Here is a 144,179-nt window from a genome sequence, read left to right as displayed (position 1 = left end):
TTTTGGCTCACCCGCATACTTCTCAGGAATGGGGAGGCGTGGCTCGGACTGGGGAGAACCCCCAGTGGTGATCGGCGGTGTGGGTGGCGTGGGGGGCGCAGCGGGCGGCGATGGATGATGTTGTTGAGCCTGGAGGGCGAGCTCGGAAACCTTCGTCACCATCGCTTGGAAAGCTCGACCCATCTCATCTATCGCTTTCTCTTGACGATCCATACGACCCACTGTGCGTTGAAGAAATTCCTCCAGATGAGATGGGGAGCGATCGCCTGCTGCTTCCATGATGGTCAGATCCTTCTGTAACGATACAATAAAGTGGAGGAAGCAAGCGCAGGCGATCAACACAGATTTATTATGAATGATGGTAATACAGTGAAACAACATAGAAAGTGACTGAGTCCAGGATGTAGGCAATGGTGATCGAAGGTCTACGGTGGCGTGAGAAGTGTTGGTTGGTGAAGTCGGTGGTGAGTGTGGAGATGGCCAATGGATGAAACCAGGAACGGACCGGAACACTCACACGAAGACGACAACACGAAACACTAATCCAAATACACGAACACGGGAGACGATAATCCAAACTGTGGCTGGAACATGAATGAGGATCTGACAACAGGAAGAGAACTGAGTGAGTATATGTAGCTGATGGGTAATGAGGACCAGCTGGAGCGAGGCAATCATACACAGGTGACAACACTTAATCAAACGAGCACATGGCAGAGGTGAGTGAACAAACAAACACACACACACACACACACATGACACGGAGGAAACAGAGGATTTCCTACCGTGACAGTATTACGATCATTTTATGCATCTGTGCAAAGTTTTGCGGAAGGATAAAAATGTTAATTTAAAACAAATATGCCAATAAAATGTTTCAAATTCATATTCATGTCCGTTTTTTTCCTATGTGACAAGTAGCCGTGTAATAAGCGGGAAAATGTAGAGGCAGCCGGTAGTTATCGGGAAAATAAGCCCCTTCAATGTGATACAAGACCCTCCGCTTCGCATCGGATCCTGATCACACTGTCGGGGCTTATTTCCCGATAACTACCGGCTGCCTCTACATTATCCCTTACATGTAAAATAGCCAACACACACTACACATTTGAAAGTGCAAACTTTTCTTCAGTAAATAGAAAACTAAAATAATATATAAATATAAAATGTCATAATGAATGATATAAAGCAAACATTACTGTTCAATTATGTGTATTATTGCACCTCACTTTATTATGCTTTTATATAAGATTGGATTAGATTTTTTTTAGATGTTTTGGCTGTTCTACATAGCCTACTGTGTTTACAAAGTAAGTAAATTTTTGACTTTTATTCATCTAAATCTTTGTTTTATTTAAGAAGATTGGCTATTCTTGTTTGTAATTACTGATGATTATTAATTTATTCAAAGTGATATTTAATTGGGGAAAAATATGTCTGGATTATTTTTATAATAGCCTATATTTAACAGGAATTGTTAGTGTACCGTGTGCACTGCACTGACTGCTAACATTAAACTGAGAAAGTATTAACCACCGTCACATCAAAATAAACCATGAACTACTGCTCAATATCTAAAGAAAAATACCTAAGAAAGTAACAGCTAGCTGATGTCAACTATTTGTTAAATTTTACAGTAAAATCTCAATTTAGCTTGCACCGAAGTTATAAATATGACCAGTCATGGAAAGTAGGGACACAAGTCGGATCTGAGGCATTTTGAGTTATTCTGAAAGTGCAGTTTTTAAGCTTTCAAACAATGTGTAACGCATGGAAATCTGATAATATTTGGAGAAGCTGTGGCCATTTGAATGTAACACAGATAGCTGAGAAACAGATAGCTGAGAAAATAGAGAAGGAAAGTTACACTTTTCCCTGCCGGGAGAGACAATAGGGCTCATTTACATCTCATTTAGCTAAGCCATACCCTCTGTAAAGCGTTTTGAGATACAGATGTTCTAGCATCATATGTAGTATTTTGTGACAGAAGTCCCCTTTAACCCCTTTAACCATGGAAAATTAACCATGGTATTATTGTGGTAAAAGTGTAGTAACCATAGTTTTTCGGTGTATTGATTACTATCAGCAAAACTATGGTTTTACTACACTAACCATGGTGTAACGTGGGCTGCTTTACACGAGGCGAGAGAGATGAGAATCCATATGCAAAGAGGTTTTATTGATGAAAATCCACGTAGGCAGGCAAACAAATCCAATCAGGGTAATCCAAAACAGTAGTCAAATAAACAGGCAAGAGGTCAAGGCAGGCAGCAAACAATCAAAATCCAATATATATCAGGCACGGGTCAAAAACAGGAACAGATAAACAGAACAGGAACCGGATACAAGAATACAAGAATATAAACGCTTGGTAATGCAGCTGTGAGACATACAATACTTCGCAGGGACATGATCTGATTTTTCCGGTTTTATAGTGAACAGACAGGAAGTGAAATGTGAAGCATGACAGGAGAAGATATCAAAATAAAAGCCAGAACAGAACAGGATATCAAAATAAAAGTACAAAACAAAACAGAACACGAAACAAAACCATTACACATGGTTTACCTATGGTTTTTGAAAACCATGGTTGTCAAAACCATGGTTATTTTGTGGTTACCATGGTTTTACTACAGTAACCATGGTTTTTTGATTGTAACTGTAGTAAAACCATGCTTAATTTTCGAAGACAACATGCAAAAAATAAACAGGATCCAGTCTGTTTCCAATGACCACAAATGCGTATAATCCGTGAAATATAGATATATAGTTTTGTTTACATCAGATTTCACATGAACGTCTGGTAATAGAATATAATATACAATCTGAGGACTATTTACATTGTAACATGTAAGGGTATAGGAGATTACACTTTACGTTCCAGGAAACACATGAACCCGCCTTCAAAGTTTGTATTTAAAATAGGGAGGCAGTATAATAGAAAATCCAAAAATAGCACCGTCGAAAACGTGGCGTCCTTTAGGGATGTAACCAATCGCTCGCTCGTTCCTCCATCAGTCAATGACTTCATGGAAAATATTGATAGACAAAACATGTAGCCAATTATATAACGAATTCAATGATCTCTTTGTGACTTTTTGTCTGTGTTTGACTTCGTGCTGCGCTGCAAGAACTGACAGACAGATGATGTCAAAGTACCGCAAGAGCGAGTCAAAATTAAACTACTCCGTACTTTGCGGTGCCGCATGAAGTCAAACAAGCCAGTGACGCGGCTGACGTACGACACAGCTGACTGTTATCTGTTGCGCCCCAGTTTTTTTCCTTTTTTGGTGCGCCCGAGCTTTGTTTACAGTCTGGGGAGACGCACGGTGTAAGGTTAAAAAAACTTAGCAAACATGTCTGAGGAACAGGTCAGCCACGTCACTACATTCACGTGACTTCACAACCATTTTCAATGCTTCAACACATTCTAACTGACCCACTGATGTCACATGGACTACTTTGATGATGTTTTTATTACCTTTCTGGACATGGAAACCGTACATAGATTTTCAATGGAGGGACAGAAAGCTCTCGGACTAAATCTAACGTTAAAACACCTTAAACTGTGTCGAAGATGAACGGAGTAGAACAACAAACATGGAGAGGCTTCTTCGTGATCTCAACTAAAAGATTCTGCAAAAGACAATGTTTTACAACAACGTCTTGAAAGATCTGCATGATTGTCGCCAAGAACCATTGTACATCACAGAATGGGACGCCATAACACCCAAAGGGCAGTACAGAGTGGTCGGCGATCATTCTAAAAAGAGGCAGAGAGACTGCATCTACTTTTTCTTCTGCAAAGACATCCATGCGGTATTTTGACCAAAACATTACACAGTTCTCTTATAAAGACCTCTGGGAATCATGTTAGTTTTTTTTTTTTTGGCCCGCCACCACCCCCCTCTTCGGAGGACAACTTTTTTTATTTTCTTATAAAGTAAATTATGTTACAATACAGAAAATATAAATACTTATATACAGTGCACATAAGGGGAGGGGGATTTAAGCACCACGTAAAAGTGTAACACATAACATACATAAAACAAAATAACAGGCAGATTACAGAGGGACAATACAGCTGCAGTGAGAACTTATAGAGTGCCGAAGTAATGGCGTCACTTTGTAGGCTAAAACGCGGAAGTGAGGTAGCATTTTAGCACTACGGGTTCCCTCGCCCTGAAGTCTATGGGTTTTTTTGAATGGGTTTTTGCTAAATCGCCTGAAATAAGGTCTGTGGTTAACAAAACCTCTAAATATTTTCACGTTTTGTTCTATGACATAAAATACACCAGTTATAATCTGCTTGTGATTTTTTTAAACTTTATTGTGCCTTAAAAACGGTGGTTGCTAACAAGTTGCTAATAGGGACTACATCCTTGGCAGGGAGTTTAGACGTCATCATGACAGGAAATCTGTCACTAGCCTTTCAGCCTCACGTTCTCAGAAGTTTACCTTTCAGTTATTAAACATAACGTTATATATTTAGTCTTTTCAAATTGTAGTTTTTCCAAATATTGTTGTACTGTGGAGAGACTGTAGTTTGACATGTTTTGTTTTGTCCGGAGATGCAACCACAAGTCGTCGATGAAAGATGCTCGTTTACCGTCCGATGTTTACCGTCCAATGTTCCCCAGCGGAGACTGTTCGTGCCGTAAGGTAAGCTAACACAACGATGATTTCCATGTGAACACCGTATTTACTGCCTTAATGTGGCCATGCACGACCAAACTTTAATGGTGCATATTGCTCAACACGCGAATGATATGATACTTTGACAGTCAGATGTAATTAATTAAAAAGGCTAAGTTAGCAAGAATAAACGTTTTTCATAACAAAATCAACATCTAAAATAACTTACCTGTGTCTTTCTCTTAAAATATCTTAAAGCTTGTTTACTTTGCTGTTTAATAGATAGATTAGATCCGCTGCAGTTTTATTAAAGGCTAACGTTACTTCGAGAAATGTGTTTAATTAAAATATTCAAAATAATACCTGGTTTATTGACTTTTATTTAACTTTGCTTTACCCACTAATAATAATGATTGTAGTTATTTGTAAACAGCACTAGTTAGGCATTAGGTAACAATGATAATAATCTTTGTTATTTTAGTAGTAAAGTGTGATTTTTGTAATTTTAATTTGTAAAGGTGTAACTTCCATAAAACTAACACTGCTTATTTTGAATTTATCCTTAGACGAGCTGACCGGATGCCCAGTGTCCATTCTCGCATCTGCAGCTGTCATTTTCCTGCAGGGGATAAAATGTCCCCGTTTTGTTTATATCCACAAATGATGTTCCCACTGGACAAATTTTGGAAGATCATTCATACTCCCTGAGACAGGATAGGGCTGATGTGCCTAAAAATGTTCCACCACCCATTTATGATGTTGATAAATGATGATGAACCATCTCCGGCGGATCAAACCCTCACTATCAATTCTGAGGAACAACCAAATAAAAGCGCAACTAAAGAAGAGCTGCAGTCTGGACGAAGAAGAAGAATCCAGCTTGAGATTGAGTTAGAGCATTCCATAACAGAGATTCAGCTTCTCAAAGACTAACTCCAAAGGCAAACGAGTAACTGTCATGACAGGTATTCAGCCTTTCAGATGAGTGAAAGTGTGATTCGAATGGAGACAGGATTGCCAGATAGAGAATACTTTCAGTGCTGTGTGTGAATATGTTGCTCATTTTGAGGATTCCATTACGTACTTTGCTGGATGGAGGAGACCCAAAGAAATCATCCTTGAGGACCTTGATTAAAATTCGCCACAACTATACACACTTGCACTTGCATTTTCCATGTGGGCATTCACATTGTGTTGCAAAAATACTTTCTTTCCCTGTAGAGACTTGTCATGTGAATTATATAGTATATAGTTTGTTTTCAGTTTACTTATTTTATGAAAATAAAGATGTTTACTACAAAACTTGCTGCAATGTTTCTGTGGATCAGGGATTGGAGCATTTTGTTAACTTTTGTTTAATTCCCAGAGAACACGCTGATATCTATAGCTTGAATGCACTGTAAGTCACTTGTCTAACAAATAGCAAAAATTAAATGTTAAACTATTGTATACTATTGTAACTATACACCAGTCAGCTCACAGTAATGTGAGATAAAATTTACTACACAGGCTCTCACATTGGGGCTTGTGGATTACCAGTTAAAAATATATAGAAAATGTGAACAAAATTAGTATATATGGTTTATTTAGGGAACATGTATGGTTTAATTATAATATATTGTATTTAAGCATTGATGCTATTGGACAATTCTCTTTAAATTCAACATATATAATTATATATAACTATTATATTAAATGTTTGGAATTTAACTGTGTTCTGCTTGTTCAGAGATTGTATAGTTATCTTATAAATACATAGAACACTTTATTTAACTCCTCTATCTCTCCATAGTTTTACTTAATGAGACTTGATAAACCTTGTCCCGCATGCTGGCCCTTACAATACCGGTAAGTAAACCAGCATCTAAGCTGCACTGTTATGTCCAGATTTATAGTGGTTCTCTTTCCTCGATCTATGGTTTTCTATCGTCTAAGTAAGAAAAAGTACATAAGATTGGAAATTGATACGGCAATAGCTAGGGCTTCTGAGATGTTTTTTTTTTCTGGCGAATTAGCAAATGGTATATAAACATACAATCAAACATAATACAGTGAAAGATAATCTTTAAAGTTTATTTGGGGCACAATGATCATGCACAATAACCTTAATCACAAAGAAAATAATATTAAGGTTTATTTAAACTAACGAAATAATAAACTAATAAATAAATAAAACATTAACAAAAAATCTCAAAGAGGTAAACAAAATTTCTAACATTTTTGGAAATAACGAATGGGCAATATTTCTCATGAAAAAGTGGATAAGTGTCCATAAACAGCGCAGATCATAATGAGCGAGCGTGTTTTTTAAATAAAGTTTGAGGAAGCTTGATGATGACGTTGATCCGCGACCGGTGCGCTGTAGTCCGTTTATAGCATACCGTTAGCATTTTATATCTGATGGCTTTATTTAGGCTTCAAATTTTATACATTTTCGATTAACTTATAAAGATTATCTTGATAGACAAAACGTGTAAGGTTCATAACTCTTTGTTGAACACAGATCTTATTTTTTGCGATTTTCCAAAAGTCTATGGGAAAAATGAATGGCTTTTCGATCGAGGGAACCCATGGGCCGCTAACTTCCGGGTTGGCCTACAAAGTGACGTCATGACTTCGGCACTCTATTATTGCTGGTTGAATAAAATGATCTTGAGGTTCACGTTCGTTAGTCACAGTTAGAGTATAAAGGGGAAATGGGTTTAAAAAGTGTTTGAAAAACATGTTATTCATGAGTATAGACCAATAATTTAGTCTTCAATGTTTAAAAATATCAGTCAAGAATACATAATAATATCTTTTAAAGAATTTAAAGTTATTTTCTACGTAAATAGCCTATATATATTAAAACAATTAAAATAAGACTTACATAGATCTTCATCGCTGATAAATGCATCATCACAGAAACCTACGAAACAGTCCTGCTATCATTGACATATTAGAACATTAATTATATAATTCATTGGGAAGATTCCAAATATAGATATTGTAACAGCAGCGCAACGGCTTTCGGTTTCACATCCGGGGGTCTGACGAACACCTGCTAATCAAAGTTCTGATTTAATAACTTTGCGTGTGGAAAAACACTCATCGGATGCATTGCTTAAAGTCTACAACTATTATTGATAAAAATACAAAAGTGTCAACAAGTTTACATAGTGTTTATCTAAAAATGCAGCGGTAGTTATGCGTCCAATGATTTCAGCGTCCCGCTACGTCATTGCGTGCATCACGTGCAGGTCTTGATGAAATCGATTTTATAACCACATAAGCAGTAAAACATAAACCGCATGCATTGCAAAAGTTTACAACTATTTTCAATAGCAAGACAAAAATACCAACAAGTTTACAACCGTTTTTTTCTAAAAACCCGTCGCTATACATCCGTCGAATGAATTCAGCGTCACGCAGTGTCATTAGGCTTGTTTGAGATGAGCAAATTCTGCGCAGAATCGATCACCGGTGATCAGCGCAAGATGCATGCCGGTTTGAAAAGTGTCCGACTTACGTCCGACTTGCTCTGATGTCATGCTGACGTGTGCAAAATAACTTTCGTGATGGAGAGGCGGGCTCGTCGGATCCACAGCCGAGCGCAGTTGCTCTCCACCGACTGCGTTGACGAAAAGCAAAAGACTTGCTGACGACACAGCTTAATGCTTATTGGCTTATACATTTCATCTTACATTTAAGAAAGCAGTTACATTTATTTATTTAGATTTACAGGCTAAAACCACACCGATGTGAAATCAGACATGTGAATATTTCACATATTAAAAATATAACAAATCATATTTCTAAAACTAAAGTAAACCTAATTAGGACACGTCCTGTATTTAGTTTTTGTTCTTCTGATTTAAATTCCTGTTTGTTACCATTTACACTTTTTGTATTGTATTGTTTATGATTTTTGAAGATTTTAATTTTAGTACAACATTATTCTATGAAATAAATAAGTCCATCCATCAGAACATTCATGCCCAAATACACACATATTTATCAAAAATATAATAAAACCTTCTTCACACCTCTTCTTTGTATGGGTTCATCTCAGAAATGACAGGGGGTCTAGCTTATGCCAAAAGTGCAGTAAACAAACATACACATGCATTCTCATTTTTCCTAATTTGTGTTATTTTGAAATAAATATTTTCTGTACACACTGATAAAGATAAAAGTTTTGTCATCATTTACTCAGAACCAAACCTGCATTATTTCCTTAGTTCTGCTGAAGATAGCCTATTTGTCATGGGCTTGCCAGATCTTTTGTACTAGACTCAGGTCTGAGTGTATCTGGCAAGACCATGACAGTACTATGTTCTGTGTGGGAGCATGTGGAGGCATATAGTTGTGTGGCTTCCACATGTTCCCAGTGTTTTGTGGCTGTCATGGTCTTGCCTGACCTTGGTTATTATCCAGGTCGGATGTTAGAGGGCAAGACTATGGCAGCATTGTGTTTATGTGGGAACACGTGTGTTTTCACATCATGTATGTGTGACACGTGTTCCCAGTGTCTTGTCACTTTTACCCTACTCCCTTATGTACTCGTGTCTTAAGTGATTAATTATGTTCACCTGTTCCCCATTGATGTGCTGTCTATATAATGCCCTTGTGTTCTCTGTGTGGTGTGCGTGCGTTGTTGAAGTTTAGTGTTTCATGTATCTCAAGTGCTTTGTACCAGTTCCTGTTTTGTGTTCCATCACAGTCTTTGGTTTGTGTTTTATCACAGTCTTTAGTTATCCTTTGTTTTACCCCCACGTGGGTGTTTCTGTTCTTATTTGTAAATAAATTCATAGTTATATTTTTGTACATCTTTGCGTTTGGGTTCGTCCTTTGTTTTCCACTTCCCGGTGTTTAACCGGTCGTGACATAACGCACGCACCCAACAGAACCCAGCGAAGATGTTTGCCGGTAGCCGCCTGGCGATACGGGGAAGGGGTTCACGTCCCGCATACGAGTCGGGTTACGAATTCTATGACCCACTCATATGCGGACCCGAAGTTTACGCCAGGCGGCGACCAACCGGACCTGCTGGATCCCGCCAGACTCAGGCCAGCTTGAGGGGCATTAGGACCGGGGCTACCCGGCTGGAGAGGTCGACTCGCGTTTCCCCGGTGCTGGAGACTACTCCCGGGGCCGGTCTCAGCCCTGCACTCCCTGCGTCCAGACGGAGGAGGAAGAGGACGAAGAGGGCCTCGGAACCGGCGCAGCCGGAGACTCGTCACCCGCCGGCGCAGCCGGGGACACGTCACCCGCCGGCGCAGCCGGGGACACGTCACCCGCCGGCGCAGCCGGGGACACGTCACCCGCCGGCGCAGCCGGGGACACGTCACCCGCCGGCGCAGCCGGGGACACGTCACCCGCCGGCGCAGCTTTGCGTTTGGGTTCTCCTTCTGTTTTCCACTTCCCGGTGTTTAACCGGTCGTGACACTATTTAAACTAATGTTTGCCACATTGTTCATTTTTGGGCTTCTTTGTCTAGGGAAAATTCTTTGGAAGTGAATGATGCCAATAACCTGCTTGGTTACCGAATTCCTTAAACATAGCTGCCTTTGTGCTAAACAGAACAAAAAAATTGATGCAGGTTTGGAAAGCTTGAAGGTATAAGTAAATGACGACAGAACTCTTATCTTTAAGTGACATATATCCCTTAAATAAGCTAAACATCATTAAGTTTTAGTTTTAATTGAGTTCATAATTAGGGATAATAATGTACATCTAGTGAGGCATCTGTGTGCTAATTTCTTATTATGGCTTTCATTATAAAATCTCCACAAATCTATCCACAAAGCTAACAATTGCAACAAGATGGAAAATGTGTTAATAACCCTAACAGACTCCCAAGGAGCAATAACCTTAACAGTCAGCAAAGAAATATCTGAGAATATGAAGCATGGTAAGAAAAAAATTGTAATTGTTAATAATTTGTTTTTATTTTTATTGATTGGAATTTATTTTTTACAGATAAAAAATACACATACATTGCATACATGATGCAACAAGTGAGATCTGCAGCACAGAAAACTGGTAAGATATTTGTTATCCACATTTCAAATGATCATAGGGATTTTAGAATTATGTTTTCCTTTTCAGATAAACCCCTCAACCAGCATCATGACCAACTGTCCCCCTCCAATTACAGTTCATCATCCAGCATCTCTTGTCATCTGTTCTGTTGAAACCAGGAAAATAAATGTCACTCCACAAGCCCCACAAACCCAAAATCCCCAATCCTCATCCAAAGAGTTTGAATGTCAAGAAACCCAACAAGGTATGGCATTTTAAAATGCGCTATGCAAATATCTTTTCAAATGAATACTCAATTATAAACTGCTGTATGTGTTGATAGGCAATGAATCAACTATGATCCCAAATGTGACCAGTAGAGGGAACTACCGAGTTATATGACTATGGTGTATGTTAAACAATAAGCTAGTTGAATAAGAGTTAGTTCAGAGAATGTAATGCTGGTGAATATTGGTTTGTACATTAAAGTTTGAGCACAAGCTCATTGTGGATTAAAAAGAACAAGTTTCATTTTTAAAACAAATGTATTCATAGAATTCACATCCAGGACCACACTGCTGCTGCTTGACTTCACCCAAAAGTACCTGCATCTTTATTATAAAAACAAAATAGCATTTTACAAAAAGCTTGAGAAAGCATTAAAAGAAAAAGGTTACAACATTAACAATGAAAAATTAAGGAAAAAATTTGGTAACATCATTACGACCTACAAAAGGGCTAAAGACCGGTGTTGGACAACAGGAGAAGGAAAGGTTACTTGGGAGTATTACAAGGTTGGCATGTTTTATTTATTGCAACTACTGCAGAATCACTGGGTTTACATTTAAAATATTTTGTAAAGCATCTCTATTTACATTGTTTTACATGTTTTCATACACAAATGGATGACCTATTTGGAAAATGTGGAGTTGGGAGTGCACCTTCAGGCACAATATGTTCAACTCCTCTCTTCAACACAACCTCATCCCAGACTACAGCTTTGCAGGCCTCACCAACACCAGCATCAAGTGCCCAAAAAACAGCCTTACCCAGAAGAGCAACCAGGTCCCTTCACTGCACACCCAGGCACAAAAAAAAACTGAAGACAATCAATACAATCAACATTCTATGAAGTTTTTGAGGCACATTCAGAGAGGAGAACAGTTGCTTTGCAGTGCGGCTTGACTTGGAATGCCGTAGAAGTCTTAAAGAAAAACGTAGGAGGATGTTTGAAAAAAAACTCTTTCTTGCCTTCGAGAAATAACTGAGCAGCTGAAAAAAAACAATAAATCCCAAGAAATGTTCATCGATCTGTTCACGCTTAGCCTACACACAATTTGAGGGGGTAAGGTGTATTTGGCGTGCTGTCTGGAGGGAGGGCTCCGAGCTTGGATTTCAGCCCAAACCCTGAGTACACTCCCCACCGTGTAAGTGGTTTTATGACTAGAAGTGTGGAGAAGGGGTGGTGGGGGGAGGCTGCAACTGTTATTACTGGCGTAATAGTTCATTTTTGTTCATCTTGAACAAACCCATTCACATGCTAACAAAACATTGAAATAATTAAGTTGTATTTAAGTCAAGGGTTAAAGGTAACATGGTGTCAATGTAATGTTTACAGGTGGCCACAGATTGTATCTCTATAGTGTAAGGCATCATTGTGAATGTGGCCTTGTGGTGGGTAAGGTTCCTCCATTTCATCTGTCTGCTCATTCTCCTCTACATGGTCACTGGATTTTAGGCACATGTTATGAAGAATGCAACAGGATGTGACTGCGGATGAAATGTTCTTTAAATCTTTCATGTGTAAACATCTGAGTCTCCTGAATTTGAGTTTTTAATATACCAAATGCATGCTTCATTACTACACGGACAGTGTTCAGACTATTGTACCTGTATGGTTTCATTAGCTGAGCTAAAAGAGGGTATGCAGAGTCACCAATTATATGCATGCCCTCTGGAACCAGGGAATATGGATCTTCCTCAAGAAGGCGACCTATATTTGACAAACGAAATGACCTTGAATCATGCCAGCTACCAAGGTGACCTACACAGACATGACAAAAACGCTAGCTGACTATCACAGAATCCTGCGAGTATAATGGAATAGAACTGTTCCTATTAATGTAGGCCACAGAATTTTCACAGTGTTTTTACAATTGGAATATGGCATCAATCAACTGCACAGACAGTGTTAGGAAACCCAGCTTTTTCAAATCCTAACTGGGAAATGTGCATGTCACGTTACAATTAATGAAGAGAGAACCCACACGCCGACACGACTTAAATAATAAATAAACTGAAAGTTTATTTAATGAATAAACACAAAAACCCACGAGGGGGTAAAACAGGTAATAAACACGATGATGAACACGGACTCAGAAACAAACACTGGAACAAATAAACACTAATCCAAGAACAGATCTTCAGCAACACGGAGAACATGAAACACTGAAGCAAGATGACTTTAGACAACGAACGCGCACACGACAGAGAACGAGAGGGCAATATAAAGACACGACATCAATGGGGAACAGGTGCACAAAATTAATTACGTAAGACACGAGTACATAAGGGAGTAGGGTGAAAGTGACAAGACACTGGGAACACGTGACACAAATACATAATGTGAAACACGTGTCCCCACACAGAACACAATGCTGCCATAATCTTTCCCTCTGAAATAAGACCTGAATCTACCCAAAGGTCTGGCAAGACCATGACAGCGACAAGACACTGGGAACACGTGGAAGCCACACACACAATATGACTCCACATGTCCCCACACAGAACATAGTAATGTCATGGTCTTGCCAGATACACTCAGACCTGAGTCTAGTACCAAAAGGTCTGGCAAGCCCATGACAGTGCAGGGCTTGTCCTCTGGGCCAGGATATGTAATCTGACAAATGAGTTTTAACAAGAGAACAGAACTCATGCAGATGTTTTAAAAACTGTGGATTTAGTGAAGTTAAATCTGTCAGCCACGCTTCTATAGGACTCTTGGTTGGAAAGAGTCCATAGAGAGGCAAGTATGTTGTTTGTCAGAGGCACGTTGGTCTGCTGTTTGTTCATGTAGAAAGGGCCAAGTGTTATTATAAGATCCTGCAATTGAATAAAAATACATATGAATTATATAATATTATAATATTGGAAAACATGGAAACATGATTACATCTCATATACAATGCAAGGCATCTGACAATTTCCTTGTGCATTTGGAGCGATGTTAAATTCTATAGTATAGTGTTACCTATATTCTATATAGCATATATTTTGTATAGTATACTAAATTCTATATTACTGTAACAGCAGTGTTAATTAATAACACTGCATCCCTATCCTCTGTTATGGACTTGCAGCTTCTAACATCATGTACTGTAGGCCACATACCTCCACATGCTCTCTAGAAAGTCTGAAATGACTTTGAAACTCTGAGGGACTGTATAAATGGACCACTTATGCAACAAAATGAGAAATCTTAGGGACAATCCTAGACAAAATAATTTATTATGACCTCTGTCCCTAAGATTTATCTACTATATTTACTTTTTATTTTTACATGTGTGTTTATATTTTTTAGGATTTATTGCATTTATCTACCTAATGTATTTATGTTTTTTTATCTACCATTTATCTACCTCGTGTACGATTTTGCCATTCATCTGCTTTTTGTAATATCTGAAAATTAATGTACAATGGATTATGAAAATTGTTCAGAAGCTGCGCATAGCTGTCATTCTCTTTCAGACCAGGCCAATCCCACTAGCCACTTTGGCAGGTTGAATATATTTTTTATTGTAGTTTTCTGAAAAGTTGTCAAAATTATAAACAATGCGCAGTGTGACACTGGGAAACTACAACTCCCAGGAGCACTCCCTGCACCCAGAGCAACACACTGAGACCGTTTGTTGAGACGCATGCTATCAACGGCTCGCGTTGCGGACCAAAGCACCACCTTTTTACCAGAGAGAGTGCAAGAGCTGATGGATTTGCGAATGCACGGGACACAGTCTGAGTGCACACACACGTACACTGCGGGAAATATAAAACAATTGCATGGAAGTGACTGAAGAGATTTAAAGTGCGTGCACACTCTCAAGAGCGGAGAGAAATTCATAAAGAATGCACACGTCCCAATTTTGTCCAAAATCAGAGGAAACCCACCAGTGGAGAGGTTTGCACATGTTAATGAAGGCTACGTTGTGCAAACCATCTGATGGACTGGTAGAAATGTTCACAAATCAGAGCGAACCACACCCGAAAACATTACACCTCTATTTACACAATGAACACTTTTACATGATTCTCAATCTGAAGGCGACCTATGCGAGTTCTGTTATAAAGGCTACAACGACATTAAACTTGACCACTGTAGCCGCATCTGCAACGTGTTTCGACCCTGATTGTCACAAACACCCTTCAAGAACGGTGCATTGTGGGGGCTGTTTGCGATTTCGCAAATCCGATTACTGTCACAAAGCAAATTGTTAGGAATTTTGCAGAAGATGAACCCAAGCGCAGACGTGGATAACAACGCTCAAACTGATTTTGCCAAGTGGTTGATGTCCTCAGGGCAACATATTGTGTTGACCCAAGGACATCATTTTCGGAATAAAACCTAAACCTAGCCCAAACCCCAACCCTGACCATAACCAAACCCTAAAATTTAATGGACATGATAGTAAGTGAAAAACAATGGTCTAGAAACAGCTAATCCTGGTTGTAAGTTAAAACAAACTGTAAACTTATTTCTGAAATCTGATTGGTTAATTGAAATGTTGTCCCAGGGTCAACATAATGTTGCCCTAAGGACATCAACCACTTGGCAAAATCAGGAGAGCCGGATAACAACACAGGACTTTAATGACGAAACAGGGTAAAAAACAGGAAAACAAAATCCAAGATGGGGAAAAACAAAACAGGATATACACTGAGCTATAACTAAAGACAAGAATCAACACTAAATAAACACAAGACTAGACTACACTAAACAGTTGAACAAAAGACACTAAACTTGGCTTAATATCACACACGACTAATACTCTCACAGGTAACAGTACAAAACGAACCCATACAAGACACCAAACACAAGGACTTTAAATAGGGAAAACTTAATGACACACAGCTGAAAAGAATCACAAGTAAGGGATCGGGGAAAAAGTGACGAGACCCGGGAAATGCATGGTCAAAATAAAACAATACTAAAACCACGCATCTCTCACATAAAACATTGTACTGTCAGAACCCTGCCATGCTGAACTAGATCTAAATACAAACAAGGATCTGGCAGGATCCTGACACGAATAAGATACCCTCGGGCAGAGACCTTGAGCCGGGCCTTGTCTAAGATGTCCGCTGCGCTAAACTTGACCACGACGGAAAAAGGGTACTTTCCCCATCATTTCAACAGGGTGAAAAACAAACACTATCCCCTACCCTGATAAAAAGTTCTAGGATCAAGGTTTTGAACCGGTTCACGGAAACTTTTGATGTTTTGCAAGGAACAAAAAACGAAACCAGAAAGTTTAAAAAAATATATGTTCCAAGACAGAAATGTTTATTTAAAATAATGGTAACCGGTTAATAACGTTATTTTTTTTCATTCTTTGACAAGATTTTCATACTTAATGAAGTTCAATTCCGGCCGTCATTGACTCATCTGACAAATGAAAAGCTTGCCACCAGCAAGTAGCCTACTCAAGCCCAAGTCTCTAATGCTCAATCATAAGAGGTAAATATTGTAGGCTACCAAGTATCTTAAGATGTTTGTTTTTTACTAATTAGTGGTGTAACGGATCGCAGTTGATCCGTGATCCATATATATCACGACCCATGGTTCGGCTCGCATGCAATTCCCGGTTTATAAAGCAAATTTAAATAGGGTGAAAGTTGATCATTTGCACGTCTTTGAAAGGCTTGCAAATGTTAACACCTAAGTGATTTTTTAACAATTTAACTGCTAAAAGACACTAAAGTGAGCAATTTTTTATACGCACATGTGGTTGAATGTGTCCGGTCAAACTCCACCCTTCAAAGATCAGAACTCTTGATGTATAAGCTTGAGAGAGAGTTGCGTTACTATGTCTCATACTGTAGGCCATTAAAATACATTTGGTGAATAAAGCACTGAAAAACAACAACGTAATTTTCACTTTATGTGGAGCGACTGTTTATGCTGCATCTTCTTCCCGAAGCACTGTTTGGAATTCGTCCTTCGTCTATGTGTGTGCACGTGTTTAAGTGCACTCAACAAATGTCAGAATTACAGTTATGCCGCTTACATTATCTAGCCTTTTTTAATGTTCGATGACTAGATAGAGACTTAAGGAAAATTATGTAGACTAATAATTTAAGTTTAATGTCCTAATGATCAGCCTACTTATTTGTATGTCCCTCAGCTGACATGAAATGTTATTAACCGGTTCGGGAACTTTATTTTTTTGTTCTAACCAAATCAGAAATGTCAATTTTAGGGTTGAACCGAAAACCGGAAATGTTAAAATACTGTTTCCGTTTGGAACAAACCAATTGGGAAAAAATTCTGGTTCAAAGCCCTGGCTAGGATTGACAAAGTTTTGCATTTTCCCCAATGGTCTGATACGTTGTTTCGTGATTACGTGAAAAAGTTTTTGCAGTTGAAACAACAAGCGTCCACTTACCTATCGAACGTAGTCACAGATGCAGACAAAGCAAAGTAGATTCGAGATTATTACAAAAAAGAGAGGATTCATCTCGACCCTGAAAAGATCAATCACAAGCCTGCTCAGAGATCCATTAATAAACTACTGTTGAATTCTCTTTGGGGGTGCTTTTCTATGCGGGAGAATCTCCCCAAAACCCTACTCGTGAAAAAACCTGAAGATTTCACAAGAATTGTTTTCAACAAAATCAAAGCGCTGAAATATTTCACTGAGACGATGTGGCTCTTGTTCAGTTTTAAAAACCCGGAGGCGAATTGTGCAAAATAAACAACATTAACATGTTTGTAGGGGCATTTTCAACGTGTGACTGAAGTTGTACGAACCCATGGATAAACTCTGCGATTCTTTGTTATACTTTATCACAGACAGCATTAAGTTAGTTTTTAGGGATGGTAACTGGGATCCCCCTCTGGGAGATTATCTGGGGGAGCTGACGAACTAATTGGACGAAGGTGATTTCATAACAGAGTTCTGTTTTAGCGGACCAAAGTCTTACGGCTATCGTACTGCTAAAGGAAAGGTAGCTATGAAGACAAAAGGAATAACTCTAAACGCCAAAAATTCTCAAGCACTGATTGTTCTGGTTGACAACTATGTGACATCGCGTGATAACTCGTGCTGCAACCTGGCACATATTGAAAACATTGTGAGAGATACAAAGCATCTCACTGCACAACAAATCAGTCAACATTTTCCTGATCTCACCACACTGCCTTATGGCTACTGGACACCGAGGTATGCGGGAGGCTTCTAATTTTGATTTTAGACTTCAAAACCCATCCTCATGTGTCATAAGTGGCCCCTCCAAATCAGGGAAGTCTTATTTTGTTAAACTGTTGTTGGAAAATAAAATGAATGTGATTTCTAAAAAGGTTGAACGCATTGTGTTTTTGTATGATTGTTGGCATCCTCTGTACGATGAACTGCTTAAATTGTACATTAAATTTGTTGAAAGAATACCGCAGAGTCTGAATGACAATAATTTATTCCCAAACTATCAGAATTTTTTACTCGTGCTAGATGGCTATATGGATGAGGCAAGCGCAAACAAGGAGGTCCAAAAAGTTTTTACGCCGCATGTTCACCATCGTAATCTCAGCGCTATTTATATCGTCCAGAGTTTATTTACTCAAGGGAAATCCAGTAGAACCATTAGGTTGAAAACCAATTATTTGATTCTGTTTAAAACCCCCTGAGACGCCAATCAGGTCGCAGAGCTGGGTCGTCAAATGTATCCCGGAATGCAAAATACTTTATGGAGTGTTATCACGACAAGACCAGCCAGCCCTTTAGGTATTTATAGATAGACTATAAAGCGAATACTCCTGAACAAAATTGTCTCAGAACCGGGTTGCTTTCCGACAGCCTAGTGGTTTATCTCCTGAAAAAAAGACCGTAATTGATCGTCATGTCTGCGAGACTTTGCAAGCATTTGCCGCTGTTAAAGCTGTTACATAAGGCTATGCCTAAACAGAGGCTACTTATTTTACAGTCGGCATCTGACGAGCTCATTTTAACGTTGTTTGAAGTAGCTCTTAACATCTTATACGGCACGATTCCGACCAGACCCAAAGACTATCGCAAGCTGAAAAAGAGAAAAGCGGAAATTAAATTGGTAGCCGATAAAAAAAACTGCCTGTATGCCAAGATACGCATTTTCAACCAGACGGGAGGATTTCTTTTGCCTCTTCTCTCCAACATTCTGACAAGGTATTTAGCGGTCATTAAACAAGGGGACCAAGAGAGTACAGCTTTAACGCAAACCACCAGCACCATCGATGGTCATAAAGATAAAAAAGACGAGTCTGAGATGGAGTCTGTTGCTGACCAAATGTTGAAGAAAGTGCCCTCTATAAGTGTGAAAAACAATCAGTACATATTAGAAAAATTACCAAAGCTAAAGATCTGTCAGCATGGAACACATCGGGGAGTTTGTGTTTAAGGAACACACTATTCCTGGGTCACACATGCTCGATTTGAAAAAAACATTACTAATCCGCAAAAGGTCAGAGACGAGCAAGGCCGTTGGGATGGAACGAGTTTCTACAAGCCTTTGCTTAATTAAACATACCATTTTCTACAGTTCCTAGTAATCATGTTAGACGAGCTATTCATCCCTTAAGAGGAAAGCCTTCACAGCCCACCGCCCCGATGACAAGCTATGAAGCATTTACACACGTCTACGCCGCGACCCGATGTTTTAGAAACAATGTTTAAATCCCCTTCTATTGGTCGAAGAACATGGATAGAATTCTGATGTACAATTGCAGATTTTATAATAAAAACAGTAAACATAGAATGTATTTGAGTCTTTATTTAAATACACCATAAACTGATTAATTTAATAAGCATTCAAAAGAATTACAAGACACAGGTAATCATTTTGTCCTCATTATATTTTTTTTCATTCCTACGTAATCGTTTCACAAAAAGCGATACCATTCTATCATTTAATCATCGCATTACAGCTTCATCACATCGTTATACATGACCTCTGATTAAATGATAGAGAAAAAACACACTGTGCTGTCAGCAAATATCCATTGTGAGATTTTGAACTTGTCTGCCCGAATATAATATATTGGCACTGTTTAGTGCTGAAAAAGTTTTTGATGGTGTATGGAAAACGGCCATCATCGTGCGGATTGCCGAAGCTGACATGATGACCCCTCTTGATCGAAATAAACAGCCAACCAGTGTTCGCCCAGCAGCTCCGAAGGGTGAGTGTTGATTATAGCCATCGAGGGTAGAGGCTCGGGCCGGGCTCGGGCTTGCGCTCCGGCTTTGTGAGGTAAATGAGCGGTCAAGTTCAATCAGTAGCGCAGGACCGCGCTGAATTCATTTACAGTGGATTTAATGATTTTCCTCATCAAAAACATGTAGCCTAATCTTGGTGAGTAGGTTTTTCAATGTATAACTAAATATGAATCGAGTCTTAAAGGCGGAGTCCACGATGTTTGAAAAACGCGTTGGAAAAGGAGACGGGCCGACTACCAAAACACACTTATAGCCAATCAAATCAAATCAAATGCCGGGTTGCGTATATGTGGGGCGGGTCTATCAACAGAAGGTCCAGATTCTATTGGGGTAGGGGCGTGTTTGTTTAGGTGATTTCAAATATCAACATTGGCTTTCAAACATCTTGGACTCCGCCTTTAAATACATAATTTAGACAGAGGATATAGACTAATGTTGGCAGTAATGGAGAGAAGTGCCGACGCAAATCCCGCGGAGCCTTTCTCTTAATTTCGTTATTGCCAAATTCCCTTCTTAATTCATAATGTATTATCTTAACTTAATTCGTTAAAAAATAATAATTTTATTGGCATATTTATAGTGTATTGCATAAGCCTATTTAGAATGAGATGTTACAATGTTACAGATGACTTATTTTATTTCTTTGTTTCAACTTCCAAGTGGCATGTAGATTATTAGTCATGAATAAATAATGTTAAAACCTGTGTAAATTTCTCATTCTTGACAAAAGCGTGTGTGTGCGCACATTTAAATAATGTCGGGCTGTAAACGGGTTCGGGCTTTTAAAAAGCTGTCAATCTAAATGTACGTTCGGGTTCGGGCTGCATTCTGTCAGGCTCCGGACATTTCGGGTTTAACTTTTAAGGCCCGATTACAGCTCTAATCGAGGGTAAGACCCTTAACGGCCTTTTGGGAAGTTGATCCCACTGGAGCACGCAGAGGAAATGAGTGTTACATGAAATTTTGTTCGTGATAGACGTGAGTTGTGAAGTATTGATTTTACTCAATACTAATCGACCAGGACCTGTCTGCAGTTTAAAATTTGTATGATAGAATCAAACACAGCATAAATAATCATTGTGATTGTGCACAGATTTTAAAACCGCGCTTCCAGCCTGATGTTTCTGGATTTGACCAGCAATAAATGTCCGATAGATGTCCGCACTCCAAAATCGTCGATCGTGAGAGCATGGTTTTTCAGATGTCTCCCCATGGACATTACCAGTTGGTAATATTTACGCATACCAGAACCCGATTCGAAATCCAGCTGTAACGGTTTTGATGGTATTTGTTTACCATCGGTGTAGATGGACAGGAACTCCAAGTCGTAATGATTGAAAATGTATGGGTTTTTATCATAAGCTCTGGTAAATGTGTTGTTATCAACCATCCCCAGAATGATTGATTTTGGCAGCGTTCCTAAAAACAGATTTTCTTGATTCGAAACGCATGATCCTATCGGTAGAGAGACGGTTTTGAGACAAACTCTGTCGACAGGGTACTTGGCGGTCATGCTGAGCAGCACCTGGACATGACCCAGCCTGACGGACGGCGACACGCTCACTTTCTTGACAAATAGGGAGGCTGACAAGATTTTTACTTTGTAGGCCACGTCATTGCTCCTCATCAGACAAAAATCGTCCTTGCCCCTGATAAGGCATATTTTAACGTCAACACCGTTTAACAGTAATTTTTCTTGAAAGAAAATTTTGTTGTGAATAGGCACCAGCACCTCTACCGGTTTGCTGCCGTGTGTGTAGGACGATCTCTTCAGCAGGCCCCTGTTTCATCCTAAAGAAGAAAAAGAAGAAAAGAGATTCCAGACTGATTTACTGTAGTTCCTGAGACACTCTATGATGCATCAGTAAGGGTACGTGCTTGAGCTCTGAGAGATCAATCGGTCTCCGAGGCTCATGTCCAGTTGAGAAAATAAGGTCACGGTAGCATAATTAATTATTATGGTCTTTAGGTATCTCTTCACCGATGCGTTCCGTTTAACAGGCTTCTTGCGCTTTCTTTGCGCTACTAAACATTTCTTCTGACCGCTGTTTGTTTTCTTTATCGAATGACCACGCCTCCTTGCTCCCAGATGTTTATACAGTCGTTTGCGTGCCATAACCATCAGGTCCGACCCGTCCTTTTTTTAGCAACGGCACAGCCATTATGAACAATCCTCTGAAAAGACCTCCTAGACCTGCACCGTACATGACAGTACCTCCCGTGTATCCGGGTAGTCCAGACCCGGCCTGGTTTGGGTAATAGGCTACATAATCGTCTGCATTCATTGCACGATGATTGTAATAGCTCATTTCCAAGATAGATTGTTTTGACGGTTTAAAGTGTAATTTTATGACAACTTTTCTGTGAGAAAATGGTATTTCACGATTTTAGTTGTCCTTTAATTTGACTGTGATGTCCGTGATGAGCGACTTGTTGATCAACACGTAATGAGGTTTGTGGTACCTGACACTGACCGATTCTTTGTCTTTACCCATAATATGTACGCATCTCAAAAGGGGGACGTACGAGTCACCCAGGGTTTGGTACTTGATAATGTCGGTGTAAACATAAATTTTATAAAAACCTGTGTGGATATCGGCCTGATAAGGGGCATATATGTTACAACATCTCTTCCAAAATCAGCTTTTTCATGGAAGTTTTCTCGTCCAAAAGCATAATTCGGTTTTAATCCTAAAATATTGGCTAGCTTACCGTAGAATGATAATGAAATGTTAGGCTTGGCTCTCAGAAAAACTTTGTTTGTTATGCGATCGAACGCCAGGACCCCCGATAAAGATATTACTTCGTTGATCGCTTGAATTACAGCCTGAACATTAGGTTAGTACCCAGGGTTTATACTTAAAGTATTTGAAATAAACAATGTCCGCTGTCGATCATTATAGTAGCTAGCTTGAATGACTTAGCGTTTCGTGGCCGACGAGTTTTTAAGATGGCTGCCAGTCCACCACGGCTTTTTGTCTACGTAGCTATTAAATTTAGCAGGCCATCCTAACCATTTGACTAAAATGAGCGTATTTCGGCCTTGTTTTTTCTGCCCTAAAATCTTTTCTACCTTAAATTACTTGTCTTTGCTCACAATTAATTTTTGTTGCTCTTCTTCGTAAAAAACACTGTCAATGATTTCTCCATCATAATCAGAAAGTCTGTAGACCGGAGGTTGTCTCAGCACACATGCTGCCACGGTGAAAAATCTGCTCGTAACCTTTGCCGAAAGTGCCTCTGACTTTAGAAATTCTCACAACATCGCCAACTTTAAAAAAAAGTTTCTTGTTCTTCATACCGGCATTCAGGTTTTGAAACACCAGGGGTTTGTTTTTCTTGTTGACATCGACGGATCGCATTTGAATACTCCTGTGATAATCTGTGTTGTATCCTTGCACAATGTCTAAACATCTATGTATCGGTGCGAATTAGCAGCCATTAAAAGTCGCCACATCCAGCTTTTCAATGTCCTGTTAAATCTCTCTACAACGCTCGCTTTCAATTCGGTGGCAGTAGCGAAATGGTAAATGTTGTGCTTTTTCATCAAATCTTGAAAATGTTTGTTAAAAAATTGCCTCTCTGGTCCGTCTGCAATTTCTGTGGAACTTGTCCCTCTTTGTGTATAGATTCAAAGGCTTTAGTAACCTCCACCCGCTCTAATTCTTTAGCACCCGTGTTCATGCGTATTTGCTAAACACGTCTATATAAGTCAGTAAAAATTTTATATTATCATTCTCCTCGGAATAAGCGGACATGTCAACGAGATTCGCTTGGAACTGTGTATCCACGCAGTATGCTACGACTCTATTCCATTTGTATTTTATAGGAGCGGTTCTATGTAATGTGTAGGCATCCTTCCCTGGTAAGCCGAACGTTCTTTTAAAACGGCGTCTTTTAAATGCTTTTTACCTCCTAACGAACCGGGGTTGGACGGTTTGTAATATGCTTTCTTCAAGAGCTCTGCAATGTTAGCTTTTTCCGTATCCACAAAAAAATGAGTGGCAAAAGTTTTATGCTTCAGACTTTATTTAAATGAAGGATAAAATGCTTACATAATATGATGAAATAAATGATTACACAGACGTTTAAAATTGTTACATATGATAGTCACTAAAATAAATGATTACATAAGTTTTTAAAAGGGTTTCATGATGATTACTAATCAAATTATTACATGTAGGATAGACAGTAACATTGATATGACTTTATATTTTATCCAACCAGTCAAGAAAATGTACGCAAGACATCATGTTTTGGTCGAGTATGTAGTCGACCAGAGTTTCAACAATTTTGCTAATCTCATGTTTCTCATCTTTTGAAATTAACGTCAGACAGACCTCTGATACATATGTACACATACACATGATTTCTGTAATCCCCATCTCATCGCTACATTTACACACAACGTCCAAAACTTTTCTGAGGCTAGCACAGACAGGCATTTGGTCATTAATGCAGAAGTTACTCATATTGTCCCATAAATTTGACAGTCATCTCACAACAGCCATTTTTCCTTGAAATTTGAAAGACGAACGCTTTATGTGGAGGAATCATTTTTTTTACTTGATTGCCTTATGCATCAAGGCCATCATCTGCCTTCTGTAATACCCCTTAAACATAGAGGGTATGATGATTCGTGGTCTGCAGGAGTTCCCCATCTTTTGATGGTTATTCTTTAACTGCATTCGTTTTCCAGAAATCAATGATGTCAAAAATTAGGGTGTCGGTGTCATCGCCCTGTAGGTTTTCTGAGATTTCTTCTAGTTTCGAGATGATGTTCGGTTAATCTTTTAACTCGTGGAGAATAGCTCCTGCGGCTCCTTGTATAGCCCGGGGATCAGCCTTTAACCCGCTGCGCTGTAGAGCATAGTTGACGATGGGATGTAGGATGGGTTGAAATAGCTCGGTTCATACAGACAGGAATGTTGACGCTGACTAGGTTGGTTTATCTCGCACCCCAGACACTCTTGCTTGATCTTGTTATTGACAAGGTGGTTTAGCAGCACTCCTTTAATGATTTTTAATCCGACATCTGTAAAGCATCCATCTGTGCTATCGATTACATTATTGGCAGCATTAGCGCTGAGTTTCAGATGAGAGTTTGAATTCCTCAGTAGATTAATCGTCATCTTCAGGTAAGAGTTGATTAGCGTTGTCGTCGCAAGAGTCAGCATCGATTTAGAGAGAAGGTCCGGCGATGTTATCTGAATCGCTGTCTTGAGACATTGTTGCTGGAGGCGGCCCCACCTACTGCTTTATATTGGTTGTGATGAAAGGGCATAGTTAATGGGCGGAGACGGCCCAACAGAGTATTGGCAGCGTGAGCATTTCTCGCAGTGGAACAGCTGTACTTTAACTCTGCAATTCCCATCATGCATGTCCCACCACTTGAACATTTTGTTTATAGTTGAAAAATGGTTCTCCATGCCATGCAGATCATGCCACTTGAACAAAAATTGCATCTCATACAGATTGTGGTGCTCGTCACGTAGAACCCCCACAAGTTGCTTGTGGAGCTTTGTGTTGTCTTTGCAGAAGAAAGAGTAGATCCAGTCTCTTGGCCTCTTTTTAGAATGATCACTGACCACTCTGTACCGCCCTTTGGGTGTTATGGCGTCCCATTCTGGGATGTACAATGGTTCTTCGTGACAATCATGCAGATCTTTCCAGACGTTGTTGTAAAACAATGTTCAGTCCTTGTCACCGAAAACTATGCAGGGGTCCATTCCTAGTGTATATTCACCTTTTTTCTCCGTGCTGTAGAGTATTACAGTACGAGTCTCTTTGTTAAACTTGTAAGCGAATATTCTGCTACTTTCCAACAAAATCACTCTGAGTATCATGGAGTATCATGCGAGCTGCATGGGCTATCCATGTTTGTGATTTTCGTAACTCTGATATCCCTGGCTTTTATTACGCATATTGGGGCCCCACCTTATAAAAAATTATGACGGAAGCATGGAATGTGGTTTTAACAATGGCCACTTGTGTAAACACTGTTTTTATTGTTTTACCATAGGAGGAGATGATTTAAGGCTCCCTGGAGATAACCACGTCGTGAACATTTCAGCGCGTTATGGGCGGTCGGATTAAAAGTTTAACGAGATGTGGGCAGTCTGGTCAAAAGTTCAACGCGATGTGGGCAGTCTGGTCAAAAGTTCAACTAGAGATGTCCCGATCCGATCACGTGATCGGAAATCGGCGCCGATCACTAAATAATATTGAAAATCTTATTTTCACCCGATCACTATTGACGCATGTAATGGACATCAGAAATGTTTTGTACAAAGCAGGGAAAGGGAAGCAAAAATGAGTGATGATGAGTTTAAGTGAGGTAAGACAAATTACATCTTCACCCTGTCAGGTCTCAAACATTAGAGAAAAAATCTCAGAAAAACCTCTGTCAATAGTCTATAGAATTGCATTGTTCACATACAAAAACTGTGTTATACCTACCCATTCTCACCAAGATGCGTACAAATATACTGTTCTGTATTTTCAGATATGGAATTAATATTTAGTTCACTAGCTCTAGGACATTACATAAAAAATTAGCAGTAACTTAGATAGATTTTTAGTAGCAGTCATAAAATGAAAAATATTCTTAAAAATAAAAAAATAAGTTATTAATCATTGTTATGTAAAATGCAAAAGTGCATAAAAATATTTTCTCTGCTGTCATTATTTCCAAACATTTTATGCCTCCAAACATGTTAATAATGTTCAGTATTGTATATGAAGATGATGATACTTAATATTTTTAAATACATGTTTGTCTTTCCCAGTACTTCTTGCAATGTTGGAATAGTGGGTTAAGCAAAGGAAATTGTATCTTGCACACCGCAGGCTTTAAAAAAAGGTTAAAAAAATGGGGGGCCGGTGCCCTAGTAGAGCTTTATGTCTAGCAACGCCCCTGCAGAGTACCCATTTGGTTTGGGGCTGCCTGGCATCCTTTGTGGTCAAAATTGATAACAAATAGTGTTTAGACCTACTAAACCTACTAAATCGGAAATATTTTGTTGATTCTCACCATTGTTGAGGTTTGTAAGATGAGTGTTAGTGTCTGAGTACATCAGTAAAAAAGCTGCTTACTTTGTCCCAGTACATATGAACCAACCCCAAATTTGTTTAACAGAACAACATCTATATCAATCTCTGAAGCTCCTTCTTCTTGTCTGTCACTTCTAGTCTTCCTTAAAGTCAGGCAAATGAGTTTACTGATTATTTAAACAAACTCTTCCCTGCTTCCCAAGTGTTTTGAATGAAACATTACTGCAGTTGGTTAAGGGCAACTATTTTAACAAAAGTAAAAAGCCCATTTCAGATAGCATGTCTTTAAGGATTATGTTGGACACTACTGCTGTAGTCCATCTATGATATAAGTTCAGATTGATGAAGTTACAATTTTGATATATAGTTACTCATTTTCCACTTTTTTGTGTCCAAGATCCCTTTTGTTTTCTTTATATGAGCATATTTGCCTTGTAAAACTTTATGGTAACTATTAATATTTGCTTACACAAAAACTAAACCTGGTCTTCTGATTGGTCAAAGATTTTCAGCTTTTATTTGTTTCCTATATAACAAAACATTGTAGGGTTGTGATAACATCATTGTTTCTGCTCTACAAGGCTGTCTGGTGTAGATCACGCATATAAACATGAAGGCATCTGTTTCTCTTTACCTGTTTTTGAGTCTCTGTGGACTGAGCTCTGCTCTCCTTAGAAATCACCTTTTTGTGAATAAAAGACTTTACTGGCAAGATGCACAGAAATACTGCAGAGAGCATCATGATGATCTGTCCACCGTTAGCAGTCAAGAGGCACAGCAGCTCGTAAAAAATTCACAGGGTGGTAATATAGAATTCTGGGTTGGACTCAACACTCTAAACTCAACAGCATGGGTTTGGTCCGGAGGTGAAAAAGAAGCATTTGATTATTGGGACGATAACGAACCATCCCCGGGTACTGAGCATTGCACTGCTTTAAAGAAATTAAATTCTAAACTGTTCAATGTTGTGTGCCCTCGAAATTATACATTTTATTGCATGGAGAGATTTGAGCTGATTCTGGTGCAGGACAATAAGACTTGGGAAGAGGCTCTGGACTACTGCAGACAAAACTACATTGATCTCGTTAGTATCAACTCGTCGAGGGTAATGGCAGAGGCGATAAATAACACCATGACAGCACAGACAACTAATGTATGGATTGGACTACGGTTTTTAGCTGGATATTGGTTCTGGGTAAATGGGGGAGCTGTTGAATATAAAGCCTGGTCTGGGGGAGAGCTCCAGTGCCCCCCCGAAAATCTCCAGTGTGCAGCTTTGGATACAGAAAACAACGTTTGGAAACCTGAAGACTGCAACAAGCAACTCAACTTTTTCTGTCTTAGGAAGTACAAACAGCCTAAATAGTTTCACCCAATTTCAAGCTCAACCTTCTCTCATTTTGAAACACCAGTATACATGAAATAAGATAATAAGTCGTACATCAATACAAATGTATTGTGTATAATGTTGTAGATAATTTATAGTTAAAGAATGTGGCATAAAATATTGATCTACTAATATTATTGTTGGTGTTTCTGAAACATACACTGTTCATTTTATGTTTATATATTACAATACCTTTTCTTTGTGGGTTTAATGCTTCATTTATTTGTAGAAAAGACAGGTATGTGTTGTTGATGATGGTATAATCATTTAGGAATAATCATTTAGGCACTTCTTTCAGCTCTTCTTGTCTAAATGGTCAGATTTGGCCATACTGTACTTTAACAATAGCAGACTTTCGGCTTCAGTAATAAGTCTGCCTTATACTGTCACAATACTGTCATGTTGAAACTCATAAAAATTACAGTCTATTTTTATCTTTTTTACAACATTTAATCTACACTGTAAAAAGAGAAAGCTATTTAAAAGCTTACTTCAAATTGGTAACAACTAAAAATTAAGCTGTATAAACGTACATTTTCTCACTTTAAGTAAAACATTTAAGGTAAGAAAACTTTTAAAAATTACTTTTATTGGACACCTAAAATATTTAAACATTTAAAGTAAGAAATTATAAGTTGAACGTTTGTAGTAAAATAATTGAAGTAATTTTTTAAGTTGATCTAACTTTTACTTGTTACACTGTAATCAAACACGAATATTTCACTATTTAAAATGGGTATTGGTCAATCTCAGTTAACTATTTAATTTGCTTAATATATTATATGATTTTTAATGAAAGATGGATTTATTAAATGTATGATCAACAATTTAACAGAACAGGCCAGCTAATCCACTTTTTTCAGGCAGGATCCAAAATCTAAAATCTTAGTACAATTTACTTTCATTTTGGTTTCTCAAGACCAGTTACTGAGCTAAATTAATTTTGGTTTGTAATGTAATGTACACTTTCTTTTTCTCACATTAATGTTAACTCATTTTTTGAGATGTTGGCCATGTGAATTTCACAGTTTAAAAATGCCTTTCAAGAAAATTTTCTTCTAAAAATATATAAACATTCAAAAATATTTCATGAAAGAACAGACCTTCTGCTTTCAAACAAATAAAACTGGAGAAAACTTTCATCCTATCTATATTTTTCTTTATTATTGGTTCTTATACCACAGGGCTGTTGAATGCTTTATTCTGATTGGCTGAGAAATGTTCCATGGGTGTTGATTATTTTTCTGTAAATCGCACACCTACAGGTAACTTGTCAAATATCTTAAAAATAGGCACCAGGGGGGCGTATTACAGAAAAATCCTAACTTTAAAATCTTATCTTAAAGTCGCCATGAAACAGAAGTAGCGATTGTCTTATTTTCCCCGTGGTGACATATATCCGAGTGAAACGGCTTTTGCGATGAAATAAGGCAGGGCTGGATTTGAATTTGTCCATCGAGATCTGACTGGATCGTTTGAAGTTGGGTCGTGTTGCTAATCGCTAATCGCTGCGATCTTCTCCCGGACCACGCCCACCTGCTATACTTATGACCGGAAGTGAAGAGAGATCGTTTTGAGGAGGGGAGGAGATTTGCAGTTTTGATTAAAGACTATAAGCACACACAAATTTTTTAAAAATAAAAAAGTCCTCCGATGATGTAATATGACGATTTTTGCATCATCGGAGGACTTTTTTGCAGAACCAAAATGCAGATATCTCTCCTCTCAGGGGGAAATGATGGAGGGAAACATGGTCATTCAGTAATACTGCCGGGTTCCTACAGATACAAAGCTGAATGCTAAATCGGTGAAGTATCCCTTTAAGAGTGCTGGAACGGTCTCTTAACCTAGTTAAGAGTAACAAGAGGGCAGAGAAGTAACAACATAGGAAGAGAAAGCACTTTTGCCGAATTCAGACAATACCCTTGGGGCTTATAAGCGAATATAAGAACCAGATCTAGTACCATGATTATTTGTATAATAAATAAGAAGGTTTGATATATAGGAGGGTAATTTGCCTAAAAGAGCTTTTGCGATGAATAGATACATATGTAATTTTCTCCTTTGATGCAACTATAACCACGCTAAAGAAATATATAAAATACAGTGATGCGTCCATGGTTCTGCGCCGGAGACAAAGTGTAAGGCTGCATGATACACAGGGTCTTGTTTTTAAGTAGCGATGTAGTTGGGTGCATATATAGAAGATCACTATATTCAATTATTGATTAAAAAAGCACTTTTTAATAGCTCTACTATTTTTAGGGGCGCACCGAAATTTTAGTTGCCGAAAATTTCGGTCGAAAATGGCATTATCGGTTTCGGGCCAAAATAAAAAATCCAGCCAAAAATGTAAACCGAAAATGAATATCAACCGCGCCCTTCGCATCCGTGCACTAGCGTTTGGGTTGCACTCACGGTCAAGCTGTCATCATTCGTCACCCACGCCTCCCCTCCGTGTGCAAGCAGGTTTCACTCACGGTCGAGCTGTTTGCACGGGTCTGCAGCAACATGTCTGCGATGTGGATGTATTTAACTGCAAAAAGGCCCTAAAATGAGCAGCTTTCTTTACGCACAGAGGCACATGCGGTTGAATGTCTCCGGTCCAGACGTGATCATCACAGTATGCCCTTCAAAGATAAGAACTCTTGATGTGTAAACTTTAGAGAAAGTCGCGCTAATGTGTCTCATACTGTAGTCCATTAAAGCTCACGTAACACACACTGTTTCTGCATTTTTAATGGTAATCTGGAGTACCTATAGAGTAGTATGACATCCTTTATATCTCCGAAGAGTCTTTAGTTTATTCAAATTTATAAAAGAAAGATTAGCTTTACAGAATCTTTCCGATAACGTACGAAAAAATGAAGGAGGAGGAGTTACTACCGCGGGTGGAGCAAGTACGAGTCATGCAACACTATACAACCCTTATAACTTATGATTCACTAGTACATGTTCGTGTCATTTATATAATATGCACGCGCATATTTACAACATAAGACAGGAGTCTTACTTACCGCATGCAACTCGTGACTCGGTTGGGAAAATCCAGTGCATCAAACACATACGCAAAACTCCGCTGCTAACCCAGATAATAAACTATATCCATTGTTTTCATAAGGCTGGATTTCTTCTCCTTACATACAAAAACACACTTCTTCTTTTGGGCCATTGTTGAGTTTTGAAATTAAACAAAGCTGTCGCGTGATGTGAATGTTTGTAAGTTCTAGCGTCTCCCGCTGATTGACGGGCGGGCGGGGTTTTCCGGGGGAAGTGCCCATATAAAGAAGTGATACGTATAAAAAACCCCTGAAACATCAGTTGGACCTGTAATCGAAAAAAAACTTTCCGAAACTTGTACGAACCCTGGCGAAGTGAATTCGGCACAGAAATACTCTGTAACACGTCCAACTGCTTTTTTGACACTTTGCCTACGTTTAGCATGAGGAAACAACTCTTTAAGGGCTCAGTCACACCAAAAGCGTTTATGGCAGTTGCAGGCGCCTTTTTTGAATGATATTCTATGGGCAGGGCGCGTTTGCGCGCTGTTTATGCGCGCCGAGCGCCTTGCGGTTTTCTGCCGCCTGCCGCGCACGCGTTTTTGAAGGAACGCTGAGAGCGGAGGAGCGCCTGACGTCATTCGCGTCTTCCATTGTCCAATCAAATGAGGGGAGAGGCGGGCCTTACGTTGTGGCGAGGGAAGTTTACAGTTGCTTTGAAGAACCGGACTCCACTCGCTCACTCTCTCCTGTGTGTTTGTGCTCCTCTTATCCTCAAACAAGGTCAGAGCAAGCGTCCTCTTTTTAAAGTTTCTGCTAATATGACAGTTAACAGCAAAAGAGCGCTCACGCTTCAATATTTGATTGACAAGACAGCTGACTCGATGGTTGCTTAGCAATATCAAAAGTCGCGCTGCACTGCTCTTTTTTAAAAAAGGCAGTGCGTCGCGCCTTGCGTTTGCAAGCGTTTAAAGCGCTTTTGGTGTGACTGAGCCCTAACTCTGTTAATAAGTCAGAATGCTTGAAATACCATTGAACCATTGAACGATTTGTGAACCGTCACACACCCTAGTACACAGTGATAGCCAGTGTTGGTCAAGTTACTTGGAAATAGTAATTACTTACTGATTACTGATTAATTCCCTAAGAAAGTAATCCCGTTACTTTACTGATTACTTATTTTCAAAAGTAATTAGTTACTTTACTAGTTACTTTTCAAAAACATGATGCACGGCCTGAATGCTACAGTATAAAGCAACAGGGCCCGGTTGCATAAAGCACCTTAAGTGTAATTTTCCCTTCAGTTCACCCTTGTGTTTCCCTTAAACTTTAGGGTGTTGCAAAAAAAACTTACGTTTTTTTCTGTTGCATCTCCATGGCAACAATAGTATTTTATTCGCTGTCGTGAAACATTTAACGATTACCCTTACATAAGAGAACCATTTAAGGGATTATACTGTATGCAACACCCTTAAATTATTCTCTTACAGTAGGTAAGTGGAATTTACCCCTTAAGTGTCATACTTAAAGGAACACGCCCACATTTTGGGAATTTAGCTTATTCACCGTATCCCCCAGAGTTAGATAAGTCCATACATACCTCTCTCATCTCCGTGCGTGCTGTAACTCTGTCTGACGCAGCCCCCGCTAGCTTAGCTTAGCACAAAGACTGGAAGTGGGTGGCTTTAGCTAGCATACTGCTCCCAATAAGTGACAAAATAACGCGATCATTTTCCTATTTATGTGTTGTGATTTGTATAGTCAAACCATGTACAAATAACAAGGTGATATTAGACACAGCGATCTTTTAACAGTATACATACTGAGAACTATATTCTCTGAAGATGAAGCACTGCCGCATGGGCGGAGTGATTTGCACAACTCTGACCGAACTCTCTGCTCCTCACCAGGGGCTTCTCGTGTGCTGCGAGCAGATCACTCCGCCCATGCGGCAGTGCTTCGTCTTCAGAGAATATAGTTCTCAGTATGTATACTGTTAAAAGATCGCTGTGTCTCATATCACCTTGTTATTTGTACACGGTTTGACTATACAAATCACAACACATAAATAGGAAAATGATCGCGTTATTTTGTCACTTATTGGGAGCAGTATGCTAGCTAAAGCCACCCACTTCCAGTCTTTGTGCTAAGCTAAGCTAGCGGGGGCTGCGTCAGACAGAGTTACAGCACGCACGGAGATGAGAGAGGTATGTATGGACTTATCTAACTCTGGGGGATACGGTGAATAAGCTAAATTCCCCAAATGTGGGCGTGTTCCTTTAAGGGAAAAACTTAAGGTGCTTTATGCAACCGGGCCAAGACCTTTCAGCCTAATTCTATTCTTTCTGCATATTCCATCATCTAAAATTGAATCAAATTAAACATTCTCTGTTTTTACCTCTCGACACGCACTAATTCGTGGGCGTGATGGCGTCATTTTTTTTTTTACGCTGCTAACAATATCTATATAGTCTACTGTCTACAAACATTAATTTAACAATATTAAATTAACATTACTATACATCGTTTAAAAGGTCTACGGGTTTAGCATCAGTGTATGGTCTCTGTTTTGAGATACAGATGCTTTAGCATCATAAATGTAGTATTTTGTTACAGAAGTCTAGATGAAAACATGCTGAATATAAACAGGACTTCTTACCTTGGTGTATAACGATCGGGAGTCAAATCCAGTCTGTTTCAGATGTGTAAATAACCCATGAAATCAGTTTAATAGACCTTTTTTTTAAAGGACCATTTTTGTCCACAAATGCGTATAATCCATGAAATATAGATATATAGTCTGTTGTTTACATCAGATTTCGCGTGAACGTGTATGAGATGGAGCCGCAGCGGTCATGTCAGCTTGTCCACAAATACGTATAATCCATGAAATTTAGATATATTGTCTGTTATTTTACATCAGATTTCACATGAACGTGTATGAGATGGAGCCGCACCGATCATGTCAGCTGGGGGTTCAGGGATTTTTTCAGTAAGTTTCACATTCCTGTGCCGGCTTGCTAGGTGTTTGCTCAGATTTTAGGTGGAATTTTTCGCTGTGTATAAAAGTTTTATTCCCACGCAGAGTGTATAGCGGACCCTGATGTTTTTGTCACCTTTAACTGGGTTAAACTCAAAGTAATGTCAGTACTTCCAAGCATTAAACGCTGCATAGACTTGCTCTCTTCCGCGCTCCATGTTGTCTTTTCATGTTCAACACTACACTGACTGACGGCACGGCGCTCATACGTCATTGTCACTCGACTCGCGTCACGACACGAGAGAGTCTCACGAAACAAAATAACGCAGTAATGCACCCTGCTTACGGGATCTAATTACTGTTTTTGCAATTGTAATCCCTTACTTTACTCGTTACTTGAAAAAAGTAATCGGATTACAGTAACTTGAGCGCTAAGAGTTCCAATCCGTTCGGTTTGCCGATTGACTGTATGCAAGAACAGTTTAGATTGGATTTCACGTATATTGCAACTCCCCCTCCTTTTTTTACACGATCCAATCTGAAAACATTATATGAATCGATATTAATCATATCATTTGTAGTTCATGATTTTAGCCATGTTTCAGTTATGACTATTATATCTGCACCAGTTGTATCAGCCCACACTCTTAATGAATCCATTTTGTTAATAAGGCTGCGCACATTCAAATGGAAAAAGCGTAATCCATTTGAGGCTTGGAATTCATCGGGCATTTTTAGTTGGACTAGTGTTGGACCCAGGTTGGGATGAACGTTTCCCAACAATAGAAGCATGATAAGAACCAACCTCGGTCTCTGTCCTGTGCATTCTATCGTCAGATTTTTCCCACAGGTAGGTGTTGCATTAGCTGTGAGTCTCACTAGGTAGTCCACTAGGTACATCTCCAGTAGAGAATAATGATTTGCAAGAAATGTCTCTCCAGGAGAGCCTGAACATCGGGCCATGATCGTTAAACAGTCCTGATGCGGTCCTGGCATACAGATCATGCCGTTGAGGCCTCTGATTGAGCGCAAATACATCATAAGCACTGTCGCTGCTTTCGGTATCCTCAAGACAATGAGGTATACCAATCTCAAGGATCCATGGGGTCAGGCAACAACACAAATAAAAAATAAAAAACGCATTTTGTATTTTTTTGTTTTTAAGGAAGTTGTTTGGCCGCACACATCAGTGAAAAGTAACTGGGTATTGCTCGATATTGCACTTTGATAAACAATTAGGGACAGACCAATAGAACACGTTTACAGGAAGCCAGGGCGGAGCCGGCAGAGCAGGAAGCCAGGGCGGAGCCGGCAGAGCAGGAAGCCAGGGCGGAGCCGGCAGAGCAGGAAGCCAGGGCGGAGCCGGCAGAGCAGGAAGCCAGGGGCGGAGCCGGCAGAGCAGGAAGCCAGGGCGGAGCCGGCAGAGCAGGAAGCCAGGGCGGAGCCGGCAGAGCAGGAAGCCAGGGCGGAGCCGGCAGAGCAGGAAGCCAGGGCGGAGCCGACAGATCAGGTAGCCAGGGCGGAGCCGGCAGAGCAGGAAACTTGGGGACAGCCATCTTGGAACAGGCAGATAGTTTGAAACTGGCCATAGTTTTGGTGACAATAAGTCTCTGGAGCTTCGGGGTGACCACACTAGGTGACCAGTGTGGCTCATATGACTCACTCGGCTCAGGTGACTCAGATGACTCACTCAGCTCAGGTGACTCAGATGACTCACTCGGCTCAGATGACTCAGATGAATCAGAAGACTCACTCAGCTCAGGGGAATCAGAAGATTCAAGGGACTCGGGGGACTTAGAGGACTCAGAAAATTCACTCGGCTCCGAGGACTCGGGAGATTCACTCGGCTCCGAGGACTCGGGAGATTCACTCGGCTCCGAGGACTCGGGAGATTCACTCGGCTCCGAGGACTCGGGAGATTCACTCGGCTCCGAGGACTCGGGAGATTCACTCGGCTCCGAGGACTCGGGAGATTCACTCGGCTCCGAGGACTCGGGAGATTCACTCGGCTCAGAGGACTCGGGAGATTCACTCGGCTCAGAGGACTCGGGAGATTCAGATGATTCAGTGGGTTCAGATGACTTGATGGGTTCAGATGACTCGATGGGTTCCTGGGAAGCATCTTAAGAGACAGAAGAGCAGTACGTGGACCACACACTCCACAGAGCCATGCCAAATATGGAAATTACTGAGTGCAGAGAACATACCTCAGACTTAGTAGGCACCACGGAGCTGGAAACTACAGAACGGGGCACCCCAGCCATCCGTACAGATACCAATGGTACATCCATCAGATTGGTGATTAAATGTCGGAATTTAGCCAGTGCTGGAGGGTTCATCGATGCAGGTGAAGTGGAGTGGGTGTGGCAGTCATTTTGTGAATGGGTTCTGGTATGGGAGCCATCTTGAGAATGGGTGCGGGTGTTACTACTGCACCTTTAACTACTGGAACGGTGATGGTGGCTTTCTGACAAATCGGGGCTGGTATGGTTGTGGCAAACTCGAATACTGGGGCAGGATTAACATCAGCGAACTGAGGCATGGAGTGGGATGACGTGGTGGCCATCTTAAGTACAGGCGCTGACACAGGGGAAACAGGAATCGGGAGAATAGCGTCCGTGCTAACAGTAGCTCGCTCGAGCATGGGTTTCCTCCTCCGTCGCCAGTGTCGTGAGCAACGTGAGGGGTTAACGTCCACTGGCACGAAAGTCTGTAGCGCGGAGGCTGCAGATTTCGCCTCGGGCAACTCCGGCATGAATCGCACATGCCCTCTGCTACGCAAGTCCGCATGACGGGCAAAAGTGAAAAAGTCCAACACCTTAAGCTCAAAAATCTCCTGCATAGAGACAGGCTTACCCAAGCAGTGATTGAACCATATCTTCAACTCTGTCTCGTTGAGACGCAGACCCTGTGACTCTGCCCAAAACCTCTGAGCGAAATCCTCCACTGGTTGGCCCCGCGAACGAAGGGAAGCAAGTTTGTTACGCCTCTGCCAAAATCCTTGTCAGAGGTGGGGGAGGGAACACAAAAGTCTGTATGGGTGTAAATGGGCATACTAACACTAGGGACACACCAGGGAACTCGGAAAAACACAGGAACAAGGAATTGCTGATGGATCCTGAGTTGTCGATCGTTCTGTTACAGTGAAAATCCAGGTAAGACAGGATGCGGATCCAAATGCAGTGAGGTTTTATTAAAAATGACAATAGACAAGCAAAACATAGCAGGTAATCCAACAAGAAATCTGGGACACGAAAAAACACCAAAAACGACATCAGACACTGGAAACATTAGGCTTAAATACACAGAGTAATCAGGGAAAACAAGACACACCTGGGGAACAATCATCACACGGACCAATGAACAAAAGAACTACAAAGAACTACAGACATGGATGACACAGACATGACTTCAAAATAAGAGTACAAGACAGGGTACACAGACAGAGTTCATTACACCACCATAATGAATGTAAACTTTTTAGGTTGTTTAAATGAAAGTAATTTTTACACTTTTTTTTACTTTGACACATTTTTTAAAACATAAAGATGCTTACAGGTTCTTTGAAGCAATGCCATTGAAAAACCTTTTTGGTTCCTTAAAGAAACATTTAGTCAAAGCAGCTCTTTTAAGAAATATTTATTTTATTATTTTTTATAACAGAAAGGTGCTTCAAATGTTAAAGGTGCTTTAAAGAACCATAAAGTTGCCATGAAACGGTAGTAGCAGTTGTTTTATTGTCCCAATGGTTACGTATATCCGAGTGAAACAGGTTCTGAAATGAAAATAAGGTAGGGCTGGAATTAGCCTTTCGCCAAGCCCCGCCCCCCTTAGTTACTGTTGCTACTTCCGACAAACAAATGACCAGCGCAACAGATTGCCATGAAGGAAAAAGGTATACCCGGGCGTGTCAGTGACCTTTTTTGGAACAATACCTCCGCGATATCCTCCAGATCGAGGCAAAAGGGGTTACAGTATGCAGTAGAGGGATATATTCAAAATATAAAAATACGCAATGAAGGAGATATGACTACTACCGAGGCTAATGCTTACCTCAAGCGAAAAATGAAAAACCACATGACCTGTACCTCAAATGCAACCAGCACAGCCTTGTGGACCAGTCATGCTCTTGTCTATTAATGTCTATTGCGAGTATCTAACTTATTTTGTTAAAATACACGGGTATGTTAGCTAAACCTACATGTGCGTCAAAGCCATTCAAAGCTAACTAACATTTCTCTGTTGTTTGAGAATAGCCGTTTTGAGAATCATGTTTTATTTCCTTTTGTGATGAACAGAATTCACAAATAGGAAATTGCTTTGGCTTAAAAGTTGCAGAACAGATAATATAATAAATAAAATGTATAATATAATAAAGTTGCACAGCATTTACGGGATTGTGAAACTCGGGTAGGTTTTCCGTTCATAAAATGCTACATGAAAGATAAAAACAAAATTATTTAAATTTGCATGTTAGGGCGCTATATTCGACTTTATGTTCAAATTTGTCGTACACTGACGAAAAATAAAGTTGGGGAGCTGAAAGTCCTAACACAACAGCAGCTAATGTAGCTAGCGTTAGCTAACATGTTAACTAATGTTAGCTAAAGAACTCATAAAACTTAGCTTAGAGAGTAGGTTAACATTCTGGCAATTATATTCATGGTAATCATAACTTTGGTCCAATTTGTGTTTTTGCCTCTAGTTAATTAAGTCATTTGTAAAAAAAAAACACAATATTCCAAAACAAATTACAGTTTTTTTATTTTAATTTCATTTCGACTATAAAAAATTTCATGCTGTCATATATGAAAGTGATTTTTTCCCATTGAACTCTTAAATCTACAAAGATCAGTGCTACTTCACCTAATGTAAACTGGGTTGAATGTGGCATTTAAGGGGTGGTTTTCCAGACAGGGTTTAGATTTATCCAGGACTAGGCCTTAGTTATATTAGGACATTTAAGTAGTTTTTGCAAACAAATCTTACAAAATAAAAACTATACAGGTGTGAGAACCGCCCCTTAATGATCTGTTAAGTGATAATGGTCAGGATTTTTCGGCATGAACGATTTTCCCTCCAGAGAATCCAAAAGAAAATGGGTCCTCAATCGGTTCCGATGTTTGGCACAGATTATCACAAGCAAATCGGTGCTACCCTGACCACATATTTAGGATTAAATCAAGATTATATGGCCAGTATTTTCACAATAGCCAATGAAAGATATGAAAAATTTAAATTTTGTCACTTTCTTGAACATGTCTCTCTCTCAAATTATAGGAGTGCTCTCTTTAGAGTGCTTAAATCATGCCGGCATGAATGAAACCAATTATTCTTGGTTGACCATTTTGGGGCGTCACCCAATTTACATTTTGTCATAAAATGCAGTACTTTACATACTGTAGGTACAGTAATTGCATATCACTATCTTTTATCTCCAAATAGTGTTTAGACCTACTGGATAAATTACGCACTGTAAAATCCAATAAGTTAATATACTCAAAAAAGCATGTAAACCAATTCCTTTGATAAAACCAAATAAAGTGAAACAGGAATATTATGTTGATCTAACAAATGCTTTTATTGTAGTACACAATACAATAGTTCAAGTCATTGATGTCTCCCAGTATACAATGTCATCAATCTTGTTATCTGAATTATTTTGTTGATTCTCACCATTGTTGAGGTTTGTAAGATGAGTGTTAGTGTGAGTACATCAGTAAAAAAACTGCTAAACCGACCCCAAATTTGTTTAACAAAACAACCTCTATATCTATCTCTGAACCTTCTTCTTCTTGTCTGTCACTTCTAGTCTTCCTTAAAGTCAGGCAAATGAGTTTGCGGATGAATTTAAACAAACTCTTTCCTGCTTCCCAAAGCAAGTCACAAGTGTTTTGAATGAAACATTACTGCAGTTGCTTAACGGCAACTATAAAGGGTCATGTTCATGGTTGTAAGGATTATGTAGGACACCACTGCTGCAGGTTATCTCTTTAGTTTTCTTCATATGAACATATTTGCCTTGTAAAACTTTATGGTAACTATTAACATTTGCTTATACAAAAACTGAACCTGATCTTCTGGTTGGTCAAAGATTTTCAGCTTTTAATTATTTCCTATATAATAAAACATTGTAGGGTTTTGATAACATCATTGTTGACTTCTGCTCTACAAGGATGCACACCCGTCGCTATGGGCGGGCCTTAGGGGGCCGGGCCCGCCCTCAAGGACGCTTGTGCCCCCCCCAGTATTTAAAAAAAATACTGTCATTTTAAATTATTAATGTTGCTAATTTTGTGTTGCATTAATGTTGTATTCTTTATAATTAAAACATTAAAAATATAAAAAACAATGGTGTGATTTTGTTTGATTGATGGGATCTAGCTACACTGCAACAGCCTATTACGAGGCTACGTACGACACGTACGTGACGTAGTCTATCTCAGTGTAGCCGCTCAACAGTTACCGCACTTTTTTAAACTGGATGAGTTTTCGCTTAGCTATACTGCTTTAAGATGGATATTATCCGCAAATGGTTAAAAGCCCAACAACAGTCTCCAAAAGACGCGCAGCAGTCAGACAGAAAGAAACTCTGGTGGCCTTGCAACCAATTTGGCGTACTGCTCCATTGGTTTTACTTTGTTATCTGACGACGACACCAACGTAACCGCTAAAATGTACATTTATTATTGACTGACATGTTTGTCTCAACGAAAATGAACCTTCCGACAACCACACAATGTCGCAAGCGCTCTTGGCAAACAGATGAGAGGTTTGAAAAGGACATTGACGCACACAGGCAAGAGAGTTCGGGCTATAGGCTATCTAGTCATATTGCTGATGGTTGTTTAACGTGATGATTACGTGCTGCGCGAATAGAGTATATATTATTATAAGTATACGTACTTTAGGCTAATAATAAGTGTGCCCTCCCATGCATTTCATATGCCCCCCTTAAGACTGAGGTCTGGCGACGGGTCTGCAAGGATGTCTGGTGTAGATCATGCATATAAAAATGAAGGCATCTGTTTCTCTTTACCTGTTTTTGAGCCTCTGTGTACTAAGCTCTGCTCTCCTTAGAAAACACTTTTATGTGAATAAAGAACTTTACTGGCAAGATGCACAGAAGTACTGCAGGAAGCATCATGATGATCTGTCCACCGTTAACAGTCAAGAGGCAAAGCAGCTCACTGTGAGGTTAGTAATCCAGAATTCTGGGTTGGACTCAACACTCTAAACTCAACAGAATGGGTTTGGTTCGGAGGTGAAAAAGAAGCATTTGATTATTGGGACAGTGGAGAACAAAACACGAATTATGAGCATTGCACTGCTACACTGAAATTAACCCCCTGGGTTCCAAAAACACGGCGCCACGTTTTGACGCATTTTTTCCTCTTCAACGTGAAATCCACTCAAAATACTCCATCATTCATAATCATACACATATATGTAATACATCATTCGAAACTGTGAATTGTCTACATTAATGTGAGTGCCTTCATAACAACAACAAATCCTTGTGCTTTTGGCAAATAAAGAAAATAAACATGGAGTGCATTCAGACATCTCTGTCTCCTCGACCATTTTCCTCAAAGACTATAAACATGAACTGATAACTTTGCCAATACTTGTCAGACGAACATGATACATATGTCTAAAGAAAGCCTGAAATGTCTACTTTTACATGATGTAATTAAAATCTAAAGAAATTATTGTCCTTTTGTGTAATTGACATGTAAGTAAAGAGTGGTACAGTTTTTCTGGCTCAACCTCATTAGCACTAATGTGATCCCACCTACCACGTGCGCACCATTCATATGGAAATTACCTGATGGGGCTATGCAAACAAGATCAACGCCCCCAAACAATGCTTTAAAAAGCACCAAGTTTTAACAGTTTCATTCACTTATCAATGCGCTGGGAAGATGACACGCTTTACAGGTGAGGAAGCTCTACAGATGCTCCTGGCAGCGAGGAAGAGTTCACCGTTTCCTCAGACGAAGAGCAGGACTTCGACGATGAACGTTTGTAACTTAATCCAGCTGAGGATATAATTTCTGAAGAGTAAGTTTTACTTACATTTATTGAAATGTTTATATACTGTATGCACTGAAAAAAATTATTCATTCAATTTACTCACATTTTTTAAGATAAGTGGTTGCAATCAATTCACTCGCAGCAACGCGACGGACATTCATACAGGGTAAGTCACATTTACCATTTTTTTCTGTTCTCAATATTAGTAATACTGGTGTGTTGATTTCTACTTTGAAAATACATGATATTAATTAAGATATGTCTTCAGGAATGTGTCTGCAACACCAACTTCATCTGGTACTCGCACGTGGGCACACAGCTACGCAACTGGGAACAATAAAGTGTACGTCAACATGTACCCATTTTTCTGTTATGCCTGCACTGTATTAGTATTACTGATTTGTTGCTTAGTACTTTGGAAAATACACGATGATAATTATGATTTTTTTTAAAGAAATGAATGCTCACGGGATGCAACAAATGCACTCTCAAAGCAATCTGCCAGGGTCTCAATCAGATGGATTTGGAATGGACCTCTACTCTTTGTTAAGTGGATGGACACACAAGAGGTGTCTGTCTGTTCAACTATACAACCTGCTTATACAGAAGAGACAATGCAGAGGAGGGTAAAGTCACAAGACGCATGGAGAACAAAGACATTTCCATGTCCTGCACCTGTGACTGCCTACAATCAACACATGGGGGGGTGTTGATCTTTCTGATCAGATGATACAGTACTACAATGCACAGCATAAGACAATGAAGTGGTACAGAAAGATATTTTTTACTCTTCTTGGACATTGCTGCCACCAATGCCTTCATTGTGCACAAGGAGCTATGTGGTAACATGACCCACAAACAGTTCATGGAACAGCTCGTTGTAGAGCTCTGTGGCATAACACATAGAGCAGACAAGGAGTACCCATGTGCCAGTTCCAGTAGCTCAGCTGACTTCAGATGTAAGCAATACTGCCACTGTTGGTCGCCGGAACTGTGTGCGCTGCAAGACAGTGCATGGTAAAAGACAGGACACACCTTGGAAATGCAAAACATGTAATGTTCCATTGTGTGTTCAGTTAAATAGGACTGTTTTGAACAATGGCACGACAACATTTAACTCGGTAACACACAGTAACAAAGATTTACGGTGTATGATGGTTTACAAATGTATATCTTATTTTTTATATTGTTAAGTATTTTTAGATGCACACCAAACTGTACATTCACAGCTGACATTTAGAATAATTTTCTTTTAATTAGAGCCATATTGTACTGGTCATATAGAATACCGTTACATGTATACACCCTACTGAAAAATCCAGCTAAGACCAGCATAAGCTGGTGAGCTGGTTTTAGCTGGTCCCCAGCTTGGTTTTAGCTGGTTTTGCTGGTGTAGCAAGCTGGTTTTGCTGGTGTAGCAAGCTGGTCTAGGTGTGTTTTGGTCACATTTTAAGCTGGTCTAGCTGGACTTAGCTGGTCATGCTGGAATACCAGCTGTCCCACCAGCATGACCAGCTTTGTCGGACTGAGAGGACCAGCGTAAACCACCTTAAACCAGGTAAAACCAGCTACCAGCTTATGCTGGTTTTAGCTGGATTTTTCAGTAGGGCATATTGTTACTTTATTATTTATAATTACAATGAAGATTCTTTATTTATAATTACAATAAAGCTTCTTAACTCTATTGTATTGGTCATGTTTTTAGCATTTTTTTGCAACCATATAAGACTTTTATTTTACAAATATTTTCACAACATTTCTCACTGAGCCATTAGGGGGTTGGGTCTCCTCAGGTGTGAAACACATCAATATTCATGACCACTGACCCTCCCTTGCATATTGCCTTTACACAGCAAAAAGTGTCTTACAAAAGTTAGATCAATGTAATGTTTCATTGGAATGAGTGTGTAAAATGGGTTTTACATCTTTTGTAGCAAATTCTCTTCTCTACAAGAGTAGATTTATTGCTTGTTAACAAATGTTTAGGATGTGTTCCTTGGCCTTATTTCAGCAACTTTTTTTAAAACTAACCACGCATAAACATCATTTAATTAAAAATACAAACATGTACATACATTTAACTTACATATTATTATAGCACAGTTTGTGCTGAATACAGTGTTATGTGATATTTTGGAAAACCACCTTTTAAATGGCACTTTCAACCCAGTTGTTTTTTTAACCTTAGGGGAAGTAGCACTGATTTTGTAGATTTAACAGTTCGAAGGCGCTAAAAATGACTGCATTTATAACAAGGTTACCAAAAACATTGCTCTGGTGTTTATTTTTAAGACATTTGACAAGTTACCTGTAGGTGTGCGGTTTACAGAAAAATAATCAACACCCATGGAACATTTCTCAGTCAATCAGAATAAAGCATTCAACAGCCCTGTGGTATAAGAACCAATAATAATGAAAAATATAGATAGGATGAAAGTTTATATTTTTAGAAGAAAATTTTCTTGGAAGGCATTTTTGAAACATTTGTGAAAATCACACGGCCAACATTTCAAAAAATGGCTGGCGGGGAATTAGTTAACATTAATGTGAGAAATAGAAAGTGTACATTACATTACATTACAATAATAATATTAATTTGGATGTATAGCTCAGTAACTGGTCTTGAGAAACCAAAATGAAAGTTAATTGTATAATAAATTTTATAAATCCATCTTTCATTAAAAATCATATTAAATATTAAGCAAATTAAATAGTTAACTGAGATTGACCGATACCCATTTTAAATAGTGAAATATTCATGTTTGATTACACTGTAACAAGTAAAAGTTAGATCAACTTGAAAAATTACTTCAATCATTTTACTACAAATGTTCAACTTACAATTTCTTACTTTAAATGTTTAAATATTTAAGGTGTTCCATATAAGTAATTTTTAAATGTTTTCTCACCTTAAATGTTTTACTTAAAGTGAGAAATGGCTTAATTTTTTTAGGTGTTACCAATTTGAAGTAAGTTTTTAAATAGCTTTCTCTTTTTACAGTGTTGATTAAATTTTGTAAAAAAAAAAAAGATAAAAACAGACTGTATTTTTTATGAGTTTCAACATGACAGTATTGTGACAGTATAAGGCAGACTTATTACTGCAGCCAAAGGTCTGCTATTGTTAAAGTACAGTATGGCCAAATCTGACCATTTAGACAAGAAGAGCTGAAAGAAGTGTCTAAATGATTATTCCTAAATGATTATACCATCATCAACAACACATACCTGTGTTTTCTACAAATAAATGAAGCATAAAAGAAAAGCTATTGTTATACATAAACATAAAATAAACAGTGTATGTGTCAGAAACACCAACAATAATATTAGTAGATCAATATTTTATGCCACATTCTTTACAAAATAATCAGTTAAAGTGAAATCTATTATAAATTATCTACAACAGTATACACGATACATTTGCATTGATCTACAACTTATCATCTTCTTTCAAATCATGTATACTGGTGTTTTAAAATGAGAGAAGGTTGAGCTTGAAATCGGGTCAAACTATTTAGCTATTTGTGCTTCTTAAGACACAAAAAGTTGAGTCGCTCTTCGCAGTCTTCAGGTTTCCAAACGTTGTGTTCTTTATCCAAAGCTCCACACTGGAGATTTTTGGACGGGCACTGGAGCTCTCCCTCAGACCAGGCTTTATATTCAACATCTCCCCCATTGATCCAGAACCAATGTCCAGCTAAAAACCGTAGTCCAATCCATACATTAGTTGTCTGTGCTGTCATGGTGTTATTTATCGCCTCTGCCATTGTCCTCACAGAGTCGATACTGACGAGATCATTGTAGTTTTGTCTGCAGTAGTCCAGAGCCTCTTCCCAAGTCTTATTGTCCTGCACCAGAATCGGCTCAAATCTCTCCATGCAATAAAATGGATAATTTCGCTCACACACAACATTGATAAGTTTAGAATTTGATTTCAGTATAGCAGTGCAAGGCTCAGTAGCCGAGTTTGGTTCTCCATCGGCCCAATAATCAAATGCTTCTTCTTCACCTCCGGACCAAACCCATTCTGTTGAGTTTAGACTGTTTAGATTGTTGAGTCCAACCCAGAATCTTGGATCACCAACCTGTGGATCACTAAACTCTGGATTACGGGTGAGCTGCTGTGCCTCTTGACTGCTAGCGGTGGACAGATCATCATGATGCTCTCTGCAGTATTTCTGTGCATCTTGCCAGTAAAGTCCTTTATTCACATAAAAGTGTTTTCTAAAGAGAGCAGAGCTCAGTCCACAGAGACTCAAAAACAGGTAAAGAGAAACAGATGCCTTCATGTTTATATGCGTGATCTACACCAGACAGCCTTGTAGAGCAGAAGTCAACAATGATGTTATCACAACCCTACAATGTTTAATTATATAGGGAAAAAATAAAAGCTGAAAATCTTTGACCAATCAGAAGATCAGGTTCAGTTTTTGTATAAGCAAATGTTAATAGTTACCATAAAGTTTTACAAGGCAAATATGTTAATATAAAGAAAACTAAAGACATAACCTCATCAAGAGGTAACCTCATCAATCTAAACTAATATCATAGAAGGACTACAGCAGTGTTGTCTTCATAATCCTTACAGCCATGAAGATGACCCTTTATAGTTGCCCTTAAGCAATTGCAGTAATGTTTCATTCAAAACACTTGTGACTTGCATTGGGAAGCAGAAAAGGGTTTGTTTAAATTAATCCGCAAACTCATTTGCCTGACTTTAAGGAAGACTAGAAGTGATAGACAAGAAGGAGGAGTTTTAGAGACTGATATAGAGGTTGTTTTGTTAAACAAATCTGAGATCGGTTTATATGTACTAGGACAAAGTAAGCAGCTTTTCACTGATGTACTCAGAATAGAGCCCGGCCCGCGTCCGGCAGGGCAATAACCGAACCCAAACCGTAACCCGACACGCATTAAGATATTTATGTCCGAGCCCGACACAGTGAAAATCGCATTGACATAGCCACATAAACACATTTCCGTACACATGAAGATGGATGATGATAGTTTATCTTAAAATGAAACTTTTATGTTTATCAGCTTACCCCCAGGCCTTCCAAGATGTAGGTGACTTTGTTTCTTCAGTAGAACACAAAAGTAGATTTTTAACTCCAACTGTTTCAGTCTGTCAGTTGTATAATGGAAGTGGATGGTAACAAAATCTGATAGAGAAAAAAACATGCACAGACAAATCCAAATTAAACCCTGCGGCTCGTGACGACACGTCGATGTCCTAAGACACAAAACAATTTTTTTTAACCATTTTTACCTCTTATACAACACAATCACCACAGAAACGGGAGCCCCGTATAGTGTATACCAGTGTTCTTCAACCCTGGTCCTGGAGGACCCCCTTCCAGAAAGTTTTAGATGTAGCCTTATTTAAAACACCTAAACCAACTCATTAGCCTCCTTCCAGAATGTCTCCCTAACAAGCTGATAAGTTAAAACAGGTGTGTTGATTAAGGAGACATCTAAAACATTCTGGAAGGGGGTCCTCCAGGACCAGGGTTGAAGAACACTGGTGTATACTGTATACGCCCTCATTCTGTGCACCCGATACAGTAGGTGGCAGTATGCACCTATGAAGTTGTTTCGCAACCCGCTATTAAACATTCGATGAATAAGAAGGTGATGTGAACGCGCATGTTTCATTTTAAGATTAACTATAGCTTTAAACAGGCTCATTGGCTACCTATATATTATAATAAGCTGTTTTAAATTTCAAATGTTCAATGCCTTATTGCGCCGAGCCCGACCCGATCCATAATTTCTAAATATCTAACCGAACCCTGTTCGGGTATCCATCTTCTAACTCAGACATTAACACTAATCTTACAAACCTCAACAATGTTGAGAATCGACAAAATAATTCAGATAACAAGATTGACGACAATGTATACTGGGAGACATGAATGACTTGAACTATTGTATTGTGTGCTACAATACAAAGCATTTGTTAGTTCAACATACTATTCCTTTTTCACTTTATTTGGTTTTATCAAAGGAATTGGTTTACATGCTTTTTTGAGTATATTAACTTAATAATTGGATTTTACGGTGTGTAATTTAGCCAGTAGGTCTAAACACTATTTGCTATAAGTTATGGGCACGCACAACGGGTGCCAGGCAGCCCCAAACCACAGGTGTACCCAGAGCATGGTGCAGATAAAAGATAGTGATATGCAATTACTGTACCTACAGTATGTGAAGTACTGTATTTTATGACAAAGTGTACAATGGGCGCCGCCCCAAAATGGTCAAACAAGAATATTTGGTTTCATTCATGCCGGCATGATTTAAGCACTCTAAAGAGCGCACTCTTAAAATTTTTGAGAGAGACGTGTTCAAAAGAAAGTCCTCTCTCACTGGCTTTTGTGAAAATACTGGCTGTATAATCTTGATTTAATCCTAAATATGTGGTCAGGGTAGCACCTATTTGCTTGTGATCTGTTAACGTCACATTATATGATAATCTGTGCTGAAAATTAGAAGCGATCAGGAACCAATTTTCTCTTGGATTCTCTGGAGGGGAAAATCGGGTAAATTCAAAAAGCCGAAAATCCTGACCATTATCACTTTACAGATCATTAAGGGGCGGTTCGCACACCTGTATTTTTTTTTAACTACTTAAATGTCCTTATATAACTAAGGTTGCCCCCACAGAGTCTGTAAGTTGCCAAGGCACATTCTATTAATAGCCTCAATTTTAATATTTATTTATTATATATTTTTAAGATTAGCTTGGCTTTTTTATGTATGTTAACATTTTAAACAATGATTAAACATAACAAAAAGTAAAACAAAAAAGGTTTGAGTAGACTATTTTCGAAAAGTAGCCCTCCAGATTGTTTCATTCATTGTAGCCATTGATCACAAAAAGGTTGGAGAGCCCTGTTCTATATGTTATATTATGTCCTTTATCAATTTATATATTCAAATATCTTAATTTCCTTATTGCTCAAACATGATAGCTCAGGAAAGTAGCTGCAAAAGGCCCATTTTTAAAGGAAAAAATGTGATTTAAAGAAAGACCAACTATAGATCAAATGTAGAGAGGAGGCTAAGGGTCAGAAGTGCATGTTAAAGAAATAAAAATGATACTATATGTAATTTATAATTTTATTTCATTATGTACATGATTCTCACTGATACTAGGAAATCTCTGACCACCATGCCATGTCTGTGATTCAGTGGGTGTCACCTAATGAAGTCTGTGCTTCATCTGTGTCATTCTGTTGGTCAGTGTTAAATGCACATGCACACTGCAGGCAGGAGTAACTTCTGTCCCTCAGTAATTATTATTATGATGTGCATCATGTGTTTTTATTTGATATACCCATTTACTGTAACATTGCCACATTAGTAACACACGTTAAGATTTTTGGCTCAATAATGAAAATGTATTTGCAGACACTTTATTATAATTTGAGATTCATCAAAACTTGGGGTCTTGGCTTTAAATGTGTATACTTTTTATTTTTAGAATGTATTGTAACAGAAAGTAATTAACCATCAAAGACACTCTGTCACAATGTGACAACCAACCTCATCATGGGGTTGGTTGTCCCTATAGTGGTTTAATAGGATTTCAGTGATGAATTGGGATATGAAAAGATAATGTGTAACGTTTTCGTTTTTTAAGCTAGAAACTGCAAATAAGTTTTAATATGAATACCACCTCTATGATAGTTGTCATCATTCCCCCTTATGTTTAAACAATGGGATTAAAGTGGGTGATCAGTTACTTGAATTGTCCACTGTGTTGAGAAATAAAATTAAATAATTTTTAGTGCTAAAACCTCTTTATTATCGTTTCATTATGTAAGTTGCCTAACAGCAAACAAAAACAAACAGACCAACAGTCTTAAAAGGTCTACATGTCCAATACTCACATGTGACAACCAACCCCGCAAGCTTTGAGACAACCATCCCAAACTGACTTCTTAACAAACATGCTAAACTAGCTGCCACATGGCTTTAACTTGATAGCTAAAAGATGACTTAAAGTAAAGTTACTACTTTTGGCTTTTTAATGAGTGTTTTGTTTTTGAATGACTAATATCCAACAAGCTCTCAACACAAAAAAATTACCACCAACATGAAAATTGTACCACAGTGCCATGTAGTGTTTCTGGAATTCACAATGTGACAACCAACCCTTGAGACAACCAGCCCCGGTCTCCCCTATAGTAATTAGTCCAATCACAAATATCAATCCATGTTATTAACCGAACTCTCTGCTCCTCACCAGGCTGCTTCTCGGGTGATGCAAGCAAATCACTGCGCCCAAGTAGCAATGCTTCGCCTTCTGAGAATATAGTTCCCAGTATCTATAATGTTAAAAGATGGCTGTGTCTCATATGAACTTGTTATTTGTACATGGTGTGACTGTACAAATTACAACACATACATAGGAAAATGTTGGCGTTATTTTGTCACATATTGGGAGCAGTATGCTAGCTGGAGCCATTCACTTCCAGTCTTTGTGCTAAGCTAAGCTAGCGGGGGCAGCGTCAGACCGAGTTACAGCACGCACTAAGATAAGAAAGGTATGTATGGACTTATCTAACTCTGGGGGATAAACTAAATTCCCAAAATGTGGGCGTGTTCCTTTAAAGGTTTTGCCATAGCACTGGCCGAACTGCAGGGTGCTCTCACTTAGCACCAGCGGTGATTTCCAGGGTCTCCTCCTCCAGCTTTCACACAATCCATGCCCTCCTCCATGACTCTTGTAGCAGGCCACGGTCGTCCAATAGCAGGTTTGCCCTTGTGGGCAGCAGCAAGGGCAGCGCCTCTGGCGACGGTTTGAGCGTGAGCTCACCGGAACTCTCTCTACGGAACTGGGCATTAAAATCCATGTTCTGAAAGATTGTAGTTCAAAATAACACTTGAGGCATACAGAGACAACCTACCCTGCTGAAAAAAATAGCATGGACCAGCATAATTATTGGTTTGATGCTGGTGGTCATGCTGGTTTTTTCAGCAGGGTTCATTGAGCATTCATGGTTTTACCATGGTAAACATGGCTCAACTGCAGTCTTTGTACCAAAACCAGAGTAACTGCCCATTGTTTTATTACAGTAACCATATTTTAACCATGATTTTCCAAAACAAGACCGTAAATAAACGCTGACTATAATAACACCACGTTAACTTGTCGTAAAGGACAACAGTAGTCGTCGAACTACTGTATTTACCCCAAAATAATGTAAAATATGTGACTTAATATGACAATAGATCTATAAAAGAGCAAACGGACACGTTACAGCCAATCAAGCAATGCAATTTACAGTTTGTATGGCGGATACATCGTTTACAGTATTTACGGTAAGCACACAGAAGCGGTGCAAATTTTATATCGTTCTTACCTATTAAGTTAAGACGTTATAGATGAATGTCAAAATACAACAATAAAACCCGAAGTATAAGTTTGTGTAAGCAGCGCCGCCGCTCCCATAATGCGCATCACGCGCTGTGCGTAGGGCACCAAGTGGTAAGGGTGCACCAAAATAATAGCCTAATGAAAAAAAATGATAATGCCGATGTTATTTCATTAACCTACAGAAATATTATTAGGCACTTTGTAGCCATGTAAATATAACAAAAAAGGGGGAACAAGATAATTTAATTGCTCTAGTGTAGAAAGTATGCCCCCCTCGCCTTGGATGGTCTGCGCCAGTTGATCGCCGGGCGCTTGACGAAGTTTGACAGACAGTAGGCAACTTTTATAGCCTGACGTTGTCATACTCAATTCTAGTCCATTGGGCTATGATTATGGGGCGTGTCTCAACTAAAAAATGACTCTGCACTCAATTGGATAGACCTACGACCAATCAGAGCAACTGAGTGTGTGACGTATGTTGAAATGGCATCTTTAGCAGCCTGACCAAACTGCTAGTTATTTCGCTACAATGACACTAACACTGTGATTATACTAAGTCTGAGTTAGCGAACGTACATCAACACCTACTATGTTTACAACATTTCATTTATATCACAACATTAAATATTTACTAAGTCATACAGTCAGACTATCTCTTACCATTTGTACGTTAGGTGAACTTCATCCGACGATACCCATTACGTTGGCTTAAAAAAATATCGGAACCTAGCATGTCCCTCCACTTATTCAGCAGCCACGATTCCGGGGTTCCGAAAAGACGCTGGCAGCTAATTATATCCATCTCGTCATGCACGGCAAGTTGCATCGCCGTGATACCCATTTCAGTTGCTTCTTTAACTTGGTCCTCCATAAGTGCGACCAAAGGAGAAACAACAATGACAATAGGGTTTTCATGTCCCATCTTTATAGCGACCATTGGAGCTAGCTGATAAATGAAACGTTTGCCGTAGGAAGGATGGCAAAAACATCTTTCCGATCAACAAATGCCTTGCTCGCGTTTCTCTGTTCCTCTTTTAAAATCAATGCTCTGTCGATATCTTTTACAACAGACTTAATGTCAGTATCCACACATTTGAATTCTACAGCGGCAGCCATTTCGTTGTAAACAGATTCAACACACGTGCTCTTTGGTGACGTGGTTGATTACGTTACTGTTGATCATCTGTCCATCATTGTATAAAGCCCGCACTGAAAATTTGATTGGTCGATGAGCTTTGGGTTTCGCATAGAAGCTCCTCAACGGAAAAAACGCAGACCGATCTTACCGTTTCTCAAAATGTTGTGGGTGGGGCTAAGATCGGCTGGCACCCAGGCTTTAACTTTTATGGAAATGGCTCCGAAAAGACAGCAGGAGTCAGGATTTGAGAAAAGAAAAAACTAGAAACTGCGAGATGATGCCCGTGCATTACTTGCAGGTAAGTCCATGTTTAATCATGGGAATTGTGCATGTGATGCTGCTAACCGTAATGTGCAATAATGCGCCTCAAACTTGCTGACGTTAATGTTAACAAACTATGTTGTTATAACTTCGGTGCAAGCTAAATTGAGATTTTACTGTTAAACATTACCTATGCATATGCATTTTGTAAATAACTGACGCTAGCTAGCTGTTACTTTCTTTACCATCTTTCTTTAGATATTGAGCAGTAGTTTATGGTTTATTTTGATGTGACGGTACTTTCTCAGTAACAGTTAACGTTAGCAGTCAGTGCAGTGCACATGGTAAGCTAACAATTCCTGTTCAATATATTATGTTTTTCCCAAATTAAATGACACTTTGAATGAATTAATAATCATCAATAATTACAAACAAGAATAGCTAATCTTCTTAAATAAAACAAAGATTTAGAGGATTAAAAGTCACAAATTGACTTAGTTTGTAAACACAGTAGGCTATGTAGAACAGCTAAAACATCTAAAAAAAAAATCTAATCTAATATAATATAAAAGCATAATAAAATGAAGTGCAATAATGCACAGAATTCAACAGTAATGCTTGCTTTATATAATTCATAATAACATTTTATATTGATATATTATTTTATTTTTCTATTTACTGAAGAAAAGTTTGCACTTTCAAATGTGTAGTGTGTGTTGGCTATTTTACATGTTTACAAACAAAGTCAGCAAAGCAGTGAAGATTTTACTTTCGCTTTTTACTTCTCTTAAGTTTTATAGGCTACTGTGATGCTGCTATTGTGTTATTGGTATTGAGTTATATGTTTAGCAAAAAGTTAATCTGGCAAAAACAAAGTTTTTTTCCTCGGGGTCCGGATGGGGGCATCATAAAAGAATTATGCTTAAGGCACCAACATGGCTAGCAGACGCACTGTGTGTTTGTGAAGAGATGCCGACACGTCAAAACACTGTACTGTACTGTTGCGTCACACCCCCGCTTCACAAAACGGGCAGTCTGTGTGCCCGCCCACCGGCCAATCAGCGCGACCGGAATTCGGACACTAACCAATGGCGCGTCTCATGCACAAACGCGTCACTACCAATCGTGATGCAGAAAAGTTAAAACGACCCTGCGGACCAATCACGGCCCCTTACGTCGAAAGAATCAGGATGCCGGGAATTCGGAACACGAAGATCTGCTCGGCGGAGGCGCAAAACTCTTTATCTCTACAAGAAAGAAGATATTTGAGACATTTGAAGCCATCACATCTGATACTTATTCACAGGTAACATGATGGAAATATATGAGACATTTATCTAACGTTAAACAAGTTACTAACAGTTTAGTGTTCTGGTTCAGTAGGGTTTATGTCTAACGTTAACTAAAACACAAGACAATTTCTGGATGATAAATGAGTTAAACTAGTTTAATATACACTGAAATGTTAATGTTTTAATCAATGTAGACTGTCATTTGTTTCGTTGTTACTTAAAGTTTAGTGTTGCCATTGAGTCACATGGCTTTAGTACAGTATGTGGACTGTAGACCGAATGAAAAACAGCAGATGAAAATCACGTTAAATAAGATACATGATACATGATTAGCAAATCACATGTGTTTAAACATCAAACATACGGTATGTAAACTCATACTCATTCTGAGAAAAATGTATTCCCAGCTAACAATTTTTGGTTCCCAAAACGTTCAACTAACGTTAGTTTTTGGTTCCCATAACGTTATTTTCCAAGGTTTGTTTTTGGTTAGCCAGGAAAGTTTTCTTTACAGAAATAGAACGTTGTTTTAGGTTTAGGAAAACGTTATTCTAACGTTAGGAAAACGTTAAAATAACCTAAAAATAACGTTCTATTTCTGTAAAGAAAACTTTCCTGGCTAACCAAAAACAAACCTTGGAAAAGGCACAGTTGACATGGAGTGAAAATGATCTACAGGACAGGGCGCATTGCCGCAGCTCCGTGCACGCACTGAAAGAGCGCGCAGAGCTCCATACTCCTTAGTGAAGAAGTGAAGGCTTACAAAAGTATCACACGTCTATTAGTACATCCCATGCTGTGTTTTTATCTATTATATCTATCTAAAATAAGTAAAACACATTTCCATATAAGGAGGAATAAAACAATTTATTTAATACAAAATCTATAATAATTAAATTATGCTATTACTGGAAAAAATGTCTATTAAAATATTATATCAATGAATGTATTATAACACGGGTTATTTTATATAAAAATACCTCAACACAATCACATATTATATTTTTAGATAACATTCTATTTTATCAAATATATAAATAACCAGTGACTTCAACACAATAAAGAAGACTTAAAACAGATATTTATTGAAAATATATAAACATTTAATTCACTTTAGTTTAACAGACCTAACCACAGCAGGTAGCCGCCTCTCCATTATTAAGTTACAACAATCAGCATTTCTCTCTCAGTTTTTACAATAATCAAAAGCTTCTAACTTCATATTCTCTTCATGGAAAAATTAAAATATATTTTTGTTTTCACATATTGAAGTTACTAATGAAGAAAGAAAAAATAAATCGCTAGAATGTGTCTGAAGTAAAAACGCAATGAAAAATAAATCAGTCACTTTAGGTTAAAAGATCTTACCACAGTTAGTCGGCTATCCGTTTTTACAACAATAAAAAGTTTCTAACATTATATTCTCCTCAAATTCTCCTCAAATCGATTGGAAATCACTTGTATATTTCTTCTCACATATTTAAGTTACTAAATCAAGAAAGAGAAAAAAGAACCGCTTAATAATGTTAGTCTCTGAGGTAAAAACGAAAGGACCGTTATTTTTTTAATTAACGATTTTTCCTGAGGACAAGAGAAAGCGGGTACTCCTGAAGAAGGCGGGGTAAGCTCGTGCAGACGAGCACGCCCATATTAGACATGCACATGAAATTTTCTTTAATTGATACATGGAGAAAATCTCACCCAACACAACAATGTTTTACTTGGAGTAATAATTCTTTGTCTAGTCAGTCCAGAATTGATTATTGGATTACATCTAAGGATTTAGTTAATATTGTTACTGATATAATACCATCTCCATTTTCAGATCACAAGGCTATCTCAATAAGTATTCCCTTTAGTTCTTCTGTAAATTTAGTTCAAAAGTCTGGATATTGGAAATTAAATAATTCAGTACTTCAACATAAAGAAGTAATCTCTGGCATAGAAAAAATAATATTGACTTTCTGGAATAAAGCAAAGATTGAAGAAAATTATTGTAGCAATTGGGAACTGCTCAAATTTGAAGTAGGTTCTTTTTTTAGGAAATACTGTAGTGAGTTTGCTAAAAAGAGGAAAGCTTATGAAGATGACATTTTACTTAAAATTTCTACTCTAGTATCCAAAAGGGTAGAAGAATTATCAGAAGTCGATAAAGTAGAACTTACTGCACAGAAACTTAAGTTAGAAGAGATTTATAAACAAAAGGTTGAAGGAGCGTTTGTTAGGTCTCGAAGGAAGTGGCTTGAGGAGGGCGAAAAGAGTTCGGCTTATTTTTTTAGACTTGAAAGGCAGCAAGCTAAAAATAATCACATTGAAAAATTGAGGATTAAAGGCAATATTGTAGAGGACCCTAAAATTATTGCACATTTTTGTTCTGAATTTTATAGTAACTTGTATGCTTCTAACTTTTGTCAACAATCAGCTACTGAGTTTTTGGAGTCCTTGCATAATATTAAGCAAATTAATAATGAAGAATTCAATATATGTGAAGCCCCTCTTAGTTTACAAGAAATTACTGATGCAATTAACTCGTTGAAAAATAATAAGTCTCCAGGAACAGACGGGCTAACTGCTGAGTTTTATAAAGCTTTTAGCAAACTTTTATCCCCTTTTTTGCTTGAAGTCTTCAAAGAGAGTATAGAGAGAGCCTTGCTTCCTCCAACTTTGTGTCAAGGACTTATAACGTTAATTTCAAAACCTAATAAAGACCCCTTGTTAATTGATAATTGGCGACCAATTACTTTGCTAAATAACGATTATAAAATTATTGCTTTGGTTTTGTCAAAACGATTAAAATGTACTCTAAATAATTTAATTGATGAATGTCAGTCTGGGTTTTTACAAAAAAGGCACATCTTTAATAATATACGGCTAGTCTTAGACTTTCTAGATTATTCCGAATTGTTTTGTAATGATAATTTTATTCTCTTCTTAGATTATTACAAAGCCTTTGATTCCCTAGAACATAAATTTTTGTTACAGACCCTACACAAGGTGGGATTTGGTGACTTCTTTTGCAGATCTATTAAAATGCTCTATACTAACTGCAATAGCTCTATCAAACTTAGTAGTGGTACCTCCCCTAGATTTACTTTGAATCGGGGAGTTAGGCAGGGATGCCCAATCTCCCCATACCTATTTCTGATAGCTACTGAACTTCTAAATTTGCATATCAAAGAAAGCCCGGTAAAAGGAATAACTGTTGATGACACTGAAGTGGTAATAAGTCAGTTAGCGGATGACACCGTTTTGTTTTTAAAGGATGCATCTCAGGTTGCGATAGCATTAGAGACTCTTGAGCCCTTTTCTAAAGCCTCAGGCCTTCGCCTTAACATAAACAAATGTGAGTTACTCCCAGTTGGTAATTGTTTGGAATCCTCAATCTGCAATATTCCTGTGAGAGATAGTGTTAATTATTTGGGAATTAAAATAATCAAAGATGATAAAACTAGATGCCCTTCAAATTTTACACCAATTATCGAAAAGACACGTAAGGTATTAAACCATTGGTTGTTAAGAGATCTATCACTCAAAGGCAGAGTTCTGCTTACCAAAGCGGAGGGCTTATCTCGATTATCATATGTCGCTCAGTCAATATCTATTGACAAACACACTTGTAAACTAATTGACGCTATGTTAACAAAATTCCTGTGGAAAAATAAAATTCATTATATAAAAAAATCAATAATACTGAATCCATATGATAAAGGGGGATTGAATTTTATTGATTTTAGCTCTCTAAATAGTAACTTTAAAATAAATTGGATAAGACAATACCTTAAAAACTCTTCATCTATTTGGAATATAATTCCTCGGTTTATCTTTTCTCGTGTAGGTGGCTTAGAATTTCTATTGATGTGTAATTATAAAATTGAAAAACTTCCAATCAAACTTTCTAAATTTCATCAACAAGTACTTACTTCTTGGAGTCTTATTTATAAACACAACTTCTCCCCTCATAGCTTTCTTATTTGGAATAATGCCAATATTTTGAATAGAAATAAGTCTTTATTTTTTTATAATTGGTTTAGTAATGGGTTGTTATTAGTGAATCAGTTATTTAATAATGAAGGGAATTTATTTACATTTGCAGACTTTATCTCAAGATACAAAATACCTATTACATTGAAAGAATTCAAGATGCTTACTAAGGCAATACCTGCAGGTGTACAGATGCTGTTCAAAAGTAGTGTATATACACCATCACTTTCTGTCTCTCCTCCTAGCCCTGAACATACCTCTATTGGCACCATATGTTTCTCTGGATTAAAGCCTAACAACTATAAAATTAGATCCCTGTTTTTAAGAGAGATTATTTCTTCGCCTTATATTATTTCTTACTGGAACAGCTTTTTTAATGATGTAAATTGGAACCAAGTCTGGAAATTACCTCAAAAATTTTTCCTTACAAATAAGGTTAAAGAAATCTCATATAAATTAATTCATAGAGTTTATCCCACTAAGGAATTTCTACAAAAATTTAAAATTGATATTGATTTGAAATGTTCTTTCTGTGAATGCCACACTGAAACAATCTCTCATTTATTCTGGTCTTGTCAATATACCCAAAATTTTTGGAACAATGTGAAGATTTTTATTGCTGATAATATTTTAAAAACTATCCTTTTAAAAACTATCCTACAAACATGTGATTTTGGGCTATTTTATTAAGAATCACTCCTTAAAAGATGTTGAGTTCATTATAAATTTTATTTTATTTCTTTGTAAATTTCACATCCATAAATGCAAGTTTACAAAAGGCAAACCTCTTTTTATGGTGCTTAAAAAGGAGATTAAATTGTTTGTAGATGTGATGTCAACATCTAAAAATAATAAAGCAATCAAATTGTTTAATATATGCTCCTCATTTAACGTTTTCACATAATATTAAAGATAAAATATAATAAATGGTGCTGACCTATAAGGTATATTTTCTGTATTCAATTACATTGTAATATCCTTTGGATTGTTATAATATAATGAATATCTTTTTCTAAAATGTATATCTAACTATGTACCCTCCTGTTGTTTTGTTTTTTTTATTTTTTTATTTTTTTTTTCCTTTCATCTTCTTATTCCTTCTTGTTGAGGCATGTGGATTTTTTTTATTATATGATATATGGCACTGTACATGCTATCTGTTGTTGTTAATAAAGCAAAAAAAAAAAAAAAAAAAAAAAAAAAGACATGCACACTAGGAATAATGGGTTTAATTATGCTTTCACTTCATTTCCTAAAAAAAACCATTACCAAAAAATAACAATTAGAGAACGTTCTGTATAAGTTATTTTTAGGTTATTTAAAAATAACCACCCTGCAACGTTATGAGAACATTATTTTATGGTTCCAAAAAATAACCAAAAAATAACGTTCTGTATAAGTTATTTTTAGATTATTTAAAAATAACCACCCTGCAACGTTATTTTATGGTTGCAAAAATAAAACCTAAAAAGAATGTTCCCAGAACGTTATTTTTTGGTTCCCAAAAAATAACCAAAATATAACCAAAAACTAACGTTAGGGGAACGTTCTGTGTTTGCTGGGTTGTTAGCACTTTACAGTAAGGTTGTATTTGTTAACATTAGTAGCTAACACTTATGGAATAATTGACGATGGGCCGTTGAATTATAAGAAAATAATGCACACCCAAGGTGATAATAAACCGCAGGTGTGCATTATTTTCTAATAATTCAAAGGATTTACAGAAAAATAATCAACACACATGGAACATTTCTTAGCCAATCAGAATAAAACATCAACAGCCCTGTGGTATAAGAACCAAGAATGAATACTTCTACAGCATTTATTAGTCTTTATTCATGTTTATTTATTACATATTAATGCACAGTGAAATAACATGAACAGACATTATAGAAAAGACATTAACTAACATTATTAAAGATTAATAAATTATTTAAAACTTCATTACTTACTAGGCATGGGCTGGTATGAGATATTGGCGGTGTGATACCACGGTTTCACAGTATTGCGGTTTTGCCATTGCAACACTAATTTTTGTTAATTTTCAGATGTATACAAACAACAACTTGTTAACTGGACATATACATTTTATTTTAAGCAATATACAACATGTATGCTGTGTGAAATAAAGCATTTAAATGATAATTTTATTTTTTGAAATGTGTAAAATTACATTAAATGTAAATTCCATGACTTAATGCTTTAATACATTTTGTGTAAACCCAGCTCATACCTTGCAAACGGTATTACAGAAAATGTTAGTGGTTTTGAAACCTTGACTGTTTAAAACCTCGTTATACGTTGAAACCGGTAACCGGCCCATGCCCATTGCTTACTGTGAGTTCACGATAGCTAATGTATATTTACTTATGTTAACAAATAAAGTGTTAACATTTTTTACTTTTTAAATAGTTTTTTTGTTGCTTCGAAATTTGCGCACAGTTTATACTAATTGTGTTTTTATATCACACCATCAGTCCTTGGATGAGATAAAAAATAATATAAAATCAGTTAAATATTTTGATAATATGGACATAAGTTCCAGATAAATATAATAATTTGACATTTTTTGATACACTGATGAAATGCACATCATTATTGCGTGGAGAGAAATCAAATGTGTTGACGTGTCACTTGAAAGATTTTTTCTTTATAACAACATAAACAATAATAAGAGATTTACCCTCTATAATCTCATATTAACAGCTCATCCCATGTTTAAATCTCCCTATATATAGATGGTTTCACCGGCAACAACATAAACAAATGGCTTTTGTGAAACAAACTTAACTTCCGAGAGACTTCCACACTGATAGCAAGCAAGATAATTACCTTAGTTCAACAATTAAACTGAGCTAACGTTACTATGTAAATTAAATGTATAATGTTACAGTAAAGTGGCTGTCACACCTTGTCTTTTAGAAACCAAAACATTTTTATTTTCCACAAGGTATTTTTTTACAGAGGCATTGTTGCCAACTTGGCGACTTTGTTGCTAGATTTAGATACTTTTCAGACCCCTTTAGCGACTTATTTTCCAAAAAGCGACTAGCGACAAATCATGTGACTTTTACTTGAGTTGTTGGAGACTTTTGGAGACTTTGACTTGAAAGCACGTATCATTCACTTTTCTCAACGAGCAGCTACCGCTGCTTCCGTGGGCTCCACCCCCCTCCCAAAGCACTCATAGGCGGTCTAGTCCTCGCGCAGCAGAGCAGAGTCTCTCCCAGCTGCAGTCAGGGCAGGAGATGTTGTTCATCTCTTCGCGTCCAGACGGCATAATCATGCATATGGGAAGCCGGAGCTGCCTGATCCCTCGATGGCTTACATTTATGGCGAGATGTTAATGTAAAATGGTCTTTGAATAAAATACATTGTAAAAAAATAAATGTATTTGAGTGAGCTGAGCAGCAGCACATCCAGAACAGACAAACTGTACGGAGCTGAGGCGTTAATAAGCTATGTACCTTCAAAACAACGTTTCCCATTATTTATCAGTTTATCCTCATATGTTTTAAAACTGGACTATTTGGACATATAAACATAAACATATTTCGTTTTATGAGAACAGAAGCAGATAAACGAACGAGAAAACATTTTTATGCATTCATCAAAATTTGTGACCGTTCATAGGGAAGAAGAAACGTGAAAAGCCAATGTAGTAAGAATGCAAATACGACGTGAGGTTGTCCCTGTTATGCTTATGACGCAATGACGTAATATAGCGACATTTAGCGACTTTCCAAGCAAGCTTTAGCTACTTTCAATTGAAAGTAGTTGGCAACACTGTACAGAGGTCAGTTTAGTCACCTTAGATCTTAACAGTGGCAACGTACGTGCGTCCGATTAAAATGCCTATTTTTTTCTTGTCGGTTTCTTAATGCCTATTTTTTTCTTGTCGGTTTCTTAATCTAGTTAAGTGTGTAAATGTTTGATTTATGTTTGCATTTTAGTCTTCCTTTTAAGCTTATTGTTGGATTCGTTTTCCTCTTTGAGTCTTCTGCCTGCTTCTACCTCACGCACATCGTGATAGAAAAACGACCACAATGAAGATAAGCTAAAAAGAATGCCGTCAACCACCTACTCTTCATCTTCAAGCAAGACGATCAGGGAGGGGAGCGTATCTGTCTCTCCGTGTCTCCTTTCCTGCCTGTTTACTCCGTTTCGATTTTTATTCAAAATGTATGGTTTCCATCACTTGTGAAAAGAGACAGAACCTAGATGCAGGCTAATATGGACGAGGACTTTATTTAACAGAAAACAAAAACCGACGAGGGGGTAACTCAAAATAACGATAAACAAGATAAACTTAACCAAGACACTGAATAGGGGTGTGCCATATCATACCGTTCACGATAATTCCGGTATAAATTTTTACATGATAAAAAAGGTCATATCAATTATATTGTGACGCAATGACGTATGGCACATTACGTTCCCTAATGCGCACAGCGACAACACCTGAGAGCAAGAGTAGAATAAAAAGTTAATACGGTTTTAAAGTGGGTGTCAGATGTGATTAGTTGTGTTGTGATTATTTCCACAAAAGCTTTAAAGAGAAGACAAACAATGGCCGAATCTTCACCAACATCACCAAGACAGACCAGGAGAAAGAGTATTGAGAGTGTTTCATGTAAGTCAACAACTCAAAATAAATGAAATGATTATGTCAGTGATAAATGTTGATAATTTCTCTCTGTGTTTTTCATCTCTGTCATCCTCCAGTGTTTCTCTGTCTGAAGAGCTTCAGTGTTGTGTGTGTCTGGATGTGTTCAGTGATCCAGTCAGCACTCCATGTGGACACAACTTCTGCAGGATCTGTCTGAAACAGTGCTGGGACAACAGTCAGATCTACAGCTGTCCATACTGTAAAGAAACATTCAGTAAAAGACCAGAACTCAACATCAACACAACACTTAGAGATATCACACTGATCTTTAAAGAAAAGTTCAGTCTGAGAAGATCTGAAGTCCTCTGTGACATCTGTGATGAAAGAAAACTGAAAGCCCTGAAGTCCTGCTTAACATGTCAGACATCTTACTGTCAAACTCATCTGGACCTTCATGAGAAAATGAGTTTAAAGAAACACAAACTGCTGGATCCTGTGGAGAATATAAAGGACTATATATGTGAGAAACATGAGAGACCTCTGGAGATCTTCTGTAGAGATGATCAGACATGTGTTTGTCTGTTTTGTGCTTTTGGAGATCACAAGAATCACAACACTGTTCCTCTAGAGGAGGAGAGTGAAGAGAAAAAGGTATGAGTTTTTTTTTATTATTATTGGGAATCTTAACAGGTATACAAAAGTATACAATCATATTAACAACAAAAATAAAATACAGGGCCAGGGTTTATAAAAATTACATCATAAAACAACCAGGCATAAGGTCACAGAGTACACCGTTATCTGTACACTATAGGAAGGAACAAATATTATAAGATGCACACAGTGTGTCAGGAAATAACAACAGACAAGGATCCAATTGCACTGTGTTTAATAAGTCACCAAAATAGAGAGAGAGAGAGAGAGAGGAGATCCGCTGCTGGAAGAGCAGGGTGAAAAATATGTAAAGAGTCTAGCTGGAGAGCTCAGATGTGAATGTATCCGCTGCTTGAAGACAGGGTGAAAAATATCTCTGCAAAATCATGTACGTATCCACTGCTTGGTGACAGGGTGAAAAAATCTCTGCTGAATCAGGAACGTATCCGCTGCTTGATGACAGGGTGAAAAATATCTCTGCAAAAATCATGTACGTATCCACTGCTTGGTGACAGGGTGAAAAAATCTCTGCTGTAGCTGACAGGCGAATGGACAGCGCGGTGATGCTTGATTTCTGACACTCGCTAGCTTCCAACTGTGACGAGCTCCGCTGCGCGTAGACAGGGTGATGAGATCGCTGATCGTAACCAACGTGAAGACAACTCTGTATTAAAACAGGGAGAAGTAGTGGTAGATACAATGGTAAGATAATCCACAATACCAACACTACGAGAAAAACTCGCTGTAAACCGCAGGGAGAGCAGATAGTAGCAAACAGTCAATAGTGTCTCTGAACAAGCAGCGAGTATGGTCAGCAAGCACCACTGGACAGCGCCAGTCCTGAAGATCTGTCAATCACAGTCCAACACAGCAGAGGAACACAGAGCGTAATCCTGAAGCAGAGAAAGATACAAAAGCACACCAGGCAGCACGGGCAAAAACACGACAGAATGCACAAGCAAAAAACTAGACTAGAAAACAAATAAACAGGGCAAGACTAGAATGGCGATAAACAAATGACAACGGACTCGCAGAGAACTGCAGGAAGAGGGGAATTAAATACCAAACCGAGAGGGAGAAATAATTACCATCAGGTGCGGGCGCAGGTGAGAATGATGAGTGAAGGGAGGAGCACCCGAGTGAAACGGCGCGCACATGAAAGCTGTCAAAATAAGAACACACACAGACACAACACAAAAACCCAAAGCAAAGCAATCGACCAAACCGAATTCGTGACAGTACCCCCCTCCCAACGACCGCCTCAAGGCGGTCCAGGAAGGGGCCTACCTTGTCGCCGACGGAGGTCTTCGATCAGGCCAGGGTCCAGAATATCCCGGGCCGGTACCCAACACCTCTCGTCCGGACCATACCCCTCCCAGTCAACTAAATATTGAAAACCTCTGCCCCGACGACGCATATCTAGTAATCTCCTGACAGTGTAAGCAGGAGACCCGTCCACTAGTCGGGGTGCAGGAGGAGCGGGGGCAGAGGGAACAGGGTTAATGTGGGAAAAAATCACAGGTTTAATCTTAGACACATGAAAAACCGGGTGAACCCGACCGAGAGCAGGAGGCAATCTGAGCCTAACCGCCACCGGACTAACGACCTTAGTGATAGTGTATGGCCCAAGGAACCGAGAAGCAAGTTTGCGAGAAGGCTCCCGGAGAGGCAGATCCTTGGAAGAAAGCCATACTTTCTGCCCGCAAATATAACGAGGGGCAGGTCGCCGGTGACGATCGGCCGCGGCCTTGGTTCGTCTCGCTGCCAATAACAAGGCTGACCTAGCTATGTTCCAAGTGCGCTTGCAACGTCGAACAAAAGCTAGAGCAGACGGAACCACCGCATCGGGTTCCTGAGAGGGAAAAAGAGGGGGCTGATAACCAATCGAGGCTTTAAACGGGGACATATTGGAAGATGAAACAGGCAGGGAATTATGAGCGTATTCTACCCAGGGAAGTTGTTGGCACCAAGAATTCGGATATCGCGATGTCAGACAGCGGAGGGCTCGACCGAGATCCTGATTAGCACGTTCACATTGGCCGTTGGTCTGCGGATGATAACCTGAAGACAAGCTGGCAGTGGCACCGATCTGTCTACAGAACTCTTGCCAAAAACGGGAAACAAATTGAGGACCCCTATCAGATACCACGTCAGTAGGCAAACCGTGTAACCGAAAAACGTGTTCAATTAATACCTGGGCCGTCTCTTTGGCAGAGGGAAGCTTGGGCAGGGGAATGAAATGAACCGCTTTGGAGAAGCGATCCACCACCGTAAGAACCACGGTGTTGCCTTTAGATAAAGGTAAGCCGGTAACAAAATCTACGGCTATGTGTGACCAAGGGCGGGAGGGAACAGAAAGGGGATTAAGCAGACCAACAGGTGACTGATGAGAGGTTTTACAGCGTGCGCAAACCTGACAGGCCAATACAAACTGTCTGACATCCTGACTCATAGAGGGCCACCAAAAACGTTGACGGACGGTAAGCAACGTTCTCCGAATTCCTGGATGGCAGACAAACTTGGACTCATGACACCACCGGATGACCTCGGAACGGAGTGCAGCCGGAACCCACAACAGACCCGCCGGGCACCCTTCTGGCACTTCTACCCCTCGTCCGGCCTCCCTCACCCGCTGTTCGACTCCCCAGCGGAGAGCTCCAACCACCCTTCCTTCAGGAAGGATGGTTTCGGCTCTCACAGCATCGGGACCCTCGAACAAACGAGAGAGAGCATCGGGCTTAACGTTCTTACTACCGGGCCGGTACGAGAGGGTAAAGTTAAACCGGTCAAAGAAGAGAGCCCAACGAGCCTGTCGCGAGTTCAACCTCCTGGCTGAACGGATGTATTCCAGATTCTTATGATCCGTCCAGACCAGGAAGGGTTCCGAGGTACCTTCCAACCAATGACGCCACTCACCCAAAGCCAGTCTGACCGCTAACAACTCCCGATTACCTATGTCATAGTTTCGTTCAGTGGGATTTAACCTATGGGAGAAAAAGGCGCAAGGGTGCACCTTCCCGTCCTTAGAGGACCGCTGAGAAAGGACGGCGCCTACCCCGACATCAGATGCATCCACCTCAACAATAAACTGAGCCTTAGGATCTGGAAAAGAAAGCACAGGAGCAGAGATAAACCGGACCTTTAACTTATCAAAGGCCTCCTGAGCATCGTGATTCCAGAAAAAACTCTCCTTAGTGGAGGTGAGGGCAGTAAGCGGTTTAGCAATCTGACCGAAATTTCTGATGAACCGCCGATAAAAATTGGCGAAACCCAGAAAACGTTGCAACGCTTTACGTGAGTCGGGAATCGGCCACTCGGCTACCGCCTTAATCTTAACTGGGTCCGGACGTATCTCTCCGGCGGCGATAACAAAACCCAAAAACGAAACTGACTCCTTATGAAAATCGCACTTCTCCGCCTTAACAAATAACTGATTCTCAAGCAGACGCCGTAAAACTCTGCGAACGTGTTGAGTGTGTATCTGTAAAGAGGGAGAAAAGATGAGAATATCATCGAGATACACAAAGACAAATTTATTAATCATGTCTCTCAATACGTCGTTGACCAGAGCCTGGAAGACAGAAGGGGCGTTACAAAGCCCGAACGGCAGAACGGAATATTCAAAATGTCCGGACGGGGTATTAAATGCTGTCTTCCACTCATCTCCCTCTCTAATACGCACAAGATGGTAAGCGTTGCGTAGATCCAATTTGGTGAAAACACGAGCTCCCTGCAGCAATTCAAAGGCTGTAGACATTAAAGGTAGGGGATACCTATTCTTAACAGTAATGTCATTTAACCCTCTGTAATCTATGCACGGACGCAGAGAGCCGTCTTTCTTTTTAACAAAAAAGAACCCTGCTCCAGCTGGAGAGGTAGAGGGACGAATGAGACCGGCGCGAAGAGCATCATTAATGTAACTATCCATAGCCTCTCTCTCAGGAGCAGACAGAGAATAAAGTCTACCTTTAGGCGGAAAAGTGCCTGGGAGGAGATCGATAGCACAATCGTATGACCGGTGAGGAGGCAGAGAAGTGGCCCGGGCTTTACTGAACACCTGAGAGAGATCAGCGTACTCCGCCGGGACTCCAGTAAGATCGACCGCTGGAACCTGAAAAACAGAAGAAGAGCCCGAAACAGCTGCACCAAGACAGGACACGTGACATGAAGAGGACCAACTCAAAATAACATTACGCTGCCAATCAATGTGAGGATTGTGCTGTGCCAACCATGCATGACCCAAAATAATGGGAGATAATGAATCATGCAGAAGGTAAAGCACAATCTCTTCACGGTGATTACCAGAAACAAAAAGACTTACGGGTGGAGTGCAATGAGTGACCTGTGCAGTCTGTTGTCCTTTAAGTGTCCATACTGCCAGAGGTACCCTGAGTTCACAAAACGGAAGTCCCCACTCTCGAGCCGTTCTCTCATCCAGAAAGTTACCTTCAGCTCCCGAATCCACAAGAGCCCTCGACAAAAAATCCGTACCCTCAAAAGAAACTGTGACAGGTAGATGCGTGGAGGAAGAAGAGGAGATTTCGTTCACAGCAGTGCCCACCAGAACTCCCGGAACTACCGGTGGGCGTTGGCTTTTAACGGACAGCTCCTCGCCAGATGTCCAGACCTCCCGCAATACAGACACAGTCCATTGCTGAGTCTCCTCTCTCTCTCTTTAGGTGTGAGCCGCATTCTGCCAAGTTGCATGGGTTCGCTGGGGACAGCAGGATTAACAGGGTTAGAATGAGAAACAGAAGTAACGGTCTCATCAGAAAAAACCCGGTGACGAAGTGACTGGCGCTGGCTGCGATACAACATACGACTCTCAATGCGAAGAGCCAGCTCAACCAGTGAATCCAAGGTGCGAGGAATCTCGTGAACGGTAATCTCATCCTGGATATCGTCTCGTAATCCTTCCAAAAATTGTGCCCGTAGAGCCGCATCGTTCCAACCACACGCAGTAGATAATGTCTGAAACTCCACAGAGAAATCCGTGACTGTTCGGTCACCTTGCTTCAACCGAATCAACCGGGCTGCAGCCGCCTCCCCCTGTGCTGACCGATCGAAAAGTCTCATCATCTCCGTCTTAAAGTCCTCGAATGAGTGACAGCACGGAGACTGAGTGTCCCATACTGCCGTTGCCCATTCTCTAGCTCTTCCGGTAAGAAGAGTGATGACAAAAGCCACACGAGTATTTTCGGCAGTGAATCTTCGTGGCTGCAGAGAAAACACAAGAGAGCATTGAGAGAGGAAGGAACGACACGAACCTGGGTCACCATCGTAAGTGGGAGGATTAGTGATGTGAGGTTCTGATTCATTAGAACGGCGAGACTCCAGCCGCAGTCGATCCATCTGGGTGGTTAATTCTGTAAGCCTGGCAGTGAGACCCTCAACCTCTCGAGTGGTGGCAGAAAGCTGGGAATCCTGCTGTCCCAGCCAAGCTCCTTGTTGTGCGAGTGCATTCCGTACCGTATCCACATCTGCTGGATCCATGTTTGGCGAGTCCGTCTGTCAGGAAATAACAACAGACAAGGATCCAATTGCAATGTGTTTAATAAGTCACCAAAATAGAGAGAGAGAGAGAGAGAGGAGATCCGCTGCTGGAAGAGCAGGGTGAAAAATATGTAAAGAGTCTAGCTGGAGAGCTCAGATGTGAATGTATCCGCTGCTTGAAGACAGGGTGAAAAATATCTCTGCAAAATCATGTACGTATCCACTGCTAGGTGACAGGGTGAAAAAATCTCTGCTGAATCAGGAACGTATCCGCTGCTTGATGACAGGGTGAAAAATATCTCTGCAAAAATCATGTACGTATCCACTGCTTGGTGACAGGGTGAAAAAATCTCTGCTGTAGCTGACAGGCGAATGGACAGCGCGGTGATGCTTGATTTCTGACACTCGCTAGCTTCCAACTGTGACGAGCTCCGCTGCGCGTAGACAGGGTGATGAGATCGCTGATCGTAACCAACGTGAAGACAACTCTGTATTAAAACAGGGAGAAGTAGTGGTAGATACAATGGTAAGATAATCCACAATACCAACACTACGAGAAAAACTCGCTGTAAACCGCAGGGAGAGCAGATAGTAGCAAACAGTCAATAGTGTCTCTGAACAAGCAGCGAGTATGGTCAGCAAGCACCACTGGACAGCGCCAGTCCTGAAGATCTGTCAATCACAGTCCAACACAGCAGAGGAACACAGAGCGTAATCCTGAAGCAGAGAAAGATACAAAAGCACACCAGGCAGCACGGGCAAAAACACGACAGAATGCACAAGCAAAAAACTAGACTAGAAAACAAATAAACAGGGCAAGACTAGAATGGCGATAAACAAATGACAACGGACTCGCAGAGAACTGCAGGAAGAGGGGAATTAAATACCAAACCGAGAGGGAGAAATAATTACCATCAGGTGCGGGCGCAGGTGAGAATGATGAGTGAAGGGAGGAGCACCCGAGTGAAACGGCGCGCACATGAAAGCTGTCAAAATAAGAACACACACAGACACAACACAAAAACCCAAAGCAAAGCAATCGACCAAACCGAATTCGTGACACAGTGTTGACGAGGCTTTAACATTGCTGGAGGAAGATATTGTATCCAAATAACACTTCAAATCTTTACAAAATATAGGAAATAGGGGCTTTACAGACAAAAATTTACACTAGCTAGTAAAATAAATAGATTTGTTAAGAAAAATTTGTCCTTTAAGTTCTTTTCAACCTGATAAAACCCAAACAAAACATCCTTTAATAACAAAGAAAAATTATCCAACAGCACGTATCCAGAAGCACATATAAATAAACAGAAATTTTCTCAAAAAGTAGCTACATTAGGACTTTCCCAAATACCATTCCACAGAAAGAAACAAAGAGGATCTTTCTTCGGAAACATTTCTTTTTAATATAAATATTCACAGGGTAAACTTGATTTAGCAATTTAAAGGATACCTCTTTAACCTTGTTTGTGATTAAATATTTATTAGGTAAAGACCACACTCTCTTCCAATGAATATCATAAAAAATGAATCCAGTGAAACACAACAGAGGGAATAGTAGTTAACTCATTCTGAGTTCTCATTTTTAACTCATTTTCCTGTTCCTTGAAAGGAGGATTAAGCGCAAAACAAAATTTCCATATCGCTCTTTCACAGGGATTAGTCAGGGAAATAAGGGAGGTTAAAGAATCAACAGAGTGACAGGAATGCAGTATTTTGTTAGGAACTCAGAATAAGAAAATAAATAGTCATTACCATTTGAAAGCTGAGAAACCAAAACTATTATTTTTAAATCAGGAAAAAATATAGATTTATTTTTATAACAGATATTATGGTTTTTCCAGATGTAATAACGGTGGGGACTTAAGTTGTGACTTGACACATATAGACTTGTCCACATACAAAGAGAGAGCAGGGTAGGTTACTCTTGAAATACCTTCAGCTTTAGCAAGGAGTGCTCTTCCGCTTAAAGATAAGTCCCTTTGCAGCCAGGAATAAATTTTTTTGTTTGTTTTAGCTACAATTGGATCAAAATTTAATCTACCTCTAATTTTGTCATCTTTGCAGATAGTTATACCCAAGTAACAAACTTGAGATTTAAAAGGAATGTTATAAAGGGAAGAAGCAGATCAGGACTTTATGACAAGCAGCTCACAGTTAATCGATACATTTTTAGAATTACTCTTTTCCATTCTAAAGAAATAAGCTGTACTTTGCTCTTCCTGCTCAAGACATCTTCTTCTAATAAAGGAGCCTTCTGCTCTGTATTTGTATATTGAGTCATAACTTAATTTGCAAATCAGCAAATTCTAAAAGCTGGGTTTCTGACAAACCATCCTGTGCTTTATAAAGGGACACTATCATAGAAACTATAGACTCCTTTTCCCGTTTCTTAAGTTAAGCTAAATGACTACCAAAATTTCTTCCACATTTGCCAACTTCGTGTTTAAGAAGCTGCCAGTTCAGACCATATATGTAGCATGAGCACTGAGCAGCGCGTATGCAGAGAGCGTTTGCCGCGCGTGGCCATTGTGCTTTTTACACCGGCTGCGTTTGCAGCGCATATGGCGCAGTTTAATAACAGTATAACAATCTCAAGTTCACATTACTTTTTTTACATGCATTTATGAGCAAAACCTCTTCAAGACGCTTTTTAATCCACATTGTTTTCGTGCTGTTCTGGTCCGTGTAATGATGACAGATATAGACACAATTATAGACATTAAAAGCCCATGGCACAAATCTGTTTCTCTGAAGATTATTAAGATAATGATAGATAGAGGATTCATTTATGCTGGGCAGAGAGTGACAGCGCAGTCTTCTGGCAACAGTGTGTTTTTTAAATATTCAATTGCTTTCTGTTAAATTTCTCAAAGTCATTACTGTTTAAAACACATTTGGCATCACATTCATGATTTTATGGTAAAATGACACTTTCGAGTCAATCCACAAGCATTTAAACAAGCAACCAACCCCCCCCCAGACGGTTATGTGACGAACCGTCACATTTGACTCACGTCATAACCGTCATCACCAATTCTGAAACCGGCACAGCCCTAAAAGCACTACCTGTTTACCCATGGTGGGGCAGCGGAGCGGAGGTGATCGCTGGTGTGTGTTACTACACAAACAGACATTGTGACATTGTGTGTTGCAGCACCCACTGGCGATAGAGGAAGATGGGCAGGTATTTGACCGCTTATAATCTCTGGGTTCCTCTGGAGACGTGGAGAAGGAAGAGCAATGCGCTCTTTTTTGTGTGTTTGTGGGTGCCGGCTGAAATTCAAGCGGAACAGAAACAAACTGAAACAAAATATTCTCCACACCCGGTCCTCCTCTGGGGAGGGAATGGTGTGGTCACCATCTCCCAAAGCGATCCTTTCCATTTCCAGGTCGCCTGTCTCATGGTCGCTTGGACTTTCGTTTTCCTCCACGGGAAGTGGGCAGGGTGGGCAGCTGATGACCAGTTCCCTTGTGCTGCCCAGATGTGGTCGGAGGTGGGGGAACGAAGGTGGTCGGCGCAGGATGCCCTCAGCGAGGAGCAGACTTAGTAGCGGATGTAGTTGGACATGGGGCAGCTTTCTTCCATTGCGGCATGATCTGAGCGATCACTTCAGTTTGCTTCTAGGCGACCAAGAACTGTTTGGCGAAGTTCTCTACCGACTTGCCGAAGGGGCTGGCCTGGGAGCATTCAGAAACGTGTTCTTATTAGTGTCCTTCATGTCAGGTGGCGTTCTTGCAACCCCAGGGTGGACATTGCACTACCGATGGCCTGTGCAGTATCCTTGGTCGCATGGAGCGCCAGGTCAGTAGTCACACAGAGGTCTAAAAAGACAACCGAGTCTTGCCCTCCCTCGTGCAGTTTCCTCAGAGCCTTAGCCTGATAAACCTGCAGCAGTGCCATGGCATGCAGGGCAGAAGCCGCCTCCCCGCAAGCCTGATACGCAGCCATCGTGAGACCGGATGACTGCTTACAAGCTTGTGAGGGTAGGGTTGGCCGGTCCTTCCAGGAAGCAGCGGTGGCCAGACATAGCTGCATCGCGACCGCCCGCTCCACTGTAGGGATCCTGATGTGGGTTTCCATGAACGAGTCAGCTCATCATGGACCTCGACAAAGAAAGGTACCGGAGGTGTGGGTTGAGACGCCCAGGAAACTCCAAAGTACCAATCGTCAAGGCGGTATAGTTTGGGTAGGGGAGTTGAGTCCACTCCAGCCCTACCGCCGCCAACGCCCGAGAAAGCATGGCGGCTATGGCGGCATCCGTATCCTTGGTCCCAATCTTTACCTGACTCACTAATGAACTTGCGCAGCATTTGTTTAAAGTTAGTGCCTTGGTCTGTAAAGATCTGACAAGGGAACCCAACTCTGGAAAAGAGTTGTATCAGACAGGTTGCTACATACTTCGCTTTAATGGACTTCATCGGGAACACTTCGGGATATCTAGTTGCATAATCAGTTATGACAAGCATGAATCGATTTCCAGCTTTACTCCTTTCCACAGGGCCAACAATATCCATACCCAATCTCAAATGGTGTGTTAATGACAGGAAAAGGTTGTAGCGGAACTCGGTCGGTCCTCTCATTGAAACTTTCTGACACTGAGAGCAACTCTTACAATACTGGGTGACATCCCTCTTTAATCCAGGCCAATAAAAATGTTTCTTTATTCAGGCTAGGGTCTTATGTCTTCCTAGGTGGCCAGCCCAGGGAATCGAATGACTCAACCCGAGGAATTACATCCCAGACACATTGTGGCAATACAAGCTGGTTTGTGGACCCCACTTGACGATAAAGAATTCCTTGTTGGAGTAAATACCTTTCAGCAGAATCAGGATAATCACTCTTGTTTATTGCCACCTGCTGGGCTTTCTTCAAATACGTAACAAGGCCACTATCCTCCTGCTGGAGCTGACCAATATTAGTGGGTAACTGGAAACTCTGGAACAAATCACATACTGTATTAGCAGACATTCTAGAAGCGTTATGAGCCAACTTATCCTCCTGTCGTTGCCTACGTGACTTCCGGGGCTTGGGAGGTTCTACACATCGTGTCCACATCGAAGAAAGGTAACACACTGAGTGCCGACATCGGTTCCTCTTCCTGGTTTGCTTTTGATCTAGTGACTACCATATTACAAACTTGTTCAGGCTGCAATAAATCTAAAAGCACTGGCAAATCGTTTCCCAGAATCACTGGATATGGCAAATTATCTGCCACACCTACATCTAGGAGATAAGTCTGTCCGCTTTGCCAGCAGTTTCCGGGGCTCGCTCACGGATCCATACCTGGAGCTCGGGAGATAACATTTGGAGATACTGTTCAAGAATAATCATTTCTCCAATTTGCTCTTTCGTTTTACCTTTAAGTCGAATCCATTTTCCATACAGTTCCTTTAAAGGGGACAGAGAATGAAAAAACACTTTTACCTTGTATTTGTTGAATAATGGTAGTCTACCCACATTCACGAACATACAAAAAGTGCTAGACATGCTAAACATCACAGTCTCACAGAAATTCCTCTTTTAGAATTGTCAGCCAGAAAACGGCCCAATCTGAAAAACTGATAACTGCCCCTCCACTTTAAAATAATTGGCTAAATTTTTTGAGTGGCAGCAAAGTCAGCCAATCAGTAATGAGAGTGCAAGTTAAGCCAGTAGGGGGAGCCAAATAGGTGCAAAACCACTTGTTTAAAATCCCCCACCCTAATAGAGCTATCTGAGAGAGGTTTTTAAGAAGCTTCTAAGGCATTACAGACCCAAACAAAAACATTTTTTTCTACATGTCACATCACAGAACAAGAATAAATATCCTGTTCAATCATTCTATGTCACCTTTAACCTAGCATACAATTCTTTGGGACTCTCTGATGGCTGAATTTCCAAAGACCGAAACCTTTGTCGGTATGTTTCTTCGTTAATATCATACTTCCTAAGAATAGCTGCTTTAACACTATCATAGTCTAAGGAGTGATCAATGTCCATATGTACATATGCAGCTCGAGCTTTACCAGTCAATAATGGGATTAAGTGGAAAGCCCAGTCAGCTTTAGGCCAACAACAAGCAGTGGCAATTCTCTCAAATGTTATCAAGAAATGTTCAACATCATCAGAGTCACTTAACCTTTCTAGTTTTGCTTCTTTAATTAATGAGATTAGAGCATATGTCCCCAGGAAGTGAATCCACTATGGGAGTGAGCGGAGTAGTCCGAGCTTGCACCTCCATTTGAAGCATGCTAAACTGATGCTGCAAGGCTTTGAATCGTCGTTCTTGTTCCTTGAGCCCGCATATCTTCACGAGCATTCGTTTGTGCCATGTGCGCTCAAAACAAATTTGTTAGATCTGTCAGCGTTGGCTCCTGACCTTGTGTCTCCTCTACTGTTCCTGTCTCTTCCTTCTCCATAGTTTCTGCCATCTCTTCGTGTGTTTCTTCTAATATGGTCATCTGAGGCCCTTTCCTTCTAGGCCGCCTCATTACTCAACAACAAGTGAGGGTGAAAAAAAATTTTGGAACCTGTGTCCTCTGCTGGCATATCCCACCGCTGCCACCATATGTAAGGGACCAAGCAGCCAGAGGCAAAAAGAACACAGGTTTTCCAAACAAGAAGGTTTATTCAAGGTCAAACCCGTAAAAAATAGCAAATTAAATTTGAATAAAAAAAATCCAAATCTGTGCTAACATAAACTAAACAAACAAATTTGACAAACACACTTAACACAAGAGTTCTAACCTGAACAAAAACCCCCTCAAATGACACATGAGGGAACTTATATACACACCGGACTAGTCCATTACACACACACAGGGGATAACACAAAACACAATTTAAATAGATTTAAATAAATCCATTTTACAAAAATTGTAAACCAAATCAAATATGTTAAATAACACAATTCAAAGTACCTTATCAAAATAGACCATTAGCCAATATACAAATTATATCAGACAAAATCAACAAACCATCCTACATTCCCCCCAGCTAATTTCCAACATGGAATACCCCAGGAACTTAAAAGACGGTCGTTGTTGCCAGCCGGTCCTCTATAGACACAGACTTCGACACAGCAGTAAGCAGCGCCCGGTCTCCACTCTTCATACAGGTAACTTAAACTCAAAGAAATAAATATTAACAAAAAAGAAATAAACCACTAACTAGAAAGTGTGCACCCAAACTAGTTGGTGGTAGGAAAGAATGCAAATGAAAAATGAACTTAAACAAAACAACTGTGTCTGTCATTTTTATTTATGATCCTATAATATGAAGTGATCTTTAACAAATATTGCATTAAATACTAAAGATAAACAAATTATGTAAACAGAAATGTGAATGTAGTGTTATGTAGTTACCGCTCTAATGTGTGGCTGCATCAATGGCCATCACAATTATGATGCGGAAGTCATCCTTTCGAAGGCAACCACACACTCAAACTCAAGTTTAAAACTGAAAAGAAAGAGGTGGAAACCACGAGCGTTCGCTGTGGTGCTGCCTGTCCAACCAACGTCAGCAAATGGTGTACTCCCGGAGCACGAAAGGAAAGAGCTTTTCAATAGCAGATCACTGCTGGCTTTCAAAGCGTAAAAAGCTGATTTGGTATTGCACCTGCCTCTCGTTAAATACTCACGCAGCGGGCCGGTGCCAGCAGATGCAAATACCTGCATGCCAACTTCATTTTCGCTTTAGTAGCTTCTTGAAGTAGATTGGTTTCTCTAAGTGAATTCCCAATTCGTCGGTCGCGACTTGACGTCGTAGTGGCCGACTGAAAGGAAACAACATTAATACAGGTTTTATTCATCTGTTATACATATTCAAACAACATGTCACATCTTTTGTAAGAAGATGATAAAATGTGTCTGTGTGTTGCTGTCTGTCTATAGACTCAACTGTTGAAGACACAGACAGACATTCAGCAGATGATCCAGAAGATGATCAAGAAGATTCAAGACATCAAACACTCAGCAGAACTCAGAAAAGTGAGTTAAAGATGTGAAATATTTGATGGATGATAATGTTTTGATTTGTCTTATAAATAAAGGTGATGAATTGTAATGAAAAACTGATTTCTCAGAGAAGCAGAGAGCAGGAGAAAGCAGCAAATGTTGAGCTCTTCAGTGATCTGATCAGATCCATTCAAAGATGTCAGACTGAGCTGCTGGAGATGATGGAGGAGGAACAGAAAGCAGAAGAGAAAAAGGATGAAGATCTCATTAAAGATCTGGAGCAGGAGATCACCGAGCTGAAGATAAGAGACAGTGAGCTGGAGAAGATCACACACAGTGAAGATAATCTTCATCTTATACAGGTTAATATCTCTCTCTCAAGACGCCGCCGGCGTTGCTAGCCAACATTGCTTCGGGCGAGAAGTTAAGCTTTCACAAACTGACACACAGACATGCAATTACATTGTCCCCACCTGGTGGGAGTTCAGTTGAAGAGTGTAGTATACTAGTGGGCGAAATTGTTGGGTTTGAGAATATTAAATTTGCTGCAAGAATGAATGGGGCGTTGAGATTTTCTTGGATAATGTGGACAAAGCTAATCAACTGATTGAGAGTGGGGCAGTGATTCAAGGTACTTTTACACCTGTTCTGTCTCGAAAAAGATAATGTTTCCACCCTGCTAAAAAAACAATAGACACCATCACAGAAATTTTTTGGGGAATTTTATTGGTTGTAATGAAATATGGCCCAAAACACACTACATTGTATTGGTCTTTGTTGGTCTCTACTGGTATGTATTGGTTCTAATGGAATATGGCCCAAAACACACTACAGTGTAGTGGTTTAATGGTAAAAGCTAATGGTTCCTATTGGTATTTTAATGGAAACCATTAGTATTTTCTGTAAAGGTTTTATTGTTTTTTCAGCAGGGCAAAGTACTACCTTTTCTAATAAAACAAGATGTTGGAGAAGGATCTGAGAAGACACGGAAAACTAGTGTCTCCAATTAAAATAATCTCCATCAGTTTCAAATCTCCACATCTCAAACATGTAATGTCTTTTCGGATACAAGTGTTTATGATCCCTAAAAAAGTAATGAGGAATTTCAAATGATTTTCAAGTTTAAAGTTGATGCATGTAACTTCAGAAACAATTAAATGTTTTGGGTGCAGTACTGTAGGTCACCCGAATTGTTTGTGTCCGGAGAAAGTAAACAATAGCCAGTTAGCCGCTAATGTAGCAGAACAGGCATCTGTCAGCAGTGATGTTTACTGAAGGATCCACAAGGAAATATAAAGATTGTGCAGTGAAGACAGTGATCAGGAGAACAAAGTGTTGGAAAACACAAATTTAAATGTGATTTGTCTTTGGTTCTGATTGACTTTAAATTAAGCAATCTCCCCAAATTCTACCTTGAACTATACACAGTGTGGGGGTTGTTTCTTAAACAGAGAGCAGAAGACTGCACTTCCGTCGGAGCCGATGGTGTACTGGGACAGTGCTCCGACATATGGTGCAGACGCGCTTCCGGCGACCCGAGTTCGAATCCCGGCTCGAGGTCCTTTGCCGTCCATACCCCTCTCTTCACCCTGTACTTTCCTGTCGCCTTTCAATACTGTCTGTCAATAAAAAGGCAAAATGGCCCAAAAATATAAAAAAAAAAAAAAGAAGACTGCACTTCCCTGTCGTGGCTACTGAAAGAGCTAGTTATACGGTATATAAGAGCCAGTTATATGGGTGATTCTCATGAAAACTTGGTTTTAAAAATGTCAAGCATGAAAATGTAAAAATTGCTTAAATTTACTTTTTTTCCCACCAGACATTGAAAAACAAAGTCTGGAGTAAATGGGAACATTAATTTAAAAACTTTTACTCATCATTTAACACTTTTTGTAACATAATTTAAAAAATTAGTCCTAAAAAATCTCATTACCGCAACAGTCAGAAAACATCAACACTGACATATTTTCAAAATGACATGACAAACCTGAAAGAACATAATTTGGAGATTCTGCACATGCATTTAAAATCAAAGTATTATGCTTCTATTAATTAAATTAACATTTAATAAGCATCTGTTACGGTAATGATAATCAAAATGTCGTGTAAGCATTCTGACAAGACAATATTTCAAATTAACTGTAAAAAAATGATCTTACCTGGGAGCCATCTTGAAGTAACTGGTCCATGTGCTTGGTCACTCAAAATCAAACTTTATTAAAATTCTGTATGTGTGCTTAAACTGTTCTCAAAAAGTGTTGCGGAGGATGAGAAGATCAGGCATGGACACATCATTTTCCTAATTTTTCTTCATTATTATTATACATGAATATTCAGTAAATATTTTTTCTGTCATCTAAAGTAGTCTAGCAAAACATCCATTTGTTTTTTTTTTCTTAATATTTTTGTGTTAATTTGATTTAATTACAACATAACGCATGTTCAAACACAGCTGGACACATTGCGGTAATGAGAATTTCAGCAGAAAATGAGATAAAATTTACAATTATAAATTCTTATGTTGAAATCACACATTGTGCAAGGTAGAACACAGTATTGTGTTAATTCTGATGCTTTTTAATGTTACTATATTACACATTTTAAAGCTAAAATCATTAGTGCCGTGGTGTTTCAATGGTTTCGTGAGAATCACCCATATATGGATCCCATTTCAATGTAGAGCGTACAACTTTGTGCTACAGCTTTTTCATTCTGCTGGGGTTGTGATTCTAGGAAATGTGGTCAACATATGTGAACCTAATTTGACTGATTCTGATGGTCTGGCTTCTCGTGTGAGATTTAGATCCACCAGGCTTATAAATCAGATGCTTAAGGCTCTAAAAAGTGAACTCACACAAACTGAACTTTCTTTATTAAAGGATTACCGTAATGAACTTTGTCCATCAAATGTTGAAGACCCTTTTCCTGATTTATCACTTTCTCCTGTTTTATAAACTGTACTGGTCAACTGTTAGGTTGGATGTTATAGAAAGAAACATGTAAAAATACTTGTTAAAACTGAACAAAAACCAACTAAATGGTCGAACTGATACTCCTTGGAGAGCTCATCTCAAAATTAACCTTGGAGATTGGAGATTTACAATGGAAAATCTTGCATGGTTGTGTGGCTGTTTTTGTTATTAACGCTTATGTTAGCGATAATTTGCCTTTTTGCTTGAACAGCAGGATTTTGAGAGACTTGAGAGATTTTGAGAGACTACTCTTTGATCTGTCACGTTATATTGCATTTTAACACAACTGATTGCTAGGGATGGGGGATAACTTATCGTTTGCGATATACCGCCAAAAATTTTCCCCACGGTGAAAATCTGTCACCTCGCGATAACAACGATAAATCTAGTTGATGAGGAAGTTTGTGCGCGCCCAATTCACTGTTCACGAGCGGAGTGAAAACAAACATGGCGGAAGGGGGACGTGAGGCTGAGGAGGTGCTTGTTGATATTACCATGAATTTACCAGAATGCATTTACCAGTAAATACAAAAACGTGCTGTTCACACAGTGACATTCCGTCTTTTTACCAGTAAGACATCATTCACACATCAAAATACCAGTAAACTCGGAGAGAAAGCGGAAGTTTACCTATGGCGCGCGGTCGGTGAGCTCAGTGTCGTATTTGTAAACAATGGCGGGTTATGACTTAATATCCACGGTCCGTATTTTGTTGTTTACACATCTGTGGCAAACGCTGACGGTTGCGAAGTTGCTTGTGACCAAACAACATTGCGTTGACAAGGCAGCGTCAAATGGAACCTGCATTTGCACATTAGGCTTCACAGAGGAGAGAGGTAAAGTTTAGTTTTAGGTTTGATATTCGCTGCATATCCACTAGGCTGCTTTAGGGGCCGTCTGCAAATCACAGAGGGTGTGCTAAGGACGTCGGCAATATGTCAAATAGATGGTAAGCTGTTTAAAACCACTTTGCTGAAGAAATGTGGCTGTTGACTTCAGGTGTGCTCGATTGCAGCACATGTAAAGTGTGGGGGTAAACGCGTCATCTATATAAAAAAAAAATTCTGATTGGCCCGCAGCTGTCAGCACGGTCTGACGTCTTCTGTTCTAAATGCGGGTAATTCTATATTTTTCTTTCACAAATAGCACTTACTGGTAAATTACTGGTAATCTTACCACCTGTCTTACTGGTAAATTGGGAATACTGATTTACCTGAAAGGTTCTGTTTACACATTACCTGTTAACTGCAAATTACCAGTAAAGACTGTATGTGTGAAAGGGACTATTGACTGTTCCACACTAAACTTCTTTACTTTATCAGGTTACTTTAACAAGTTTGTTACTTTATCAGGGTTTATTTGCAGTTGTACTCTGTTGTAATGTTGAAACGCATCTATAGACATTGTTACTTTTCCTGTTTGCACTATTTTTGCACCATGAGAGTATAAATAAATACAGAATCTGTGTTTACATTTTAAACTTGTAAGTGATTTTAATTTCTTATTGTGTAATTGTTGTTGTGTGGTGTTTTTCAGCACAGTCACAGTGGAACACAACTTAAACATAACGTAATCTGATATTTTACAGAAGAGAATAATTTATCGCCATATTTATTGTCACCGCAACAAACAACTGAAATTACCGTGATAATTTTTAAGGCCATATCGCCCATCCCTACTGATTGCTATTTTACATATTATCAGTTCTGTTGTCAGACATAAATGAGTAGACTATAGCCCTATTCGGATGGGATTAGTTTTACGGTTGTAGATGGCGTAATGTAATTTTATCACAGGACGTCTGTAATATTGATGGTCAATTCGGACAGGATTAGAAATCTCAGTAAAACATTCAGAAGTGGGAGGGGTAACTCGATTTCGCAGCAGGTCACCTCTCTCGTCGTCATGTGCATGTTACCTTGCTTCCTGATATCAACATGACACAGACAAGAAAAACTCAAAACACTGTGTTAATTTCAGTTTGGGGAGAACGTCAGTTTCAGGAACAGTTTCGTGCCTCTGAGTTTGACGCTTTAAAGTTTCGTGGTATTCAACTTTTTTCGCCTAGAACGCAAGTAAATGCTTAAGCGCTTATATATTTGAAAGAAACTCGCCAAATATCAGGAAATTGCGAAATGTACGTGTATATTTACAGTTGGTCTATAAATCATCATACATTTACATTAAAGTCTTACTGCTGTTGCTCTTCTCATCAATGTCAATGTGTTGAGCTCTTTTTTTATTTAAATGTGAGTTTTATTGTCGCGTATAGCACAGACGTTTGGGTGCAAATTCAAAAATATGAGAGAATACACAGTAACTGTTACACAAAGTTACTACAAAACACGTGCGCAGACATACTGCATCATAGAGAGGGAGAGAACGGGTGTATGTGTGGGAAACACTAATGCTAACCTTTCGTCAAGTCACGATAAACTTGATCCTGTCAGTAAAATCTGTGACTGTTGACGTTTACGCGAAAAAGAAAGTATACGGAGGAACAAACATTGAAAACACTGCCACCTTTTCATTGTTATGTGAGAGAGAAAGGCGCGCACTGCATGCAACATTAGAGAAAAGGAGGGGGCACGCTGGGTGCTTGCATCAATGGATTAAGACGTTTTTAAACAGTAAACTATAAATGTAAATGGGGATCATGAGAAATCTATTTGTGGCGGCCAGTGTTGATTCCGTGGCGGTGCGCCACGAGTAAATCAATGTATGGGAAACACTGCAGTCTTTCATTGGTTTTGGGATTGTGATAGATAAGTATTTTTATTTGAGCTGTTACTGCAAATGTTTAAACTGTTTGGAGAAGTTTTTTCTAAACAAGACATCTTTGGCTTTAGGTACAATCAAAAGTGAAGACTGAAATGCCTATTGTTGAATTTTGTCTTTGGGCAAGCAAAAACGGCCATTTACCTTAGCCGAAGAAATAAGACAGAGGGGTTTTTAGACTCTGATGCTAACACTTTTTTTAAGAATGTTAATTGATTCAAAATCAAATCTTTCTCTCTTTCTCTCTCTCCTGCTGTAGATTGACTCATCATCACTGTACAGAGCTCCAGACATGAAGAACTGGTCTGAGATCAGTATGAAGACTCATGTGAGTGTGGAGACTCTGAGGAGAGCTCTGACTCAACTACAGGAGACTCTCAATGAGAAACTCACTCAAACTGGTAGGTGAATATTAGTTACAATTGATTATTTGTATTGTTAAGTGTGCACCAAACAAAGTAATTGAAAGTGAATGGGTGTTTCTTCAATAACATTAACTTATTTTAAGTCTATTTTATCAAAGTAAAGCGGGAAATTTACAGAGCTCATAAAAACGGACATTGTAATTCTCAACATTATGCTGTGTAGAAATGTTCATTATAAAACAGCCGTTCTCGTCCTTCATTCTGATTGGTTGAAAGTTGAAACGCATTCTAAGTCGAGATAAAATACCCGGTAACCCCATGGTTTAGACCGCATTACATAAGTATCACTGCGCCACTGTTGCTACGTACTGATTTATGAAAATTAACACCGCAGTCTTTAATCATATTTTAAATGTTTCTACAATTGCACAATTAATGGCAATATCCAGATAAATGTCAATAAATATTGTTGAGTCATCTAGTCAATAAAGAGAAAACGCCTCTCTTTATTGTTCTTTAACATCTAATCTGTATTTTCGCTATTGTCCACTAAATGGCGATCTTACCCAACTTAAACACTGACGCATTCACTCAACACTAAAACACTGTGTTTTGATCAGACTCTGAATCTGATCTTTTACATAAGTTCTTTACAAAAATAGAATTATCTCTTTTAGCTGCAAATTTGAGAGGTGATAAGAGAACAAATGAAGGTAGAATGAAAAGAGTTAAGCATGCTTCCAAGCATATTTGATCATCACTTCAACATTTGCACGATATAAATGCTAATTTCCATGATATAAATGTTAATGTATAATTTTTTTTAAAGCAATAAGCCCCGCGAAGCAGTGGTGTTACAGTGCATTTTATAACAGCTAAGGGGGTTTAGGCACTCCATGTCTAACAACGCTGCTTAGCTGTTATAAAATGCACTGGTAACCCACTGCTTCGCGGGGCTTATTGCTTTATTACACTCTTAAAATAAAGGTTCTTCACAGGGATGCCATAGAAGAAGACTTTATTGCTTCCTCAAAGAACCTTTTACTTAGAGGTTCTTTCAAGAACCATTTATTTTATACACTTTTATGAACTGAAGAAAGTTTTTTCACCTTAAACAACCTTTTGTGAAACAGAAAGTTTCTTGAGATGTTAAAGGTGCTTTAAAGAACAATTCAGATAGAAAAGGTTCTGCTATGGCACAGTGAAGCTTAAGGAGTGTATGTTTACAAAATACTGAGTATTTAAAAAAATCATATACAGAGTAAACAAATGAGACAAAAAATGTAATCATTCTTGTTATCTGTCAGTGTTATAAAGTTTCTTCTCTAAACTCTTGCTGATGTTTTATTGTGATTTGTGTTGACAGTGTTGATGAAGATGCAGCAGTATGCAGGTACAATGTGTGATCTACACTCTTCTCTCACATTCACTAACAATAATACTTTACATACACAAACTCATCGCTACTATTATAAACACATCAACATCTTTATATTGTCATTCATATTCTCTCATCTCTCTCTCAGTGGATGTGACTCTGGATCCTGATACAGCTCATCCATATCTCATCCTGTCTGAAGATGGTAAACAAGTGAGAACTGGAGACATTAAACACAAACTCCCAGATAATCCAGAGAGATTTGATAGATGTCCCTGTGTCCTGGGAAAAGAGGGATTCACCTCAGGGAGATTTTATTTTGAGGTTCAGGTGAAGGACAAAACTGATTGGTTTTTAGGAGTGGCCAGAGAATCTATTAACAGAAAGGGAGAGATCACACTGACTCCTCGCAATGGATTCTGGACTGTGATGCTGAGGAATGAGAATGAATATTCGGCCTGTACTCGTCCTACTGTCTCTCTGTGTCTGAAAGTGAAACCACAGAAGGTCGGGGTGTTTGTGGATTATGAGGAGGGTTTGGTTTGTTTTTATGATGTAGAGTCCAGGTCTCATATCTACTCTTATACTGCTCAAACTTTCACTGAGAAACTTTTTCCTTTCTTCAGTCCATCTCTTAATTATGAAGGTAAAAATTCAGCTCCTCTGATCATCTCACCTGTTCATTACAACAAATGAATTCACATCCAGAATATAAAATACTAAATGAAACTAAAGCTTTATGAATAATAAATAGACATTATCTTTACACATTTGTAATAATAATAATAATAATAATAATAATAATAGAAATTTAAATTCTAAATTCTTCAAATTGTGTAATGTATGGCATACGAATAAGAGTTAAATTACATGAAAAGTAATTTTACTAAATTTTGTATTTTTAAATATATCTTGAATTCATGTTTTCATGTTCATTCAAGTTAGTCCTAATATTTAAATCACATTAATATTAACTTACAATTAAGTTATAGCCCTCATTATAAAATCAAATTGTTTTCAAAGAAATTATCAGTAATGAGTGTGTTTATTAACAGATTACATCTAAAGGAACAAAACCTGAATAAGGTTTGATGAAGATATATTACTTGTAGCCACCTCGTATCAAAGTCAAGGCTGTGATGTTTTCTCATCTGTGTTCTGCAGGTAAAAGAAACTGAATCCCACACAAACATTACAGTGTAAATGCTACGATTAAGATTTATTTTATATCCAATAGAAAATCTATATACATTTACCCTAATACTTTTTTAAAAACATGATAGGCTAATGTTTAAATGTTTTGATTAAGTGTTTTAATGTCAGACAATCATTGAAATGTGGGATAAATTAAGAGAACGGCAGCAGATATAGCATCTTTTAGTATATTTTTTTATAGTTTAGCAATGGGAGATATAAATTCTGGTTTCAAAGTAAATTTCAAAAGTTTTATTTGATCAAAAAGATTTGAAAAACATGAGGGTGGATTTTATGTGAATTTCAATTCATTTTAATTTAAATTAAAAAGTATTGTTGCAATTGCATGTTATACATCATTGTGATTTCACACCTATAATCCTTAAAAGTATTTTGAGGTTGGATGACTGACATGTTTGTATGTATAATGACATTTTATGTGCCATCCCTGCCTGGCCACCCCTATGAAAAATCCAGCCCAGTCTCACAAAATTTCGTTATATAGTCATGTAATTTTTTTATTCTTTTTGATCCTTGATTACCTGTTTGAGAATGTAAGGGTAAGTATTTAAAAATATATATTTTCTCATCCATAAACATCAAACTAAAAAGATGCTAAAGAGAGGTCAAAGAAACACACCAAAACATTGGGCAGACAATGAAAGCTTTGTCAGGTCTACACTCCTGTCAATCACTTAAAGCTCCACCCACACAAAGATTTGAGGAAAATGTACCAATAGATGAACTTGTATAAATCATGTTATATTTGTGTTTTACTATAGTTTGCCTCTATTGTTGACTTGTATTTTATGTCCATGTTTGTTGTTTGAATCAGCTGATGCTCTTTTATGAAGGTAAATCAGAAGCGAAACTTTAGAGATTGTAGATTTAAATTTGAAAATTTGCAAAGAACTTTTGCCCTTGTAAACTGAGACGAGAAAGAAATAGAGAGAGCCTGGGGTTTGATGATGTTACACAACCATGTTTTCTGTATCTGCCTAACTCTGTAAACTTGAGTCTGTAGCTGGTGCCAAGATGTCTGAACCCTAGGAACGCCACTTCCTAGAAAACAACATATTCCTGCAGAGCAACTAATTGCAAATACACACCTTCGCCATTGTTTCTCCACCTCCATTCACTCCCTATCCTCCTCTTCCTCTTAAACGCCATTCGCACAGCACTTTGATCCCAGAAATTTTTTGTAAAATTGGCAGAGAGCCTTCTGTGTAAACACAAACACATCCCGTAAATGTTCTAGTAACAATCCCATAACATTTACAGAAAGTGTTGCTACAATCTACAAAAATATCATATAATTCTTATGTTTGATGATTTTAAATGTATTGCTGCCAAGTCATTGATACGAATGTTTTTCAGTCAAACTGTAATAAAATCTTTTGCATTTAGTCATTGTCTGATGTAGATGTTTTATTTTAAACAAATGAGACAAAAAGTGTAATCATTCTTGTTATCTGTCAGTGTTTTTAAGTTTCTTCTGTAAACTCTTGCTGATGTTTTATTGTGATTTGTGTTGACAGTGTTGATGAAGATGCAGCAGTATGCAGGTACAATATGTGATCTACACTCTTCTCTCACATTCAATAACAATAATACTTTACATACGCAACATCTTTATATTGTCATTCATATTCTCTCATCTCTTGGGAAAAGAGTTAATCCTTTCAGATGTTGAAAAGCCCGTCTGATATTAACTGTTGATATAAACTGCAGTTTGAGCTTTAAAAGTTTTAACAGATAATTCCCTAGAAGTAAGAACGTAATAAACTAATATTTACATGCTGTTCCCCAGATGATCATCTTTTGAAACTTTACAGCCACATCAGGGTCTAAGCAGACATACGCACAACATCTAGATATTTCTGACACATTACGCCTGTTTCACACATACTCCGTATGCAGTGCGTTTGCGGTGCGTAATTTTTTACGTAGCCATGTTAACAGGTTAGAGCTTTCACACAGCATACGTATGCGGTCCGTCCTGTCCGTTGCAGATGCGGTGCGGTGCAGCAGTGCTGCGATCGTTTCGGCAGCGAGTCTATTTTTGCTGTACGGCACGCAAGCTGCACGCGCTGATTTAAAGTGATAGCGCATGTTTTGTGGTCAGAATGAACAAGGATTTACACAAAAATGCAGTAATTTCACTCTAAATGGATGTAAATAAAGTTTTTCAGTAGTTTTTTCTGTAATTTTATTTGTTTAATCCCAGTATGAAGCAATTAAGGCAAAGCACTTACCACGAGTTAAAAATTTTTTATATGTATAACATCTTGTTAAATATTCTACCGTGTTTATATACATTGCATATACATAAAGTATGCTATTAATTTTACCATTCTTTAATTATACTAACATAGCCTTTTAGTTTTTATTTGTAAAACAACAGTAACCAAATTTATATTGTCTTATAACAATATCCATAACTATGGAATTTTTAGTTAAACTAAGGTAATACAAATCATAATCAATCTGACAAAAACCGTTTTGTCAACCGTTAAAATTATGGTTAATTTTTCTAAGGATAACTATACAAAATGATCTGTTTAAAAGACGGGGAAGCGCACCTGTCAATCAGCGCTATTATAACAGAGCGAGGCGAGAGACGAACGTGCTCAGTAATATGGAATAATGTGTGGATCTTGAATGATTGTAAGAATACATTTGCTTTAAATAATGTTTTTCATACAACGTTTTGGGAGATAATTGTGATTTTTTTCAATTGTTATTGAGCTTATTTAGACTTGTTGCAGTTAACAGCGTGTTTGGCCTATTTACCTCAGTAATATTGCTGTTTTTCCGGTAATAATTATACAATTTGCATGTCAATCTTGCTTCCTTGTCTGTTTATTCATGTCATTATGCTGTTATTTTAATTATTTGGGAATATTTCTTGCCATATGAGCTTCATTGCCGTTATATAAATACTCTCGTATGCAAATATATAAATAGTATAGGAAATGTAGCCTATCATGTATACCATGCATATCACCTATATTTTCTCTTCAAAAATTATAATGCTAATTTAAATTTATGATATATGTGGAGATAAATAGACCTTTGATCCTTTCATGTTTCCTGACCATTACACTAGAGATTTTAAACATCCTAGTCTATCAAATGATATCTAAAGTATATTGTTTTGTGAAGGAAAAAAACACAGCAGGCTATTATATAGATTATTGATGAGGCGCTTTTCAACAGAAAGTGTCAATCACATGATTATTTGATACGCAGAAGCAGCGGTTAGCAACGCACTGCAAACGGAGTATGTGTGAAAGCACAACGGATGCTTGACGGATCGCGCCGCAAACGCACTGCATACAGAGTATGTGTGAAACAGGCGTTACATGCAGATATTGGTGCACATTCTTCTTCATCATCACAGGTAACAATGATTAAAGTGTTTTATAATCTCCAGCCATAAATATAAAATATAAACATAGCACAATACCGTGTATTGCAAATATGATGTTTTACCCTGTGATGAATAGAGGGAATTGCACCTGCTCTTGCATTTCCTGAAGGTTATCATATTAGACAGGAAGTTGTCATGATTTCACAGGAATGGGACCCAAGTGCAAGGTAACGGTGAACTCAAAAAGGTTTTTATTCAACTCAAAAGCCCACATGGGGGAAAAGACAAAACATTAACAGAAAACTCTAAAGGACAACTAAGACGAGCACACACTATGACAGACTCGACTCGATTCGATTCTTGACTTGATTATTGACTAACTGATAGCAAGAACAATGGTTCAAGACACACTGGGGCCTTTAATAGGAAAAAACTAAACAATATAACGAGGGAAGCTCAGGTGAGGGGACTTAACCAATAATGAATAATTAATGAGGAGACAAGAGGGTGGGGACATAAATGAGACACAGCAGCACACAGACCAAACAAAGGCCATATGCTACCACACAAAACATAGTTACCGCCACAATCCTGCCACATGAGTATGAACAACTATGATTAACTATGACAAGACGTCAGGATCATGACAGGAAGTGATGTGAGAGGCCACTACACTCGTATATGAGGAGGAAGTGTGTGAGTGGGTTGTGAAGTTCCTGTTTGTCCTGTACGTCACCCAACCACAAATTTATTAGTCAAGTTTAATTTTCTTACGTCTAAAAAGCAGTAATGCCGTGTTTGACCTCCAATGGAATTGTTTATCATCATGAAGTAATTACTTTTTATTGTGATTAAACATGTTTATGCAAAAACAAGGTAAGCAAATTCTTTCTGATATTTTCCTGCCAGGAATGAACATCTTAAACCAGCCCATGATGGTCTGTGGGTCTTAATTGGTTTCAGCTGGTCTAACTTGAGTCCACCTGCTCTTGTGTACTGTATCTTACAGGGTATGTATGTTATGCATCGTGTACACTGCAAAAAATTACTTTCTTACTTATTACTACTGAAAACAAGACAAAAATACTAAGAAAGTAATTTTTTGCAGTGTATGCACATTTACATTTATTCATTTGGCTTGAGCTGTGTCAGACACCTTAAATTAAAGTTGAGCAGTTGGGTCATATATAGTTCATTTTAAAAGAACCAAACCCAGTTCAGGAACCAGTAAAGGAACTAGCTGAATATGACCTCAGTCCTTTTGGTGTTCACAATATAGTGGATTCAGAAGAGGACCCAGTTCTTTTTTGGTCCTCTTCAGAACTGAAGTGATCTCAGACCCTTTCATGTTCACATCAGACCCCAGTTTCCATGCAGGAGTAGTTGATTTTGATACATGTCAAAACCACACACAAAACAGACCTGGACCTCATTGCTGTCAATCGAACCACAAAAGAACCCAAAGGTGAACCATACTCAGACCACTTCTCTATGTGGTCTGAGTACGGTTTGCTTTTGGTTTCATGTAAGGGTGTCTGAGATCACTTGGTAAATATACAATCTGAAGTGCTCCCAGACTGTTTGGAGGGCTCAAACGAACTAGGTGTGAAAACACCCTAACCACAGCTGTCCAGAAGCTAAAAAACCTCAGTGATGCTTTTAACTCAATCATTTCTACTGGGGTCTTTGAGTGATAAGAGCGTGTAAAGGTAAGGCAGGACGTTATTAATTTTATACACCACACATTAATGTTTTTAATTTCTAAGAGTTCATAGATACTGTACAGATAGTTCGACCAAAAGTGATATTAAACCCATGATTTACTCACCCTCAAGCAGTCCGAGATACAAATGTCCATTTTTTTTCAGACAAACACATTTTCAGTTATTTTAGTAAATGTATTAGAAAATGTAGTAGTTTAAAATGTGGCGTTACCGGAAGTTAATCATTTTCATTTATAACGTTTTAAGTATTTAAGTATTAAAAAGAGAAAGGTACATTTAAATTCAACTCAATCTCATGGAAAGTTGTATTATAGTCATGAAATATTTCATTCATTTGTTTGTGTTATTGACATGAGTTTCAGCTTTTTTGCCATTAAGCACGAATGTCTTTTTCGTGTCACTTTTCAGCAATTTCTATAAATGAAGAGTTTGGTTCCAAAACGCAATAAATCCATTTTGACAAATTTTGGTAAAAACGTGTTTTCTATACCAAGAAAGTGACAAGATGAAAACAACTATTTTCTGTTACAAACTTTCACACAGCATCTTTAGGTTATAAAAACATAAAAAAAATTCAAATCCATAAGTTGATTTTCAAAGATTTATTATAAAAACGGATTATTTTTTCCACAAAATGCAATGAATCCATGACAAGTTTTTATTCAAAATGCTATAAATCTATTGAATCAATAGCCTATATAAATGTGCATTCATCTTTGCCATGTTATATTCATTTAGTTGACTAGTTGTACACACTAATTAAAAATATAAACATTAATGTTATTAATCAAAACACTTACTTTGTCATATTAAGAACCCTGTCATTGCGGTTACTTGACGTCTTCGCTTAACGTCTTTCACAGCGATCAGCTGTAAAATGTTTTTGGTCCTGCTTGATTTTCGTTGACTTTGAGTAAAATAATGGAAAGTTTTTCATAAGATCCTCTGGGGTCAATGTGTTAGCATGAGAAGCTTGATGCTGTCGGGAGAACAAGCGATTGTCTCCCGAGTGCCTCTCAGGGAAATTATTAGATGTTGATGGCTTACGTTTCTTTCCCATCACAGAAAACCATCACAGGTTTATCAATGCAATTAAAGTATAATTTTGTTTTGTTTGTTGATCACAAAGTACAAAGTAGATGAGGAAAACTAGGACTCCATGTACTCAGCGCGCCGCCATGTTTGTTTACATTGCGTGAATGGTGCGCTGTGGGATTTATTGCGTTCTGTAAAAAAAGGGGAGTGACGTTTATCGCATTTTGGGAAAAAAGGGAGAAAATATGACAGAATAACACGGCGGATATTGGATTTTGCGTAAAATTAAGAATTTACTTTTAACTACTGACCTGATATAATGCTGATTTTGGCAGTAACTAGTTTTTTTCAAAAAATGGCGTTTATCGCGTTTTGGAACCAAACTCTTCAAATATTTTTTGTCATTTTATTTTTTCATAGTTAATTTTTTTTTTTTACAATTGTCCCTTAGGGTTGGGGTTAGAATTACTTTCTGTGACATTTCAGACATCCTAACCCAAACCCCAGCTCCAACCCCAAGGGAGAATAGTTTTAAACGCGGAAGAAAAACATTAAGAAATCAATACATAAAAGTACATCCAAACCCAAAATCTAACCCCAACCTCAAGTGACAATGATTTAAAAATAGGGAAAAAGAACAATGTGAAAAGATATATAAAATGACATGTTAAAGAAAGTCGTGCCACTCCGAAAACCATTTATAGAAATTCGTACTGAGTGACACGAAGAGGACCTTTGTGCTCAATGGCACAAAAAGCTGCGGAAAATCATGTCAAAAATATTAATAGGTTAATAAATATTAGTGCAGTAAATGTGCATTTATTAAGAATATAAAGTTATATCATTAATGTGAATAGCACAGTGAGATAACTTACACTTGGGTGTGATATAATGCGTGGTATTGTAAATCATATTTACATATTTAAAATTGAATATTAAATATAAAATCAGAAGATCACTCATTATAAGTGCTATTCGGACGGGATTAGTTTTACATAGGGAGGGGGGTAAAGCAATTTTTACCAGAGCTTCTCAGTGATTTTAGTCCAGTCCGAATGCTCCATGTCAGTAATCATTACGGACAATGTCAGTAAAGGTTACGGTGACTTTTATCTTTTGTAAAAAGGTCTGGGGAAATTACCTCAGGTAATACTAATCCAGTGCGAATAGACCAGCTGTAAATATACACGTAAATTGCATCATTTCCATTCAATTTGCGTGTTTCTTTTAAATATAAAAGCGTTTGAAGCATTTACTTTAGTTCTAGGTGGAAAAACAAGTCAGTGGCAAGTCAGTTCCTGAATAACACGACACAAAGTTTTTTTTAAAAAAAGTCTGACGCGCTGCGCAATCGAGTTACCCCTCCCACTTTTGAATTTTTTTTAGAGATTTCTAATCCTGTCTGAACTGACCATTAATATTGCAGACGTTCTGTGGTAAAATTACATTACACCATCTACCCCTGTAAAACTAATCCCGTCCGAATAGGGCTATAGTATAACTGTGAGATATTTCAGTGAGTTTATGAAAAACAAAGAAACTAAATGAGAAAAAGCCTTTAGTGCTGAGCTGAAACAGTTTATCCTTTGTTGAATGTAGGTGTTGCTATAGTGATGTCAATCATGTTGGCTCCTCCTCCTCTGATCTTTCTCCTCATGATTCACGGTGAGTTCATTCATTATTCATTTAAACCTTAAATTATATTGCTTAGATCATTCATGATTTCAAAGTTTCTGTTCAGACTGTACAGTCGTCTCAACTTAATCTTGAACACACATTAACCTCAATTAACAGACAAAAATCTTTACACTTTAGTGGGTGGTTTCCCGGACAGGGATTAGCTTAAGTCATGATTAGGCCTTAATTAGGAATATAACTAGTTTTAACAAACATGCCTTACAAAAACATTTTGTGTGCATTACAAATTAATAAATTAATTACAGATACAAAAAAGTTTTTTCTTTATATACATAAATTATTTTTTAACTTTACCATACTTTAACATATATTTGCCTTATTGTAAACCATAAACCTTTTCTTACTTTGTTGTAAATGCTTTAGGCTACTTTAACACAGACTTGAGTAAAGAAATCACATTCTTGTGCTGTAATCACTTCAAAATGTCTCCATGCACTCTGAAAATATCATTTGTCCAGGACTTGTAAACTCTAATCTGAGGTACTAAGCAAAATGTTTTACATCTTTTCTGAGTTCTAGCCCGAACACAGTGTACAGCGCTATCTTTAGGCTTTAATTGTTAAAACTAAAGCAGCTGATTTCCGCGTAACGTTATTTCATTAGTTTCATTTTTTGCGCGTGTGAAAGTTGCAAAATCTTATTTCATCAATTTCATCAATTTCATCAGAGACAGTTTTACATACAGATGTACAAAACACTGTGCAGTATGTTTACTTACAACACAAGCAGCGGACTCTGACATAATGTTAGTTTGCGGCAATTTTAACCCGTCAAATCCCGCTTGCGTTTTAATGACAGCAGAGAGACTCGCTGTCCACACACCACCCCTCAAAGAAATAAGGACAGAAGTGGTCGAAAGTGGACAAATGAGACTGATTTAAATACCAGGTGTAAATTGTTCGCCAAGCTTCAGGCCAGCCTTTCGTCAAGCGTAAACAAATTCGCCCCATGTGAATGTACTGTCAGAGGGTGTGGTGATAGTGTGGCGGGGCAGCAACAAGGGAGAGTAAACTGGATGCGCTTTAGACGTAATCATCTGCGCGTTATATTAATACATTTATATTTAAATTTCACAGTCACTCCAGTGTGACCTTAAATAAAAAGTAGTCGCACATGTAGGAAAAATACTTGCAAAATGCGACTACTTACTCAGTCTGGAGCCCTGCCCTATATGTTTATCAGTTTTAGTTCTGCGTTCGCTGAAGCTACTGTTATTGTATTTATTGTGATCATTGTGTGTTTCAGGAGTGTATAGTGCTAAAGATAAGTGGGGTGTGAATTACAGCTCTTCATCCATCTGTGCACTAAAGGGCTCAACAGTGATGATAAACTGCACTTATGAATACCCTACTGGACATCAGATCATGAAAGTGTTCTGGACAAATATTAACAGAGAAAATCCTCCAGATCTGTTTAATAACTCTAAATACAGTCAGAGGATTCAGTATCTGGGAGATAAACATCACGACTGCACCATGAGACTGACTGATGTGAGACAGACAGATATACACAAATACTATTTCAGATTCATCACTGATAAAGAAAAATACATTGGTCTTCCTGGAGTGTCTCTTAATATCACAGGTAAGTGAATTACTCACTGATGATAATAATGTGTGTTGAATGACATGTATATATGTGTATCTGTGTTGTGTTGTTAGATCTTCAGGTGGAGTCTTCAGGTGATAAAGTGATAGAGGGACATTCAGTGACTCTTACATGTAAAAGCAGATGCAGTCTGACTAACAGATCAACATTCATCTGGTTTAAAAACACACAGTTATTAAGTCAGAGATCAGACAGAAACAATCAACTCATCCTGCAGTCAGTAACAAGAGAGGATTCAGGCAACTATAGCTGTGCTGTACAGGGACACAATCTTACATCACCTCATCAATATCTCAATGTCATCTGTAAGTTCATATTTAATAACTTTATGAAATCCATTTAAAGACTTGAGAATACAGATTGATTATGAATGTTTCTCTAGATCCTCCAGAAGAGACTCGTGTGGTGGTGAATCCATCTGGTGAAATAATGGAGGGTGATTCAGTGAATCTGACCTGCAGCAGTGAATCAAATCCACCTGTTCATAACTACAGCTGGTTTAAGGTGAATGAAACATCATCTGTTGGATCTGGACAGACGTACAGCATCACAAACATTAACTCCAGACACAGTGGATTGTTTTACTGTGAGGCTCAGAATGAAGTCGGATCTCAAAGATCTGATGCGGTTTCAGTCAATGTTAAAGGTATAAAACTTTGGGTTTAAGGAATATTTGAAAAAAAAAAAAGAAATATTTTTATAACATCACTTTTCATGTTTTAGGAGGAAAAGACTCAGTCCTGTATGTGGTTGCTGGAGTCTCAGTTGGATGTGGAGTTTTCATTTTGATTCTTTTCATTGTGTTTGTGTGGTGAGTTTATTTTGACTGTTAGATAAAACTTTAACAACAAACCCTACTGAGAGTCTCCTGAAGCCCTTTCTTATATCTTCGATCATACACAATATATTGCTGATAACAAATGGCTCCCCTCAATTTTTACCTGTTGTAAAATATATCAATTCAATAAGTATTATTTAATCTCTACACAGCATCAGAAGTGGTGCTATACTAAATAAGCCATCATCACTGTTAGTATACAGGTGCTGTTCATATAATTACAATATCATCAAAAAGTTGATTTATTTCACTAATTCCATTCAAAAAGTTAAACTTGTATATTCAATTCAATTCAATTCAATTTTAATTATATAGCGCTTTTCACAATTTGGTAATTGTATCAAAGCAGCTTTACATAATAGATGCAGTGAAAAGCACAGAAAATCGACAGATAGCACAACATAATAAACGATAGCACAAGCAGTTAAATTTGCTACGGCTATAAATCAACATTATAAACAAACGTATTACTAATGTAACGTATAGAAGTTAAGCCCAAAAAGGCTGCCTCCCCGGGTTGAAAAACCCCCTAGGAGAAAAAAACCCCGGAATTTTAGCCGGGGAAGTAAAAAAAGTCATAGGAGGAAAAAACCCTTGGGAGGTATATATATATATATATATATACACACATTGAAACGGAAGGAGATTGAGCGGAGATTAAGCGGAGATTAAGCGGGTTCTGCCGGTGGTCTTTGGTCAGGCATCAGCTGGACATCACGTTGAAGAACAGCTAGTAGATCAGTTGTGTGCCGACTTTCACATGTACCGGAACCTGATCTGTTTGTCTCGTCCTCGGGATCAAGGACGAGACAGGGAGAGAGAAACAAAATCTTATTAGCGTAGGGGCCGTTCACATAGAAAACAAGTGTCACACAGTAATGTGGTTTTAGTCAGCTCGGTTCCGGACAGGCTAACTATTGCTGGTTAAGTGTATTACATATAGTTAATGATTTTAGAAACGGAAACAGAACTCGTTTGACTAAGGCCAGAGGCCCCACTGCCGTCGTTAATGCTAACGTACAGTGGCAAACGGTTCTGTATGACATACTATTTTAAGGTCATGGGAAAAGGCCAAAATTGCAAGCCGGCCATATTTGGCAGTTAAGACTCAGTCGAAAACCAATTCAAAGTTTCAGCATATTACTAAAGAGTATTAATGAGATTTACCATGCTTTGAAGTGTTGACGAAAAAAAAGGTTTTAATTTATTCATTAATTTATTTATTTATTAGGTTGTACAAGCTAGCTATTAGGAGATAAGTACCATTGTTAAAACAACTATTTGAAAGCCTTGTTAAAGAGAAAAGTTTTAAGTCTAGATTTAAAGTTATCTACTGTCTCTGATTTTCGGACGTCGGTTGGTAAATCATTCCAGAGCTTAGGGGCTAAGTAGGAAAAGGATCTGCCACCTTTAGACACTTTTGATATTTTAGGGATAATTAAGAGGCCAGAATTTTGTGACCGCAATGCACGTGATGCATTATTATATTCATTATATTCATTATATTCATTCATTACACACAGACTGATATATTTCAAATGTTTATTTCTTAAAATTTTGATGAATCCCAAACACTACCAGCAGGTGTCGCCAGACCAGCAGGTGTCACCAGACAAATGTTGTCAAAACTTCGAAAAACTAAATACATTTTCGAAGCAATTGGTTGAATTGATTCGAAGCTTTGAAAAGCTTTGTTTCTTTTAGGGATTTACCGAAAATTTCGGCCGAAAATGGCATTATCGGTTTCGGGCCGAAATAAAAAATCCAGCCGAAAATGTAAACCGAAAATGAATGTCAACCGCGCCCCTCCCATCTGTGCGCTAGCACTTTGGTTTCACTCACGGTGATCAGTCGTCTCCGACCCCTCCCCTTCGTGCTCAATAGTGCTGCAACGACGCGTCGACGTCATCGATTACGTCAACTACGCGACGCGTCACGCTGTTTACATTAATCTCGCGTAATGGCGGCTTCTGCTCCTGGCAGTGTTATCCATACATTTATTTGTTTGTGTGCGCCACAAAATCAACAATGGTCGCAACATTTAAATTTTTATTTTCATTTAAAACGGCTTCATTTATTGTTGTGAGCGCTCGGTGGTGCCTCTCTTGTGCATGTCTCTCTCTCTGTGCGTGAAGCCCCTAGACAGCGCCTCTCACACATGACACTGAGTGAAAGAATTAAAAGTTGGATGTGTTTTCCATGCGGATTCCTCTGTGTACTTGCATTTTCACGTAAACGTCTGATGTTACTGACAGAGAAGACAACTGATTCGAGTTTATCATGAAAGGTTAGCAGTGTTTTCCCACACACACTGGTTCTCTATGTGCTTGTGCGTGAGCTCTCTCTCTCCTATGCCCGCGCATGCCTTCTGTAGTAACTCTGTGTAATGGCAATTTCGTAATTTGCGCCGAATTGTCTGCGATGTCTCGTTTATAAATCAAGATTTTAGTAACTTAGTAGTTAAAGTAACAGCTGGTTGGATTAAACACAAGGTTAATGGGTCATGTTTAGTCACTATTTTAATAGTCTTTGGGGTGGTTTCCTGAACAGAGATTAGCTTAAGCCAGAACTAGACCTTAGTTTAATTAGGAAATATAATTAGTTTAAACAAACATGCCTTACTAAAAACATTACTTGTGTGCATTTTGAGGACAAACTAAAGGCACTGATGTATTTAAAGATATGTCAGTGCAAGATGTTTTCAGTTTGGACAGCTCTTATATTTATTTTAGTCTAGGACTAGTCTAATCCCTGTCTGGGAAAACGCCACTATATGTCTGACAACAGAACAGATAATATGTGAAAATAGCATTCAGTTGTGTTAAAATGCTAATTTCAGACCTTATTAATGTACAACTTGGTTCTTTTTTATAAATGTTTGCAATTTCTTTATTGTTTATTAGATTTTTCCCACCTTTTTGCTGATCCGAAAAGTAATCTGATCTGTGCTTCAAAAACTGTAATGTGATCCGAACTGAGAGTTTTTTTTATTCGTCACACACCCCTAGTAAAGTTAGTACACAGTGATAGCCATAAATGCAATTGTACTAATAATTGGCATAATAATTTCTTTCGGTGTTTCGGTTTCGGTTTTTCGGCCTTGGTTTCCTGTTTTCGGTTTCGGCCAAGAATTTTCATTTCGGTGCATCCCTAGTTTCTCTCACTAACATGACAGGTAGACCATATAAAATAAAAGACATGCAAATTAAAAGTAAGAGATAAAATGCCCATAAAAAGAAGTGATATGTATAGAAAACCCCTAAAACGTCAGCTGGACCCGTAATCGGAAAAAACTTTCCGAAACTTGTATGAACCCTGGCGAAGTGCATTCGGCACAGAAATACTATGTAACACACTTTTTTGACACTTTGCCTACGTTTAGCATGAGGAAACAACTCTATAACTGTGTTAAGTCAGAATGCATGAAATACCATTGAACCACCCCTTTAAGACTACATGTAAAACCTATTTAAAACTCAAATATACATTAAACCTTAAACTACATATATTGTGCAGTTAAAACATGTCTTGTGTGGAAGTGTCACACAGTATAAATCATCATTCTGGCCGGATTGGACACCTTGCACCGTTTGACACCCCTGATATACAGTATAGTTTCTAAAAAAAAAAGATTGCACATGATTGAATTAAGTTTTCCTAAAATGAAATGAACACTTGAGGTTGTAGCCCTTACCTGCAAATATTTAATAACATAAGTTTTTTTCTAATAATTTTATATAATTATTTGTTACAGGAAGTGCAAACACAGACCTGATGACATCAGACAAAGTCAGGTAAAACAATAAACTGACCGCAGATCAGTAAGAATCATTCACAGTGGAAATACAAATGTCAATTTAGGCATTGTAGTTAAACCGACATTAGTGTAAGTTAGAAGTTTGATTAACAGGATAGTAAATTAGCATTATCTGGTTTTCTACAGTATTTTTATTTAGAAATAATGTTTTATAACAGTTTTAAAATAATAGAATGTAATGTTTCTTTATCATTTAACAAACAAACAAAAAAGCTTTTAAAATATAGAAAATATCCATTTGAAACATTGTGTAAACATTAAAAAAAATCTGTTAGCTGGGATGATATAGAGTTGAAAATGTGTTTTTTTCTTTTAAATAGTTTATATCTGCATCATTCATAAACAATCTTATGAATGGTACCTTTAAAAGTTAGATAAAAACAGGCTTTTTATAAAAATGTTATTAGATTATTATTTTTATTGTTGTTGTTGTTGTTATTATTATTAATGCAGACTGTAGTTAAGATCGTTTTCTTTCATTGTAGGATAATATGTATTCATCAGGAGTCTCAGCTCCTGAATTCAGACATGCTGAGGAGATCCTGTATTCAAATGTCCAACACATCAAAGACATCAAGACTGAAAACGATGAGATGTTGCTGGAGAGGTGACAAATTTTGACACATTCAAAAAAATAATAAAAATATTATGATTATCACCAGGTCCTATAATGAAAACTCTTTAATTGTTCCCTAACAAATGCAATCTTCAGCTTCTCCATTACATGCGGTTGTGTTAATCTCATATATATTTTTCCAAAGATCTGCTGTTCATATGATGGAGGATGAATCAGTGACATACAGTACAGTCAAGTGATCCTTCAGTGGACCTTAACCAGGACCGTGGGGGGGGGGGGTTTTAAGATATTTCATGGATGCTGAATTATTAACACAGTGTAAGAGTTAAACTCTTTATGCTAAACTTAAGCAAAGTGTCAAAAAGCAGTTAATCGTATGACAGACTATTTCTGTGCTGAATGCATTTTAACAGGGTTTGTACAATGTGCCATGATCTTACTTGGTTAAAGGCTCTCTAAGCGAATAATGTGCGATGTCACTTCCTGTTGATGTTTGAACTGTTTTCAAACAAACGGAGCGTAGCTAACGCCTCCCCCTCCCTCTCCCGTCCGTGCTTTCATGAACGCGCCCAACCCCCACCCCCAAATCCTTCTTGTCGTTTATTGGCTGGAACGCTTTGTTATGTTTTGTATTGCTAGGTTTGGCCACTATGTTGATATTGCCGTTTGTCGAGCCTGAGCTGTCTACAGAGATCGCGTTTTTTTGATCAGCGGACAGGCAGCAAGCAGATAGTGAGGAGATGTTTGCTGTATGTAACAAAAAATGTTTTATGGTCTAAAACGCGTCAATTCGCTTAGAGCGCTTTTAATAAGTATATCAAGTTTCACAAAACTTTCTTAACATTATGAAGGATGATTTTTGTAAATCACAAAAAGTATTATAGCTGGGTTTTTATAGACAGAATCACAATTATGTACAGTGTATGAAGCTAAAGGTTTTTGGGTTAATTTAACATTGTATGCTATATGTGCATTGCTAGCTGGCAAGCACAAAATACAGCTGTTAAGGTAACAGTCACATGTAGTTGAATGTAGTTTTCCCAATAAGATCATAATCATGAGAAATGTTGGACACTGCTGGAAATACTGGTGTTACATGGTATGTTCTTATTGACTTATTTCTATTAATTTAATTAAAGGGATAGTTCACACAAAAATGAAAATACTGTCATCATTTAATCACCCTTATGTTGTTACAAACCTGTATAAATGTCTTTGTTTTGATTAAACCAAAGGAAGATATTTTGAGGAATCTTTATAAAAAAAATGTTTGTGGACCCCATTTACTTCCAAAGTATTATTTTTTCTACTATGGCAGTGAATAGAGTCCACAAAGGTTTGAGCAACACACATGAGAAGGAGAAAGGAGAAGCTTACATTACAAGAGACAGAGTGAGGATACGATGGACACTTTAGATGCTGAGCAGCATAACCTCAAAATAAGGTGACAAAGACAGGGCAACTATTGTTTGTAAATTGGCACAAAGAAAAGAAAAAGAAATGCCCCATGATTCACAGGGAAAGCCATTTCTTGAAATATAATAAGGTCGCAAATGGTAAAGATGAAAAGTGATTGGTTAATTTATAGTGAGAGTACAGATGCACTGTTTTGCATCCCGTGTGTTCTTTTTCTCTCATGGCCAGAAAAGTGCTCTGAATAGTGACCAGGGGTACAAAATGTGTGATGTTAAGTGACGTCGTATGTATGATAAACTCCCAAACCATGAAAATAACAAAGCTCACAGGGACTGCTACTTAAAATGAAAAAACTTGTGTTCTGAAAGAACTGTATGTGGCATTGAACACATCTGCGATGGCAGGAAAGTACTGGATGACCTCTTTCATTGAGCATAACTCCACACTGTCCATCAGGAAGCCACAAGTAACCAGTCTGGCCAGGGCCTCAACTTTAACAAGCACAATGTGGGCACTTTTTTCAACAACTTTGGCAGAGTTTATGACAAGCATAGTTTTGCTGCTCAGAATATATGGAATATGGATGAAACTTGAATTTGTTACTGACAGGCCTGAACCAACCACTGCCTTAAGGTCAACTCCTGATTGCTCTGTTCTTCATGCCACAGATGTGCCGACTCCTGGCCTCACCTTGCCTACTGCCACTGATGCATTGACCCCTACCACGTCTGTGCCTACTGCCACTGATGCATTGACCCCTACCCCCTCTGTGCCTACTGCCACTGATGCACTGACACATACCCCCTCTGTGCCTACTGCTGTGCTGATTCCTGAGCCCTCTGCAGAGGCCCTTCCCAAAGGCAGGGCAAAGGAAGAGTGTTTTCAAGGAAAAAACAATTAGCACTATCCTCACAGACACACCAAACAAACTGGCAATAGAAAAAGAAGAAGAAAAAAGGCAAAAAAATGCAAGCAAAAAAGTTCTTCAGTTTTAGTCACAGTTTTTTTTGCTCTTTTTTTTCAAACATGGAATAACCAGGCCCGGATTAAGAATTCGGAGGCCCCTGGGCACAATGTTTGTAGCCCCCCCACGCACATAATCAAATTGTATATATATATATTATATGGTTCTTTTTGTTAGAAACACCTCTACTTTTACAGGATTTACACTGACACATTACAGCCGGTGATCACTACCTGTAGGACAATATCAATACATGTAGATATTTTTGCTGCAAGCAGAGACCTGCGCAGGGGGCAGATTCTCAAGTGAAAAAAGAGCACTTCTCTTAGGCCTAATTCTTTTTTTAACAAAAGATTAAATATATTGACACAACTTCCTTACCAGTTTATTTTAATTCCTTCACACACACCCAACTGTTTCTTACCCTACCGATTTCTACAAAATACAAAATAATTAGTTCACACAAAGTGTTTATCACAAGAACAGAAGACAGCAAATGATATGTGCATGTTTTCTGTTCTACTAGTTTCAAATATATTTAGAATAAAAGACTGCGCCAAGGAGAGGGTACAGTTTCACTAATAATGTGTTTGTTTATTTTGCACGTGGTAAATCTTTTTAATTCTTTTGGTGTTAAAATAACACATCTTTATACTAAACTAAAAAAGGAGGGTTGCTGCTATATTGATAATTTCACAGGAAAATGCTCCAAAAATAGTGGGAAAAAAGACTACAGATAGATTGACAAAATAAAAAAAAAGCAACTGGAACTGTTACAAAATTATTGAACTTTAAACTAAAATTTGTTAATATTGGCTTATCTACACTTTAGAAAACGTTTTATTAGTTATGTTAGCAAGACAAAAATTGTCTTTTGGATAACTACCAGTATAGTTTTACAGCGAATGAAGTCATTTGATCTCCACTGACCTCAGCACAAGTCAAGAAAAACACAGCTGGAATACGACCTGTGTGAAGAGCTCCTGCCTACCTGTCTGTCTGTTGGCGATATGTATTATACTGTTGTGCACAGATGCAGGGGAGGAAGGGCAAAAACGACAAACTTTCCGCGTCTGTCTTTGTCGCATGCGCACGTCCGTTTAAGCCAGAGATGTTCACAAGTCTCTGAGCTCGAGTCCGAGTCGAGTCTGAAGTCTTTGAGCTCGAGTCCAAGTCAAGTCTGAAGTCTCTGGGCTCGAGTCCAAGTCAAGTCTGAAGTCTCTGGGCTCGAGTCCAAGTCAAGTCTCAAGTCTCGTTGTAACAAATAAAACTCTAATAACAAATAAAGAAATTATAAACATTTATAAAAAAGAACAAAGTTGCACATTAAAGCTATACTGTGTAGGATCTACTCCCATCTAGCGGTAAAATTCTATATGACAACCAACTGAATATTACTTTCTAGCCCCCCCATTCGGAACGCGTTTTAACTAGTACGGTGGCACTGTCATGCCAAGGTTAACATGGCTTTCAGTAGCTACAAAGCAAAAGCAATGAAAAAATGAACAATTTGCAATGTACTTTGCCTGTGATCCGTCAAAGCACACAGATGTATGTTAAACATGTAAAAAGTCTGATTGTCATGATATGTCCGCTTAAAATCACATACAAAAAGCAACCATATACGTAGCTAAGTAGTGTTGGGCGATATGCCCTATTTTCAGATCGTCCTATCGTCAGCCTGTGAGATCGGCGATACACGATATTATCAGGGGGCAGGGCAGTAGTTTACTCATTTTTTATTTGTACATTTTTTACTCATTATAACAAGTCACTTGATGGGTGGACAAAAAAAAACCAAGAGCAACACCGTCATGACCGCAACCTTCTTAAACCTGATGCCATTAATGCAAGCGCGTCCATACAAACAATTCAATGCATTGGTTTAGTGCTGTTGCAGAAGACTACACGTGTCAAGCAGTGGTGCTCTCATGAGGTGCCTTTTAAACGCATCGGGTCCAGCGGAACGCGATCATATTTTAAACACAATCATATATTAAACACGAGGGACGTGTTGCTACAACTACTTGAAATGCATACCAACAGGATTAATACCTGATCTGACTTCGGACAGAGCGCAGCTTTCTGCACGTACGCGAGAGTGAGAGAGAGGCGCTAATATGCAGCGGGTCATATTTTAAACAAAAAGTAAAGTTTGCCGCAGCTCGCAGGAAACGCATTAAACTGAACAAATACATAAGGATTACTACTTTAGTTTATGTTTAGACTTCGGACAGACGCGAGAGCGCGTGCACGTGAGACAGAGAGAAGCGCAGCTGCTCATGATGCGGCGCGCTGGATTTAGTGGTAGAGGGAGACCAAGACGCGCGCATTAAGTGCAGGTACGTGCAAGAAGGAATTCTCTCTTTACAAGCTCTCCGCGTAAAGTGAAGCCCACAAACCCTCATGTGAGGAAAAGCATGCATTGTGGGTGTTAATATAAAACTATGATGATGATAATAATAATAATAACCATTCCCCAACTATCGTCATGACCTATCGCCATGAAAGCCTGCCATTGGCGATATGTCTGAAGATCGTCGATACACGATACTATCGTCTATCGGCACAACCCTATAGCTAAGACACTCCTTTTTCATCAAAAACATCCCAGGGGCTGTTACACTTGGTATTTAGATGTGTTTTCATCGAACGGATTACAAGTGGACGAGAGAGACACATCACGTTTACACTTGGTGTTTAAATCCGTCTCTTTTTGTCCATTTTTTTGTCCAATGCTTATGTTTTAAGTAGACGTTACATGTCCGTGTATATGTAAGAGCTTTAATCTCTGATATTGGTGAAATAAGATCGCTCAACTTTCACACGCTTGTAAAATGAAACGAAAGACGCGCAGATCAGCGGCGTTTTATCAATGAAAGGCTAAAAATAGGGCTGTCACCATGTGTTTTGTGCTAGAGGTCAGAAAAGATGAAAAACATTGATCTCAGTACCTCAGATTAGATAAATGGGCGGAGAGACGGCGTGTGGCCGTTCGAACACATTAAACCACATGCGTGTTTAAACCAACTGCATAACCATGCTATAGTTAGCCAAGGAACTATAAAACTTCAAGTTTACAACATAGACTGTATAGATGTAAACGAATATGCTGAATTACCTGTGGAGAAGATAGAAAGTAACTTAACAACTTCAGTGTCCATTAAGCCCCATCTTGGAAAACTAACTCCAATATTGACTTTGGTCTTGATGTTTTTCCTGTCGCGTTGTCGTTTAAAATCCCCTTTTCGCTTCCTTGGTGACTTGTTTTAATGTCCTCGAGAATATGTCTTCAACAGGCTTTCAAATCAAAGCATTAGATCGCAGGTTTATCACGGCGTGCGGCTGTTGTAAAATCCGAAGGATTCAGTCTACACAGCAAAATATGGAAACACAAAACAACTCTATGAGAGTTAATTTTAACACTTTAAAAGTGTCTCATGGGGTCCACTCCCAAATGAGTTATTTTAACACTTTTGAAAGTGTTGGCACATTGACACTCTCAAAGAGTTAAAAAACTTACTCTGTAGAGAGTTAAAATGTTACTTTACCCAACACTAATTAGTGTAATTTGTTAACTCTCAAAGAGTTAAAAAACTTACTCTGTAGAGAGTTAAAATGTTACTTTACCCAACACTAACCGGTGTAATTTGTTAACTCTCAAAGAGTTAAAAAACTTACTCTGTACAGTGTTAAAAAAATATCCAACACTTATCAGTGTAATTTGTTAACACTCAAAGAGTTAAAAAATGTACTCTGTACATAGTTAAAAAATTGCCCAACACTTACCAGTGTAACTTGTTTACTCCCGTAGTGTTACATTTCAATACTGTAGGGTGTTAATATGGTAAAATAAGACAATAACAGTATACTTTTGAAAACACTTTATTGTTTAACAATAAATAAATATTAGTCAACATCTAAAATGTAGCAATATGGAACCAAATACTCTTTATCATCCCCATTAGAAAACATTTTATCAAATGGCTTAAAATACTTCAGTTCATCAATACATTCAACTGAAACATTGTCAAAATTCTCCTCGATGCAGTATGCATTAAGGTGCTCATCAAAATACAACACATTAACATCACATGCAATAAAAAAAGCACACTGTCTATGAATAACAATTGTACAGATCTTTTTAAAAACAGGAAGTTCATTACATACTCCAGTACAGACAAACAAATTTAGCTGGTATTCGGTACCATAGCTTTTGACCCAGCTAGTGGTTGAAACTTCAGAAAATGGGTCCAAATTTAAAGTTTGGCAAAGAATTTCCCCACCTTCTAAATAACAAACATTTTTTACCTTCACAGGACCAAATTCAAACCTCTTAAAGCTATAGTTTTCAAAATGAAAAGCTAATTGGCGCTGGTGTTGCTTTACTAATGATTTGGTTAAGTTTTTGAAATTTCTGACAGACCTTTTAAAAAAATTGTGCTTGGCTTCAAATCGCATGCACCACACATGAATCAGTGGGCCTATTTTTTTCATGCATCTTGGATAGTGTATCATTAAGTGGTGCTTGGGAATTAACATTTTATCTGGAAACAGTGACTTGAAGAGATTATGGTGATCCAAGATCAAATGTTTAAGATAAGATATAATTCCATCTGTCACAATGGGTGAAAACACTATATTAACAATTTGTAGGAGAAGGAGAAGTAAGTTCCAGTAACTGTTACCCCGTTCAACAACATCTCCAAAAATAAGGGGAGTGTGGCGTAAAACACACCACGATTGGGTAGCATTCCAGCCCAGGTGCTTGCTGTTATCATCCAATTTTAAAATGCTTGGTCTGTTTTTACGATCTGTAAAACCATAACTGAAACTCTGTAACCTGTCTGAAAGTGCACTTGTAGTAACATAACCCTTTTTCACAAGGTACTGAAAAACTAGTTTAAGCTCATATTGCACAACTCCTTCCAACAAATCGTGCATAATATCAACAGTAAAGTTGTCTGTGCTGTGGAAAAAATTTAACGAATTTAACGCACAAGACTTTTTAACACCATACACTATATGGAGTGTTTCATTAAGTGCCTGACAATGTTCAGCATGAAGTTCTTTGGAACGTAAAACAAGTTGAGGATGATCCTCAGTAAACACAGTTTGAACTTCATCCTTACAAACCAAGCAAAACCTACAAAAATGTGTTCCACTAAAGGATTCAACAAAACCTAACAAACCATTTAAAGCAAGATTATCTCCTGTCACCTGTATTACTGAACCAAACAAAGGATTTTCAAAAAAAGGAAGCTGAATGCCTTCAGTTTCTAAAGTTTTTAGATCATCAATAAGAGGTTTCAGTATCTTCTCAAAACCATAAGTTTTTAAGTCTTCACTGTAAAAAAGAGCCGCAAGATGGATATTCATTAACACAGAGTTACACTTTGGTGAAAGATTTTTCAAAGTAAAATAAACACATCCAAGTTTGTGGACTCCCCTTTTCGATCCTAAAGGGTTTGCGGTTTCAAAATCGTCATAGTACAAAAGAATTTGAAGTGCATGCTTTTGTTGAGAAAACATTGCATGTTTTTGGAAATATGAGCCATCGTTAATATCCTTGTAAACACCCTTTTTACTATGTTTTTCTTTCAAGAAACTCTCTCTCACATCTTTGTTCTTAAAAATAGATTTGAGAGTACCCAGAATAGGAACATACACATACTTGTCTGTTACAGGTATTTGACTGTAAATTCTACTTCTTTTGTCTCTGCGTACATCCAACCTTACACCAAGGACACATTCCACAGGCTCAACTATTTCCCATTTTTCTTCAAAATATTTGTGCCTCTTTGCCTCTGTGTTGAGCTCTGAAAAGGGATTGTTCAGTTGATTAAAAGACTGCTCAATGTTTTTACACATGTCAGAAAACTGAGTTTCAGGTGAGAGAGATGTCAAAACTGCTTCTCGTGCTTGACTTTGAACATCATTAATAACTTCTTCCATAGAACAAACTATTGTTTGAACAGTGCTTTCGGAGAGACCTGAAGCCTGCAAATGTGCAACAACTGAACCGCACATTGATGACAGCTGCTGTTTAGGAACACATTGTGAAGTAGTAGGAACCTGCAGGTTAGTCTCGGAAGATGTACAAGATGCCCCACAACTTAAAACTTCCTCTTCATTCTCTCTTTGAGGATTGAAATTCTGGTTTGTATCCACTTGTTGACAGGCAGAAAATCTATGCACAGTGTTGAGGTGCTTTCTAAAGCCATTGTATGTACAAAAAGTTAAAAGACATCCTGGTTCTCCGCATTTCAAACGCAATGTTTTAGCAGGATATAAACCATGGTGAAACTTTAAATGTTGACAAAGTTGAAAACAGTCTTTTTGATTCACTTTGCAAACAAAACAAGTGAACATCTCTTGACAGAGGTAAACAAAGCTGGTCTGTTCAAGCTTCCAGTGACAGCAGTCGTGCTCTAACTTCCTTCACACGTGGGCTCTCCTTTGCCCTTCCGACATCAATGTCATAGATTGTGGTTTGAACAAATGTATAAAAATTGGTGAGGGCTTCATCATAGGAAAGGCTGAAAACGTAGTGAACCTTGAAGAGCTCATCAAAGGCAGCTACAGATGTCTGAGCCCTGCATGGTACAGCCTTTTGGTCAATCACAATGTAGAATCTTCTGATTTTATTCTTGTGCTCACCAGTGCAAAGAAGAAAGGGCTGTTTTGCATCAGACAGCTTAAGGAAGGTACTGAGACTAACTCCTTCCTATATGAAGAATAAGTTTAAAGTTATTTCAAGTACTGTTGTTGCAAACAATTAAGTGCCCAAAACAGAAATTAAAATCTCTACAATTTAAAATATTGTTTCAAATAGGGATGCACCAAAATAATTCTGCCAAAAAAAAATCAAAAAATAAATTTTCGTGTTAGGCTGAAAAAGTGAAAAGGCTGAATAAATTGGACAGAAAAATTAGTTCCTGCGGAATCCACAAGCACAGAGAACGAGAGACTTTAGTTCTCTACAGCAACTGTAGTATGTAATAAAGACTTTCTAGAACCAATAAAGTCCTACAATGACAAACACGCTTATATTAAACAAGAAACGTATATTAACAATAAGCTTTTTGTTAGACCGCTTTGTTGAGCACGGTTTCCACTGTCATATGTCAATCTTTCCGCTGTCTCTCGCTCTTACTCTGATTGTCTTGCCTCGTACTTGACTGTGCATGCAGGTGCGTGTCCGCAGCTTAACATACAGTGCTATACAAGCGTCATTGCAAGTTTTTTAAGGTAGAGTAATGAATAGATTATATGCATTTTGCACTGGAATAGAGGATTGAATTAATATCTTTTTAGTCAAGACCCCTTTATGTGGTCAAATGTAAATGAGGCAGTATTAACAAGTCAGATAGCTATCTGATCAGAGAACTGACCAGGTGTAAAAATACCCTATAGTGACTGCTGGAATGTTAAAAAATGTAAATAATGTGAAATAAATATTGTAAAAATGACATTTCAGAATGTAACTTGTGCAATGGTGAGATAATTGGCAAAATAATTCGGTATTCGGCTTCAACCAAGAATTTTTCTTTTGGTGCATCCCTAGTCTCAAAGAATATGCTTAAAGGAATAGTCTACCCTTTTGCCATATTAAACTATGTTATTACCTCAAATTAGACGAATTAATACATACCTATCTTTTTTCAATGCGTGCACTGTAGGCTACAGCGCGTTGTGAATGTGTTAGCATTTAGCCTAGCCCCATTCATTCCTATGGTACCAAAAAAGTTTTATTTTGTGGCACCATACTTACTGGTATAACTCCTCATGTAACAGTCTTAAAATAGGGAAAACACGGAAGTGTTTGGTGGCTTCCCTGTTTGATATCATAGGAATGAATGGGTCTAGGCTAAATGCTAACACATTCGTGACGCGCTGTACAGTGCACGCATTGAAAAAAGATAGATATGTATTAATTCGTCTAAGTTGAGGTAATAACATTTTAATATGGGAAAAGGGTAGACTATTCCTCTATAATAAAGGTCATGTTTATAGAACCTCAAATTTACCTACCTTAAGATACTTTACAAGATTGTTTGCAGCTTGAGCTGAACTAATCTTGGCTGTTTTCTTATGCCCTCTTGAAGTTGGGGGTAGAAGATGGAGTAACAGAAGAATTGCTGACATTTCACTATCCCATCCTAGAGGAACATAATAAATTATACATATGAGTTGCATCACAATTTCAAGATTTTAGGATTTTGTACAAGGAACAGTACAAGTTCTATTTTGAAAAAATGTTCTAGTACACTGTCTGAAAACTGGATAACAAGCTGAATCAGTACTCTGTAAAATCTGTTAGAAAGACTCATTACACAAAAAATTCTGTTTCAACTTGGTATCAAAATATCAACATTGATTTTACTAACCAAAATGATAGTAAAACTGAGTAATACATACAATTTTTTAATCTTACCAAAGTTATTCTCAGGTTCAAGTGCTGACAGAAGTTCCTCAACATATGCATTTGGCAGTAGAGTCCTGCAGTCCGCAATGACTTTTGACTTGAAATATGTAGGCCACCTTGCCAAGAATTTTCCAGACATGTCTTCTCCAAACATCAAGATGAAATCCTGCTCAATCTTTAAGGACAAACAATTTATTATTATATAAATTAGCATTATTTCAAAACATGGTGCTTTGGCAAGATTACCATTAGATATAGGTTAAAAATGGCAAAAGCTGATTCTTACCAATCCGGGAACATCTAGAAAACGAGGAAAGACATCCAAGACTGAAATTGAAGCATCTTCATCATGAACAATCTTCTGTCTGTATTCAAAAGTTGATCTCATTTTTGCTTTGACCACATGTTCATCTGTCGAGTGAATCATTGTAGATAATGCCTCTCTGCATTCTTCTCCATCGAACTGTTCACCAATTAAGAGTGATTCTCTTCTGGTTTTTGGGCCATCCAAATGAACAGGCTTGGAATTGCAGCGAGAGCCCACTGATGTGTTGCGCAGAACTGTCTTGATCCTCCATGCCAGATAACCTGTATTACCCTGAGGGTCATAGTAGTGTTCCTGCAGAACAGGAAACATGTTCATCACAGAAATATAGGACATACACATGCATTGACTCAAAGTTAATTAATTACCTACACATAGGGCTGTGACGGTATGCAATTATTTATTTTACAGGGAGTGCAAAATTATTAGGCAAGTTGTATTTTTGAGGATTACTTTTGTTATTGTACAACTACAATGCTCTTGGTCAATTCAAAATGTTAACAAACCCTTAAACCTGAACATTTAAGTAGTAAGAGTGAAATTGTCTTTCTTAAGAGAATATTTCTATGTACATCATTATAGGCAACTATTAGTGTGCAGAATTATTAGGCAACTAAATGAAAAACAAAGATTTTACCATCTCACTTGTTTTTTTTTTTCAACTGTTAAAGTGAGAATAATAAACAAACTCTACATGTACAAAAAAAAAAAATAAATAAAACAATAAAAAATAAAATATATAGACTCAGTGACCAATATAGCCACCCTTCTTTTCGATAACAGTCACAAGGCTTCCATTCACGGATTCAGTCAGTTTCTTGATGTGGTCTGAACCAACATTTTGTGCAGACGCAACCACAGCCTCCCAGACACTGTTCAGAGAGGTGTACGGTTTACCTTCACTGTAAATATCCTGCTTAAGAAGGGATCAAAAGGTCTCAGTAGGGTTTAAATCAGGTGAAGAAGGGGGCCATGTCATTAGTTTTTCATCTCTAAGGCCTTTACTGCCCAGCCACTCAGTACTTTGATGCATGTGCTGAAGCGTTTTGCATAAAAGTCTTATTGAAAGATGCAGATTTTTTCCTGTACCACTGCTTGAAGAAAGTGTCTTCTAAAAATTGGCAGTAGGTCTGAGAGTTGTTTTTTATTTCCATTTTCAACCCAAAAAGGTCCAACAAGCTCATCTTTAATAATACTTGTCTGTGCCTGCCTGCCTGTAATGTAGAAGACACTTTCCTCAAGCAGCGGCACAGGAAAAAGTCTGCATCCCCCAAGAAGACCGATTATTCTGCAAGACAACACTTCAGCACATGCATCAAAGTACTCCACTGCATGGCTGGCCAGTAAAGGCCTTAGAGGTGAAAAACTAATGACATGGCCCCTTCTTCACCTGATTTAAACCCTAATGAGAACCTTTGAGGCCTTCTTAAGCAGGACATCCACAGTGAAGGCAAACCGCACACCCCTCCGAACAGTGTCCGGGAGGCTGTGGTTGCACAAAATGTTGATTCAGACCAGATCAAGAAACTGACTGAATCCGTGAATTGAAGGCTTGTGACTGTTATCGAAAAGAAGGGTGGCTATATTGGTCACTGAGTTTATATATATATTTTTTTATTGTTTTATTAATTTTTTTGTAAATGTAGAGTTTGTTTATTATTCTCACTTTAACAGGTGAAAAAAAAACAAGTGAGATGGTAAAATCTTTGTTTTTCATTTAGTTGCCTAATAATTCTGCACACTAATAGTTGCCTAATGATGATGTACATAGAAATATTCTCTTAAGAAAGCCAAAATTTCACTTTTACTACTTAAATGTTTAGGTTTGAGGGTTTGTTAAGATTTTGAATTGACCAAGAGCTCTGTAGTTGTACAATAACAAAAGTAATCTAATAATTCTGCACTCCCTGTATAAATTGTCTGCTTTTGTCCACCGATTGTTTAGACGTGCTGCTTCGCAGCATCAGCATGCATTATGAGAGATTTGTTTGCTCCCTTATTTAGCCTACTTTATTTTGTTAATAAAGCTACACGAGACAGACACGGAAAATAGAACGGACGTCTCTCAAATGCATCTGTGTCCAATTGGATAGACCTAAAACCAATCAGAGTGATTTAGGAGGTGACGTATGCAGAGCTATATCAAACTTTTGCCAGATCCAGTCGGAAAGACATCTTTTTTTAGATATGAAGGCTTCGAGTGTTGTTCTTTGCTCGGGTTTTAACGAAAAGGAAAAGTTTAAATCGCTTAAAACAGATGTGATAGCTGATTCGAACGAGTGATGTTCCACAGCGGCATCCATCTTCGTAATGTACAAAATCTGCTTCACAGACGCTGTGCTGTCATCATCGTGTAAGCACACCCCAACGTTTCTGATTGGTGCCGTGATTTCTCTGCATTAGAAATGGGCTTGAATGGCCTCCTTGCCAGACTACTTCAGACCTGCCAACCTTGGAATTTTTTTTGAGTAGCAACTTACTGCAGCGCCGCAGGGTGAGGTCAGGCACATTTGATGATCAAATTGAGTGATTGAGTTCAACTTCACATGCTCACTTATCACAACTTATTACTAATCACATAGTTCCCACTCACCACCATATCTAGTTTTTCAACATACAAGTAGGCTATGAAGAACTCTTTTAATGAACAGGCAATCCCAAAAAATATGCCTCTGAAACAAAACTTTAACATAATTGAAAATTGTATTGGCCTATGGCATATGTCTTAAATACATGGGATGTTATAAATAACAAAGAATCAACAAATAGCATGCTATATCCTTGCTTTATTTTCCAGCAGGCCAGTTGAGATGAAACTCTACTGGGGCACAGGCCTCACACTACTTTTTCTTTAACATACCTAACATGAACAGTATTAATATGTTTTAAGGCATAAAGGCATGCCGCTAGCATATTTGCATTCTACAGTATTGATGATAATGAGTCTTTTACAAATATGTACAATAACAATACTTAGCTGCTACTACAATAAAAAGCATACGTGCATGATCATTTGTGTACATTATCTGCATAGTGTTTAAACCTGCTGGAAAAAAACAGCATAGACCACCATATGTTGTGTTTTGGTGCTGGTTTGCTGTTGACCATCAGCATAAACCAGCTTAATTCTCATGCTGGTTTGGTGCTGGTTTAGCTGGTGGTCACCAGCAAACCAGCACCAAAACACAACATATGCTGGTCTTGCTGGTATAATGTTTTTAAGCAGTAATGCCAACTGTTTATGTAGTGTCCTTAAGTAGTTATCTAGTGCAGGGCTCGACATTAAGGCTTGTCCCGGACAAGTGGATTTTTTGTAGGACAAGTGTAAGAGAAAATTAGTTGTCCGACTGGATAAGTTACATTTCAAACAATGTTACCTAACATTATGTGCTGTTAACGACAGAGCAGAACGCGCAGGGCAAACACAGAGCGGAATACTGAATGGTGCAGACAAACACACACACATTTACATGTTACTGTTACTAAACAAGCTGCGTGCGCATATAACCTGATCGACGAACACGGAGGGGCGGGGAGTCACAGGACGGCATGGAGTGGAGAGTGAAGTTTCTTCAGGTTTTCGGCGTGAATATAAATTACCGGCACATTGACCGCGTTTTCATCACTGTGTGTCAAAAAAGCCGATTCAAGTCCGTAATTTTTTCTCTTCTAAAGATTGGTAAAAACACACAATGGGCTTAAAATCTTGTTTAAGAATCTGTTTTATAATGAGAACTCTCTTTCAGCACGCCTATGTGTGTGCGCCGCGCGACAGCCGTTTGAATCTGACAGAGTTCGTCACTTCAAGAATCCCACACAAACATTACAGCGTAAATGCTAGGTTTAAGATTGACTTTATACATAACAGATAATCTAGATACATTCATCCTATTAAGTTTTTTAAATATGGTTATGTTTTAATGTTTTGCTTTAGTGTTTTAATGTCAGACAATTAATAAAATGTGGGAAAATGAAAAGAAAGTCAGCAGATATAGCATCATTCTCCAGAAAGAGTAGCAAGAAACAGCCAAATGAATCTTAGTAAAATACATTTCAGTGTCCTAAATTCACATGATTTTCTGGTCTCTATAGTTTTTTCAGCAATGGGAGATAAAAATTCTGGTTTCAAAGTAAATTTCAAAAGTTTAATTTAATTAAATAGTTTAAAAAAACATGAGGTTGAATTATGACTATAAATTTTATGTTAATCTCAATTCATTTTAATTAAAATTAAAGTATTGTAGCAATTGTATGTTATACATTATTCTGATTAACACACCTATAATACTTACAAGTATTTTAAGGTTGGATGATTTTATATGCCACCCCAAAGTAACTGCTTGCCCCTGCCTGGCCACCCCTATGAAAAATCCCTGCCTCCGCCACTGATAAACACAAATAAACATTATATTATAAATCTTTACCCGGACAAGTGACTTTTGTGCATGGACAAGTGAAACACAAATTTACTTGTCCAAAGGACAAGTTCCTCAAAAAGTTAATGTCAAGCCCTATAGTAAACTAAACAGTAATTTCATATCTGACAATACAGAACAGTACACAAACATGAGTTGATTTTCTCAGCAATAATGCAAAGCTCTATACTTGGTTTTGACTGGCTGAGCATATAGTTTTACCTCCCTCATCATCTATACTTTAGTAAGAATAAGATTGATATTATTTAGACTTTTGTTTGCTCTTTGTGCTACAAAAAGTACAGACGCTCCCACTCCCGGACATCGATTTCTGCGTGCTCGCACCAGTTTGTTTTTTCCATTAATGTGGGACTGCAACGCGTTTACAATGGTTAATTACTTTTCATGAAGCTCAGTTTTTTGCCGCGATCAGAAATGTAAATTGATATACTGGCAAATAAAGTAAAAACTTAAACTTGAGGCACCACATAGGACACTGGGGCACGTGCAACAGTAAAAGGCGTTTACACGTCTACTCGTAGCAGCATAGTTTGGTGTCTAAATGCGTATCTGTTACACAAAATGCGTAAAGGTTGGCAGGTCTGCTACTTGCAGAGCAAATCTAAATTTGCCGGAAGTTGTCTGGGTTTTCCCAGGCTACCGGCTTTGTGAAGTCTTGTTAAATTAAGCTTGTAACTTTGCACCGGCAGCAATAAGGTATCAAGCCAGCTTACGTTATTTGTAAAATACGTGGGCGCATTTTTATTACGCGCCCATTTTATCGCCCTTCCCTACTACATACATTTTGAAAAACATATAAAATGACAAAATAAAAATGAAATATGCATTTTATTAATACTTTTACTTATAAACCTCAAAAGTATTAAACTCACATATCCGGTTTTAGAGTATGGATCCAGAAGATGTGGAAAGAGTGTCACAATCCCTAATGCATAGTTACAACGCACAATTGAATGTGGGATCCTCCTGACAAAGTAAAAAAAAAACAATCTTTAAGGCTTTAGATTGTATGTTAAAAATTAATATAAATTTGAAACAGTGGAGCTAGAATTTTTTACCCATGTGATTCAATCATATCGGCAACTAGTATGTTCACCATTAATTTCCGCTTTGCATCTGACAATGTTTTTGTTTTTTCATATTCCATGAAGATTTCATCACCCTTGGAATTGGTCTTCAGAATAGTCTCAACCATCTGCCAAATGTAAACATTTTGCATTATAAAAAAGCTTTTTAAAGCAACTACTAAACATTTAAAACTTTTCATTATACATTTTAAACAAATGTAACTTTAGTATATTCATTTTTTTCATTTTCTTATTTGGTCTGTAAATTTTTACCTGTTTGGCTTCATTCCGATCTATGGGACCAGCTGAGATCATCTTCTTTTTTACTGATCCCACGACCACGGATGAATCCGAAGAACATGATGCATCTGGCTGATATGAAATGTTGGGCACAGCTGATGAACATGATTCATCAGCGACCAGTTCAATCTGTAGATCTACAAAACAGATTTTTCGAAAGGACATAAAAGACAACAATCTATTAGTATCTGCAAAAATTATGTTCAAAAGATGCAATACACTACTCCTACAATAACACCTCTTTGCTGTTCCTAAAAACAGAATGAATCAGCTTGCCAAATTAAATTAGAACTGACCTGACATTAGCTGCTTTTAAACCAAGGCTAAAACCATTCCTATTGGGCCAGGCCTACAGTCTTTGAATGGGATTTTATACTGCGAATGCTTTGTCCATCTGTGACTGTTTGTTTTAATATACATTTTGTGTTTATGTTGTGATGAATAACTTCCTGTACATTACATTGGTTAATGGCAGTGGTTTTCAGTTTACATTTTCCGATGGGAAAACCCTCTAAGTTTGTCTGACCAATTTTACTTGTAAATGAGCACTTTTATCAGGATCTTATGTTTAAGTTTAGCAATTTTACTCAAATGTCACTCAAAAAGTTGTTTAGTAATTGAAATGTCTTACTTTTACAAATAACACTTTAGTAATTTTATTGCTATTTAACAATTTTGACAGTATCAGCAAATCCCTCCAAGTGCATGCAAGCTTTTTTGTTAAACCTGGTTTCTCAATCACACCCTATCTTTCTCCAATCTCTCTTCACTGTACTTTCTGAATAAAGGTTAAATGCTCCAAAACTCAGTATATTATTAATTTTAGTAAACTTTTTTAAAACTTAAGAGCTCGATGAAATCTGACGTTGGAAAAAGGGATGCAACGTTGTAACTCAACCAATAAGGCTGATTGTTACAACGTTAAATGGATTCACCAACAAAACACTATTTCTGAATGGCAAGATAAATAATTTGACGAATGTATAATACGAGCCAAGAGCATTCGGTTAATATCATTATCTAGTTTTTGACGGAGGTGGTGTTTAGAAACTTTGGCATCTGAGCTCTTCAACTGTGCTTTATAAATAATTTGAATTAAATGGATAGTGTAATAAACAACAAACACAACCAAAACTAATTATTCTTACCAATTACTGGGTGTCCAGCCAAGGCCTTGAAGGAGAGGACACCTGACTTTACAAGCTCATCAAAGACATCCCTATCTACTTCTGTTCCAGATTCATCAGTTATGGTGATAGGACCCTCTGTCTCAGGCAGCAAACTGAATTTCTCTGTTACTAAAGCAAATAAAAAATGCTCTATTAAACTACAATTTCAATCAAAGTATAACACCACAGGTTCTGCACCACAATGGGTCTGGTCGATGTGATAAATTATTGTATATCGGAGATGACTTGCATCACAATGTCAATTATAACAGTCTGTTACCAAATGATCATCGTCAATATCATGACAAATATTAAAAATGGCAAATATTAAAGCTAGGAAGTTGCCAAATAAAGAGACAAGAGTGGCATCTCCCCTTAATATGAAGTGCAAAAATCAAGACATTTAATAGGCAGTTTAAAATGCAAATCATTAAGGCCCTGTTTACACATACATGGTTATTTTGAAAAACTGAGACATTTAACTTCGTTTGCACCCTTTGTTTACACGCAAACGGAGAACTCGCCTCTGAAATCGATTATTTTTTTTTAAACTCCGGCCAGAGTGGAGAATTGGAAAATCTTCGGTTGCACTGTTGCATGTAAACTGAGAAAACCGATGTTTAGGCAGCCAACGTCACAGAACGCGCCAGAGCTCCAAAAGTGCGACCTTGTTCAAAAGAGGAACAGGAAGTGATTTGTTGCTGTTTTCGGGATTCTGATTGGCTTAAGTGGGCTTGAGCTTCTTGTTACACTGCCACCTACAGCTTTGCATGCTCTTGACGGCATATATATAGGTGTACGTGTCAATGAGTACGTTTACATGCACAGCATAAGCGGATAACTATCAAAAATCTGCTTCTTACAGAAAACTTTTTGAGTTGTTTTTTGCTCATTACGCCGATTTCGCGTGGCATGTAAACACCTTAACTGGCTTTTTCACGGTTTTGTCCATGTGCGCATGTCTCCGCGTATGAAAGATAAACGTCACACGCGGAAGTAAGCGCAAAGTAACGCATAAAAGTCTCCGCTCGACCAAAGCAGATGGCAGAGAAACTGCCAAATAGCAGCTCATGCCACATTCACAGGCTCCGCAGACACGAGAAGAAACACAACAGTACAGCTTAAGACAGATTTGCCGTTGACTTTTTGAACGACTATTGTGTACTATAGGCGGTGACGTCACTGCCTGCGAGAAAACTGATAATTCTTCAATTCCCTTGTAAACGCATTTGTCTGCATAGCCGGCTTATTGATTTGCATGTAAACGCATGAAAACAGTCCTCCGCAACAAGCAGATTTCCGATAGCCATCCGCTCACTCTGTGCATGCAAACGCACTCAACGACATGTCAGATTGATCATACTCGGGACTAATTTCATCGTGTCTGTCTCGGATAGGGATTATATTTTAAAAAAATGTATTTCTGCATGTCAGGTTCAGGTAAGAAGTGATTCTGGTCAATTCAGGTTGAGTACGGATTTTAGGACCCAAAAAGACCTCTAGCTTGAATACACCGCCAGTCACTTTGAATAAAATTTTCTAACAAAAGCATATGTACATTTAGAAAATAATGTAAACAAAATACCATTATAACACATTACACTAAAACATTCTGCACAACACTTACTTTGTTGAAGAAATCTCTCAAAATCAAACCTTTCTTCAGTCTGAGGTACTACTACATACTTCTGTGCTCCTCTACACTCCACTTTAGCAAGCATCTCCTGCATGCATTAAAGTACTTAAGTCATTTTTTAATTAAAACATCTGAAGAAAAAAAAACTTTTAAAAACTTTTAAAGAGTAGCAAATGCCCACCTTTCAAATCATGCTCACATATTGTACACATCTTACAAACAAGGTTACTCAAGAAAACAAATGACATGCACGTCAGACTTTATGTGTGACCCTGGCCACCAAACCAGTCGAACTAGGATTCGATTTAAGGAAATTAAATACTGATTCACAAAAAAAAAACTTAAACTAAATTAAGTTTTAATTAATTGCGGATGGATAAGATACATCATTATAGACCAATTACTTTTGTTTTATAAAAAAACATTCATTTAAAAACAGCATACCTTCAGCATCATCTTTAACACCAAATTTGCCGTTGAAAGTAAACCATCCATACATTATCATCTAACGTTAATGGAGACACAAAGATGTAAATCCGCGCTTTAAACAAAACCGGTGTTGACGGGCTCTCGCGACGCGCTGCTCAGGCACGCGATATGAACCGGCCTTGGCGTTTGCGTGAGAACCATGCGAAAATGATGGTGCGGGTGAATTATTTATTTGAAGCTGCAATTAAAAATGAGACATAGTGCATCGAGGCATATGTTTTTGTTACCTCCAGTGCTGTTGCGCGTGAGGTTTGCACTCTCTAAAGATGTCCGGGTAACTTACTGCACCGTCCGCCTGAGTTCCGCCTTTCTGTTTCGACAACATTACTATTCTTGTTATTTTTATATTAACGTTAACCAAAAATTTCTATATATTTTTTCAAATGTTTTAATCGATGCAAATCACTAGAAGACTAAATCGCAATACGTGAATCGAGTTCCCCCACTCTAATTAACGTTACAAGATCGCGGATTCAAAAATGAAACACCATTCTAACACGCTGCGAGAACATTAGGAAGCGCAAACGTTAAGGACCTAAGAAAATTATAACCCAATTAAATTGATTTAAAACCTAAAACACAATACTTAAGCTAATTTACTTTGATTTTGAAACAAAAGTAACGTTAAAACAAACACACACACACAAACATCATATTAATCATTAATAACAATAAAAAATCAACACATTAAATCAAATTAATCAGTATTTACTTACGAATATGGTGAGATGTTGTATCCGTGACTTCAAATTGAACTCTCCCTCAAGCTTCTTCACTCTAGTTAATAAAAACGCCAGTTAAAAATCATACGGAGTTATTAACATTCCAAACAACACCATAATCACAAAACATTATCAAAATCTCACAAACTTTAAGTTTTAAAGTAATTTGCATACGTGTATGAAAGTTAATTCGTCAAGTTGTTGTTCCGTAATCAATTAAATTAACGTTAGGTCCAAACGGTCACATGAGAGTTGTTCACATTGACGCTAAGTTACTTAACATTTAACTCGATACACTTAGGTTAACATTAAACTTGATATTGATAGTAATATAAAACATGCTGAAATGCTATTTTAAACCACATTTAATCAACTTTGCTTACCTTTCAGAGAAAAAATGATGATCCTACTCGCGTGTGATTTGGCTTGCTGGCTGCTTGTGTTTGAGCGGGAATGAGGGGGGAGGGGTCCTTTATTAACACTCCAGGAGTTAAAAACTGCCAGTCAAGGTACACTGCGGGAGTTAATTTTTAATTAAAGGTTTCACACTCTGTTTTAACACCAACACTTTCTCTGCTTTTACTCAGTGCAGTGTTGAATTAACTCTAGTTTGTGTTAAATTAACTCTGAACTCTTAACATTTCCATTTACACCGTAATTTTAACTCTGCAAAATTTGCTGTGTACACAGGTCGCATATATTCGGGCTGCATACGTCATCAAGCCTGGTTTATTTAAATTAACTGAGCATTACATTCGCAAGTCATAAGCATATTACATCAATTTACAATTAACTAAGAATAATTGTCAGCTTTATAATTGTTAATATTCTGAAATAAGATTGTCTTGATGACATATACCGCCTACACATGCAACCTCCGTAGGCTTCAGCTCGCGGCCAGCTTGAGTGTACTCTGAAAGCGCGAAAGGCGGAGCTTGAATTTCAGGAATGTCCCTCGTCGGCGAATGTATTTCAAAGATGGAGGCACAACATGGATTCAGCCAGAGAGCGACTCGATCGTATGTATTTTAAATAGCAGATTCTACACTTACGAGAATACTTTGATTAGTGGGGTGGAAGTAATTACACATGAATGAGCACATACTTTTGAAACAAAACATGGGTTTTTGCTAAGAATTAACTAAAAAAGTACACAGTGGAGCTTTAAATAAGGTCTAAAATTAGCATTAGGTACAGAAATTAAATAAAATGGATAATAACACTGTCTTTATTGTACAAATTAAATATTATTATTTTTGAGTAATAGACGTGATTTTCTGTTTGTCTTGGGTTGTTTGATTAACATAAATGACACAGACTTAAGTAGGTTAATTGAGGTTACTGTCTCTTTATTAAGAACAAATGGTAAAACTTTATTTTAAGGATCAGAAATTAGTTAGTAATTAATGACTAATAAGTGTATGTGTAACTGACTAGTTAGTGACCTGTAAGCAGTTACAAGCTTTTTATAAGCCATTTATTGGTTGTTGTCTTGTTTTTGTCTTATAGCCCCTTAACACTTGATTTTGTCCTAACAATTAACTTATTACCTAAAAACAAAAGATACTAATAGCTTGTATTGTGTAAAATACACACTTTATAGGTTCTTAGTACCCTGTTTGAGTTTGTAGCTTTAAGTGAGAAATAAATATAGAATGGGCATTTCAAAACAAACATTTAAATGAGAAGAAAAAGTACTTTCATGTTACACAGAAGCAGTTTTTTTAGAAGTTGTACTACACTAACAAACTATTTTATAACTCAACTATTACCTGAGTATATTAATGGGTAACAATCATATTTCTCACTAATACATGCATATTAAATATTACTTAAGAGTATGTTCCCTATTCTAAAGTAAACATTTATTGTTTTCCAATAACAGAAGAGACAATAAATATTGCAGTAAAGAACTTGTTCTTTATTGTTTCAAGTTTCAACAAAAGAACCAACTGCAGGTGAGAGACATCCCGAAATATTACAATTAATTGCCAAACAATTTATGGACAAATGTTACACTAATGATAATTGTCATAGAATTAATTAAACATTGGCATTTTCACACAGGATACTTTCTTCTAATGTCATGCAAAATCATACCCAGGGGGGCTTTTTTGTCTGTCACCACGCCAATAAGGCCACTCAATTACTTTTAAGTGGTCTTTCAGCATGCTTTCTGTGCAGTTCCCCCTAAATCTCCACAATGTTGCCTTGCAGACCCCCCATAATTTCTCAATGTTTTGTGTGTGGGCACCTGTCCGGGGATCAACAAAAACCTCTTTATGATTTTATGGTTCACAGTTAGATGGTTATATCCAGCATCTCTCAGACAGCTATAGGCTCTCCACCCATCTGAGATAACAGTGCTTCCCTGTGTAACATGCTTCTGGAGAATTGGCATAAGGTGTTGAGCTGAACGCTGTCTAACAACTCTCAGAATTGGTCTTCTTCTCTGTTCTTTGACCCCAAGCATTCCAAACACCCATGACCCCCTGTTGCTCTGTCTTCCTCGGTTGTACTAAAAATGACAAATTGTCCACTGTTAGGATTAGGATACAATTAAACATATTGTATCATTCACATTTACTATAAAGTGTGTGAACAGATTTAATTGACAATATATTACCTTTCTTTTGTGGCCAAATTTGCTCTCATCAATCAAAACAATTTCTTGTCCATTTCCAATTTTCAGGTCACCTCTTCTCTTCATTTTTTTAACTGCAGATTTGCAGACTCCACGTAGATGATGAGCAAGTTTAGTCAGTGTGGAGGAGCTTCCAGTAATGCCTTCCTGTAACATGTCTACTTGCCGCAACCTGAGTCCTTGTGAAAATCTACATTGTAAAAGCAAACACGTAAAATACATAAGATAATACATCTGGATCGTAACACATTTAGTAATACTCAATTCACTGCCTGTTATGATGTAATCTGCTTGGGTAATATACTTGGGTAAAATAGTTTCCTCTCAACACTAATACATAAAAAGTGATTATATAACATTATTAAAATAATGTATTTTTACCTGTAAATGAAATGCATCCATGTCTGGAGGCTCAGGTGAGACTTATTGAGCCACTTCGGATGCTCTTGCTATGAGATTTCCTGTGGCATTTATCCCGACACACCCTAGCAGAGAATAATAACATTATTAAATAAGCATTCTAGCTTTAAAACACCAACATTTAAGAAACATAATACTTTAAGCAAATGCATAGGTTAGAGATGAGTGATATAAGTTACTGAATTTATATGTACAGTATAGTGAATTAAAAGGGAACATTTTATATGCAGTGAAATATTGGTGTTTGTGTGTCCCTGTCTCTACTCTCTAATGGTGAGATTAGGAGCATTAAGTTTTGATTTAAATCATTCAGTTTGAGCTTGTGACATAATTTTACTCAGTCAATATATAATGTTACTTTTCTTACCATGCTGCTTCCTTTCCGTTGTAGAAGTCCTTAAATTCCATGATGTGATGGCATGATGGGCAATACATGCGTTTTCGCAGTAATCCCTCCTGCATCAACCAGTAAACACATTTTTTGTTCATCTTCGCTGATGGTCTGAAAAATACTCTCCTCAAAAAATCATAATTTGAAGCCATTACGCTTCACGGCGCACGTAGCGCAACAAGAAAACAATACCGGTAGTATGAAATAAGCGCATGCGCATTTAAATTTCACGGGTAATCTTGACCCGCGCAGTGCACGCACTTTCTGTCCAATCAGAGATGCAGGAATCAATATGGGTTGTAGCTAGAAGGGATAAAGCTACGGCCAAAATCTCGCTGGATAAGCGCAGTTTTCATCTTAAAGGGCCATTTCACCGATAGGAACATTAATCTTTATGGAAAGTGAGTCATATTTGTAGTCAAAATGTAACATAAATGTAGAATTTTGTGCCTATTTGACAGAGAAAAGACAAAATGTGACTTTAGAGCACATTTGTATGAAAAACTACAACTGCCACTATGCACCAATGCACAGCTCTGCAAGCCACTCCCATTAATCGGAACACGGCTCAGACATGCTATTATGTACATAAATGCCACGTTAGTAAAACAAAGAAAATAGCCACCACCACTGTGTCTGACTGACACCAATCATGATTTACTTTTAAACGTGATGTTACATTGTGGTACACACAATAACACTCTGGCCTGGTGTGTAGCAAAGTCTTATTCAAACAGTAACGTGCGGTTTCAGATCCGCAGTACAAATGTCTTTTCAATTAGTTACAATATAGACATATAAAACACCGCTCAGATATGCTATTGTGTACATAAATGCCACCTTAGTATAACAAAGAAAATAGAAACACTCACTTTAGTCAGACGTCCGTTTGTCCCTGCATCCTCCTCCACACAAACGCGTCCCCTGCATAATATCTCCACATACGCGCTGCCTCAGCTCTTGGAGCTTGTGCTCGTAAACCGAAACACGTCTTTGAAATAAGCACGCGACCAGACAGAAACATTCACAAAACAAACGTTCATATCCTTATCTGATCCAGAAATGTTAAACCGAAAGCAAACGGCGCGAGTCCGTCCAAATATACTCCGCAGCGCGTCTGCTCGTAAACCGAAACATGTCCGTGAAATAAACGTTCCAAACTCGCGCAAAGTTCCTCTCTTGCATAGAAACCTTCACCAAACAAACGTCCATATCCTTATCTGATGCAGAAATGTAATAAAGCAAGCACACAGCGAGAATACAGGCAAGCTTCTCTACGCAGCAGAGGCCGATGGTTGCTGCGTCTTCACCGGGCTCCTCTACCCAGCCGACGCCCAGGCTCCGGCTTCTCCTCGGGCTTCTGTTCCTACATCTGCCTCAGCTCTTTGCAGTATTGTGGCTCATAAAGGTGCAATGTACAGCGGATTAGAGCATCACGCTTGTAAAATCACCCTCTTCCATGTAATATTGATTAACTTCCACTGTTATTATAACATGAATTCGGCTCGCTCCACAACTTCTGTTTAGCTTAGCTTAGCATAAAGATGGCGGCTGAGTGTTTTTGTTCGGTCTGTGTTCGTATATTTTCGTAAGTCCCACCCACTTATCTGTAATTGGTCTGAAGCGCGAGTGGGTCCCACCCATAGCCCCCACCTTGGAAAAATGAGGAATGAGTGTCTGTAGTCTTTCACACTCAATAGAGAAACAGGATTTCCTTCTTTCAATGACGCAAAATGATGATTTTTACATCATTGAAAGAAGGAAGTGCCTCACTGAAATCAGTATTTCTCCCCTCTCAGGGGAAACTGAGGGAATGGTGCACGACCATTCAAAAACATGACTGGGGTTCTAACGGTACAAAGCTTAATGCAAATGGGTGAAGTTTCCCTTTAATCCTACCCCAAACGTAACCATCGAAATGGTATGTTTATCTTAGTTACATTTCAGCTTTATTCAGTCTCTGAAACAATAAAATGACATTTTTTTGCAATCCTGCATTTTTTTGCATCCTGTTGTAATTTCATCGCAAAAATGACATTTTTTTGCAATCCTGCATTTTTTTGCATCCTGTTGTAATTTCATCGCAAAAATGACATTTTTTTGCAATCCTGCATTTTTTTTGCATCCTGTTGTAATTTCATCGCAAAAAATTAAAAGGTCTCATAAAACAAATAAAATGATCTAATAATCCGTCATGATACGGAATAGACAACTTGGTGAAGATATTTGGCCATTTTTATTAACTCATGTGAACAACACGTGTCACCCCGCTACCATAACAACACTGCTCCCTGCATGTAACAGTCAATCTCATGAGCACACATATCACATTAACTCTACTTTAATTCTAATTAATCAGAATGGACCGTTTGTCTGTTGTATTATACCTTCGAGTAACTTGTCAAGTGGGAATGATAATGAGATTAAGACAAAACTTCACTGATTAAGTGGTAACTTTATAAATACAGTAAAGTTTCACAGTCTGAAAATACTTTTCTCTCTTTTCTGTACACTTTTTAGTAACATTTAGTATCCATGAGAATAAACAAATCCAATATTGTGATGTGCACATCAGGTAAAGAGGTGGAAATAATAGAAATCCATACAAATCTGGGAATTGCCAATATTGTACTGTAGAGACCCATATACAGAGATAATTATTGGTTAGATTTTAAACCACACTGTCGTTTTCATTATGATGATAGGTTGGTCAGGAAGGAAACTGTAGTGAATTGTACCTACTGTAGGCTACCTGTAGATACCTGTTTGACATGTTTTGCAAAAGCATACAGGGAGTTACATTTATTAAGATGTGAAACTCTATAATTCAAATGTTCCAAAAAGTGTCATCCAGTCAATGATTAGCAAATAATTTCTGTTGATTGTCTAAAGCAGCATCAGGATAGAGGAAAATGCTGCCTGCCTTTAAAATCTGTAGGTCTGTGTTAATGCCAGCTTCTAATAGTTTTAAAATGCTATGCTACACTTTTATTTTAGCACCTTTGAATGTGAAACAAGAACTCCACTATGACTACAATGAAGACACTACTTCCTCATCCCCAAGGCTAAGTGAATCAGATGAGCCCAAAATAATAGAGGACAAACAGAAGAAAAGGAAAAAGGCAGCACACCATTCTCTTCGACATCACATAAGAGGTAAATGGCTTTTCTACATCAATTATAATGTTAACATTACCAGGGTTTAAATTGGGCCGGGGCCGTCCGGGGCTAAGCTCCGGCACATAGGCTGAAGGTCTCGCTCTGCTCTTGCCAGTGTACTCACTGCGCTTGTGCGTGTGCACTCGCTGCGCTAGTGCGTGTGCACTGACGCTAAGGGAATAATGTGTTTCCATTCATTATGGGGCATACTCACCAACGCAAGTTCAACGATTTGCGCGAGTAGATTACATACAAAGTCAATGCAAGACGCATTCAGACGTGTCCTCGCACAGGGCGATGCAAATGACCAAATTGGGCGGCGCAATTGCCGCGAAAACACACGCTTTTCCTTTTAAACGCGTCTTCGCGCAAGTTATGCAACTCAAGCGAAAAAACTCAAGAACGTGCTTTCACACAGGATCATTTGACATTGTAGAGACGAGAGATAGAGCGAGAGAGATAGAGGTAATAATGGTGCCCACGTCGAGGAAAATTAATAGAAGACTAGAAACGTGTTAAGGACTAAAGTATGTATGTCACTCATCTAATTACAGTATGTTTACTGGATAACACTGGATATAACTCATTGTATAGTTTAATACATTTATGTATTTTGATTACACAAATGAAACCTTACTATATGATTGTTTTAGCTGCTGACCAGTAGGAGATATTGCTAATTTATTAGACATGTTGATGATACAGTACTGTGTGTTGTACCTTTTCTTGTTAATTGAGTCTTTTTGGGTATCTTATGCATATAGAATTATTCAAGGAGGTTGATTCTTTTTACTTCATTTAAAGTTTGATCAATTGTGCATAATGACATGTGCAACAAATGGATATAGGGTGTCAAACTCATAGATTTGCATCATTTAAAATCCAGACGCTCTTTATAAAATATTTGGGGTCAACCTCTGGCACAGATTTAAAGTTGAAATTTATCAAATCCTATCAGAGGTCCAGAATGTCATTGAAACACACCAGTGGCTTTGCTGTCATCAGTATTAAACATGTTACCCGTCAAAGTACCCTCCCCGCAGAGCCCCCCCACATAACAAATCCCATTTTAACCCCTGAACATTACACCAAGTAAAGGTATACTGCTGTTGTTTCTCAGTATGCTAACTTTTGGTGTGCTGTTTCCTGTATGTTGTATTTAATAAATTTTTCTGTTTATACAAAGTTAAAGGTCCAGAGGAGGTGATCAGACGCTACCAGCAAGTCCTCAAAACCTTTAAGAAAGTTTGCACAATGTCTGAAGCATTCCATCGACACAATGTTGACAGGGGCACCATTGTGGCAACTGCACCAATAGCGGAGCTTCAGGTTGCAGACCCCAAGATCTATAGCACCTTGGTGTTTAATCCAGCTATGGAAACATTACTAGCTTTTGCGAAAAGATGTGCTGGTTCTGTAAGTCCAGAAATTAAAAGATCTATTAAAGATCTCAAGGCTCGAGGGCATCTATTGCCCATTTTGATCAAGTACTGAAGTGGTGTTGCTTGATTTTTTCTAGAAAGGGATAGTTCACCCAAAAATGAAAATTCAGTCATCATTTACTCACTCTCATGTTGTGAACACAGAGGAAGATATTTTAAGGAATGTTTGTAACCTAACCAATCACGAGCCCTATCACTTGCATAGTTTTCTTTTTTCCTTCTTATTCCTACACTATGGTGTAAATGGTGCTCATGATCAGTTTGGTTACAAACATTCCTCAAAACATCCTCCCTCGTGTTCATCAGAACAAAGACATCTATACAGGTTTGTAACAACATGAGAGTGAGAAAATAATGACTAAATTTTCATTTTTTGTGAACTATCCCAAAAATGTTATTGTTGTAGAAATTATATTACTGGATGTTTAAACTTGTTCTTGTTTTTATATTGTAAATGTTGATAAAGAGGTGGTTACTGACTTTTTGAGCGGTGCTTATATAAAAGGAGCTGAAGGAGTATGATCGTCGCTGCCCGATGAAACTCACGTATGTCCAAAACAGTTATTTTTTCAGGAAGTGAAAAAAACACTGTATATTAAAAGCAGTTAAATGTAGCGTTGTCATATTTGGTACGGTATCTTTACATGTAACCATATTCTTGCCAGTGTAATGATATAATCCACATTTGAACAAAATTGAGTTTAAATGGACATGCGTGCATATTTTACAGTAACTGTGGTCAATACGTGTTCTTCCGATCATTAATTAAAATGCCCAAGTCGCATTTCATATTGACAGATGAATACGCTCAGTTTATTAAATAGCCTAATTAAATATTAAATCTTAGTTAAATACGCTTAGTTTATTTAATATTAATTATAGGGCTGTCAAAAGATTAATCGCGATTAATCGCATCCAAAATAAAAGTTTGTGTTAACATAACAAATGTGTGTGTATGGTGTATAATTATTATTCATATATAAAAACACACCCAATTATGTATATATTTAAGAAAAATTTATTATATTTATATATAAAATATTTATATTCATATATAATATAAATTCTATAAATGTATATACAGTATTTAAATGCAAATATTTCTTAAATATATACCTGAATGTGTTGGTATTTATATATACATAATATCCAGACACAGTACACACACACATGCCATGCAAACACAAACCTTTCTTTTGGATGCGATTAATCGCGATTAATCTTTTGACAGCCCTAATTAATTATAAGTGTATTAAATGTCTCTTGCAAGCTATGAAGGGACAATGAATCAATACACTGACATGGTATTGCTAGACAGCAGGGGCATCCGTTTGTGTTGAAAAGTGGTGGGGACAAAAGATCAGATAAAAAACATTACTGCAGGACGAGAAAAACATTGAATAACGGCGCATCAAAAATGGGCATAGCGTAGGCCAGTCAACAACAAGAAAATACTCAGCATAAAACCCTCAACAATGTCGACTGCACACATGTAACAGTCCCTGCAACACCAGCTCAACCGAACAGTGCCAAAGCACCATACCGTAGAAAACAGCAGCGTGTTAAGTCAATGATTACAATGAATTTCATTGCATATGTACAAGAAAACACACCATAAACATACAACGCAACATATGTGACCCTGGACCACAAAACCAGTCTTAAGCATCGCTTGATTTTTCAGAACATTTTAACCAAACGCCTTCAAAAAGCGGTGGGATGTCCCCAGTGTAAATAACACTATGCTAGACAGATACTTTGTTTGCACAGTCCTACCGTAATTTAGTCACTCCTAGACGTACGTCTTGCGTCAGGGGGAACGTTTACCTTGATGAAGGAAAGATATTGTCTCACATGCTATGTTTATTCGGCTATATCCAGTGCTGAGCTTCGATGAAACTTTACGAGACCGGCGAGACGCTTCACAGGCGGGAGATACGCGACGTAATTGACAGCTTTGACACCAAATGGATATACGTGAAAATCAGATCACATGATTTCACAACTTTTCATTGGCCATTTAGGTATGTGACGCATACTGTATACAGAAATGAACCTGGACATTCAATCCGTCGAAAAATCTAAAAATCGGCAAAACGGACATACGTGGTTTTCATCGGACAGCGACGTGATGCTTGTTACCCATTAATATACTCAGGGAATAGTTGAGTTATAAATAGTTTGTTAGTGTAGTACAACTTCTAAAAAACTGCTTCTGTGAAACATGACAGTACTTCTCTGCTCATTTAAATGTTTGTTTTGAAATGCCCATTCTATATTTATTTCACACTTATAAGCTACAAACTCAAACAGTGTACTAAGAACCTATAAAGTGTGTATTTAACACAATACAAGCTATTAGTATCTTTTGTTTTTAGTTAATAAGTTCATTGTTAGGGCAAAATCAAGTGTTAAGGGGCTATAAGACAAAAACAAGACAACAACCTAATATAGCTGCAAGCAGCGATACCGGGGTCAAGCCAAACATGGCAAAAAATTATTCATACGTGATGACTGTCATGATTTAAGATCTAAGTTTGCATTAGTTTTAGGAAAAAAATAGCAATTTTTTCGTATCTTGAGACCACTAGGTGGCGCTCTGTCGAAACAATAGATGGTGCCTCAGGTCATGACTGTGATGACACATACCAAATTTAGTGTAAATACAATAAAGCGATACGGAGATATAGCCTTAAATGACTTGACCACTAGGGGGCTCTGACCAAACAATAAATTGTGACTCAGGTCTTGATTGTGATGACACCCACCAAATTTGGTGTAAATACGATAAAGAGATGCAGAGATATAGCTTCAAATCTCTTGACCACTAGGGGGCGCCGAATAGTTTACAAGTCCTCCCAGAACATGTTGCTGATGAACCATACCAAGTTTCATAACAATACACAATTGCGTTTCTGAAATACTTGAACTTAAAGAAAAAATTCAAAATGGCCGACCCACAAAATGGCCGACCAAAAACCATTTGGTATCGTTTGACTCGGCATGCCTCACGAACTCTAACAAGACCAGTCTCATAATTTTACATTCAAGTTTGCAGTAGTTATAAGCAGAAATAGACATTTTTTATATCTCGTGACCAGTAGGGGGCAGTGTGAAGAAATGGTGCATGCACCCTCAGGTCATCACTGTTATAACATATACCAAGTCTCATATTAATACACAAAAGTTTTGCGAAGATACAGGCTCAAAGACATTTTGGCGTGCTCGCCCTCGCATTCTTTGATGCGTTATACGACAACGGATAGGTCTACCGAAAAGCTTTTGATAACTTTTTGTCTAGAGTGTCTCTAGATGATGCATACCAAAATTCAAGCCAATCACAGGAGCGCTCTAGGAGGAGTTCGAAAAAGTAGGTGTTCAATATAATTCAAAATGGCCGACAGGAAGTAGGTTTGACTCAGACATATTTGGTACAGTCGGACTCAGCATGAGCCAAGGAATCAATAGAGTGAAGTCTTATGTCATAGTGGCAATTTAATCAAATGATATAAAGATTTTAAACAATTTATTTACATATCCTGACCACTAGGTGGCGCTGTCCTAAAGATTTATAGGTGCGCTCAGAACATGTCACTGATGAACCATGCCAAATTTCATAGCGATACGCCATTCTGTTTGTGAAATACTGAACTTAATGAGAAAATTCAAAATGGCCGACACCCAAAATGGCCGACCGAAAACCGCTTGGTATCGTTTGACTCGGCATGCCTCAAGCAATCTAACAAGACCACCTTCATGATTTTAGACTCAAGTTTGAAGTAGTTATAAGCAAAAATAGGCATTTTTTGAATCTCGTGACCACTAGGTGGCGCTGTGACGAAACGTTGCAGGCACCCTCAAGTCATGACTGTAATGACATATACCAAGTTTTGTGTCGATACACCAAAGTGTTGCGAAGATACGGCCTCACGTCCGTTTTGGCGTGCTCGCCGCCGTATATGTTGTCACTGTATACGAGAACGCATTGGTCTATCAAAAAGCTTTTGATAACTTTTTGTCTGGGGTGTCTCTAGATGCTACATACCAAAGGACATGCAAATCGGACGAACGCTCTAGGAGGAGTTCGAAAAAGTAGGTTTTACAGAAATTCAAAATGGCGGAAAGATTTGCATGACACAAATGACATCAATGTGTGCAATTGAATCAACATGAGCAAAGGATTCAGAGGAAACAAGAATTTAGTTTCTAGGACTCACGGGTCAGAAGTTATTAGCATGAACATAAGTGGAATTTTGGACTGTTGGTGGCGCTAGAGGGTTTGAGTCAGACACACCAATGTTGCTATAGTAACTTCTGAGACTGTCCTCTACATGTGTGCCAAATTTCATAACTTTCCTATGTACGGTTCTATGGGCTGCCATTGACTTTCGGCGGAAGAACGAGGAAGATAAATAATAATAATAATAAGAAAACTAACAATAACAATAGGGTTCTACGCCCCTTCGGGGCTTGACCCCTAAATATAGCTGCAAGCAGCAATACCGGGGTCAAGCCGAAAAGGGCACAAAAGGATGTAAAATTGAGATTGGATAAGCAGATTGAAGAACCTAGGTAAACCTAATAATTTTAGATGAAAAAACAAAAAAGTAATCAACAAAAATAATTTAAGTTCTTGACTACTGCAATCGTCCTTCTGTTATTGACAATCATGGAACATTAGAGCACTGAAGGGCATGTGCGTGGTGTTTGCAGTTGCAAAACATGGGTCACATCATGTTACAACAAGTTTAATTAATCAAACGAGACCATCCCCGTGTCTCTACGATGTTCTGATGCAGAGATATAGCTTTTGCAAAAACGGTTGATAAGGTATTCTCAATGGTTGCTGGGGAGTGAATTGGCAAACACCAGTGATTATAGTCAAAGCCAGGAAAGGAATAATCCATGATGACTCGTGGTTTTAGATGTGTTGTTGCAATAGTTTTAGGCAAAAATACCATATTCTATCTCAAAACCAGTAGGTCGCGCAATGACAAAATTGTGCATGCAACATCAGGTCATGATTGTTTTACATCTAGCTAGTTTTATGTCTATACACTTTAGTTTAGTGAAGAAACAGTTGTATGACCATAGGGCTGGCTTGTTATCAAAGGTTTTGTTCAATTATAAGGCCATCTAGTGGTGCAAGCATACAATTTTTTTTGTGTAGCCTCAGAATGTGCTCATGCATCAGCGTATCAAATCTGGTGAAAAAATCTCTTTTCGTTACGAAGTTACAACCATTTATGTGTAAAAAACACAAAATTTGAAGGTAATTTTTCGTTTTTTGCAATTTTCGGCCATTTCTGATGAAAATTTTAATATAACACCAATAGAACTTTTTGTTCAGAAGGTAAGGTTAGTTTCTTCCTATGGTGTTTTCGAGTCGATCGGAAAAACATTCGCGGAGATATTCACGCGTGTTTTTTAAGCGCTATTTTACTGCGCAGGGTTAATCGTAAGGCGAATTCTGGCATGTTTGGTATCGTTTGACTCGGCAACTATTCAGAACTCCAAAGAAGCAAGTCCCATGAAAATACGTCAATCGGAGCCAAAGTTATAGGTGTATAAAACATTTCTCTGGCCACTAGGTGGCGCTGCAACGAAACTATGCATGCACCCTCGGTTCCTGACTGGCATCTCAAGTACCAAGTGTCGTTTCAATAGGCCTAAGTTTGACGAAGATACAGCCTAAAATCTGTTTTTTTGCGCTCTACGTAAAATTCGTTAAGGCGGTATACGACAACGGATTGGTGTATCGAAATTCTTTTGATAACTTTTTGCCTTAAGTGTCTCAAGATGATACATACCAATTTTCGTGGCAATTGGACAAAAGCTCTAGGACGAGTTCGAAAAAGTAGGTTTTACGAATAATTCAAAATGGCGGAACAATTTTCATGTCGAAAAAAGACGCCATAGGGTCCAATCGAATCGTCTTGAGCCAATGAATAAGAGAAAGCAATAATTTTGTTTCTAGGGCTTACGGATCAGAAGTTATAAGCAAAAACATAAGTGCAACTTTGGACTGTTGGTGGCGCTAGCGGGTTAGACATAGAGACTCCAAATTTGCTGTGGGGACACATTGGACTGTCCTCTATCAGTGTGCCAAATTTCATAACTTTCCTACGTACGGTTCTATGGGCTGCCATAGACCGCAATGGCGGAAGAAGAAGAAGAATAACTAATAATAAATATAGCTGCAAGCAGCGATACCGGGGTCAAGCCAAAAAGGGCACAGAAGAAGGTAAACTTGAGTCCGGATGAGCAGTTTAAAAAACCTAGCAAAACCTCCTGATTTCAGACAAATTAATATAACAGTAATCAGCAAAAAAGCTGTGTTCTTATTCAGTGAAATCTCTCCCTCACGTCTTGAGGAGCATTGACAACTAGAACACTGAAGGAAATGTGAGTGGTGCTTGCAGTTGTAATACTCAGCTCACAAAATGTTACTGTGGTGTTAATGAGTCGAAAGAGCCCACCCCCATGTCTCTACGCTGTTCTGATGAAGAGATATAGCTCTTGCAAAAACAGGTGATAAGGCATTCTCATTGGTTGCTAGACAGTAAATTGACATCCATCAGTGATTATAATCCAAGCCATGAAATGAATAATCCATGATGACTTACGGTTTTAGATGTGTTTGTTGCAGTAGTTTTAGGCAAAAATTACCATTTTCTATCTCAAAACCACTAGGTGGCGCTGTGACAAAATTGTGCATGCAACTTCAGGTCATGATTATGTTACATCGAGCTAGTTTTATGACTATACACTTTAGTTTAGTGAAGAAACAGTTGTATGACCATAGGGCTGGCTTGATATCACAGGTTTTGTTCAATTATAACGCCAACTAGTGGTGCAAGCATAAAAATTTTTTTGTGTAGCCTCAGACTGTGGTCGTACATCAGCGTATCAAATCTGGTGAAAAAATCTCTTTTCGTTGCGAAGTTATAACCATTTATGTGTAAAAAATACAAAATTTTAAGGTAATTTTTCGTTTTTTGCATTTTTCGGCCATTTCTGATGAAAATTTTAATATAACGCCGATAGAACTTTTTGTTCAGAAGGTAAGGTTAGTTTCTTCCTATGGTGTTTTCGAGTCGATCGGAAAAACGCTCGTGGAGATATTCACGCGTGTTTTTTAAGCGCTATTTTGCTGCGCAGGGTTAACCGTAAGGCGAAATCTGGCATGTTTGGTATCGTTGGACTCGGCAACGATTCAGAACTCCAAAGAAACAAGTCCCATGAAAATACGTCAATCGCAGCCAAAGTTATAGGCGTATAAAACATTCGTCTGGCCACTAGGTGGCGCTGCGACGAAACTGTGCATGCACCCTCAGTTCCTGACTGGCATCACAAGTACCAAGTGTTGTGTCAATAGGCTTAAGTTTGGCGAAGATACAGACAAAAACCTGTTTTTTTGCACTCTACGTAAAATTTGTTGATGCGCCATACGACAAAGGATTGGTTTATCAAAATTCTTTTAATAACTTTTTGCCTTAAGTGTCTATAGATGCTGCTTACTGATTTTCGTGGCAATCGGGCAAAAGGTCTAGGAGGAGTTCGCAAAAGTAGGTTTTACGAATAATTCAAAATGGCGGAAAATTTTCATGACGGAAAATGACGTCATAGGGTCCAATCGAATCGTCTTGAGCCAAGGAATCAGAGGAAGCAAGAATTTTGTTTATAGGACTTACGGATCAGAAGTTATAAGCAAAAACATAAGTGCAACTTTGGACTGTTGGTGGCGCTAGCGGGTTAGACATAGAGACTCCAAATTTGCTATGGGGACACATTGGACTGTCCTTTATCAGTGTGCCAAATTTCATAACTTTCCTACGTACGGTTCTATGGGCTGCCATAGACCGCAATGGCGGAAGAAGAAGAAGAAGAATAACTAATAATAAATATAGCTGCAAGCAGCGATACCGGGGTCAAGCCAAACATGTCAAAAAACGATTCATACGTGATGACTGTCATGATTTAAGATCTAAGTTTGCATTTGTTTTATGAAAAAAATAGTAATTTTCTTGTATCTTGAGACCACTAGGTGGCGCTTTGCCGAAACAATAGATGGTGCCTCAGGTCATGACTGTGATGACACATACCAAATTTAGTGTAATTACAATAAAGCGATACGGAGATATAGCCTTAAATGACTTGACCACTAGGGGGCACTGACCAAACAATAAATTGGGACTCAGGTCTTGATTGTGATGACACCCACCAAATTTGGTGTAAATACAATAAAGAGATGCAGAGATATAGCTTCAAATCTCTTGACCACTAGGGGGCGCCGAAAAGTTTACAAGTCCTCCCAGAACATGTTGGTGATGAACCATACCAAGTTTCATAACAATACGCAATTGCGTTTCTGAAATACTTGAACTTAAAGAAAAAATTCAAAATGGCCGACACACAAAATGGCTGACCAAAAACCATTTGGTATCGTTTGACTCGGCATGCCTAACTAAATCTAACAAGACCGGTCTTATAATTTTACATTCAAGTTTGCAGTAGTTATAAGCAAAAATAGACATTTTTTATATCTCGTGACCAGTAGGGGGCAGTGTGACGAAATTGTGCATGCACCCTCAGGTCATCACTGTTATGACATATACCAAGTCTCATATTAATACACAAAAGTTTTGTGAAGATACAGGCTCAAACACATTTTGGCGTGCTCGCCCTCGCATTCTTTGATGCGTTATACGACAACGGATAGGTCTACCGAAAAGCTTTTGATAACTTTTTGTCTAGAGTGTCTCTAGATGATGCATACCAAAAATCAAGCCAATCACACGAGCGTTCTAGGAGGAGTTCGAAAAAGTAGGTGTTCAATATAATTCAAAATGGCCGACAGGAAGTAGGTTTGACTCAGACATTTTGTACAGTCGGACTCAGCATGAGCCAAGGAATCAATAGAGTGAAGTCTTATGTCATAGTGGCAATTGAATCAAATGCTATAAAGATTTTAAACAATTTATTTACATATCCTGACCACTAGGTGGCGCTGTCCTAAAGATTTATAGGTGCGCTCAGAACATGTCACTGATCAACCATGCCAAATTTCGTAGCGATACGCCATTCTGTTTGTGAAATACTGAACTTAATGAGAAAATTCAAAATGGCCGACACCCAAAATGGCAGACCAAAAACCGTTTGCTATGGTTTGACTCGGCATGCCTCAAGAAATCTAACAAGACCACCTTCATGATTTTAGGCTCAAGTTTGAAGTAGTTATAAGCGAAAATAGGCATTTTTCGAATCTCGTGACCACTAGGTGGCGCTGTAACGAAACGTTGCAGGCACCCTCAGGTCATGACTGTTATGACATATACCAAGTTTCGTGTCGATACAATAAAGTGTTGCGAAGATACGGCCTCACGTCCGTTTTGGCGTGCTCGCCGCCATATATGTTGTCAGTTTATACGAGAACGCATTGGTCTATTAAAAAGCTTTTGATAACTTTTTGTCTGGGGTGTCTCTAGATGCTACATACCAAAGGACATGCAAATCGGACGAACGCTCTAGGAGGAGTTCGAAAAAGTAGGTTTTACGGAAAATTCAAAATGGCAGAAAGATTTGCATGACACAAATGACATCAATGGGTGCAATTGAATCAACATGAGCAAAGGATTCAGAGGAAACAAGAATTTAGTTGCTAGGACTCACGGGTCAGAAGTTATGAGCATGAACATAAGTGGATTTTTGGACTGTTGGTGGCGCTAGAGGGTTTGAGTCAGACACACCAATGTTGCTATAGTAACTTCTGAGACTGTCCTCTACATATGTGCCAAATTTCATAACTTTCCTACGTTCGGTTCTATGGGCTGCCATTGACTTCAATGGCGGAAGAACAAGAAACTGAATAATAATAAGAAAACTAACAGAAACAATAGGTGTCTACGCCACTTCGTGGCTTGACCCCTAAATATAGCTGCAAGCAGCAATGCCGGGGTCAAGCCGAAAAGGGCACAAAAGGATGTAAAATTGAGATTGGATAAGCAGATTGAAGAACCTAGGTAGACCTAATAATTTTAAATAAAAAAACAAAAAAGTTATCAACAAAAATAATCTAAGTTCTTGTCTACTGCAATCGTCCTTCTGTTATTGACAATCATGGAACATTAGAGCACTGAAGGACACGTGAGTGGTGTTTGCAGTGGCAAAACATGGGTCACATCACGTTACAACAAGTTTAATTAGTCAAAAGAGACCATCTCCGTGTCTCTGCAATGTTCTGATGCAGAGATATAGCTCTTGCAAAAACGGTTGATAAGGTATTCTCAATGGTTGCTAGGGAGTGAACTGGCAACCACCAGTGATTATAGTCACAGCCATGAAGGGAATAATCCATGATGACTCATGGTTTTAGATGTGTTGTTGCAGTAGTTTTAGGCAAAAATACAATATTCTCTCTCAAAACCAGTAGGTGGCGCAATGAAAAAATTGTGCATGGAACATCAGTTCATGATTGTGTTACATCTAGCTAGTTTTATGTCTATACACTTTAGTTTGGTTAAGAAACAGTTGTATGACCATAAGGCTGGCTTGTTATCAAAGGTTTTGTTCAATTATAAGGCCATCTAGTGGTGCAAGCATACAATTTTTTTTGTGTAGCCTCAGAATGTGCTCATACATCAGTGTATCAAATCTGGTGAAAAAATATATTTTCGTTACGAAGTTACAACCATTTATGTGTAAAAAACACAAAATTTGAAGGTAATTTTTCGTTTTTTGCAATTTTCGGCCATTTCTGATGAAAATTTTAATATAACACCAATAGAACTTTTTGTTCAGAAGGTAAGGTTAGTTTCTTCCTATGGTGTTTTCGAGTCGATCGGAAAAACGTTCGCGGAGATATTCACGCGTGTTTTTTAAGCGCTATTTTGCTGCGCAGGGTTAATCGTAAGGCGAATTCTGGCATGTTTGATATCGTTTGACTCGGCAACTATTCAGAACTCCAAAGAAGCAAGTCCCATGAAAATACGTCAATCGGAGCCAAAGTTATAGGTGTATAAAACATTTCTCTGGCCACTAGGTGGCGCTGCAACGAAACTATGCATGCACCCTCGGCTCCTGACTGGCATCTCAAGTACCAAGTGTCGTGTCAATAGGCCTAAGTTTGACGACGATACAGCCTAATATCTGTTTTTTTGCGCTCTACGTAAAATTCGTTAAGGCGGTATACGACAACGGATTGGTGTATCGAAATTCTTTTGATAACTTTTTGCCTTAAGTGTCTCAAGATGGTACATACCAATTTTCGTGGCAATTGGACAAAAGCTCTAGGACGAGTTCGAAAAAGTAGGTTTTACGAATAATTCAAAATGGCGGAAAATGTTCATGTCGAAAAAAGACGCCATAGGGTCCAATCGAATCGTCTTGAGCCAATGAATAAGAGAAAGCAATAATTTTGTTTCTAGGGCTTACGGATCAGAAGTTATAAGCAAAAACATAAGTGCAACTTTGGACTGTTGGTGGCGCTAGCGGGTTAGACATAGAGAGTCCAAATTTGCTGTGGGGACACATTGGACTGTCCTCTATCAGTGTGCCAAATTTCATAACTTTCCTACGTACGGTTCTATGGGCTGCCATAGACCGCAATGGCGGAAGAAGAAGAAGAAGAAATATAGCTGCAAGCAGCAATGCCGGGGTCAAGCCGAAAAGGGCACAAAAGGATGTAAAATTGAGATTGGATGAGCAGATTGAAGAACCTAAGTAAACCTAATAATTGTGGATGAAAAAACAAAAAAGTAATCAACAAAAATAATTTAAGTTCTTGTCTACTGCAATCGTCCTTCTGTTATTGACAATCATGGAACATTAGAGCACTGAAGGGCATGTGAGTGGTGTTTGCAGTTGCAAAACATGGGTCACATCATGTTACAACAAGTTTAATTAATCAAACGAGACCATCCCCGTGTCTCTACGATGTTCTGATGCAGAGATATAGCTTTTGCAAAAACGGTTGATAAGGTATTCTCAATGGTTGCTGGGGAGTGAATTGGCAAACACCAGTGATTATAGTCAAAGCCATGAAAGGAATAATCCATGATGACTCGTGGTTTTAGATGTGTTGTTGCAATAGTTTTAGGCAAAAATACCATATTCTATCTCAAAACCAGTAGGTCGCGCAATGACAAAATTGTGCATGCAACATCAGGTCATGATTGTGTTACATCTAGCTAGTTTTATGACTATACACTTTAGTTTAGTTAAAGGTGTAGCGGAGGATTTTCTCGAATTTTAGAAAAGAACCGCCTTCTCCACTTTTTTAAAAAATGCAATTGCGCAACACTCCTGATTGACAACTAGGAGGACCAATAGTCTTGATGATCCACCCGGAAAAAGAAAATCCTCCGCAATACATTTAAGAAACAGTTGTATGACCATAGGGCTGGCTTGTTATCAAAGGTTTTGTTTAATTATAAGGCCATCTAGTGGTGCAAGCATACAATTTTTTTGTGTAGCCTCAGAATGTGCTCATACATCAGTCTATCAAATCTGGTGAAAAAATCTCTTTTCGTTACGAAGTTACAACCATTTATGTGTAAAAAACACAAAATTTGAAGGTAATTTTTCGTTTTTTGCAATTTTCGGCCATTTCTGATGAAAATTTTAATATAACACCAATAGAACTTTTTGTTCAGAAGGTAAGGTTAGTTTCTTCCTATGGTGTTTTCGAGTCGATCGGAAAAACGTTCGCGGAGATATTCACGCGTGTTTTTTAAGCGCTATTTTGCTGCGCAGGGTTAATCGTAAGGCAAATTCTGGCATGTTTGGTATCGTTTGACTCGGCAACTATTCAGAACTCCAAAGAAGCAAGTCCCATGAAAATACGTCAATCGGAGCCAAAGTTATAGGTGTATAAAACATTTCTCTGGCCACTAGGTGGCGCTGCAACGAAACTATGCATGCACCCTCGGTTCCTGACTGGCATCTCAAGTACCAAGTGTCGTTTCAATAGGCCTAAGTTTGACGAAGATACAGCCTAAAATCTGTTTTTTTGCGCTCAACGTAAAATTCGTTAAGGCGGTATACGACAACGGATTGGTGTATCGAAATTCTTTTGATAACTTTTTGCCTTAAGTGTCTCAAGATGATACATACCAATTTTCGTGGCAATTGGACAAAAGCTCTAGGACGAGTTCGAAAAAGTAGGTTTTACGAATAATTCAAAATGGCGGAAAATTTTCATGTCGAAAAAAGACGCCATAGGGTCCAATCGAATCGTCTTGAGCCAATGAATAAGAGAAAGCAATAATTTTGTTTCTAGGGCTTACGGATCAGAAGTTATAAGCAAAAACATAAGTGCAACTTTGGACTGTTGGTGGCGCTAGCGGGTTAGAGATAGAGACTCCAAATTTGCTGTGGGGACACATTGGACTGTCCTCTATCAGTGTGCCAAATTTCATAACTTTCCTACGTACGGTTCTATGGGCTGCCATAGACCGCAATGGCGGAAGAAGAAGAAGAAGAATAACTAATAATAATAATAAGAAAACTAACAAATACAATAGGGTTCTACGCCCCTTCGGGGCTTGACCCCTAATAATAAATATAGCTGCAAGCAGCGATACCGGGGTCAAGCCAAACATGGCAAAAAATAATTCATACGTGATGACTGTCATGATTTAAGATCTAAGTTTGCATTAGTTTTATGAAAAAAATAGCATTTTTTGTATCTTGAGACCACTAGGTGGCGCTTTGCCGAAACAAAAGATGGTGCCCCAGGCCATGACTGTGATGACACATACCAAATTTAGTGTAAATACAATAAAGCAATACGGAGATATAGCCTTAAATGACTTGACCACTAGGGGGCACTGACCAAACAATAAATTGTGACTCAGGTCTTGATTGTGATGACACCCACCAAATTTGGTGTAAATACGATAAAGAGATGCAGAGATATAGCTTCAAATCTCTTGACCACTTGAGGGGAGCCGAAAAGTTTACAAGTCCTCTAAGAACATGTTGCTGATGAACCATACCAAGTTTCATAACAATACGCAATTGCGTTTCTAAAATACTTGAACTTAAAGAAAAAATTCAAAATGGCCGACACACAAAATGGCCGACCAAAACCCATTTGGTATCGTTTGACTCGGCATGCCTCAAGAAATCTAACAAGACCAGTCTCATAATTTTACATTCAAGTTTGCAGTAGTTATAAGCAAAAATAGACATTTTTATATCTCGTGACCAGTAGGGGGCAGTGTGACGAAATGGTGCATGCACCCTCAGGTCATTACTGTTATGACATATACCAAGTCTCATATTAATACGCAAAAGTTTTGCGAAGATACAGGCTCAAACACATTTTGGCGTGCTCGCCCTCGCATTCTTTGATGTGTTATACGACAACGGATAGGTCTACCGAAAAGCTTTTGATAACTTTTTGTCTAGAGTGTCTCTAGATGATGCATACCAAAAATCAAGCCAATCACACGGGCGCTCTAGGAGGAGTTTAAAAAAGTAGGTGTTCAATATAATTCAAAATGT

At 38.3% G+C, this 144,179-nt stretch overlaps 5 protein-coding genes and 2 long non-coding RNA genes across 9 annotated transcripts; 4 read left to right on the top strand and 3 right to left on the bottom strand.

The window, feature by feature from the left end:
• The first annotated feature begins 26,937 nt into the window (after window positions 1-26,937).
• Window positions 26,938-29,543, top strand: LOC141353232 (lymphocyte antigen 75-like). The gene has a single exon (XM_073859709.1). It carries the CDS (start codon window positions 27,760-27,762, stop codon window positions 28,513-28,515), a length of 756 nt encoding a protein of 251 aa, XP_073715810.1. The 5' UTR covers window positions 26,938-27,759; the 3' UTR covers window positions 28,516-29,543.
• Window positions 29,544-41,503: 11,960 nt separating this feature from the next.
• LOC129442456 (uncharacterized) lies at window positions 41,504-44,099 on the top strand. Its single transcript, XR_008643887.2, has 4 exons — window positions 41,504-42,579; window positions 42,666-42,718; window positions 42,821-42,895; window positions 43,007-44,099. It is a non-coding gene; the product is annotated as an uncharacterized lncRNA (long non-coding RNA).
• A 597-nt stretch (window positions 44,100-44,696) lies between these two features.
• Window positions 44,697-47,300, bottom strand: LOC129442390 (lymphocyte antigen 75-like). The gene has a single exon (XM_055202463.2). The coding sequence runs from the start codon at window positions 46,839-46,841 to the stop codon at window positions 46,071-46,073; it is 771 nt and encodes a 256-aa protein (XP_055058438.2). The 5' UTR covers window positions 46,842-47,300; the 3' UTR covers window positions 44,697-46,070.
• A 15,878-nt stretch (window positions 47,301-63,178) lies between these two features.
• On the top strand, window positions 63,179-87,375 carry LOC129421844 (E3 ubiquitin-protein ligase TRIM39). Of its 2 annotated transcripts, XM_073859109.1 has the most exons (7): window positions 63,179-63,233; window positions 63,283-63,869; window positions 77,244-77,339; window positions 77,435-77,668; window positions 83,316-83,457; window positions 84,788-84,814; window positions 84,948-87,375. In XM_073859109.1, the coding sequence occupies exons 1-7, from the start codon at window positions 63,179-63,181 to the stop codon at window positions 85,493-85,495; spliced, it is 1,689 nt and encodes a 562-aa protein (XP_073715210.1). In that variant the 3' UTR covers window positions 85,496-87,375. The 2 variants fall into 2 exon arrangements, with proteins under 2 accessions (XP_073715210.1, XP_073715209.1); XM_073859108.1 differs by lacking the exon at window positions 63,179-63,233 and having other exon boundaries at window positions 63,276-63,869.
• A 5,507-nt stretch (window positions 87,376-92,882) lies between these two features.
• Window positions 92,883-102,980, top strand: LOC129421674 (B-cell receptor CD22-like). The gene is made up of 8 exons (XM_073859858.1): window positions 92,883-93,790; window positions 95,069-95,407; window positions 95,485-95,736; window positions 95,814-96,077; window positions 96,155-96,242; window positions 100,024-100,063; window positions 100,572-100,693; window positions 102,689-102,980. The coding sequence occupies exons 1-8, from the start codon at window positions 93,739-93,741 to the stop codon at window positions 102,978-102,980; spliced, it is 1,449 nt and encodes a 482-aa protein (XP_073715959.1). The 5' UTR covers window positions 92,883-93,738.
• A 3,932-nt stretch (window positions 102,981-106,912) lies between these two features.
• On the bottom strand, window positions 106,913-121,542 carry LOC141353036 (uncharacterized). 2 transcript variants are annotated; one of them, XM_073859403.1, is made up of 10 exons: window positions 120,849-121,542; window positions 120,396-120,492; window positions 118,748-118,897; window positions 117,573-117,736; window positions 117,291-117,427; window positions 117,105-117,198; window positions 111,758-112,090; window positions 111,481-111,646; window positions 111,078-111,205; window positions 106,913-109,770 (listed from the first exon to the last, which is right to left on the bottom strand). In XM_073859403.1, the coding sequence occupies exons 1-10, from the start codon at window positions 120,897-120,899 to the stop codon at window positions 109,447-109,449; spliced, it is 1,644 nt and encodes a 547-aa protein (XP_073715504.1). In that variant the 5' UTR covers window positions 120,900-121,542; the 3' UTR covers window positions 106,913-109,446. The 2 variants fall into 2 exon arrangements, with proteins under 2 accessions (XP_073715504.1, XP_073715505.1); XM_073859404.1 differs by lacking the exon at window positions 120,396-120,492 and having other exon boundaries at window positions 120,849-121,541.
• A 2,146-nt stretch (window positions 121,543-123,688) lies between these two features.
• Window positions 123,689-124,762, bottom strand: LOC141352877 (uncharacterized). Its single transcript, XR_012359950.1, has 3 exons — window positions 124,641-124,762; window positions 124,242-124,449; window positions 123,689-124,133 (listed from the first exon to the last, which is right to left on the bottom strand). It is a non-coding gene; the product is annotated as an uncharacterized lncRNA (long non-coding RNA).
• Window positions 124,763-144,179: the final 19,417 nt, after the last annotated feature.

This window comes from Misgurnus anguillicaudatus, chromosome 21, assembly GCF_027580225.2.
Source record: "Misgurnus anguillicaudatus chromosome 21, ASM2758022v2, whole genome shotgun sequence".
NCBI lineage: Eukaryota > Metazoa > Chordata > Actinopteri > Cypriniformes > Cobitidae > Misgurnus > Misgurnus anguillicaudatus.
Note: the sequence above shows the minus strand (reverse complement) of the source record. Positions and strands in the feature narration are given on the sequence as shown.

Bases quoted from the DNA above. Each gene is read 5' to 3' on its own strand.
- LOC141353232 (XM_073859709.1), top strand. From the start codon at position 27,760: ATGAAGGCATCTGTTTCTCTTTACCTGTTTTTGAGTCTCTGTGGACTG.
- LOC129442390 (XM_055202463.2), bottom strand. From the start codon at position 46,841: ATGAAGGCATCTGTTTCTCTTTACCTGTTTTTGAGTCTCTGTGGACTG.
- LOC129421844 (XM_073859109.1), top strand. From the start codon at position 63,179: ATGGCCGAATCTTCACCAACATCACCAAGACAGACCAGGAGAAAGAGT. The intron at 63,234-63,282 runs GTGTTTCATGTA...TGATTATGTCAG, and splicing joins CAGGAGAAAGAGTATTGAGA to TGATAAATGTTGATAATTTC. The intron at 63,870-77,243 runs GTATGAGTTTTT...GTCTGTCTATAG, and splicing joins AGGAGAGTGAAGAGAAAAAG to ACTCAACTGTTGAAGACACA.
- LOC129421674 (XM_073859858.1), top strand. From the start codon at position 93,739: ATGTCAATCATGTTGGCTCCTCCTCCTCTGATCTTTCTCCTCATGATT. The intron at 93,791-95,068 runs GTGAGTTCATTC...TGTGTGTTTCAG, and splicing joins CTTTCTCCTCATGATTCACG to GAGTGTATAGTGCTAAAGAT. The intron at 95,737-95,813 runs GTAAGTTCATAT...ATGTTTCTCTAG, and splicing joins TCAATATCTCAATGTCATCT to ATCCTCCAGAAGAGACTCGT.
- LOC141353036 (XM_073859403.1), bottom strand. From the start codon at position 120,899: ATGGATGGTTTACTTTCAACGGCAAATTTGGTGTTAAAGATGATGCTG. The intron at 120,493-120,848 runs GTATGCTGTTTT...TAATGCATGCAG, and splicing joins TGTTAAAGATGATGCTGAAG to GAGATGCTTGCTAAAGTGGA. The intron at 111,647-111,757 runs GTAAGAATCAGC...TTGTCCTTAAAG, and splicing joins TTCTAGATGTTCCCGGATTG to ATTGAGCAGGATTTCATCTT.